General features: G+C 44.7%; 2 protein-coding genes and 1 long non-coding RNA gene across 7 annotated transcripts; 2 read left to right on the top strand and 1 right to left on the bottom strand.

Moving 5' to 3' along the window:
* The first annotated feature begins 7,479 nt into the window (after positions 1 to 7,479).
* On the top strand, positions 7,480 to 101,961 carry MOB3B (MOB kinase activator 3B). 5 transcript variants are annotated; one of them, XM_083594102.1, is made up of 4 exons: positions 7,480 to 7,993; positions 54,954 to 55,522; positions 91,211 to 91,413; positions 99,636 to 101,961. In XM_083594102.1, exons 2-4 carry the CDS (start codon positions 55,105 to 55,107, stop codon positions 99,663 to 99,665), a joined length of 651 nt encoding a protein of 216 aa, XP_083450228.1. In that variant the 5' UTR covers positions 7,480 to 7,993; positions 54,954 to 55,104; the 3' UTR covers positions 99,666 to 101,961. The 5 variants fall into 5 exon arrangements, with proteins under 5 accessions (XP_083450228.1, XP_083450231.1, XP_083450230.1 ...); XM_083594105.1 differs by having other exon boundaries at positions 7,688 to 7,993; positions 54,954 to 55,518; XM_083594104.1 differs by lacking the exon at positions 7,480 to 7,993 and adding an exon at positions 8,244 to 8,339.
* A 4,174-nt stretch (positions 101,962 to 106,135) lies between these two features.
* LOC310753073 lies at positions 106,136 to 109,678 on the bottom strand. Its single transcript, XR_014543151.1, has 3 exons — positions 109,601 to 109,678; positions 109,146 to 109,169; positions 106,136 to 107,068 (listed from the first exon to the last, which is right to left on the bottom strand). It is a non-coding gene; the product is annotated as an uncharacterized lncRNA (long non-coding RNA).
* Positions 109,679 to 109,825: 147 nt separating this feature from the next.
* Positions 109,826 to 119,326, top strand: LOC310752731 (uncharacterized protein). Its single transcript, XM_083593663.1, has 7 exons — positions 109,826 to 109,968; positions 111,281 to 111,400; positions 113,276 to 113,365; positions 114,449 to 114,514; positions 115,571 to 115,636; positions 117,395 to 117,566; positions 118,287 to 119,326. The coding sequence occupies exons 1-7, from the start codon at positions 109,839 to 109,841 to the stop codon at positions 118,957 to 118,959; spliced, it is 1,317 nt and encodes a 438-aa protein (XP_083449789.1). The 5' UTR covers positions 109,826 to 109,838; the 3' UTR covers positions 118,960 to 119,326.
* Positions 119,327 to 120,722: the final 1,396 nt, after the last annotated feature.

The raw sequence follows: 120,722 nt of genomic DNA, 5'->3' as shown, positions 1-120,722 counted from the left end.
ACCCGGAGAGGCGGTCCCGTAGGTACGAGGGTCCTAGGCCATATAGGGCTTTAAAGGTTAAAACCAGCACCTTAAACCTGATCCTGTATCCCACCGGGAGCCAGTGCAGCTGGTATAGCACCGGGTGAATGTGATCTCGCAGCGAAGACCCCGTAAGGAGTCTCGCCGCGGCATTCTGCACCCGCTGGAGTTTCTGAGTCAGTCTCAAGGGCAGCCCCACGTAGAGCGAGTTACAATAATCCAGTTTGGAGGTGACCGTTGCGTGGGTCACAGTGGGCTTTATTTATTTAGGGCTTTATTTATCAGGGGGAACTCACAGGTACTCAGTTCCGACTCCTCAGGTGGGTTCTGGCAAGTGGTTTTTCCCCCTGGGGGTATTCAGAGGTATGCAGTACTGGCACCTTTTCCCCAAAATGTTAAATGTGTGACACTTACTGAAGCAACTTCATGGCACTGTTTTTTTCCCCTAGGAAAAAACCCCACTAACCGTATGAATATTTGGTCTTCAGAAGTGTGGCTGGAGTCAGTGGCCAAAGGAACCACAGGTCAATGTATGATGCTGAGATTTTGCTTTCTCGCTTGTTTTATTGACTTCGTTTAATTATAATTATATATCACTTTCTTGCAAAACGTCAGGGCAGTGTACAGTGTTAAAAAGAATGTGAAAGCAACACAGAAGAAATTTTAAAATTATTGGCTACGGAATAAAATTTCAAACAACTGCAAATGTAAGCATGAAAAGGTCTTCGAGATACACAGGGAAGTCAAAGGTGAAGATGATGGTTAGATTTCTGCTGAAAGAGGGTTCCACAGCATAGGACTGACAGCACTATAGGCTATGCCTGATATTTCTGGCTGAGATCAGTCAGGCCTCAGTAACAGGCTTCTGGAGAATCTCAGTGATCAGGTTGGGATATAAGGGCTCAGTGATCCTTAGGTTGTTCTGGACCCAAGTTGTTTGGGTCTTTGTATATCAACACAAGCAGACCCTCCAAGTGTCCATATTTTCCAGGAACAGCCCTGGATTTACAGAAGCCGTCCCAGTTTCTGATTTGATCCCGGAATGCCCGCTTTTCCTTAGGACGTCCCTATTTTCATCAGAGAAATGTGGGAGAGTATGGAGTTATGCGACCCCCCCCAAGCCAAGGAGATAAGGAACTATATAGTATTTAGAAGACATTTGAAGGCAGCCCTGTACAGTCATACCTCGGGTGAGAGCTGCTTCAGGTTGCGTTTTTTCAGGTTACGCACCCGCCGAAACCCAGAAGTACCGGAACAGGTTACTTCTGGGTTTCGGCAGTCGGCATGCGCAGAAGTGCCAAATCACAACCCACACATGCACAGACGCACGCTGCGGGTTGCGAACGTGTATCCTGCACGGATCACGTTCGCAACCCGAGCGTCCACTGTATAGGGAAGTTCTTTATTGTTTGATGTATTATTATTATTATTATTATTTGAAAGCTGCCAAGAATGACTGGGGCAACCCAGTCCGATGGGCGGGGTATAAATAATAAAATCATTAGTGTTGCTGTTATGATGGAAGAGGACGTCCCTATTTTCATGGGAGAAATGTGGGAGCGTATATGCGCAAGGACTTTGAGCGTGATGGATCTTGATGGATTTCTGATGACTCCTGGGAATTTCCTAGCTGGCATGTGATAAACAGGTACAACAAGAGATGTTGTCTTACTGAGGAACAGCGAGGTGTGTAGGGCCATTAAAACGATTGCTCCCAAGTGTCCTGTCTGGTTGTATGAGGATGGCCTTGTTCTCTGGTATTCTGAGGAGCTGTGGTTGATGAAGCATCCTGGAGGACGTCTGCAGGACAAGTGTTGAAAATCTTGATCCAAAAGCTGATCAAGCATGTTAAGGATACATAATCATGCATCCGACATGGTAGTAAAGACAGCAAATCAGTCTTCGTTTTGCATTGAAGAATTTGAACTGAGGAACACAAAAATTAAACATTTATTTGCTTATTTGTTTCATAAAATTTGTACACAACTTGATAGTAGAAGAACAAACAAACCCTCAAAGTGTTTTTTTTTTTAAAAGGTAAAATAATAAAATAATGAGAAATTTTCAACCATGCTTAAAACCATATAAAATTTAAAATACTAACAGATTAAAATTCACTTTCTAAGCATCTAGGATGCTTATAATGCCTGCTTGCTTGGTCTCCTTGGCTTCATTTTCAGCACACCACTTCTCTGGAGAGAGAAATAAGACTGTTGTCTTTTGGAGTCCACAAATAAGACACAAACTGATTTTATTTTTTAATTCACTTCTTGGTGATGTTTCTTTATCTTGGCATTTTGGGTACATAGCACTGGTAACCGCTTGTAATTAAAACACTGGTTGAAAAGCTCTTTTGATCCACACTCCCATTTTGGCTTTGAATTGAGATGGAGTAGCTCCACTAATTCCAATAAACTGTTTGATGTTTGCTTCAATACATCTTTGACCACAAACATCAGCCGCAGCTGTTGGAAGTGCTGGGTTCACTTCTTCGATAGTGAAACAGTGAAAAATAAGCACGATAGCTTGCATCCCTCATAAACAAATAGTAGCATAATCCTGTTCTGTACCACTCTCTCACTGAGCTGCAGCCCTACATTCGCCATCAAACATTACAATATTGCTTAAATTCTGAGTCAGCAAGAGCTACATTTTTCGCTCTGTAAGACGCACCAGACCACAAGACGCACCTAGTTTTTGGAGGAGGAAAACAAGAAAAAAAATATTATGAATCTCAGAAGCCAGAACAGCAAGAGGGATCGCTGTGCAGTGAAAGCAGCAGTCCCTCTTGCTGTTCTGGCTTCTGGGATAGCTGCACAGCCTGCATTCGCTCCATAAGACGCACACACATTTCCCCTTAATTTTTAGGAGGGAAAAAGTGAGTCTTATAGAGCAAAAAATACGGTAACTCCTTTAGCTTTTGTTTGTTTTACTGGCAGTGTTCCTGTCCCTTTAATGGCAGCCTGTCATCCAGAAACTTAGCAAATGAAGATTTTTCCAAGCCTGCAGGCAGGTAGTGAGGAAAACTTCACTGACTTAATTTCTACATCCCAGGCTTCTGTTTAAGACCAGGTCTTGCTTGCTACCATTTCCAGAACCAGATTCTATCACACCCTCCAAAGTTTCCCTATTTTCCAGGGATAGTCCTGGATTTACAGAAGTCGTCCCGGTTTCTGATTTGATCCTGGAATGTCCTGCTTTTCCTTGGGACGTCCCTATTTTCATCAGAGAAATGTGGGAGGGTATGGAGCTATGCGACCCGTGAGCCAAATAGATAAGTAACTATACAGCCTTGAGAATACATCTGAAGGCAGCCCTGTATGGGGAAGTTTTTTTAATGTTTAATGTTTTAGTATGTGTTTATATACGTGGGAAGCTGCCCAGAGTGTCTGGGGCAACCCAGTCAGATGGGTGAGGTATAAAGGAAATAAATAACAATGATAATAATTTATTCTTGAATAGGATGTCTCTATTTTCATTGAAGAAGTGTTGGGGGTCTGTTCTATGCCTTGACATCCTGGAAAACTATGGGGACCTTAGTGACTTGCTCATTTTTACAGGCCTGAGTTGACCCAACCTTAGTTAGAATAACATTTACTAGGCTTGCAACCCATACCAGACTTCATGTCAGAATAATGCATACTCCCCACAACTGTTCCATTTTAAGTGGCACATCCTGGAATTGCAGAAGCCCATCCTGGATTCTGTTTACATCCAAGCATGTCCCTGTTTTTGGGATGACAACGTCGGAGGGTATGCACAATGCAGGGATAAGCAAATGCGGTACCCTCCAGATCATGGGTAGGCAAACTAAGACCCAGGGGCCGGATCTGGCCCAATCGCCTTCTCAATCTGGCCCACAGATGGTCCGGGAATCAGCATGTTTTTACATGAGTAGAATGTGCCCTTTTATTTAAAATGCATCTCTGGGTTATTTGTGGGGCATAGGAATGTGTTCATTTTCCTCCCCAAAATATAGTCCAGCCCCCCTCAAGGTCTGAGGGACAGTTTTTCAGCCCCCTGCTGAAAAAGTTTGCTGACCACTACTCCAGATGATACAGTATTTGACTAAAAATCCTATCAGCTCCAGATAGCAATGCCAATGGTGATGGAAGATGAGGTGTAATCCAATACAATGTGGAGGACACTATGCTAGGCTGCTCCTAGTGTAGTGAATTGGCCCTCCTGGAAGCAGCCAGAACCGGCTCTCTGGCCCCGTGCTTTTAGTTGTGCTTCTGCATTATAATCCCTTCTCACAGCTATTTCCCTCTGAGCAAATCAGGAAGAATGTTCAGTAAACAGATTATCTGTAAGCCACCCGTAATTATTTGATGATGCAAGGCCATAGAACGCCGGTGACAAGGGATTATTATCTGAGGTGTTGATCACCCACCTTGGACCACTTGCTATCACTTCACAACCCTTGTGACAATAAACAGCGGTGCAGAGGTGCAGGAATGGAGGTAAGGGCAGCCTTGGGACTTGTTTATTTCCGCCACAGAAGCAATGATGCCATTTACAGGAGTGTTATTCCCCCGCTCTGGAGGGTTGGGAGGGGAAGTTCTGTTGCACACATCGGGTCCTCCCTTAAAGAGGGCATGTGTTGCGGTGAGACCTGGCAACCTAACCCTGTGTTGTGGGTGGGTACGTTTGGATAGCCACAACACCCGATTGGTAGGTCCCTTGATGCAGGGTTCAATCAGGCCAATGGGACGCAGGCTAAACAGATCAAGGGAGCTATATATACCTATGCATGTGACCCAGAGCTTTCTCTTTCAGTGCGTGCATCGGAACACCCGCCTACCTCTCCCTACTTTTAGGGCTTTGCGCTTGACCTTGCTATGCCATAGTGTGTCATCTGTCGTTGGGACAGGGGCACGGCAGGAATTTTCCCCACTTGGCTGACTGGCTGTTGCCATTTGGGTTTCGCCTGCCGCGTAGCAAATCGTCACAACTTGTAAGGCTGCAGATAGGCTCTGGTTCAGGTGATAGGGATGGAAGAACGCTCTCGCCATCCCTATGTGAAGGGTATTTCGTTAAAGGAATCCAGGGACTCAACTGGTTTGGTCAACCCCTGAGAAGGGATTGTTCCTGTGCCTGAGTCCAGAGGGGCATTTTGGTGGCAGAGTTAGCCCATTCCCAGCTTTCCGCTTATCCAGGTGTTCACCCTTGGCTGACCTGTTCCTGAACCCTGGGTCAGCGCTACCTGCATGGCAGGGAGCTAGTCGAACCAGGGCCTATGTGAAAGTGCAACCGGTCACTTTCTGTAATCAATAAAGTTGTGGCCTAAATTCTGCCAAAAACCAAACCAAAATTTGAGTCCTGTCTGAATTTATTTAAGGGGGAGCTTTAAAGGTCTAAACATGCAAGGGGGAAATCCTTGCCTGAAAGGAGGAGAATTGGATTGGGTGTGACTCTTATGTCTTAGCCAGTGCTATTTTTATAGAAAAAGAGGTTCCAGAACTCACCATGAACACCTCCCTTATTCTCTTATAATGGCAATGACACCCATCAGAGAGGTGCCAGAACTGAGTTCCAGCCTAGTCTACGAATAAAAAAAATAATATTATTTTAAAATTCTGTCCTGCTTTACTCCCAAAGAAGAGTTCCTTAGAGAAATGGAGATTATTGCATAGAAATTCTTCCCTCTACAGAGGAAGGCTGTGTAAGCATTGCCAATTTCTCCAGCTCCCATGTGCTCCCATCACTGACTTTTGGACCAGGGTGTCCAAATCTCAGGGTTGTGGGTTTGAGAGCTCCACACTGGGCAAAAGAATTTCCTACACTGGAGAGGGTTGGACTAGATGACCCCACAAATTGGAGTAGCCAGGATTTATGTTGGGGGGGGGCAGGGTGCCCATCTGCCAACCCGTCACCACCCTCTGTCTGGCTCTGTCCAGCAGATTCAGAATGACATGTCTCAGCAACAGTTGTGCTAAATTACTTTATTTGGACCCCCCAGCGCTCAGAAAAAATCTGTCAAAACTTTCAGTCCTTTGAAAAATAATTGAAAAATTAGCATTTCCTGCAGTGTATTTTTTTTCCTCTTCAAAATTATACGCCTTCTTTCAGGAGTGCCAGCTTGGCCCCCACAACCATGGGGGCCCGGGGACCTGCAGCGTGCATGGCCCTGGCGCCGAAAGTTGTGGGGGAAATTCTTCATGGGGAATTTTGTGGGTGCTTGGAAACCCAGGGAGCTGAAATCTAGGCATTTTTTCATCTCAAATTATTATTATTTTGTAAATCTAAACTAAAACATGTTTCCTTGCATTTGTTGAAAACCTTACCAGGGCTTCCTCCTCTCTTTTTTCCCCCTCCAGTGCAGTTTTCCTGTGTCCATTTATATTTTTGAGCAGTGCTTTCTTCCTGGGGGTACGCATACCCCTAAACATTTTGCGAATCTAAGTTTGGCCTCATTGTCAGGGCCGGATTGAGGTTTGATGAGGCCCTCAGCTACTGAAGGTAATGGGGCCCTTTATATGTCCAGCTGTGCTTTGTCAACAACAAATTGTCGCTGTTTTTTTGTGTTGAATATATGCTATATGGTAATTTATGGACCTAATTAGGTGTCTAAAGCCATTTGCACATAACAAAATATGTATTTTATCAAAGTTGAACTGAAATACAATTAAGAAGTGATATTTTAGAGAGCAGGCTAGCAGGCAAGGCCTGCTATTTCCATCAGGCATAGGCAAACTCTGGCCCTCCAGATGTTTGGGGCTGCCATTCCCATCACCCCTAGCTAACAGGGCCAGTGGTCAGGGTTGATGGGAATTGTAGTCCCGAACATCTGGAGGACCGGAGTTTGCCTGTGCCTGACTTACATCATATTGTTGCTGTAAGGTAAAGGTAAAGGTACCCCTGCCCGTACGGGCCAGTCGTGACCGCTCATCTCGCTCAAGAGGCCGGGAGCCGGCACCGTCCGACGACACTTCCGGATCACGTGGCCAGCGTGACAAAGCTGCAACTGGCGAGCCTGCACCAGCGCAGCACACGGAAACGCCGTTTACCTTCCCACTATAAAGCAGTACCTATTCATCTACTTGCACTTTGATGTGCTTTTGAACTGCTAGGTGGGCAGGAGCTGGGACCGAACAATGGGAGCTCACCCCACCGCAGGGATTCGAACCACCGACCTTACGATCAGCAAGTCCTAGGCACTGAGGTTTTACCCACAGCGCCACCCGCGTCCCAATTGTTGTTGTATGTAGGTTTTATTTTATTTTTTATCTTATATTTTGGAAATGTACATCCCGTTGTTTTTTCCTTTATTTTTTGGGGGGCCTCCCCAAGAGAGTGGAACCCTGAGCTATAGCTTCTTTAGCTTATGCGTAAATCCGGCACTGCGAGGCAATATTTCAATATGAGTAGGATAATGAGAGTACCTTAAAAAAATTTTTTTGGGGGGGAGCACTGCTTTTGAATACTCTATTTTTATTTATTCACCTGATTTAGGGAGGGGGTACGCAGCTGCTACGCCCATCATGCCACCCCCCCTCGCTTTCCAATCCCACACTTCTAGAGAGCTCTAAGGCACCCCAGGCTTTCCGTTTAGGGACGGGACTTTAGCCACGCTCCCCGGGCCGCCCCCGGCGCTTGCAAGGCTCGGGCTGCAGCGCCCGACCGCGTCCGCCAGGGGTTGCGCCTCCGCCCTTTCCCTGCTCAGCCGCCAGGGCCGCCCGAGTCCCGGGCGAGGGTGGACGTCGGCGCAGCAGCAAGCGGCTCTTCTCCGGCTCCTCCGCCCGAGGCACGGCGATCGGAGAGCGCCATGCCCCCTGGCCCCGTGCAATAGATCCCTCCCCTCCTCCCGCCTTCCCAGGGCCAGATCCCCCTCTTTTGGAACCGACTCGGCGTGCGCTTTTTCTTTTTTGTGTTTCCACCCGTCCGCAAAAGCCTTGGATTTGCGGGTGCGCAAAGAAAGAAGGGAGCGCCAGGAGAAACCATCGCAGGCAGCCGCCAGCGGGCTTACAAGGTAAACCCCCGAGGAGACGTGGATCGCTTTATTTTTGCGGGGGGGGGCTGCCCAACGCAACCCTTCCTCCCCCGCTTTCCACTTGGGATCGCTTAAGATCCTTGCACCGGAATGGAAGGAGAGAGATGGGGGGTGGGGGTGGACGTGCGTGGAGGGGAAAGCTGCGAATCTTGAATTGTGCAACAATGTGTGCGTGCGCGCAAACTTGGCGCGCCTCCCCCAGTTCCTCCGTTTGCAGCCAAACTGCAAGCCAGATCGCAACTCGTTCCCCCCGGGAAGCCAGTCCCACGGCTGCTCGGTGCTATGTGTGTGTTGATTTACTCCCGAGTAAGCGTTGGATGGAGGGGTAGGTGGGTCGTGGGGCAGGAGCGGCCGGTGTGCCCCCCCATCCTCTCTCTGCATGTTTTTCACTCGGAGGTGACTTTGGAACTTTACTCGCGAGGAGAGCGTGCAGCAATGCACCCCTCCAGTGGTGCAATTTCAATGATCCAAGGGTTGGGCATTCCCGACCTCTTCTTCCCCCCCCCCTCCAAAGAGCTCGTGCCTTCTGCTCCCTTCTCCTCCCCCCCTTCTCGGAGCGATTGCACGGTGGTTTGAATTAAGACCCTGTAGCAACAGCGACCACAAAAAATGAAGTTCTTTCTTGCCTCGTTGCAGTCATGCGCTCGCCTCTTGCCCTTTTGGCTCCGCTGCCTTGGGCTGGAAGGAGGTTGGAGAAAATAAGTGCGCATGGAAGAAAAAATTGCAACTTGAAGCAGATCGATATATGTGTGTGTTAAGGGGGGGGGGGAATCCAGCCCTTGGTGATATTTGGGGAAAAGGGGAAATAGCAACGGCTGTTGTGGCTTTTGTTGTGCAATCCCATTCAACTGGTTGTTGTTTGGACTTTTTACTTTACTTTTTTTGCGGGGGGGGGGAGAGAGAGAGAAACACAACCCACATGCAATTTAGTGACACAACCACATTCCGTGAGTTGCAGTTAAGATTCCTTTCTCCTCCGCTGGGGAAGCTGGAGATTTGTTGTCAGGGAGCTGTTCTGGGTCTTCTGTCAAACATCTGGATTTCTAGCCTCTCCCTTTATTGCAGGGGGGGGGGGAAAGAAAAGTTTCCCTCGCTCTTCCTTCTCTGATTTTTCTTTTTTTTAAACATTTTAAACAGCAGGCACACAGAAGATGCAACAGCCCCCTTTTTTACTTTCTTCCTGCACCCCATTCAAAGATTCCTAGCATTCTCTTAAAACACACACACACACACACACACACACACCAATCACCCACAGAAACAAAGGGCTTTTCTTTATCCTATTGTTTAAAAGTCAGATATCTGGAGATGAAGAGAGCAGAAAGGAGGACCCTTTTTGGAAGCAACCGTTTTTTAAAAAAAGAAACCCTGAGGATGGTTAGTTCTGAAAAGCTGAAGTATGCATTGAACCACATTCGGTAAGGAAGAGGAAGAAAGTAAACATATGGATTTGTGCGGAGCCGAAATCCCAAGTGGCCAAGTGTGCTGTCTGTTTATTCCCTGCTTAAGGGATTTGCCTGGTGCTTTTAAGGGAGCTCTGATTTTGCTGCCTCGAGGGGGACTGGTTATTCCAGGTTTGCTGCTTCAAAGTAGGTTGGATTTGTATTTATGGAGGGAGGGGAAAGCCGGAAACGTGAGTGTCCGCAAGGGTGTCTCTGTTATCTGACAAAAGGGCCGGGGAAGAAGGCCTTTTCGCAACAGCTCTTCGCCCATCGCCTCTGTGCAGCCACAAGGCGGGAATCTCAAAATGGGAGCCCCCTCCCTGCATTTCCGGGTGCGAGAGGGGGGGAAAGGCCCAGAGCCCGAAGCCCAGGGATTGGTGACCTGTTTGTCACCTCTCGGGCAAAGCTCATTACAAATGGAAGTGACACACGGTTATTATGTAAACTGGAGGCTGCAAGCGCCACGGCTGAGTCGATCCCAGACACCCGTTTGCATGTCAGAAAAGCAGTCCAGGAGGCCGGTTCAGCTCGACGGGTTTCCAACTAAAGCCTGGCAAACGTGGAAGGTGAGTTGCCTTGTTGTTGTTCTCGCTGGGCAGGTCGTGGGGCAGGCCACATCCTTGTTTTTTCCAGCGAGGGCGAAACAAATAGGGCACCCAGGGACCTCTCTGTAATCATGGGTGTCCGGTGGCAATTGCTTTTAATTGCGAAAATGTGGAATTGAAAAACGAGTGGTCATTACAGGCCTTTGACTTGCCTACGCAGGAGTCTGAATTTCTCCCAGAGCGGATGTGACAAGCTGTGTCGTAATGCTATATATACATTGCAGGCGTGCAAAGCTAATTAACCCATATTAGTTCTTTCGAAAACATCACTTGCTGATGCTGTTGTTGTTTGCTGCTGCGTAAACTTTCTTCTCCTCGCCCCTCAAAACGAAAAACTGGGTTGGCACTGATCCTGGACGGTGTTAGAAATTAGCCAGGCGCGTTTTGCGACTGGTGTGGGTCCGATGGCGACCACCTGGGGAATCTCTGGTTGGCAATTTGGGAAAGCAAAAATGTCACTTGGAGAAGGATCTGAACTATTTACCTTGAAGATTGACTTTCTTTTATTCTGGATTGTTTTATTGGGTGGTGTTGTAAATTGCTTTGAGATTTGTTCTTTAAAATATAAAGTGTTATTGAAATGAGAATAATAATCCACAGCAAAAAAAGGTGCCTAGGCATTCCATTGTCGTGACTGTAACCTGGGTTTAAGGTGCCGTTTGGTGATTAGGTTATACATCTTGAATTTCGAACACTGCTGAGCCAGTGTCTTTGCATGAGTAGAGCCTTCTTCAGAAAGCAGTAATCAAACTGATCTTGTAGAGGAAGCCCAGTTACAGCTTTTTGGACAGGATCCATGCAGCCCTGACAGCTGAGTTGGACAGAGGAACCTCACACTTGCCTGCTCAGTTCATTATCAAGCCTTCCACCAGCTTTGGTTGGTGGCCCAGCTGCACCCCTCTCTGGGCAGGGACAGCCGAACTACTGTTGTCTACGCTCTGGCAACCTCAAGGTTAGATTACTGCAATGCATTATATGTAGAAGACGAAACCTCAGCTAGTGCAGAATTCAGCGGCCAGGTTGCTTGCCGGAGCAAGACGGTTTGAGCATATTACACTGATCCTGGTCCCACTGCACTGGCTGCCAGTTAGATTCTGGGCCCAATTCAAAGTGCTGGTTTTGACACTTAAAGCCTTAAACGGCTCAGGACTGCAGTGCCTCAAGGACCGCCTCTCTCCATATGAACCAACCCAGACCCTAATCTGAGGCCCTTCCTTGTGTGCCTCCTCCATGAGAGGTCCGGAGGGTGGCAACACGAAAACAGGGCCTTTTCTGCAGTGGCTCCCTGTTTGTGCAATTTTCTCTCCTGGGAAGTTTGGCTGGCACCTCTAGGTGCCGGGCGAAAGCGTTCCTCTTCAGCCAGGCCTTTAGCTGATTAAATGTCTTGTGGGAGGGGAGTTTTTGCTTTTAGTCTTGTTTTTATTACCTATTTTGTGTTTTTCTTTTTTTAACTTGTGTTTTTGTGTTCTGAACTGCCCTGAGATCTATGGATGGAAGGTGGCCTGCAAATTTAATCAATGACAATAAAATAAAGCTGGAATGTATGGGCCCAAAGAGTCCTTTCATTGCACCCACATTTGGTGCAGCGTGTGTGTGTTGCCGGCAGTTTCTCCTGCTTTCAGTTGTGCCCGTGGACCCTGAAAGGTTGGGGACCCTTGAGTTAGAAATTTGCTTCCCTGTTGACCCTAGCTGCATGTGGGAGTCTGTTTCTAAAACATGCCCTACTTAACTTCAGATGACACCTCCAAAACAGTTCATGGGGAAAGGATTTAGCTCAGCAGTAGAGTGGGTTTGATCCCTGGGCAGGGTGAGTGCCAAATTGTAGCTTCGGAGGGCAGGAACGGGAGATGTCGAGTCCAGCCCTTGGGGAGATGCCACTCAGTTGCTAGGCTGTGGATGGGAAAGTGATGTGATCCCAGCATCCCTGACTGTATCCTCAAGGTAGCCCTTCAGGAAAAGCATTGGCCTATCCAATATTCTGGTGTGGTGTTTGTTGGAAGAACCCCAGGACGATGGCTCTGGTTAACTTCAGCATCCCATGCAGAGGTTGCCATTGGGGCATCACACGACTTTGTGTTCTCCATGGCAACCGTGTGGCTGTCTCCAATATCCATCAGTCCCACCCTTCGTGCAGGGGATAGGATGGGTGGACTGCAGGCAGGGTGGTTGCAATGCCTCCCTTTGTTGGTTATACGTACAAATTTAATAAATAATGCAGTGGTACCTCTGGTTGCAAACGGGATCCGTTCCGGAGGCCTGTTCGCAACATGAAAGGAACGCAACCCACAGCAGCGCGTCTGCACACGCGAGGGTTGCAATTTGCCGCTTCTGCGCATGCGTGTGACGTCATTTTGCGCTTCTGTGCATGCGCGAGCGGCGAAACCTAGAAGTAACCCTTTCTGGTACTTCCGGGTCGCAACCTGAAAAAACGTAACATGAAGCAAACGTAACAAGAGGTATGACTATTAATAAAATAATTTGGCATGTTTGGGCCAGAGTGTAGCCCACTGGATCTGATGAACTGGTGCTGCATAATGCTTGGTGTGTGTGTGTGTGTGTGTGTGTCTGTATTTGTGGCACAATGTAAACTTAGGAACTCCTCGCCTATTGACATTAGGCAGATGCCTTTGCTGTTCTCTTTTGGGGCGCCTCCTTAAAACATTTTGGTTTGGGCAGGCCTATCCAGACATGTGGGACGCGGGTGGCGCACAGAACCTTGGACTTAACGATCAGAAGGTCGGCGGTTCTAATCCCTGCGCCGGGGTGAGCTCCCGTTGCTCGGTCCCTGCTCCTGCCAACCTAGCAGTTCAAAAGCACGTCAAAGTGCAAGTAGATAAATAGGTACCACTCCGGCGGGAAGGTAAACGGCGTTTCCGTGCGCTGCTCTGGTTCCCCAGAAGCGGCTTAGTCATGCTGGCCACATGACCCGGAAGCTGTACACCGGCTCCCTCGGCCAATAAAGTGAGATGAGTGCCGCAACCCCAGAGTCGTCTGCGACTGGACCTAATGGTCAGGGGTCCCTTTACATTTACCTTTTATCCAGACATGTAGTTGTTGATTGTGTTTTAAGCTCTTTGGTTGCTGGTTTTAAGTATCTGAAAATGTTTTTAATTTTTGTCATTTTTTAAAAGGTCTTTTTACTATTTCTTGTAAACTGCTTAGAGGTTTTGTTTCAACCTAATGGTACGTACAGTTCTTTAAATAAACCAGGGATGTAGCACACGGAGGGTGACCTCCAGCCTTAGCCCGCAAGGGGGTCCAGTTTGGTCCCTAAGGCCGTTTCACAGGGCGATGTGTGAAGATGGATGAGGTGTGTGGTTCGCTCCTGCTGATGAAGAAGACCTCTGAAGGTGAGCAGAGAGTTCAGTCCTGCCTGCTGCTTCACTGGCATGTTGTCTGTCGGTGGGCATATCGAAAAATATCGCTGTGATTCCCGGTGTCTCGTAGGAGATGCATCTACTAACTTGTTTTCTTCTCTCCGAATCGAAAAGTGCCCAAATTGCCTTTTCCTTCCTCTTTCTCCGCATCTTCTCTCCCACAACAAAACCCCACCCAGCTGTGAGTCATTCCAAAACTTAACAAATCCCTGACTTAGATAAGTTTTAAAAAATGAAGCAAGCGTAGAATGAAATTATACTTCTCTGCTTCACCAAGTTTAAATTACAGATATTTAGTAAAACGGGTCCAGCTCTTTGATTGGAGCGAACCGTTTAAATATGAAATAATGGTTCTACTGATCGGATGGGTTGTTGCGAAGCCGTATTAAGTTTAGACTGAAGGCAAATTGTGCGTTTGGCTAGATGTCTACTGGTTACAGAATTAAAGGGAAGAAAATTCCTGTAACACCACGAGACGTACTGAACAATCTGGAACAAAACAAAGTCCTTGTGTTCTGTGGATTGTAGCTGCCTTTCTAAGTTATGATTCCATTGTGCCTGGCCGATACCTGTTTTTCAACATTGTGGTATATCACCAGCTAAACATTGCGATATACTGATATATCACAATGTCTGAAATAAGGATGGAGCTATATAGAGGCAGTGGCTGGCTTCATGGTTTTTCCAGCGTTGTGATTTTTGCATGTGAGAATCAGTTTAGCCAAGGATTCTTAAAGCGCTGTGCATATTAGAAGTGCTATAAAAATGCTTAATGTCCGCACATAATTAAGAAACAAATGGCACAGAGGATGATTTCGTTGACTAACTCGTCTGCCTGTTTTTTCGTTTGTTCATCTGTAAATGCAAAGCTGGTGGAAGTGGCAGCGGCAGCAAAAAAAAAAAAAAAAAGAATTGGTGAAGCTGGTCACAGTTGTTGCTCCCTGAATGTTGTGGACATGGGTTTCAGTGTCTGTATGCTGGTTGAGGTAACTTGTCACAAACTGATGAGCAAGGGCTTCTTTCACCTGTTCCTAGGGGAAAAGAAAAGGTGGGGGATTTTTTGCATTAGTGCCGTTATTTCAGGGAATTAAGAATACAGACCATCTGGACACAGTGTTAGAAATTCAGATATACAAGCTAGGTACCAAATGGCTCCTTAAACCAGGGCTGCAGTTGCCAAAACGGAACGTCTAGTTGCCATTTTGGGGCCAGATGTCAAAGTGCAAGTAGATAAATAGGTACCACTCCGGCAGGAAGGTAAACGGCATTTCCGTGTGCTGCTCTGGTTCTCCAGAAGTGGCTTAGTCATGCTGGCCACATGACCCGGAAGCTGTACGCCGGCTCCCTCGGCCAATAAAGCGAGATGAGCGCCGCAACCCCAGAGTCGGTCACGACTGGACCTAATGGTCAGGGGTTCCTTTACCTTTACGCCCTTGCTATGCCGTTGTGGGTCGTCTGTTCTTGGGACAGGGGCCCAGTAGGATTTTTCCCATTTGGCTGATTGGCTGGTGCCACTTGGGTTTAGCCTGCCGCGTAGCAAATCGCCATAATTTTGTAATGTTTGGTGGTTAGGCATTGGTTCAGTGTAGAGGGTAGGGTAGGTTGTCATACCTGCCCCTCCCAGTGTGCGATAGGATATTCCATTAAAGGAATCCAGGGGCTCGCCATGCTTTTGTCCGATCCCCTTCCAAGGATTAGGGCCACGCCAGAGCACCTGGGAGCATTTTGGGGTGAGGTTGCATCTGTGCAATGCTCCCCCAGTATGTTTACCCTTACTGACTTCCGCCAGTGTCCAGTTGTCAGTGCTGCCCTGCCAGAGGTGTAGGTGCAGCTAGTCGTACCAATGCCTACGCAAACCACTCACATTCTGTAATCAATAAAGCTGTGGCCAAAATTATGCCAATAACCTCGAACTAATATTGGTGTCAACTGTGTCTGTCTTTGGGAGGTCTTGGGGGGTCTTCACACGTAACAGTTGTACAACGCTGCAACCCTGGTGTAAGTTACGTGAAGTGCTTTGAACAATTGTTCTCCATAAATATCACATATTAGCATTATACAGTGGACGCTCGGGTTGCGAACATGATTCAGCAGCTTTCGCAACCCGCATCTGCACACACGCGGGTCACGATTCAGCGCTTCTGCGCATGTGCAAAGCGTGATTTAGCACTTCTGCGCATAAACGACCGCCAAAACCCAGAAGTAACTCGCTCCGGTACTTTCGGGTTTTGGCTGTCCGCAACCCGAAAAAACGCAACCTGAAGCGGCTGTAACCCGAGGTATGACTGTATATATTTTTAAACGATGCTTTTAAAAACGCCAAGAATAATGCAGATACAAAACTGATACTCTAAAGAACAGGAAACCGTACAATAATATGGTATATAGGACAGTGGAAAGATTTTTGAATCGTTGATTTTTAAAAACGTGATTTGAAACATCCCAAGGGAAAAGACATGATTTAGACTTTAGCCTTAAATCAGGTTTCCCATTTTGCAATTCCTATATTTGCTGGATAAGCATGCATGCCAACTGATTGCTTTCGCATAATGGTTTGCAACTAAATACAGCCTTTAGTATAACCAAGGAGCTTAATCGTTAAACCTTTGCTCTTGCAACTGACATGCCTTTTGCAGAGCAGAATTAAGCCTGCTTAGGAAAAAGAGGCAGATTTGTTTGTGACGACCCCCTGTTCACATGCGAGGAAGCAACTTCCATTTAATGGTTGGAGCCCCACAATGGGCAAAAGATTCCTGCATTGAAGAGGGTTGAACTAGAACAGGGGTAGGCAATCTAAGGCCCGGGGGCCGGATCCGGCCCAATTGCCTTTTAAATCCGGCCCGCGGACGGTCCAGGAATCAGCATGTTTTTACATGAGTAGAATATGTCCTTTTATTTAAAATGTATCTCTGGGTTATTTGTGGGGCCTGCCTGGAGTTTTTACATGAGTAGAATGTGTGCTTTTATTTAAAATGCATCTATGGGTTATTTGTGGGGCATAGAAATTCATTCCCCCCCCAATATAGTCCGGCCCATTTTCAATTCCCCCCCCAAAAAAATATAGTCTGGCCCACCACATGGTCCAAGAGATGGTGGACTGGCCCATGGCTGCAAAAGGTTGCTGACCCCTGAACTAGATCAGGGATCAGCAAACTTTTTCAGTGTGGGGCTGGTCCACTGTCCCTCAGACCTTGTTGTGGTGCCGGACTATATTTTGAATTTTTTTAAAAAAACGAACGAATTCCTATGCCCCACAAATAACCCAGAGATGCATTTTAAATAAAAGCACACATTCTGCTCATGCAAAAACACCAGGCAGGCCCCACAAATAACCCAGAGATGCATTTTAAATAAAAGCACACATTCTGCTCATGCAAAAACACCAGGCAGGCCCCACAAATAACCCAGAGATGCATTTTAAATAAAAGCACACATTCTGCTCATGCAAAAACACCAGGCAGGCCCCACAAATAACCCAGAGATGCATTTTAAATAAAAGGACACATTCTACTCATGTAAAAACACGCTGATTCCCGGAATGTCCACGGGCCGGATTGAGAAGGCGATTGGGACAGATCCGGCTCCCGGGCCTTAGGTTGCCTACACATGTACTAGATGATCCTGGTCCTCCACTCCAACTCTGCAAAGTATATGCACAAAGTATCAAATGTGGTGACAGTAATAATAATGCAACAAAACAACAACACCACAAACTGGCTTATAAGTATAAAACCAATTTTACTAGAATAATAGCTAGAATAGAGATAGACTTGTAACCATTCAAGCAACAAACATACTAAGGTGCCATGAGCAAAACAAAGCCTGGAGATACTGTAAACATGGAGTGGATAAATGTACAACTGTATCTTAACAAGCGTGTAGCGAAACCTGTAATATATCCAGACAACGAGTCTCCCTTTGCCTACTTGCGTTATTCTCACCAGGGTGGTGGCTTGGATTTGCCTTCCTGTGATTGATCCATGTACACGGCGTTGTGTTTCCAACTCAGGACCCATTGAAGAACATCTCATCCAGTTCAATCTTTGAAAAACAGCTTTGAGAAACTTTTTCATATTCTCCAGTGTGCTACCCTTGCCATTGTGGCGACACAGGGTTGCTGTTCCGTGCTTGGACTTACGCTACGTGTTGAATGGCTCATTTATCCAGTCTGTATAACGTTTATTGATTGCACATATAACTTGTTAAGATACAGTTGTACATTTATCCACTCCATGTTTACAGTATCTCCAGCACACATTCTCAAATTGCCCCCCTTAAAAATCAAATTACCCCCCTGTGGTGTGTGTGCCCCACGTTGGGAACCACAGATGTAGACAGGGTTGGATCCCATGTTTTCTATGAATCTTTCAGAGCATCCATTTACTCCTTATTTACTTCCAGTTGCCCTGAGTTGGAGGAAAGCACATTCTCTCTCCATCCATCACCCAGGAAAACAAGGACTACTGGCTTGTGTGTGTGTGTGTTGTGTACTTAAAGGCAGGGAGGTTCACCTACCCTGTTTAGATGGCACTGCTGATATTGGAACCTGAATTTGCTGCCTCTCCCCTTCCTTCACTAGCTTATATTTTAATAATAACAATTTCACAATGTGGTGTTTGATAAACAGTAATGATTCAGTCTTTTGTAATTGTAGGCTTTAGCACTTTTGTTCTACATTCAGAATTTCACTTAAGACTCCTTATATTTTAAAATAGACACAATATAATATATTTAAAAACAACAAAATATTGTCTTAATTTTTTAAAAAGCTGATTTAAAATTACAGATTTTTATCTGTAGTTAAACCCAAAAAGTATTTGTTCTTTCTACACTAGCCGTGACCTTTCATGTTGAAATGTACCCTACACAAGAGTAAATACTAAGATTTAAGCGAAAGAAGGGAACCATACGCATTCAGGATGCTGGATGTGATTTTAATTATATGTTGCTAAGTTTTTAATTCCTTATGCCCACCTGTAGATTAAAACTAGATTTTCTTTCATCTCCATTCTGCATATCTGTTATACTATGCAGTCATCAATTCATTTTATTAAAATGAGACTTCTTTAGCTGTTTTTTTAGACGGATGCTACAACCACTCCTAGCTGGTTTCCAAAGAGCATATTTGAGGTTTTGGGGTGTTAATACGTTGATATAGGTTACCAGGAACTTCTGTTATAGGTTACCTATAAGATCCTTCCAACTTAATGGGATTCCAATTCATCCCTGTTGACCAGTTCAGTGGGATTTCTCCGACAGAGTTCCCCTGTGTTTAGCATCGTATGAGAATATTCTTAACTAAAAATAAATAAATACAGAGTTCTCCTAACCTTAAGCCTTCTCCCCGCACTCCCCCAAGCTCTTACGCCAACGTATATGAAAAAATATTAATTAAATAATATTACCTTACTCCTTTAGCTTGTTGAGAAGCTGGGTTATGAACAGAAAGCAGCCTTTCAGTTCTAGGTGGACAAGCTCCCAGGCGCAGCGACTCTGCTGGTTGGCGGTTAGGAAACTGTTCATTCTTTGAAAGTATCGCTTGACTTTTATGGGCGAAGGAGATGGTGCCCCGTTGGCAGAGTTTTTTGCCAGCTTTCCTCCCTGCGTGTCTTTTGCGCATGCCTCCAGCTGTTTGGTTTGCTGGTAAAGGTTGCTTTGCAAGGACTCGAGACACGTCGCGTTCCAGGCGCCCCAAGGGTGGTCTTTGCCGAGAACGTTGAGGCTCTGCTGGAGAACCTCGCGGATGATGATGACGGCGCCGTTGCTCTCCAGAGCGTTGAGAGCTTTCAGAGGGAACCTGAAGTCCGTTGTCTCAGATATGCATTGCAGAGGGAATTGTCCAGCCGTCCTGCAGAGATGCTTCAAGTTGGTCTGGATCATTTGGTTCCACCGAGTGTGGAGCACAGGGCATTTGGAAAGGGGGCTGGATTGGGCGAGTTTGCCGGAGAGCACCAGCACGAGACAGACGCTTAAGCCGTTCCCACCAGTAGTGAAGCCCATGATGAACCAATGGCTATAACTACCTTATCTTCCTGGAGTCTCTTTAAATATATTTCGGAGCACCTATAAAAATCTGCCATCCTAAATTCATTCAACATGAGACATTTGTATTAATCATGATATGAATTTTCCTCACCATCAAGATTCCAAATGCCTTTGAGGAACATGATTTGGTTGCTTTCAGTTTCGTTCAATGAGTTTTAATTAAAATGTGAGGTTTTGATTTGTTTTGTTTTTTACTACCTTCTTACAGAAAACTTAGCAAAGTTTCAAGTGACCGTAGCCCTTCCTAGGAGAGGAGAGAGAGAGAGAGCACATTTTCTTTTTCTCTTCTTTCTGTTTATAATATTTTAAATTAATTTCCAGTGCCTTTTTAGAATTAGAAAATAAACAAGAGTTCAGCATTAGCTCTTTCCTGAAATCTGAAGAGATTTCCCATCTCATATGTCTACATCCTTAAAAGGTCCTTATTTGTTTATTCGTTGTTTAGTTTATACTTTTATAATGCTGTTATTCAGGCAAACTGTTCCCAGTTAATGAGAACACTAAAATAACAATAAAATCAATCTTAAAATCACACTAAAGTGGTCAATAAGACAGCTGGTTAGAATAAAACCCAGAAGACTGGGAGAATAGGGAACTGTTTTCCTGGCACCAAAGAGAAAGCAAAATGGGGGCATGATGGACCTTTGTTGAGCAGGATTGGCAATAGATCACTACTGCAAAGGGTTTTTCTCTGGTTACCTTAAATGCCCTTGGATAGCTCATGGGAAAATACCTCCATTTTTTATTTCTTGACATGGGGCAGACTGAGGTGGTAACAGCTATTCCTTCAGGTACTGAGGTCTCAATTTCCTATTTTATTTTTAAAACAATGTTTGGTCCCTAGCCAGTTAATAACTTCCTATTTTCTTGTCTTTGGCACTTGAGTTGTAAGAGGCTGTTCTGTTTTTTCTACATGCACTTAGATTATTGTTGTATCACAGAGAAGCCACTAAGGGAGCCCATTTGACTGTGAATTACGGTATCTCTGTTGTACACTTAACTTATCAGGTTTCTGTTACTGATCAAAAAGCGAAAACTGCTTCGTTTCCTACTGCATTGCCCCAGCTGCCTAAGTGGTGGCAACTTAGCAACTCTTCAAACAGGAATTAGGGTGGGTATAATTTAATAAAACTTGGAGGGCATAATTTAAATCCCTGCCTGGGCTGGTCTTTTCTCTGCTTATAGTTGCTTGTGCATTAATCTCAAGTGAGACTCAGTTAACCGGGATTTAACATAAGGTCCTATAGGTCTAGGGACGCGGGTGGCGCTGTGGGTTAAACCACAGAGCCTAGGACTTGCCAGTCAGAAGGTCGGCGGTTCTAATCCCTGCGACGGGGTGAGCTCCCGTTGCTCGATCCCTGCTCCTGCCAACCTAGCAGTTCGAAAGCACGTCAAGTAGATAAATAGGTACTGCTCCGGCAGGAAGGTAAACAGTGCTTCCGTGCGCTGCTCTGGTTTGCCAGAAGCGGCTTAGTCATGCTGGCCGCATGACCCAGAAGCTGTACGCCGGCTCCCTCGGCCAATAAAGCGAGATGAGCGCCGCAACCCCAGAGTCGGTCAGAACTGGACCTAATGGTCAGGGGTCCCTTTACCTTTACCTTTTTTACCTATAGGTCTGGCTGAAGCATGGGTGAGGAACTGTGTCCCTCCAGAAGTTGTTACACTACAGCAGGGGCCAGCAGACTTTTTCAGCAGGAGGCCAGTCCACTGTCCCTCAGACCTTGTGGGGGGCCGGACTAGATTTTTTGGGGGGAAATGAACGAATTCCTATGCCCCAGAAATAACCCAGAGATGCATTTTAAATAAAAGGGCACATTCTACTCATGTAAAAACACGCTGATTCCCAGACCGTCCACAGGCCGGATTGAGAAGGCGATTGGGCCGGATCTGGCCCCCGGGCCTTAGTTTGCCTAACCATGTACTATAGCACCCATAATCTCTGACAGTTGGCCATGCTTCCTGGGGCTAATGGGAGTTGGGAACTCAACAGTGGCTTACTGTAGATCCTTAGTAGGTTATGCTTACGGAGTGATGTGTACTCACTTTGAACTGGGGTTGGTGAATTTTACTTCCGAGTAGAACCTTTACTCGGCCATGAAGCTCAGTGGGCAGTATTGCGCTATTTATACTTTCTCAGCCTAACCCACCTCATGATTTTTGTTGTGAGGATCACATTGGGCGATGGGTTGGTGGGGGGGATAACCATGTTATCTTGAGCACCTTGATGAAGGTAGAGAGAGAGAAAAAATAAAGATAGAAATAAGATAGAAACAGCAGTTTTATATCAGCTCAAGTGTCCTGGCTTCCCCTAAAGAAGCTTGGGAATTCTAGTTTGGGGAGGGTACTGAGAGTCTGTAGTCCAGCTTCTTGGAAGTATAATCTTCAGAACTGGAGTCTGGAGAGACAAAAATGTTGGAACAAGGGACTATAGCAGGCACCCTCAAACTCGGCCCTCCAGATGTTTTGGGACTACAACTCCCAACATCCCTAGCTAACAGGATAAGTGGTCAGGGATGATGGGAATTGTAGTTCCAAAACATCTGGAGGGCCGAGTTTGGGGGTGCCTGGACTAAAGTACAGTCTGTGATTCCTCAGTCTATGCTAATATCCACTTAATCATGAATTTAGGCAAGAGGAGATGTGATAAAAAAGGAACATGAATGGCTCACTTTTTCTGCAGCTCCCTTGAGTATAATTTTGGAATATGCTTTAATTTCGAAAGGGCTGGGCCCTAGCTTGAAATGTGCAAGCGACAAAGAGTCCTTGGAACAACGTGCAAGTTGTCCATCGCATTCCTTCCCCATGCATCTTTGGCCATTTTCTCCCCATTTCTCCATACATGTTTTCAAAGTATCTGCAGAGAAATGTAACGTCAGAAGCAACGGTCACCCTGTGTCCATCATGACGATTTTCACATCAAGGGAAGTCATAGAACCACTCTATTCTGCCTTGGTCAGGCCACACCTGGAATACTGTGTCCCGTTCTGGGCAGCATAATTTAAGAAGGATGTTGACAAGCTGGAAGGTGTGCCAAGGAGGGCAACCTAGATGATCAAGGGTCTGGAAACCGAGCCTTATGAGGAACGGTCGAAGGAGCTGGATATGTTTAGCCTGGAAAAGAGGAGACTGAGAGGAGATAGGAAAGCATCTTCAGTTATCTCAAGGGCTGTCACATGGAAGAGGGAACAAGCTTGTTTTCTTCTGCTCTGGAGGGTAGGACTCGAAACCATGGCTTCAAGTTACAAGAAAGGAGATTCTGACTAAACATACGGAAGAGGTGTTTGACAGTGGAACAGTCTCCCTTGGGAGGTTGTGGACCTTCCTTGGAGGTTTTTAAGCATCTGTCCTGGACGCTTTAGCTGAGATTCCTGCATTGCCAGGGGTTCGGACTCGATGACCGTTGGGGTCCCTTCCAACTCAACAATACCATGATTTCATTTTTGTTATACCGGAGTTGTCATCAATTTGCTGTTTTAAAACCTTTCATTCCACAGTCTGCAGCCGTCGGGCACAAGACGTTGGGTAAATTCAACCAGCTCAGCCACCTGGTGGGAAATAGGATTAGACGCATCAGTTCACCAAATGTCTTCCTTCCCAAGCAGAAGGGGGTTCATTTTTGTCCTTAGGAGCGTTTAGAGCAGGAAACAAGTCAATATTAAAGGGTACAGATTCATGCTAAGTCTGTGTCTCCTCAAAACAGATGGACGAGAGCTGTGCAAGTGCGGTTTCTAAATTTGGCCCAGTGGAGCATTTAACTATGGGGAGCCGGCTTTCTCAATTGGGCTACTGCAGGCATGTCCAAAATCCATTTCGGGGGCCTAATTTGGCCCGTTGGTTGGTTTAATCCGGCCACTGTGGCAGTTTATTTTCTGGGGTAGAATCCTAAAAAAACCCTCAACAACTTCAATCTTTAAAAATCCCTCAACAAATTCAATCCTAAAAACCCCCCCAACAACTTCAATCCTACTAAAAAGGTCAACAACTTTGGTTGGCCCTTCAGTCGGCCCTCACGGCCCTTCACTTCATCAAATCTGACCCTCTTTGAAAAAAGTTTGGACACCACTGGACTTGCAAACGGTTCTGAAAAGCCCCTTTTCCATTCCTCAAATTCTCACTTACAGGTATTTTAATTCCCTCCATTGCAAGCCCATGCGCAGGTTGGATGCTACCCAAGAGTGACATAATGACTTATTATGTTTCATGATGACTGTGCACAGCTATATGGGTCGGGTGATTAAGAGTATGCTAAGCATTAGTATATAAGGAAGACGTATACTAGACAGAATGACCCAGACAGCGCTCTTAATTTGTGCGGCATCGCCTCCGGCATTTGTGACGAGGATAATTACTGTTGTTTAAGTGAGAGTGTTTTTCTATCCAAAGTTATGACTCAAGGAGCCAGCGTTTGAATTATTTGTGCTGTGCTTTTTATATATATACAGTGGTACCTTGGGTTACTGACGCTTCAGGTTAGAGACGCTTCAGGTTACAGACTCCGCTAACCCAGAAATAGTACCTCGGGTTAAGAACTTTGCTTCAGGATGAGAACAGAAATCATGCTCCGGCAGCGCAGCCGCAGCAGGAGGCCCCATTAGCTAAAGTGGTGCTTCAGGTTAAGAACAGTTTCAGGTTAAGAATGGACCTCCGGAACGAATTAAGTACTTAACCCGAGGTACCACTGTATATAAGAAGGAAGAAGAAATTTTTGAAAATTGTCATGATCCATAATCTTCTCTGATGCGCAAAGGCTGTGAGTTTTACGGAGGATGTTCCATGGTCCTCCTACCTGATTGCTTTAGGCAAAAATGCCAGGAATTGAACCTGGAACATTCTGCATGCAAAGTATATGTTCTGTGTCAAGGAACAATAAATACTAAACCACCAGATTACTTTGGCTGCACATGCTTTGCAAGTTCCTGTCAAATTATAGTCTCTGAAAACTTTCCTTAGCTTGCCTCCCCCATGCATATATGTATGAATATTGTATAGACCAGGGATCAGCAAACCTTTTCAGCAGGGGGCTGGTCCACTGTCCCTCAGACCTTGTGGGGGGCCGGACTATATTTTGAAAAAAATAATAATGAATAATGCCCCACAAATAACCCAGAGATGCATTTTAAATAAAAGGACACATTCTACTCATGTAAAAACACGCTGGTTCCCAGACTGTCTGCAGGCCGGATTGAGAAGGCGATTGGGCCGGATCTGGCCCCTGGGCCTTAGTTTGTCTACCCATGGTTCAGAGTGACTGCACACATGGAATCAGCACATCTGATCTCCAAACAGCTCTATGGAGAATCTTGGAATCGTAGAGTTGGAAGGAACTACAAGGATTCATCTAGTCCAGGCATGTCCAACAGGTAGATCATGATCCGCCAGTAGATCACTGGACATCAGTGGTAGATCATTGGCTCCCCCAACTATGGTTTCCCTAAAAAAATGGTTCCCCTGAGATTAAGAGTCTTGCGTTCCTCCAACTGAAGAGGGCAGGAATCGCCTCTGTTCGTTGTTCCTGGCTCCACTGTTGGGACAATCCAGCAAATAATGCCAGGCTCCAAAATGTGGGGCTGGAGATTGTCCCAGCTCTCGTGCGCAGAGGCAGATGTCCCGTGCCAGGAGGCAGGTTGGGTCTTGCCTACCGCAAGGACCTGGCTTGGCTAGGAAGGTAAATCAAGATTTGTGGGCCTAAATAAAATGTCGGTATCAGGTCAAGGGGCGACCTCAACAAGTGGGGCACCGGTGATAATCTCAGTGGGTGGGTGCCCATGGGTGGAAGCCCAGAGAACCGATTCCTCAAATGGTATTTTATTCCCAGTTACAGTGGTACCTCGGGTTAAGTACTTAATTTGTTCCGGATGTCCGTTCTTAACCTGAAGCACCACTTTAGCTAATGGGGCCTCCTGCTGCTGCCGCGCCGCTGCAGCACAATTTCTGTTCTCATCCTGAAGCAAAGTTCTTAACCGGAAGCACTATTCACTATTTCTGGGTTAGCGTAGTCTGTAACCTGAAGCGTATGTAACCTGAAGCATATGTAACCCGAGGTACCACTGTACTGTTCTGCACAAACACTGCAATCGCAGGTGGGAAATTTATGGGCTGCGCCTGAGCACGGCATAATAATTAAAAAGCTGTCAAGAGCAAAATGTAAATATAAATGACACTATAATCCTACACATTTATATAATCTGACACTTTCTTCAACAGAACTTAATACTGTATGTAGTAAAAAGTTTTCAGGACTGCAGCTTAAAGGTATAATCCTATACAGTGGTACCTCGAGTTACATACGCTTCAGGTTACAGACTCCGCTAACCCAGAAATAGTACCTCGGGTTAAGAACTTTGCTTCAGGATGAGAACAGAAATCATTCTCCGGTGGCGCGGCGGCAGCAGGAGGCCCCATTAGCTGAAGTGGTGCTTCAGGTTAAAAACAGTTTCAGATTAAGAACAGACCTTCAGAACGAATTAAGTACGTAACCAGAGGTACCACTGTAAATGTTTATTTAAAAGTAGTTCCTACTGAGTTCGATCTCCGCAGTAAATGCAACCTAAATCACATTTGTCCAAATACACTTGCAGCCCATTTCCTAAAAAGACCTGTGGATCAACTGTTTTGAAAACTGACGGCTTTTAATGGCGCCGTGATGTTTTTATTGTAATTATTTGTATGTTTGAAACAAGACTTTTTAATATACGTGTGTAGTTTTAATTCTGTTAATGTTTAATTGTTTTTTATGATTGTTTTTTCTGTGTTTAAAAGTTCTGTGTACAAAACTTGAAACAGCTACTAGATGTGGAAGAAGATCTTCTAGAATCCTTACTTGGGCCATTTATGCCTCTTGCAATTGAATTTCTTGTCTTAAAATTCGTAACATGTTTCTCTGTGTTTATTATTATATTTCCTACAGCTGAGAATCTTACCAATTCATGCAAACATCTTTCATTTTTATATTGTATTGCCCTGCAAGGACAAATATAGAAAGACTTGTGAATGAATAATTTCACAGAATTGATTGTATGATCACATTCATAAAATGAATATGACTTACTCGTCTGATGTAGCTTTTAAAGGATATTTTAATAATTTCTCACTACAGTGTTATTGCATCCCAGAGTTGGGGTTTTTTTTTATTTAAAAAATGCTAATGCAATAGGCATGAACAGGCAGTATCAGGCAAAGAATACAGACTTTATGCATATAAGACAGCAGTGCAAAGTGTTTTCCTGTAATGATCAAAGAGGTAATTGGGATTGATTTTTTGTTTAACCTACAAGTCTGACTGTTAAATAATTCCAAGGGACCTGCTGGGGGGAAATGTGCAGAAAACTAATGAGTGGTTTGCCAATGCTGGCTCAAATCGTTGTGGCAAATGAACTGGAAAAATAAAGAGAAGCCATCAGAATAGAAGTAGTTTAGGAACATTGGCATATAATCCTAGTGGAAAAGACAATAGCATTATAGCAAATATGGGGAGGAAAATTACTACAGTTTCCTCTGTATCTGAGCCATGGGAGAACTCTTCAGAACATGTGTAGAACCTACTGGATGAGGCCAGTGGTCCATCCATTCGTGCATCCTGTTCTTACAGTGGCCAACCAAGATGCCTGTTGAGCAAGATTCACACACGAGGACTCTGCCCTTTTGTGTTTTGATATAGCATCCCTTGTAAATTACATTTCCTGAAATAATAATCACAGTAATAAGACTATGAAGCGTCTTTTGTACATCCCATCTGCTCATGTTTGACATTTATTCATTCCCGTGAATGTGTGTTGTGCTACAAGTTGAGTAACGCCAACAGTTATGGGAAGATAGTCTCCCTTGTTAAATCCCAGAGCGCCTATTTGCAGAGCATCTTGTTGTCTGTTGGCTCAGAAAGATAACTAGGGCAAATTAAGCGACCAGCTGACTTGGGTCATTACACATGACTGGGCCATATGGTGAAACAGGATTACTTAAGTATGTCGCTGCTGGGCCACATCGTCTCAGGCATTAAAAGAGAGCAAAATGGGTCAGATCATTAAAAAACCACACCACGATTTTAACGGCTGAATAGTTTCAGGGAGGTTACTCACCTAACAGAGGTCAGAATAATGCTTGTGACCTTACCTGGAGCTTATAACACAGGCTGTAATTGAAAAACGGTTACTCCCAACCAGCTCATTGTCCACCTGGTGCATAAAGGTGTCTGTGCCTTGCTCAATATCGGTAACACTGTCTCCAGGTTTTTTTTGGGGGGGGGGTCTGTGGTCCAACACCCTCAATAAAGGTAAAGGGACCCCTGACCATTAGGTCCAGTCGTGACCGACTCTGGGGTTGCGGCACTCATCTCGCTTTACTGGCCAAGGGAGCCGGCGACCTTCTGATCGGCATGTCCTAAGCTCTGTGGTTTAACCCACAGCGCCGTCAATGGCCCCCCTCTAACCTAGACCAGAAAGGACTTGGAAACTGGGAATTCTTTGAGGCTGGTCTGATCTTTGATATTCAGTGCAAAGTGGCAATGGAAGCACTGTTGGTGCAAGGAGTCCTCTGCAGGTTTGGGGGCCATGGCAAATGTCCAACTTTCCATCCCCTGGGGGGAGCCCTTGGGAGCGTGGCCTTACCATTAGGAAGGATGAGATAGCTGGTTTTTGGGCATCACAGAAGTGCATAAAACCTATTATTTGATTTATTATTGCATATTTTTTCTGTCACAAAGAGGTGGCTTGTGAGATTTGGTGTGTCAGGTCTTGACTGGTCTTGGATATTCCTCACCTTGACTCGTGGGGAAAAGGGGAGACGTTTGCTATTCTGCTTCAGGCAGCAAAAAGTCTTGGGGTGGCCCTGCAAGTATACATGCCCCTTGGTCTGTGTGCAATCTGTTTATGGAAGTCCATTGATGGAGGCAAGAATGGGCTACCAAGTATTAGGGATTGTCGGCAAATTTTGTTCCCCATTATCGTAACGCTAAACTTTGCAAAGTGGTGCTGAGTCGTTATTGAGTCGTTTCTCAGTCATGCTGAAGTATTGGGAAGTGGCTGTTCGTGATTTAAGTACAGTCGTATCTTGGAAGCTGAATGGAATCCATTCTGGAAGTCTTTTCGACTTCCAAAACGTTCGGAAACCAAAGTGCGGCTTCTGATTGGCTGCAGGAAGCTCCTGCAGCCAATCGGAAGCTTCGTCGGATGTTTGGCTTCCAAAAATAGTTCACAAACCGGAACAGTCATTTCCGGGTTTGCGGCATTCAGGAGCCAAAATGTTCAACTTGCAAGGCGTTCGGGATCCAAGGTACGACTGTAATATGGAAGATCTTTCAGATATTTATTACTAATAAAGCTTTGAGATGTACCGTATTTTTCCGTGTATAAGATGCCCCCATGTATAAGACGCTCTCTATTTTGGGGGGTTCCAAATTAAGAAAACACCCCTAATCACTACCAATGTATAAGACGAGCCCCAATTTCAAACCCTTTTTTTGGGTAAAAAAACCCCCTAGTCTTATACATGGAAAAATACAGTAAAACAAGTCTGCATTTTTAAAAAATGCATCTTAAATATAGCTTTAGAAAGCTGGAAGAATCAGATACCCCCTTTGGGGGGAAGGTGTGGAATTGGACAAGATCCCAAATGCTTTTGCACAGGTGTGTGTTGCCGTGTGTCTTGCTGCCCTTGGCTTGCGTTTTCCTGCCATCTGTTTGAGCACGTTGTAAATCGGTTGTCGCTAGGCAGCTGGTCCCCCGTTGCCGTCTCTGCAAAGTGGTCATCTTGGACGCCAATAAAATTAGCACTCAACGGAGCTTATCGCAACATAACTGGAGGAGGGCTAGACATCTGTGTGGGATTCTAGATGCTCTGCTGTTTGCACCAATTAACAGCATCTGGACGGCAGTCTGTTTTCTTAAAACTTTCCAGCAGAGGAAGGTATTGGGGGAAGAGGAGGAGGAGGAGAGGGGAAAAAAATCATAATAATCTAGTTATGATGATGTTGTATGAGCATGCCAGATATATATCCCTGAGAGAATACAGGCTCCCAACTAGGCGCCTTATTAGAATCATAGAATCATAGAGTTGGAAGAGACCACAAGGGCCAGAGTTTCCTATCAGAGTTTCCTAGCATGTTGTTCCCAGAGGATGAAAGATCAGAACAAAAATAAACTCTTGCTTTGTGTCCAGACTAGTGGCTACTTGAGTGGGTCAGCTGTTCATACAAGGAAGAAGGTTTGCATTGATTTGGCTAATAGGATCGTGGCTGACCAAAACCAATAGGGACTGTTAGATCAGTTGCAGAGCCCAAGCACTGCATGCAAAAAGTCCCAGGTTCATTTGCTGGTTCATTCTGCTGCTTCTTAGGAGGGTGATTAAAATTTCTTTTTAATTGGCCAAATAGATATTTGGATAGCTGTGCTGACCTGCTCTGTTTGTTGTTGTTGTTGTTTTTATTGTGCGGTGCTCTGTGGAAGCGTGGAATATAAATTACTTAGAATAAATAGATTGGCAAACAGTTTGACTTGGTGTAAGGCACATCCTTACGTCCCAAGAGACAACATTCTTAAAAAGCCTTAAAACTTAAAACTGTCTGATAACTTATTAAATGAGGTCTGGGGCATTAGAATGGAGACAAGAACTCCATAATTTTTTCCCCATTTTTATTATTATTACACCGAATGGCTTCTAATGGTCAGTTCCATTTTATCTAACATGTAATGTAAAAGAGTTATTGCTGTTAGAAATTGACAATGTTTTTAGCCACTGCTATTTAATATAAAACAATATGACACAGATTTCCCAGTAGATTGTATTGCCTAGACCTCATACATCAATCCCCCTTTATGGCTATGTAGCAAGGTGGTAGAGGAATCAGAGCCTTTTATCTGTCAGGGATATCGTTCCAACCTTCCAAGTTTAATAATTTCAAGCACAATTCAGTGTTGGTGCTGACCTTTAAAGCCCTAAACAGCCTCGGTCCAGTATACCTGAAGGAGCATCTCCACACCCATCATTCTGCCCGGACACTGAGATCCAGTACCGAGGGCCTTCTGGCAGTTCCTTCGCTGCGAGAAGCCAAGTTACAGGGAACCAGGCAGAGGGCCTTCTCGGTGGTGGCACCCGCCCTGTGGAACGCCCTCCCAACAGATGTCAAAGAGAAAAACAACTACCAGACTTTTAGAAGACATCTGAAGACAGCCCTGTTTAGGGAGGCTTTTAATGTTTGATGGACTGTTGTATTTTGGTATTCTGTTGGAGGCCGCCCAGAGTGGCGGGGGGGGGGCAGCCAGATGGGTGGGGTATAAATAATAAATTATTATTATTAGTAGTAGTATTGATACAGATGGTGCTCATCCACCTGGAAAAGTAGCCCATCTGGGAGGTGGAAAACTCCGAACCTGACCCTTGCAGCTATCCTGATTCATGAGGCTTCAGGAGTAAACCCTGAGGAAATATCTGTAACCGCTGCCTTGCGGGGGACATATTCTGGTGAAGAAAAGGTTAAGGAGTAAGCCCTACATAAAGTGGGAGTCCCTAGGATGGTTGGGTGGCGCCGTGTACACCTCCTTCCCGCAACTCCTTCAGCCAAGCTGGTGCCAAACATTGCTCTGCTTTCCTTTGGGCCACCAGCGAGGCCGAGAGTATGGGCTCTTGTTGTCTGGGCATACCGGACCTCCATACACACTGCCCTGGCTTGCACCCCAGAGGGGTCACTTCAGTGCTACTGATGCAGCAAAAACAATACAGGAGCCAGCCCTTTACAAGCTCCTGATCTTTGCAACCACAGCTGGCGCTGCGATTCCCCAGCGGTTTGGCTTGACCCCCAGGAAGCTCACTCCATTGTCTCTTGAGCCAGATGGATGCCAACTGTAGATTGAAACGCCTTACTGTTAAATTAGCGAAGAGCGTGTGCGTTTTACATGTTGACTCTTTAAAATCCTTTTTTTAAAGAACGTTGCCTTAAGCACCGTACACTTGGGAGGGCATCTAAAAATGTCACAAACTGGTAACGTTTCTGTCGCTAAGACATGAATATTAAGGAACAGTAAATGCAGGGCTGTCGCCATTTACGTTGGTCCCAGTGATATTTACATGGGTTGTTAGTCCTTGGTAATTGATCCCCCGCCCTCGCCGCCTTTATTGATGAAGGAAGTGGTTGGAGGTTGGCTGCAGAATAAGTGATTCAAGATAGTTTTGTGGCATTGGAATGGGATGTGCGACAACAGTGGAGCGTGGGGTGGAAAGCTGCACCTGCAGCTAGAGACACATGGGAATCAAACTGCACATTATGCCTAACGATGATAATTGCATAAATTAAAAACCAGAAGGTAAAAGAAATTGCATGTTATGCTCCATGTCAAGCGTGGCTTTACATCTCCTCTTGCTTTTAAAATCGCAGCCTCTGTGTGTGCAGTTAATGGGATTGTAAAGGTAAAGGTAAAGGACCCCAGGACGGTTTCAGAGGCAACTATGGGGTTCGTCTTGCTTTCAGTCCAAGGGAGCCTGCATTCATCCACAGACAGCTTTCCAGCAGGACTAAACCACTTCTGGTGCAACAGGACACTGGGACGGAAACCAGAGTGCACTGAAACGCCGTTTACCTCCTGGCCACAGTGGTACTTATTTATCTACTTGCACTGGCGTGCTTTCAAACTGCTAGGTTGGCAGGAGCTGGAACAGAGCAACGGGACCTCACTCCATTGCAGGGTGTCAGGTGTGCGTGCAGGAGCCAGGTCCTGTGACCAATAGGACTTTGCTGGACTGGGGCCTTCCTAAGTTTGTTCTGAAGAGGCAAGGTGCGGCTTCACAGGTGAGGCTGACTGGTAACTCACAGCACCTGGTGGCAAGAGCCGGGAAGGGTTATAAGGTCAGCATTTCCCTTCGGCTCTTGGCCACAGCAACACGCTTCCTGTCTTAGGCTTCTTGCTTCCTGATCCTTGAACCTCGGCTTGTTGACTCCCTGCTTCTTGATCCTCGGACCCCTGACTTCATGACTCCTTGCTTCCTGACCCTCGGACCCTCGGCTTCCTGAATCCTGGCTTCTGGACCCCCGTTCCTGCTCCCACCCTGCCCTCTTGCCCCCAGTCCTGACGTCCCCTGCCGAGACTTTGATGGCCCATGAACACAGGGATTCGAACCGCCAACCTTCCGAGCGCCCAAGGAAGATAGGGTCATTTTCTCACCCCTGGGCAGGCCCAGTGTTTGAAATTCCCCGGGTGCCAGGTGCGCTTTGCAACCAGGTGACAGTGCCCAGCTCAAGATATTCATCTGAACTAGCCAGAGGTTCAAGTGAGAACCAACCACAGTCAGTCCAACGTTTGAAAAATAAAACGTTCGAGCCGTCTCGCCCCCAAATGGCAACAAGGCGACCGCAACCTTGGTTTAAGGAGCCATTTGGCGCCTAGCTTAGATACCTGAGTTTCTAACACTGCCAGAGAGGTGCTGTCAGTCGATATTGAGCTGGGTGGATTGGGACCCTGACTTAGCATAGACAGGGTCGGATGTTGCAATATTGTGTGTTTCTAAAGCTGGCCTGAAGTCGATGTATTCAGTCTGACGCTTTTGACCGCAATGGTTCGTTTGCAGTGGTTTGAGAGTTTTAAGATTTGGGTCTAGTTTGAGTCTCTCCATGCCCTCTGGTGTAAAATTCATGTGCTCTTGGTCTATAGGTTTTGACTCATCCCGAAGGAAAGGCATTGTTTGTGCCAATAAATAAGAAAGGGCTGCAAGGTATCCAGGTGTGCCTTCTTCCATCTTCAGACGCCGATGATTCACACCTAGATAGTCTGCAGGTAGCTGCTATCAGCTTCGGGCAAAGACAGTGCAACATTAAAAAAAGAGGCTGTTTGCATGTTTCTCAGTCATGCTACAAGCTCACATTTGCAAATGAGACAAGCGTACCAGCCCGATGAATGCTGCTGGTTGAGGCTCAGTCTTGTCTGGCAGTGGGGCTTATTTTTTAATTTCATGAAACGTATACACCGCTTGATTTTTTTAAAAAACAAGAAAACAAAGCAGGTTACCATAAAATTGAGAAATATTCGAACCCATACAATATTATTATAAATTATTATTAGCGCTCTCCTTGTGGAATGCCTTCCCATCAGATGTCAAGGAGATTAAGAGCTACACAACTTTTATAAGACATCTGAAGACAGCGCTGTACCGGGAAGTTTTTAACGTTTTATTCTGTTTTTAAATTCTGGAAGCTGCCCAGAGTGGCTGAGGAAAGCAAGCCAGATGGGTGGGGTATGAATATAACAACAACAACAATGACGACAACAACAACAACAACTTCAAAACGTACAAAAGTTAAAGTACCAAAACAGATGTTTATTTCACTTCTAGCTCTATTTCGGGAAAGTTAACCAAAACGCCCTCTAGCCAGATGTGACACAGAAGGCTTCCAGCATCCTTCCATCTCAAGCAACAAGGTGCTATCCTCAACCAGAGGAGGAATGAGAGACAAAAGCCAGTGGCAACATCGGCGCTGACTCAGATCCCTTCGCCCCCTATAAAATATTTTTGCCCCCCTCCAGTGTTGAGAACAATCAGGGGCAGAGGAGGCCAAGCGCAAAGCTGAGCAGGGTGTGGATTCAGTGACCGCTGGTTCGTGCTGCTCCTGCCACGGAGGGGAAGGAGCGGGCCAGCTGCCCTGGGCTGGTGGCGGCGGCAGGGGAAGGATGAGGTTGACCACGGAGCCGTGTGTGGTGCAGCAGCAGTGGCTGGTGGCGGCCTCTCCCCCTACGCCTGCCACGGAGGGGATGGAGAGGGGAGGAATCAGCCCTGCGGCAGGAGGAGGAGGTGGTGGTGGTGGTGGTTGAGCACTGGAGAAGAGGAGCTTCCAGCCATCGAAGCTGCTCTGTAGCCGTAGCTGCTTTCGGCTCTGCCCCTTGGCTCTTCTTGGTGTCCCCGTGCCATACACACACACGTCATGTGCGTGTAATACGGTCACATACCCCACAAATCTTCTGCTCATGTTGGTGCCTTTGAGTGTGAAGAAGAGGCGTGGCCAGCTTGAGCCAGGGTTTGTTTGCTTTGCTTTGAGGAGTACATTGGTACCTCGGGTTACAGACGCTTCAGGTTACAGACTCCGCTAACCCAGAAATAGTACCTCGGGTTAAGAACTTTGCTTCAGGATGAGAACAGAAATCGTGCTCCGGTGGCGCGGCAGCAACAGGAGGCCCCATTAGCTAAAGTGGTGCTTCAGGTTAAGAACAGACCTCCGGAACGTATTAAGTACGTAACCAGACGTACCACTGTACATGGAAAAACACTGCTCTAAAAAGAATATGTTGATATGCATGGATTAAGTATGTAAAGTACAATTGAGAACAATAATTAGAAATGGCTACAAGAGATTATATTATCCAAAGAATGCAATGATAGTATTTAAACTTGAGCTAAAGGAAGTCGAGTCGTGGTGGAGGAAAGTCACGGGGGTACGTAGGGTTTATGTTTGCAATGTAGGGTGTACATGTATTTTCTTCAGTTTAATTTTGTTTTAGTATTTGTTTGTTTTATTTCAAGGTTCTGTATCATTTATTAAGAAATTAAAAAAGAAGAGGAGGCGGCGTGGCCAGCTTGAGCCAGGGTTTGTTTGGTTTGCATGCTCACCTGACGGCTCGGAGCAATGTGCGGAAAGGCGAAAGTGTGCCATTTATTTTTCATGCAGCTGCTTCTGATGAAAGCCGTGGCAGCGTGTGCATTGTGAACTTCGAAAGCTCTGCCTTCTCCTTTAAAAGAAAGGGTAGCCGCTCCTTGTTATCTGCTGTGCAGGATAATATAGCAGCTGGCCTGTAAAGCTGAGCTAACCTTATAAAACCAAGCTAACCTTAAACCTCTCCTGCACATGGAGAGGACCATGAGGCAACAAAGGAGATACTGTAGGACATTCGCATTGTTTCCTTCGTTGCAATGGCATTGTGATTCCACCGCAATTAAGGCAAATGGAGTTAAAATGCCATTGGAGAGAGTGAAGTTAAAAAAGAAGCATGTGTTTCTAAGTTAGCAGGTGGAATTGCTGATTTCTTCCTTCCTTATGGAGTCGGTGGGAGGAGATAAGGAATCTAAACCATAAATGATTGCTTTGTTGTTGCAGTTTCCATTGATGATGACTTTGCCCTTAAGTTTCAGTCTGCCACATTTTACATGCTAAGTTGTACAGTCGAAAAATCATACTATATATATATTTTTTTAAAAAAGGGAGAGAGAGGAAAAAATTAAGAGGTCTTTCCCCATCCTTCAAAAAATTAAGCATGCGTAGATCAGATGTGCTGATTCCGCCTGTGCAATTACTCTGAACCATGGGTAGGCAAACGGATCCGGCCCAGTCGCCTTCTAAATCCAGCCTGCGGACAGTCCGGGAATCAGTGTGTTTTTACATGAGTAGAATGTGCCCTTTATTTAAAATGCATCTCTGGGCTATTAGTGGGGCATAGGAATTCGTTCATTCCTCCCCCCGAAAAAATATAGTCCAGCCCCCCACAAGATCTGAGGGACAGTTTGCGAACCTTCGCTCAGAACTCAAACCTGTTTTGTATCTTGACAGTTTCAAAGCTGACACCATCCAAATGGCTGAAGTCCCACAGAGTTTCTGGTATCCTTCCGGATTAGTCTAGTCCCTGTTCCCAGACAAAAGAAGTTCCCAAACCCAAAATGTTAGATTTTGAAATCTGCTGCTAATACAATAACAAGACCTCAGCCAGCATTTTGACTTCTATGCTCCCTATGGTTCTATTTTCATCTGTAACCATGGCCAGGTTTATTAATTATTACCATTATTATTATTATTATTAATTACAAGGCAGTTTACAGATAAAAACAAGAATCACTATAAACACAGAAAATCACTATAAACACAGAAAAAACAATCATTAAAAACAATTAAACATTAACAGAATTAAAACTACATACAGATATTAAAAAGTCTTGTTTCAAACATACAAATAATTACAATAAAAACAGCATGGCGCCATTAAAAGCCGTCAGTTCTCAAAACAGTTGATCCACAGGTCATTTTAGGAAATGGGCTGCAAGTGTATTTGGACAAATGTGATTTAAGTTGCATTTACTGTGGAGATCGAACTCAGTAGGAATTACTTTTAAATAAACATTTATAGGATTATACCTTAAAGCTGCAGTCCTGAACGCTTTTTACTACATGCTACGTTCTGTTGAAGAAAGTGTCAGATTATGTAAATGTGTAGGATTATAGTGTCATTTATATTTACATTTTGCTCTTGACAGCTTTTTAATTATTATGCCGTGCTCAGGAGCAGCCCATAAATTTCCCACCTGTGATTGCAGGGTTTGTGCAGAACAGTCACTGGGAATAAAATACCATTTGAGGAATCGGTTCTCTGGGCTTCCACCCATGGGCACCCACCCACTGAGATTATCACCGGTGCCCCACTTGCTGATATCGCCCCTTGACCTGATACCAACATTTTATTTAGGCCCACAAATCTTGATTTGCCTTCCTAGCCAAGCCAGATCCTTGCAGTAGGCAAGACCCAACCTGCCTCCTGGCACGGGACATCTGCCTCTGCGCACGAGATCTGGGACAATCCACATTTTGGAGCTTGGCATTATTTGCTGGATTGTCCCAACAGTGGAGCCACGAAGAACGAACAGAGGCGATTCCTGCCCTCTTCAGTTGGCGGAACGTGAGACTCTTAATCTCAGGGTTGTGGGTTTGGGCCCCACATGGGGTGAAAGATTACCACATTACAGGGGGTTGGACTAGATCAGGGCTGGCCAACTCCCAAGAGACTGTGATCTACTCACAGAGTTAAAAACTGGCAGTGTTAAAAACTGGGGGGTTCAGGTCAAAGTTGTTGAGCTTTTATTAGGAAGGAAGGCACTGTTTTTTGGGGTTCAAGTCAAAGTTGTTGAGCTTTTGTTGGGGGCAGCCAGTGATCTACCACAGATGTCCAGTGGTCTACTGGTAGATCACGATCTACCTGTTGGACATGAATTATTGTGGTCCCTTCCAACTCTACGATTCCAAGATTCTCCATAGGGTTATTCGGGTCCCTTTGGTGCTGAGGCACTCCAAATACCCGAATTGCAGGCCCCTGTTTTTCTCTCCAGCTTGCAGTGAATCCTATCTTGGGGAACATACATTAGGAACTCCATCTGGGATGTGGGTGGCGCTGTGGGTTAAACCACAGAGCCTAGGACTTGCCGATCAGAAGGTTGGTGGTTCGGGTCCCTGCAACTGGGTGAGCTCCCGTTGCTCGGTCCCTGCTCCTGCCAACCTAGCAGTTCGAAAGCACGTCAAAGTGCAAGTAGATAAATAGGTACCACTCCGGCAGGAAGGTAAACGGCATTTCCGTGCACTGCTCTGGTTCACCAGAAGCGGCTTAGTCCTGCTGGCCACATGACCCGGAAGCTGTACGACGGCTCCCTCGGCCAATAAAGCGAGATGAGCGCCACAACCCCAGAGTCGTCTGCGACTGGACCTAATGGTCAGGGGTCCCTTTACCTTTACCTTTATTCTCCATCTAGCTGATTATTGTCTACACTAATTGGCAGCAGATCTCCAAGATTTCAGAGGTGGGTCTTTCCCAGCCCTAGCTAGAGAGGCTAGGAATTGAACCAGGAAATCAGCTGCCCTGTCACTAAGCTATGTCCGCAAGCTGAGGAGGAAAGCTAAGGCTTACCATGAGCTAGTGGAATTGTTGGCTGCTGCTAAAGACTACAGCGGGTGGCACTGTGGTCTAAACCACTGAGCCTCTTGGGCTTGCCGATCAGAAGGTCTGCGGTTTGAATCCTGGTGACGGGGTGATCTCCCATTGCTCTGTCCCAGCTTCTGCCTACCTAGCAGTTTGAAAGCACACCAGTGCAAGTGGATAAATAGTCACCATTGCGGCGGGAAGGTAAATGGCGTTTCCGTGCACTCTGGTTTCCGTCACAGTGTCCCGTTGCGCCAGAAGCGGTTTAGTCCTGCTGGCCACATGACCTGGAAAGCTGTCTGTGGACAAACGAGGGCTCCCTCGCCCTGTAAAGCAAGATGAGCGCCACAACCCCATAGCCGCCTTTGACTGGACTTAACCATCCAGGGATCCTTTACCTTTTTACCTGGAAGACTACAGAAATCTGTTATGGGTTGGAAGTGTTACTTTATAAACTAGCGAGCATTAGAAGGCCGCTCTTGGGAGTCAAAGTGCATTGCTTGTAACCCGTGTAGTTCATTGGAGTAAATATTATCCTTCTCCTTCTGCAGTATCCAGTGCAGGCAGACTGGCTCCCCCATTCCATTAGGCTCGAACACCTTGCTGTCCACATAATCAATGGAATGTTCTTTTTTAAAAATAAAAACCAAACCCCAAAGCAGCAACTTAGCTTAATTCCACAAATGTAAGCTTTCCTCGCTGATTGGTTTTTGCTTTGCAGTTGACGCTCTTGGCTTGAGTTCAAGTGTTCTGCTGTGTCCCAGACTGCTTTTAGGAATTGAGAGGCTCCTTTCCCCCTCGTATAACTTCAAGGAGGTTCCTTTCCAAGATCAAATCCAGAGACCTAGCTTCAGGAGGGAAGAAAAAAATCTAATTAGAGTGGAACACGGCTATGCACTTTAGGGCCGTACAAAAGCCCAATTAAACAACATTCTTTCTTTTATCGGGTAGGGCAGGTTGGGCTTTGGTGATGGATGTGAAAAGCAATACTTTTTTTACTTCTTTAAAAGTGGTTTTTTTTAACCGTTTCAGGAGCAGGTAATAAGCTTTTAGGTGGTTTTTTCTGTAGCTGAGTGAAAAAGCCATAAAGTGCCTTTCCCCCTTAAAAATTAAACCCTAAAAGGCCAATAAAGGATAGGAAAAAAATGTGAGAAATGGAGACTTGGAGCAAAGGTCTTCTCTTAATCCTTTTACATTTATGTGAGTCTGGGGTTCCCAAGCTGCTCTTTTACCAAGGCTAATTCTAAGCACTCTTTTCTTTTCTGTCTGGGAAGATGCTGTTCGGATGAAGCCTAGTTACCTCTCCACCTGGCTAAATGGTACTTGGGCAATCACAATTGTTATGTGACAGATTTCCCCACAAAGTCATCCTTCGGCTGAAGTTCAGTTTGCAGGATCCCATAAATTGCCTGCATCAGGGACCCCCCTGCAAGACAAGATCCTGAGCTTCTTGTGTAGCTGAAATGAAGGGATGGGGTAATGTCAAGCCCTTAGGTTGCTGCCTTTTGGCCTTTGCTGTTTGTGGACTTCCAGTTGGTTTTTCAGTAATGCAGGAGGACCAGGCAACTGAAGCATCACCCCGTCTGGTCCTCAGCCCTTGAAGACTCTGACACTACCAGGGTGGATAAAAATCAATGATTTTTTTAAAAAGGGGAAAAGGGATTTTTAAAAATTTAAATCAGATTTTTAAAACAAAATGCTTTCGGAGGAAAAATCTTTTTAAAGATAGTTTTCTATTTAAGCTACATTATAGTCCAAAGGCTATTCATCAGGAAATAAGGATTTGTTTTAAGTTTTTCATGTATGCTAAAAAAAACCCCGAAACAAACGTTTAACCACATCAGTTAACAAACATGGATACATATGCTACAATGTTATTGCTTTAGTTAAATAAATTGTTTAAATTGTTATTAAGGAAATGATTGTTTTTCTCCTTCCAATAAAGTACAGCGGAAAAGTTGTCCAAATATAAACAGTTAACTTATTAAACCTCACAATCATTTCATAATTACCTGTCTATGTATTTCTAATAGTATAACCAAATCAGTAGTTTTTTATATAACTGTTAAAACTACTCTGAACATTTATTATTCAAAAAATGAAACCTCCTTCTGGTTGTAAATATTAAGATTATATAAGATATATGAGATTATAACAGCAAGAATGAGTCTTTCTTTTAAAAAAGGATTTAAATCAAGTCTTACTGACTAGTTGTGATTTAATCGTGATTTAAATTGATTTGATGGATACTACATGACTTGCGGAGCTCGGTCCAAGTTGCCAGTCCCCCCTTTCCTTAATCTCTTGTAAGTTCTTGAAGATGGTTCTATGTAACCAGGGCTTTTTTTCAGCCAGAACTCACCTCAGGTGGGCACCATTGCCATGCTAAGAGAACAAGGGAGGTGTTCATCGTGACTTCCTGCACCTATTTTTCTAGGAAAAATAGCACTGTGAGTAACAAACTAGAAGTGGTGACCAGCCCCTTTTTTAGACCACACGGAGCCTTGGAGATGCTTCATTATAAGACCTGCGATCGTTTTCATTCACGCTCCTGAAAACTGCTGCACTTTATGGCTTTGTCTGCGTTACAAAATAAAATCAGTTTCACCTTGTGGTTCCTTGCCTCCCTCAAAAGTTGGGTCTTGTAGGCCCACAGGGACGTTTCACAGAAATCTTCATGGAACAATGAACATTGCAGAATTCTGAGCACTCTCATGAAACTTCACCCCCCTAAGGTTTGAAGTTTGTATTGTAGTTCTCAGGATGCAAAATAGGGAGTTTGTTTTCTCATCTCATCCAGGGAAGAAGTTTTCCTTTTCAGGGACAAAAATGGTGGTAGAAGATACTTAGCACTAGGGCTGGGACAATAAACTGGTTTTCAGCATCATGATATATCACCAGCTAACATCGCAATATACCAATATATCACGATTTCTGAAATAAGGATGTAACTACGTAGAAGCGAATGGGGTGGTGTCCTGGCAACTCTTACTATTTAGGGGTCTAAAACGGATCCATTTTTACTTACCTTTAACGTATTGTTACAACTGTTATTTTATAGTACTGAGTGACGGGGCAGCAGGAATCACCAGAGAAGCGATGACTGGCTTCATGGTTTTTCCCACATCACAATTTATTTATTTTTTACATAGCACATGCACACATTGTGATTTTGTGATATATCGCCATGTCAGATATTATGAAACCGTTATCATGATGGTGGACTTCAAACCTATTTTGAACAATGTATCAATACATTGCCCAGCCCTGCTTAATACTGCTTTTGACTGTCTTCATTTGTATGACTTGCGCTTTAAGTAAATAAATATATAACACAAAAGATACTCAGATTCCGCGTCAATAGAATTTAAGTTCTGTACTGTTTGCAAAACGTGGACATTATCCAAACTTCTCTGCGTGCCCTTGCCTTGTGTAATTTATTCCCTTTGGAATAAATTAATTGGCAACTTCCCTTCACCCCCTTCAACCGAGAGAAGAGTTGGATCCTGCAGCCATTTCATGCGTTTTTCAGGTTCGCCTTCATAAGCGCTGCACTTAAAACATGCACACACACACACACACAAATGTTTTATTTGGATTTCTGTATGGATTTGGAGCACTATTTCCACGTCCATATGCCACAATCACAACATTTATTATTATGCTCTTGCAGACAAGAGATTAAGTGCCGCTTCTTGGCTTCCATCCTGCCTCTTGCAGATGACTGGAGATTTTTAGATAACTGTCCAAACCATGGCCAGGTCAGCAAATGGCTAACGGCATAAAGCAAGCTAGTAAAATTTAGATGCACCAAACTGATAGCCTAATTTATAGAGGCTCAGTTTCCTTGAATAGCTGTGGCCTCTGTTGCAGACTGCATGTGCACCGTTTATTCGCAATATCGTTTGCAAAGCCATGGCTGTTTCCCTCTGGATCTAGCCCAATTGTTGCAAAATCTGTTTGGGACTATCGAGGAGACAAGAAGGGAACGCAGGATAACCCAATAGCATGGCCACCATCACAAAAACATCTCCCAAATACAGCGTCCTAATTTGAAGCAGCAAATTCGTTTGGCAACAAGTTTACCAGCATGCCAATATTCAGATATGATCCTCGTTAATCGTACCCACAGGCGTCATTTTCCCCCTTGCGGTTGATGTAGACGTTGGCAGGAACAGTGCCAGCAGCCATTAACCACTGTCTGGGCTTGTTGGCAATATCAGAGAGGCTGGGAGAGATGGTGGCTGAATCAAGTTTCGGCGAAGGCAAGTAAGAAGCAACATTTATAAAAATAATAAAATTATTAAAAAAGTTTTTCTCCCTCCCTCACTGATGTATAACTCATGGTCATCCAGTAAACTGCTCTGTGTAAGGAACAGTGGAATAATATTAATATTAATCAAGACAAGGATGAGGTTTTTCCAGTCCGGTTATTGAGCCAAAAGGCCTAGAAATTTGACTTGGAAGTTTCATTTTCATTCACTTCCTTTATATTAAATTCCAGAGGCTACTTAGGAGTGCAAAGGGGCTTTTTATACCAATATATAGTATAACAACACACACACACACTAAAAATGCTATGAAATGAGAGTAACGCATGCTATTAAAAACGGCGTTCTATATTTTAGGGAGTTGCACCCAGTCTTTCAATAAAATTCCCAGGATGGCTTACAAAATTTAAAAGCACAATAAAACAAATGTAAAACATTCAAATTAACACTAATAATAATAATATTGGAGACCAGTTCCCCCAGATTTCCGATGGTAAGTAGCAATCTTGAAGGTCAGGTGTGTGTTTTTTCCAGATGGCTTGGGAAAGCAAATGAAATCCTTGCATTGGATTCTGGAGAATGTGGACTTCTTAACGAATGCCAGGTTGTTCTGGTTTTTTAGAAGCTGCTGAAGAGCCCAGCCTTTTTACTGGAAGTGCTTAGTTTAGAATTGCTTCCAGCTAATTATTGAACTTAAGCTGCTGGCGCTTTTTATGGGATTGCAGCGTTTGGCTTCTTCACAGACGGAGTTGATCTCCGCAGAAACTCGTCACTGTTTTATAATGTTCTTGTTGCATACAAACCCTCCGTTCCGATTACGAAGCAAGTTGTGTGTGTGTCTTTTGTGTCACCCATGCTTCCGGGCATCCTTGTTAAAGTTTGCTGCACAATGTACTGTTTTTAATGATCCGAGATAAGCTTCCACTTAAGACATGCCAGGATTTTTAGATTAGTGCAGAAACAGCAGGAATAGGCAGTTGTTTGGGGAGGAACGCAACTGCCGAAAGCTGCTTTCAGATAACGGCCCCTTAACATGCCCTGGGGATTTTTTAAAAAACCATTTTAAAATCCACCTGTGGATAAAATACCCCTGACCATTAGGTCCAGTCGTGGCCGACTCTGGAGTTGCGACGCTCATCTCACTTTATTGGCCGAGGGAGCTGGCGTACAGCTTCTGGGTCATGTGGCCAGCATGACTAAGCCGCTTCTGGTGAACCAGAGCAGCGCACGGAAACACCGTTTACCTTCCCGCCTGAGCGGTACCTATTTATCTACTTGCAGTTTGACATGCTTTCAAATTGCTAGGTTGGCAGGAGCAGGGACCGAGCAATGGGAGCTCACCCCGTTGTGGGGATTCGAACCGCCGGCCTCCTGATCGGCGAGTCCTAGGCTCTGTGGTTTAACCCACAACGCCACCCGCGTCCCTGTGGATAAAATAGCCCATTGCAAATATTATTTCCACGTTGAACCTCAGCTGTGGGGAATCTTCGAGGGCCGAGATGGGGGAAACTTTGGCCCTTGAGATGCCGAAGCATAATAATTATCATCCTGCCTGAGCTGAGTGTGACCTCAAAACATGCCCACCTGTGCCTGTTCATTGTGAGGAGAGATCAACGGTGGAGGATCGGGCAATATCTGGTTTTCAACATTGCAATGTATCACCAGCTAAACACTGCAATATGCTGATATATCACGATGTCTGAAAGACGGATGGAGCTACGTAGAAGCATTGACTGGCTTCACGGTTTTTCCCACATTGCGATTTTTGCACAGTGCTCCCTCACTCTCACTCTCACTCTCACACACACAAACACGAGAGAGAGAGAGAGAGAGAGAGAGAGAGGATTCACAATGCAGTGGTACCTTGGGTTACAAACTCCATTAACCCGGAAGTAGTTGCTCCAGATTGCGAACTTTGCCCCAGGATGAGAAAGGAAATAACGGCGTGGTGGCCGCGGGAGACCCCATTAGTGAGAGTGCGCCTCAGGTTAAGAACGGTTTCGGGTTAAGAACGGACCTCTGGAACGAATTAAGTTTGTAACCAGAGGTACCACTATGTACTGCCAAGTCAAAAATTATGAAACTGATATCATGATATGGACTTCAAAATGGTTTTGGACAATATATTGATATACCCAGTGCTTTTTCTTTCTTAAAAAAAGTGTTTAGGGATACTCAAGAAAACCGCAATTTTATAGTTCAAATTGGGAAAAATAAATACAGTAAATGGACAAAAGTGCAAAGATTCACAAAATGTTTACGGGCATGCGTACCCCCAGAATTTTTTTTACTGAAGATGCTTTTAAGAATACTAGCGTTCCTTGTATGCAGGTATCAGACAAAGAACTTGGAAGAATGGCACATGCAGAAAATAAGACAAGGATTCCAGGACAATTGTATTTCCTGATCAATCTGCTGGACTTTAATTTCTCATAATACGTTTTGTTTATTTAATAAGTTGGTCTATAGAACCATATATTTTGATACAATCTGTTGAATCGCGTTTAAAAAGAATTTACATAGTTACATACAGCCTGTTACGTTGCTTGCGTTGCTATCCCTGGATTAGCAAAGGCTTCTCGCTTGGTATCGGTGTCGACATGCGATAGCGTTCTGTAAACCAAACCCATGTCACAGTTTAAGAAGATGACAACTTGAATGCTTGCTTCGGTATTTTTCATGCCCCGGTGGTGTGAAACTGCTTCATTTCATCTTCCCATTAATAGGAGAATTAGTGCGATGAAGCTGGCAGAGGGATGCGGCGGATCAAAACCAAGCAGGTAGGGTTACTTATTACCTGTCAGCGATCTTGTGTTGAAATCTCCCTGCTCGTTTGTCGATACTGTTCTGGGCCTATCGAAGGATGTGGCATGCAGGTCTGCAGCAGCCCAGAACCAGGAAATCCTATCTGTGCGACTCAGGGCCTGGTATCCAATAGTTGTTTCCAACCTCTCCACCTCTCGGATTTCTCGTTTTAGGAAAGTCTTCCTAGATCTAAGTCTCGTGCAGTTGTATTGCCTCTGTGTATGCACAGGCTAATGGCAGTTGTGTTATTTGAAGCACATTGCAAGTTTGCAACTGAGAGTAGCACTGTGCCGATTTCAGGACCGGAAAAAGAGCTGCCTGCTTGGGTAGAGAGCTTATGGTTGCCACTTCTGGGAATTTTTTCCCCATGCTGTCATAAATACGCTACCTGCCCCTGTGTGAGGAGTCCCAGCGTGGAGTCTTGCACATGGATGTGTGGGAGTTGGGGAACAGCATAAGCGCCAAGCGACGTGATTGAGTGAGTCGGAGAGCCATGGAGGATCGTGTGATTTGCATGTGTTAAAAGAAAAAGGAGGTATGGACTAATCCAGACACAAATTGAGTAGATCTGGCCAAGTGCTGATTGCAGAGGATAAAAAGGAGGATGCGGCTGATAAATAAGCTATATAACTGAATCATCCTCTAAGTTATTAGTCACGTACTCTGGAATGTGGTGATAAACAACGATGAAAGGAACTGGTTTGTGTGAGATCAGGTATTCTAAGTCTGTTTTGTTGTAGAGGTTTCTTTGATTGTGGGTTTCTTTAGGGGGGGTTATTGGAACTTGAATGGGCTTTTCTTTCTTTTTTTAATTAATCTGTATTTGAGCGGACTACACTATTTCATTATACAGATTTAAGAGTCTGTGATTCTAAACGCACAGATGTAGCATCTGGGAAGGCAAGCAACCGAAAGTAACCCAGCTCCATGTTGGAATGCCAAATTACCAAGGCTAAGCAATTATATTACCATGCTGGTGAAATCCAGGTTTCACAAAGCATGGCGCCTTGAATGACTGTAATAAATTTATTAGAAGCTCAGAATAGATGGCTTTGGTTGGTAGAGTAAAAAGGTAGTTAATTGATGAGGGCTGTTTTTTAATTGGCAAAGGTAAATGTTGCTCAGCCATGCTGAGTAACATTTTGGAGGTTGTTCTCAGTGCCGGCCCTATCTTTAGGCAGGGTGAAGCAACTGCCCGCAAACCAGTTGCTCCTCCTCAGTTCCCTGAATAAACCTGTCTGCTGGAGAACGGAGCTGTTTGTGTCGCAGTTCTTGTCCTGCATCTCTGTACTGACCTCGCTGCTTCTATCAGGGGCATCTGAGGACATTTGTACTGTTCCCAGCGCTGAAGGAAGAGTCATTTGCCATTTGGCTTCTGCATATGGATTTGTAGCAGGAAGGAGAGCATCTTGGGGCCCATCCTGGCTATTCTGGTTCTGGCTTGATAACTATAACCATAACAGACAGTTGAAGAGAAAGTATTTCTTTTCAATAATACTGTTAAAGGTAAAGGGACCCCTGACCATTAGGTCCAGTCGTGGCCGACTCTGGGGTTGCGGTGCTCATCTCGCTTTATTGGCTGAGGGAGCCAGCATCCAGCTTCCGGGTCATGTGGCCAGCGTGACTAAGCCACTTCTGGTGAACCAGAGCAGCGCACGGAAATGCCATTTACCTTCCTGCCGGAGCGGTACCTATTTATCTACTTGTACTATGTCGTGCTTTCGAACTGCTAGGTTGGCAGGAGCAGGGACCGAGCAATGGGAGCTCACCCTGTCGCGGGGATTTGAACCGCTGACCTTCTGATCGGCAAGTCCTAGGCTCTGTGGTTTAACCCACAGTGCCACCCGCGTCCCATACTGTTAAGGTATAACTTATGCTTGCACTACCTTGCGCCCTCTTTCCCATGCCAAACAACCTCCTTTTACAAACCTGCTTGTTCAGATTAAGTTTGCATCGTGTCAGATTCTTCCGGAAACCTCACCAAAAAAAAAAGGGGGTATTGTGTCGAGGCGGGTTAGGGACTGCCAAATCTGATGCCGTGTTTTACATCCGTGTTGTGGGAAGTGGATATATTTAGATTATTTTCTCCCAACTTAATAGTAGGTTACTCCGGCAAAAATGACAAGCCTGTACACAACTAAATTGTAGGTTAGTGCTCCGAAGTGGGTTTTGGGAGAATTTTGTTGGGGAACGGACGTTGAGCAAACTTGTATGGAGACTGGATTCATGGCACAGTCTCTTTCTGTGCCCTCCTTCCAAACATTGCAGGTCATGGGGTCTATCAGCACTTGAGAAACATTCTCTCACTGCAACAATGGTCGCTAGGATTTGAGACGAACCCTATCCCCGTGGGAACTGCTGGGAAGCTCTTTTTTTTTGTGAAGTGCAGGATTACTGCAGCCAACACCTCGTGCCAATTATGACACCGCAGCCCCTCTAGAGTAACCCTGCCGTGGAGGACAGAAAGTATTTTAAGATACTCCCTCAGGGGAACCAGCACTGTTCTCAGTCCAGACTCGAGCTGTAAAAGCTTAAGAGGGATTCCTTTGAACTCTGAGATACCATTTCTCTTTGACAAAAGCTGTCAGAGGAAGCGTTGAACCAGCGGAGCGTTGCTTTCTGCACTTCCTCTCTCAAAGTTTATTTAATAAGCGCTGTGTGTGTGTGTGTGTGTGTGTGTGTGTGTGTATATATATATATATATATATATATATATATATATATATATATATTGCAGATTTGCAGCACCACCAGCTTAAAAAGAATGATTTTGAGGCGGGATTTTACCGCATGCTAGCAAATCCATGTTGTGCAATCCGAGCAGATTTGGAGCTTTTGCCCAACAAATCTAGTCCCCCAAAATGTTAAGTTGTTGGTGAACATATCAGACGACACAGCAGTTCTTCAAACAGCTCTTCTTTATTCACAGGCCAGAACAGAACTGAACTGAAGGGTTCAGCCAGCCTGCTTATATAGAGCTCCCCTAGAACGCAACAGTAACCATTTTCTGTAACTATCCAATCACTGAACGTCACTTTCAATCCCTTATTTGCATATGTGGACCTGAGTGAAAACTATCTACAGTATCCCCCCTGCTGGCCCAGGGTGAGAACTTCAGTACATGACACAAAATATCAATTTCCCAATAGGGAAATTGGCAGGAACATGCAGCGGAAAGTGTGGGATAATGGTGTGACAGAATGCTGTCTAACCTCCCTGCAAACAAATCAGGATGAATGTTCAATAAAAAGGTCCTTTGGAAGCATCCAGACTTCCTTATGCGAAATCCAGGATACGGAGTTACATTTTGAGGTGTGAAAAGGAGGCAGAAAGGAGCCCTTTGGCCAAGACAGGTGGGAATTGCAAGTAGCAGAGGCTCTTCTATTTGGGGAAATGGGACGTTGTTCCACCAACCCCTGTACCTACCTGGTTTCTTATTTACAACCACTCCAGGGGTTCTAAGCTGGCTGTCAGCTTCCTCTTTAGGCACAGTGGGTGCCTATGGTTGAACTCAATAGGGAGGGCAGTGGTGGCAAAATTAAAATCGGTTGTTTTTCTAGGGGGGAAAGTGCCAGAACTCACCGCCTCAAGTCGCCAACCCAGACACCGACGCCATCTTGAAACCAAAATCACATGCCAAGATGCCGGGTTACACCATCTTATAGGGAGATTTGGCGCCTTAGCGGGGAGCGAGATGCACACATACTGTTCCTTGCCTTGGCCTGTTCTCCCCCTCCTTCAGTCATACAAAGCGCTCAGATCAGTGTGTCGCAAATAGTTTGAGTAACACAGTTAGCACAATCCTTCCGAGACAGCTGTGTTGCCCACACTTGCCTATTGGCTGGCTGCTTCCTTTCTTTATTGGCTCTGGAGCCCCCTACCCAGCCCAAATGCCCACTTCTTGCTGCTTCTGATTGGTAAAACCATCCCACTTTCCTTGTCGGTTTTTCCTGCAGCCCGTTGCCTTTTTGGGGGTTGGCTCAGAAGGCCCTTCCATCCTCCACTGGGCGTCCGTGCCTGATCTGGCAGTGATAATTTTGCCTTATTTGTTTTTTACGTGAATGGGCAGCCTAGCAACATCGACTATCTCGCCATGTCTTGTGGTGCTGGCATTGTCAAGACTTCCCACCATGCTCTGGGGCGCGTACACTCAAGGCAGGGGGCGTGGCACAAGATGGCGGCACAAGGCAGGTGCCAGAACTGTGTTCCGGCACGTTCCAGCAGGAAAAAAGCACCGGCTCTTCCTCTCCTTGGCTATGGCTCTTTCTACTGTTGGCCTCCTTGCCTTGCGTCCTGCTAGTCCAAATAGTCGCTAGCCACCACTGAGTGTGAGTTCTGCTGAGCCCCACCTCAATATACTCTCTAGACCCCTTGGAATTTAGAAGTGGCTTATCACAGACTTCCGTTAGGTTAAGCTGTTGCATTTAACAGCCAAGGTCTGTCCTCCTTTGCCAGTTTATATCCATTGCGGAAATGATCTATCTATAATGGACAAATGCTCTTTTGGCTCTGTAAAACCCCCAAAACTGAACTAGGATTTGCTAAATGTCTGGGTAAAATCGGCTCAGTTCTTGTAGCAATCAGAGTTTCTGGCCTCCTACCCAGTATTTTATTTTTTAGCATTCAGCCTCAGTGCCAGTGAATGGAACATTTCAAATATCTGTCTATTTAAACTAGTGGAGATCGAATTGCCATTGAGCAGACGGATTAAAAAAAGCACACCTTCTCCTTTATCTTTAATAAATAATTGGCAGGGTACAGTAAATGTTTGCTAAGAGTGAGTTTTCTCAACATGGGTTGATCTTCACTTTGGAGATGTGCATGGATCTTCTCGTTTTATATATTCTGGTCAGCTTTGCAGTTCTTATTACAGTGGTACCTCGGTACTTAATTCGTTCCAGAGGTCTGTACTTAACCTGAAACTGTTCTTAACCTGAAGCACCACTTTAGCTAATGGGGCCTCCCGCTGCCGCCGCGCTGCCAGAGCACGATTTCTGTTCTTATCCTGAAGCAAAGTTCTTAACCCGAGGTACTATTTCTGGGTTAGCGGAGTCTGTAACCTGAAGCGTATGTAACCTGAAGCGTATGTAATCTGAAGCGTAGGTAACCTGAGGTACCACTGTATATGTTGTCTATGCCATTGCGCTGCCTTCCATCTGCATTTTCCGAAACTTCAAAGCAAGGAGAAACCTTCTACCTCATCTGGTTTTAAATGGGAGGCAAACTGGGCTACGAACAAAGGGTTAAGAAGCAAACATTACTTTGGCAAGAAATTCTTATCTGTCAAGGGGTGGGGGCTGTTGTTGGCTGAATCCTTGAATGTCTCATCTGTTCTGCCCCTCCTAATGGAAGATTGAACGAGGCTTAAACGTCTAGCATAAAAGGTCTTAATTTATCCCTCTCGAAACTGACAAGCTCGTTCGCCAAGCAATACACGTGCCACCACAATAGCTGCCTTCTATTGCTGGAGGAAGGAGGTGCCAGGTCGTACATGGTTTTTTTTTAATAATGGCATATATTGTTTTACGGTCTGCAGCTTGGCATAATTGTTGCTCCTGTCCCTCTCTAGCATGTTCACTACGTGCTTCTGAATCTCCAGTGATGGTAGAGGAAAGGTTACAGTGGTGCCTTGCTTTAAGAACAGCTTAGTTTACGAACAACTTGGATTAAGAACGCTGCAAACCTGGAAGTAGGTGTTTTGGTTTGTGAACTTTGCCTTGGTTTAAGAACATGGTTCGCTTCCTGTTGAGTGTGTTCCATTTGTAAATTGAGTCCCTCGCTGCTATGGGGAAGCGCGCCTTGGTTTAAGAATGCTTTGGTTTAAGAACGGACTTCCAGAATGGATTAAGTTCTTAAACCAAGGTACCACTGTACATAATAAAAACAAGAACACAAACACATTCAAATGGATGTTAAATCAGCCAAACGCATTCAAATAGGATGCTAATCAGCCCAAGGCATGGTTGCAGAGAAACATTTCCACCTAGCGCCTTAAGCTATATAATGAAGGCACCAGGCGGACTTCCCTAGGGAGAGCATTCCACAAACGGGGAGCCACCACAGAAAAGGCCCCGTTCTTGTGTTGCCACCCTCCAGACCTTTCATGGAGTAGACGCACGAAGAAGGACCTCAGATTTCAGGGCCTGGGTAGGTTCATATGTGGAGAGGCAGGCCTTGAGGCATTGCGGTCCTGAGCTGTTTAAGGGTTTACAGGTCAGAAGCAGCACTTTTGTACTGGGCCCCAAAACTAATTGGCAGCCAGTGCAGTCGAGCCAGGATTGGCGTTATATGCTCAAACTGCCTTGCCCTGGTGAGCAACCTGGCCACTGAATTCTGCAGCAACTTAAGTGTCCGAATCATCTTCAGAGGCAGCTCCACATACAACACACTGCGGTAATCTAACCTATAGGTTACCAGAACATAGACAACAATGGCTAGGCTATCCCTGTCCAGATAGGGAAGAAGCTGGGCTGTCAGAGGACCACTCCGTTGAACCTCAGACATGGACTTGGTGCAGACCTTGGCCACCATCTGAGAGACATTGAAACAAAGCTGGTATGCAAAGAAGGAAGAGGTGACTGATACCAACATCATTAGGTCCTGTAGGCTGGCAGTAAGGTTCTGCATAGATCAGGAGCAGTGTTTGTGCTGGAGCAATGCAAGAATTCTTGGCATCTTAGAGAGGCGGGAACATGCAAACCCCACAACTTTTCCTGACTGCACTGAGATAGTTGGAAGCAGTTGCAAAGGATCCTAGTTGTTGTTGTTAGTCGTTTAGTCGTGTCCAACTCTTCTTGACCCCATGGACCAGAGCATGCCAGGCACTCCTGTCTTCCACTGCCTCCCGCAGTTTGGTCAAACTCATGCTGGTGGCTTCGAGGACACTATCCACTCATCTCGTCCTCTGTCGTCCCCTTCTCCTTGTGCCCTCCATCTTTCCCAACATCAGGGTCTTTTCCAGGGAGTCTTCTCTTCTCGTGAGGTGGCCAAAGTATTGGAGCCTTAGCTTCAGGATCTGTCCTTCCAGTGAGCACTCAGGGCTGATTTCCTTTAGAATGGAGAGGTTGGATCTTCTTGCAGTCCATGGGGCTCTCAAGAGTCTCCTCCAGCCCCATAATTCAAAAGCATCAATTCTTCAGCAATCAGCCTTCTTTATGGTCCAGCTCTCAGCTCTCAGGATCCTAGTAAGGGACCATAAAATCTGTGGCACCATTTTCCTTGGCGAGGAGCTGGTGAAACTGTTTTGACCCTGTGGTTTTGGTGATGTTGGCACACACAAAAACCCAGTCAAATGCCCTTCGTTATATTCCCTTTCTCCTCTCTCATTACATTAATTGATTGCAGACTTTAGCTTGCAGCCAAATATGTTTCCCAAGTTTCAGGAATTATCTGGGGAACAATCTCAGGGGAAACTGTTAGACCCCAAGTTTGCTCAGAGGATGGCGGAGCGGGGCATTCATGGCATTTTCTGAAGAAAGGCGTTGTTTCTGTGTTGCTTCCTGAGTTGAAAACTTGATCGCAGATGACCACAGAAAGCCTTGGGAATGATCTCAGAGGCTTTGGTTCACCACAGAATCCCATGAAAGTCAGATGACCATGGACTTTTAAAAATACTTTTCTACACAAGGAGGAAAGAGAGGAGGGGTGCAGTTTTCTAACTGAATGGTTCTCATGTGCCTTTTCCACAGCTGTTGTTTTGATAAAAGCAGTCGAGATCTTTCCAGTCCAACAGTTTTCCAGTCTTCAGACGTTTATCAGAGTTTCTTGGGTGACAAGATGAATAACAGTAGGGAACCTTTTTATCAAAATACAGCTTTCCCCTAAAACACATCGTTGTAGTGTTGAATATGTACTTTGAGTTTATGCAGAGCAGTGGCCCAACAGCCTTGCCACACGAACTGATTTAGAAGAGAACATGGAACATGTTGTAAGTCTTTAGGTAAAGGTAAAGGGACCCCTGACCATTAGGTCCAGTCATGACCGACTCTGGGGTTGCGGCACTCATCTCACTTTATTGGCCGAGGGAGCCGGCGTACAGCTTCCGGGTCATGTGGCCAGCAGGACTAAGCCACTTCTGGTGAACCAGAGCAGTGCACGGAAACGCCGTTTACTTTCCTGCCAGAGTGGTACCTATTTATCTACTTGCACTTTGACGTGCTTTTGAACTGTTAGGTTGGCAGGAGCAGGGACCGAGCAATGGGAGCTCACCCCGTCACGGGGATTCGAACCGCTGACCTTCTGATCGGCAAGTCCTAGGCTCTGTGGTTTAACCCACAGCGCCACCCACGTCCCTTTTTTGGAAGTCTTTAAGTCTAGGCAAATCACAAACTAGGAAGCAGTGAGTGGACAAGCCAGGAAGTTGAATGAAACCGGCTGCTGCTATTTTCCAGTTTCTCACTTTGAGTGCTGTTGACACTCCTCAGCAGACCATCCCCTGTTGCTGTGGGTGAAATCTCCAAATCATACCTGCATCACAACCAAAATTGCTATATGTGCAAGGCTCTGATGTTGCAAAGACGCCTCTCTTGCACCACCACCTGAAATGAAAACGAAATGTTAACGTTGGTGGCAGTTGATAGGCTAGCGGTCACTACGGGGCCATTCCTGTGACATAATGAGATACTGATTAGCAGTCCTTACTGTGTTTAATGTGTCAGGATGCATTGGAAAAGGGAGACACTGTAATTTCTGGCTTATTTTTATTGTCCTTATCTTTATAGCTGTTTTCCAGTCTGTAAACAGGCAGTATAACAGAGTCAGCCTCTTGTCTCTCCATTTCTTAATTGTACTCAGGGTGGATAAAAATCAATGTGGTTTTTTTTAATCGGATTTTTTTTATTTAAATCGGATTTTTAAAATAAAATGCTTTTGGAGGAAAAATCGTTCTAAAGATAGTTTTCTATTTAAGTTACATTATAGTCCAAAGGCTATTCAACAGGACATAAGGATTTGTTTTTAAGTTTTTCATGTGTGCTAAAACTCAGTCTAAGTTTTTTAAAAAACAAACAAACGTTTAACCACATCAGTTAACAAACATGGATACATATGCTATAATGTTATTGCTTTAGTTAAATAAATTGTTATTAAGGAAATGATTATTTTTCTCCTTCCAATAACGTACAGTGGAAAAGTTGTCCAAATATAAACAGTTAACTTATTAAACCTCACAATCATTTCATAATTATCTGTCTTATTTATTTCTAATAGTATAACCAAATCAGTAGTTTTTGATATAACTGTAAAAACTACTCTGATAATTTATTATTATTCCAAAAATGAAACTGTCCTCTGGTCGTAAACCAGCAAGAATGAGTCTTTCTTTAAAAAAAAAATAAAAATTAAATCAAGTCTTACTAACTAATGATTTAAATCAAGTCTTGCTGACTCGTGATTTAAATCGATTTGATTTAAATCAAATCCACCCTGATTGTACTGTTGATATGCAAGTTACCTTTTGGCATCCTTGGGATGCAGTGAGGTAGCATATATGGGACGAAAGTACCGGCAGCCCTCAAGTAGAGCTCAGTTTAATTGAAAGGGGGATGGGGAGAAGAGACTGAAGCTTGTCTGGCTATCTGAAGTGGCTTCTTGATATGGGTGTAACTCTGCATACACCTATTAAGTAACAACACTTTTACCCCGGTAGACTTGCAGGTAAAGGTAAAAGCAAACAGAATCAAATGAGTGGGTGCCAAATTTACCACCAACTTGCAGATTTTATTCATTCACGTTTTGTCTCTGAACTTTCAGGACCATGAAGTCTCCCAGGAGAACTTTCAGCAGGAAGAGCTAGTGGACCAAAGGACCTCCTGCCGCTGTTGAAGACCACTTTTACCTTGGATATACCAGGGTATTCTAGTGCCTGATTGCTTGCTATAAGGAAACTTGAAGACTATAAGACATGTCCATTGCACTCAAACAAGTTTTTAACAAGGACAAGACGTTCCGCCCCAAACGGAAATTTGAACCCGGGACCCAGAGGTTTGAGCTCCACAAACGAGCGCAGGCCTCGCTGAACTCGGGGGTGGACCTGAAAGCAGCTGTCCAGCTGCCTGGTGGAGAAGATCTAAATGACTGGGTAGCAGTTCACGTGGTGGACTTTTTCAACAGGATCAACTTGATCTATGGAACTATCTGTGAGTTCTGTACGGAGAGGACCTGCCCTGTGATGTCGGGGGGCCCAAAATATGAATATCGGTGGCAGGACGATCTGAAGTATAAGAAACCTACGGCATTGCCGGCACCCCAGTATATGAATCTTTTGATGGACTGGATTGAGGTGCAAATCAACAACGAGGACATATTCCCTACTAGTGTAGGTAAGTTTACACTTGTGTCTTAAGAATTGTATGCCGCACAACAGGTTCCTCTTAAGACTTGTCGGATATGGTGTTTGGCTCAACCAGCGGCCTACTCTTCAAAATCCCTCGCACATCCCTTATTTGAATCTCCGTTGGGTTTCCAAGTCTCCCCACACCTTGCAAAGCCCACCCAGCGGTGCTCTTTTCAGTCGGAGGTTGGAACAAAAACCGTGAGGTGGGGTTTGCAAGGCCTAAAAAAGCATGGAAAGCCGGCTTCGAAGGAGAGGTATGTGAGGGATTTTGATGGTTTTTTTGGGGGGGACACACCTGTTGGTCATGTGATGTCACTGTGACACCACATGAGCGACAGATGGGTTGCCAGAAGTCCTGTCACAGTGGTCTGCAGGGTTCCAAAAAGCTGGTGTAAGGTCTTGGTGTCAGGTGTGTGTGCAGGAGCCAGGCCCTGTGACCAATAGGACTTTGCAGGACTGGGGCCTTCCTAAGTTTGTTCTCAAGAGGCAAGGCACGGCCGCACAGGTGAGGCAGATAAGTAACTCACAGCACCTGGTGGCAAGAGCTGGGAAGGGGTATAAGGTCACCATTTCGCTTCAGCTCTTGGCCACAGCAACACACTTCCTGCCTTGGGCTTCTTGCTTCCTGATCCTTGAACTTCGGCTCCTTGATCCTTGGACCCCTGACTTCATGCCTCCTTGCTTCATGACCCTCGGACCCTTGGCTTCTTGTCTCTTGGCTTCTGCACCCCCGTTCCTGCCCCCACCCCGCCATCTTGCCCCCGGTCCTGACATCCCCTGCCAGGACTTCGATCGCCCGTGACACTTGGTTGATAAAAAGGTATGGAGAACTTGAATGTTTGCCATGCTTTGGGAGACATTTTGATTTGTCTCAATACAGTTGTACCTTGGAAGTCGAACAGAATCCGTTCTGGAAGTCCCTTCGACTTCCAAAAGGTTCAGAAACCAAAGCACGGCTTCAGATTGGCTGCAGGAAGCTTCTGCAGCCAATCAGAAGCCATGGAAGCCCTGTCGGATGTTCAGGTTCCAAAAATAGTTCGCAAACCGGAACAGTCACTTCCGGGTTTGCTGCTTTTGGGAGTCAAAAACATTTGAGAACTAAGCTGTTTGAAAACCAAGGTACAACTGTATAAGCATTGTCCCAACTGTGGATTTTGGAGTTTTATGGACCAAGCTACCCTTCCTTTGTATGTACTTTTAAAGTTTAGTTTTGAGATTTACATGGATATACAGGTGACCCTCAACTTACTCTGGGGTTACATTCTGGGAATAGTGCTGAAAGGCAGTGTTAGAAATCTGCCAGGCCCAAATTTTAAACTAATGTCTATGTAACCTGGCAAAGTGAAGAGTAACCTTACTGATTTATCAGAAATATGTTATAGTGTGTTTGGGAGAAGGACGACTCACAGGTGGGATGTTCATGCCCTTGTGGCTTGTTGGATGGATTTGTTAGGAGACACTTGCAGACAGCAGAAGCTACAAGGAAATGCCAGAAACGTTCTGTTAGTTTGGATGGACAGGTGCAAGCTCTGTTTCCCAGTGATTGCTCTGTTTCTTTTGTTGTGCGTTCATGGGAAAGGCAACAAACTCCCTTGTTAGAAATTAGCCAGGCGCCAGGCGCGTTTTGCGACTGGTACCGGTCCAATGGCGACCATTTGTGGATCTCTGGATTGCCAGGTTGGCAACTGGGGAAAGCAAACTGTCACTTGGAGAAGGACCTGAAAGATTTTCCTTGAAGCTTGAATTTCTTTTATTTGGGATTGTTTTATTTGATGTTTTAATGTGTTTGTAAACTGTTTTGAGATTTGTTCTTTAAAAATACAAAGCAGCATAGAAATGATATGAATAATAATGATAAATTCCACAGTCAAAAAAAGAGGCGTCTGTGCATTCCATTGTGGCAACCGTAACTTGGGTTTAAGATGCCATTTGGCGATTAGATAATATATCTGAGCTACTTATGGATGTATCAGTGCTTCTGAAAGCAGTAGATGTTACACAAAACCCCATCTTATTCTCAGCAACCAGGACATCTTAGACTAACGAACAGGGCAATGTGGGCCTATAAGGGGCAGCAGCAACTCCTCTATATGTGCCTGAACTATTTTGTCGTGAATTTCCTAGTTATTTGCCATACTTAAGATGCTCAAGATAAGCAGGTGTGCATATCTCTACGCAAGAAGGAACATTTTCCAGAATATTATTTGCGGTCTCCATAAGCAATTGCCTGCTTTGTTTTGTTCCTAAATCCCTGTAGTGTCTTTGTGAGAAATTGATTCCTTGCTGCCCCTTTCAGAACGAGTAGCTTTAAGGAACTGTATCTTTCCCAGCCTGCTCCGTCTTGTTCCAGGACAAAAGCCAAGAACAAAGAAATCAATACATGATCTCCTGCCAGCTTCCTCTTCCCTCGAGTCTGTTTCATCTCTGAAGGCAGCAGTAATAGCTAGGGGAAGGAGTTCCTGCATCAGCCTTGGGCAAGCAGGAACAAGAGTGCCACTATTTTAAAAGACACATCTGTAGCATGGGCCTAGCCAGGATTTATGTTTTTTGGGGGGACAGGACACCAACCTGTCATCATCCTCTGTCTGGCTCTGCTGAGCAGATTCGGAATGAAACATCTCAACAGCAGCTGCTTTGAATTACTTTCTTTTGACTCCCAAGTGCTCAGAAATACCTGTAAACACCTTCCGTCATTTGAAAACTAGGAAGTTAAGTGAGCATCAGGTAGTACCTCAGTTAATGAGTATATTTTGCAAAATCGCAAAGAACACTCCTTTTCCCCATCTTGGTTTTTTAAAAAAATCTAAACTGAAACAAGTTTTATTGGATTTGGTGAAAACCTTTTCAGCACTTCCTTCTCAAATTCCTCCTTTTCCCCATACATACATAAATAGTTTTTTCCCCACTGTTCACTAGGTACTTCTCCACCAATTTTACCTAAAAGAAAAGCTACTGGTTTTTTTCACAAAAACTACCTCCAATCATTCCCCTCACCCCTAACTCATTATAAATCATTTCCCAGAAGTGATCAAGTCACTTGTTAATCATTTCTTTCTTTGGGTAAATGAAACTCGTGTTTATCTTGCAGGAGAATACTGCCGTGTTCCTTTCACAAGCACAGCCCTGCTGTTGCAAGTGCAAAGAGATAGAGGCTGGTGAGACTTTCAGATAATGGACTTACAGTGGTACCTCGGTTTACGAACTTAATCCGTTCCGGGAGTCCGTTCTTAAACCGAAACTGTTGTGTATTGAGTCAAAGGATTTTATATCTGTATTATTGTTGTCTGTATTTGCATTAGGGTAAAGTAACTGCCTTTTGGTTCCAGAGGGTACAGCTACTATTGGTTCATTTAAGCTGCTGTATTTGGATCCTCTGTCTTATTGGTTTCCTCCAAAAGGCAGGACTGTGATTGCCTGATATTGTTCCCTCCAAAATGTATCCTTTCTAGCTAGTTCCCTGTCCCTATAAATGTAGCTCTCCCCTCCTCAGTTCTCAGTCTTGTTTGCTGTAATAAAGAAGCGTTACTACAGAACTGTCTCCAGCGTATTATGTCAAGAGAGCTGAAATCACAAACCCCACGTCACAACAGAAACCATTCTTAAACTGAGGCGCACTTTCCCTAATGAGGCCTCCCACCGCCAGTGCCCTTCCACCGTTCAGCTTCTGTTCTTAGACCAAGGTAAAATTCGCAAACTGGGACACTACTTCCAGTTTTGCGGAGTTCGTAAACTGAATCGTTTGTAAACAGGGCTGTTCTTAAACCCAGGTACCACTGTAATTCCTGATTTCACTGAGCTCAATGCGGGGATGACCAGGAAGGCGTTGACAGGAATGGTGCCCCTCTTGTATCCTCGGAAGGGTATACCTTTTTTTTTAGGAAGGAGAGGGCTTGGCATGGAAATATCTGACCCATAACCTGGAATGGCGTCCTTTCGGATCCCATAGTAGTTGCAGCCAGGGTGATGAGGCGGCAGAATCTGCCAAATTGGTCCTCAAAGTCTTATACCAAGGAAGTGGCCGTAAAGTTCTCTGTGGGCCGTTGGCCTTGGGAATTATAAAATGGACAAGTTGTTACCAAATGTGCCTCATCAATCAGGGATGGGGACCTTGTGGCCAATGCGGCAACGAGACATTCCATTTTGGCAACTGCACCCTTGGTTTGAGGAGCCACGGTGGTGCCTAACTTACTGTATATCTTGAGTTTCTAACGCTTCAAAAAGGTATTAATGAGGAATGACTATCGGGAGTGGCGTGTGAGGGTTAAACCTGCCCCTGTGGCGAGCCTTGCCCAGTGGGGCATGAGAAAACAGCAGGAGTCCTTTTTGAACCTCTGGTGGGTTTCCAAGTCTCCCCACACCTTGCAAAGCCCACCCAGCGGTGCTCTTTTCAGCCTGCAATTTGGAGGGTGAAACAATAACCGTGTGTTGGGGTTTGCAAGGCCTAAAGAACCAGACCGATACAGTGGTACCTCGGTTTAAGAACAGTCCGGTTTAAGAACGATTTGGTTTACCAACTCCGCAAAACCTGAAATAGTGTCCCGGTTTGAGAACTTTACCTCGGTCTAAGAACGGAAGCCGAACGCTGGAAGGGCACTGGCGGCGGGAGGCCTCATTAGAGAAAGTGCGCCTCGGTTTTAGAACGGTTTTGGTTTGAGAGCTGGATTTCCGGAACAGATTAAGTTTCTTAAACCGAGGTACCACTGTAGTTCCATCTAGTGTTCCCTACACGGAATGGCAGGAGCTGTCCAGGCAGGAGTTTCTCCTACCTGGTGATGCTGGAGATTTGATGCTGGGACCTTCTGTATGCAAAGCAGGTGACCTGTCCCTGTTCCTCTTTTCATGGATGTGGCAGCTCCTTTGTCTCTGGAAAGGGACTTCCCCCACCCCCGTTGCAGCGGATGGTGTGAGAGGCAAGGACTTCCCCAGACTGTGTATCACAAATGGGTCAACGTGGTAACTTTTAAGAATCTAGTTGTGTGGCTGGGTGCCTAGTTGTTAACAGTGAATTGCAATTTGATGCTGCGTGGTGTTTCAATGCAGCACCCCCTAATTCGATTCTTTTGGGGAAGCACGTGTGTGTATTTGTTTGCTGGATTTGTGCTCCATTAGCGAATGGACTTTGCAGAAGGAAAGTCGGCGAGGAATTCACAGAAGCCGTAGATGTTTTCTGGGTTAATCTTATTAAAGCCACCCTCTTTAATTTTGCATGCATCCATGCACGGTATTTAGAGGAGGATTTCAAGAAACGCAGTTAAGTAGGGCTTTGGTTAAAGAGTCTGTTGCAAAGGGGTGGGAAACAATTTCAGGGAAAGCCCAAGCCTGCTTGGACAAATAGCTGCCCCCCTTCTCATTCTTCTGTGCCTTATGATGGATAGTATTATGGGATTGGGTGATCTTGGGGATTACCCCTATAAAGTTGGAACCTGGAAAAGAAGACAGTTAAAATGGCCAAACCATTTTCTTCCATTAGGTAAACAGCCAGGTCTATTAAGTACCTCCTTTGTTATGTGGACTAGGAGCAATATGTTGCCCCAGGAACTAAATATCTGGAGGCAAGGACAAAGAGGGCCTATCTTTCTTCCTCCCTCCCCTCCCTTGGCTGGAGTTGATGCCATGGAAGTGGGCTTCTTGTGCAGAAGGGTAGGTAAAAAGGTAAAGGTAAAGGACCCCTGGATGGTTAAGTCCAGTCAAACTTGACTATGGGGTTGTGGTGCTCATCTCGCTTTCAGGCCAAGGGAGCCAGTGTTTGTCCGCAGACAGCTTTCCGGGTCATGTGGCCAGCAGGACTAAACCGCTTCTGGTGCAACGGGACACTGGGACGGAAACCAGAGCGCACAGAAATGCCGTTTACCTTCCTGCCACAGTGGTACCTATTTATCTACTTGCACTGGCCTGCTTTCGAACTGCTAGGTTGGCAGGAGCTGGGACAGAGCAATGGGAGCTCACCCCGTCGCGGGGATTCGAACCGCCAACCTTCTGATCGGCAAGCCCAAGAGGCTCAGTGGTTTAGACCACAGCACCAGAAGGGTACTTTCTGTGAACATTCCCAGCTCTTTATCCTCCACTGAATCCAGGACACATTTCAGGCCAGGCCAAAACAGGAAGGTATGAGGCAAGGGCAATGAGGTGTGGCTGTTGAAAAGATGGTGTGGCCGGGGAGGATGTTTGGCCTCCCTAGAACCAGACGTAGAGGTCCGGAAGGCTGGATTTAGCTCCTCAGCCTGCGGTTCCCGAACCCTGAACTAACGGGAACACTCATAATAAAGTTGCAATTTCAGCAGTGGTGGACTTTGGGCTTTAAAATCTCAGCAGTGCCCCGTGATCCACATGTATATACTTTGTAACTAAGTCTGCCTTCTGCGATCCAACTGTGAACAGAATGTGAGTAAATTACCTTTATATACTTTATACAAGATTGTGGCGTGTCTATTCTTTTAAGAGGGATATATGGGAACTTACCAGGAACCTAATATTGAGAGGCTTAAGCAAGCCTGCAACCATCTACCCACTGTGCATTTAAAAGGGGAATGCAAAACTCTGCTAAGTTCCAGAACTTGCTAGCGCAAGTTAGGAAGGATCTTAATAAACAATATATCCTCTCCTGCCTCCCTGGACATTCCCACACCATATTCTGCTGGTGGGAGGAGGAGTCTGTTTTTATTGGACATTCCTTACAGCTGTTTGACTCCTCTTGTTCCCTTGATCAAGGATGGTATTCATGACAGTTCAACCCGCACGCTGTCTTTGGGCTCACCAATCAACACTGAATCCTTTGTGCATTTTGATAGCTAACAATGCCAGGCTGCGTTGTCTTGTCCCTGAAGCAGTTTCTGTCAGCGCCTTATATTGCGAGGAGCCTGTTCCGAAGAATCAAGAGAACACCTCCTATCTCCCTCTCATTGTATCCAAGTTCCATATTTCCTGTCTTGGAACAAGAAGCTATATGCTCTCATTCTATCCTCCTGAACCCCCTGTTTCTGTTATATGAAACAAGCCAGAGTATTTAAGGCCAGATGTCACAACACTATTTAATCATTATGTCTAATTACAGTTAACTTCCCCCAGCAGCCTCACGTGAGCTGTCTGGATTTAGTGGACCAAATTTTACTTTGCTAAACTGAAAAGATAGATGTGTGTCAGATAAGTAAAGAACTGGAGCCAATTAAAAAATTCCTTTTGGAAAGTTTGAGCCTGCTTACCACCCTAACTGAATTAATTGAGAGACAAGAAGCCGCTTTCCTTCACATAACAATGTGTGTGTGTGTGTGTGTGTGTGTGTGTGTGTGTGTGTGTGTGTTTTATCTATGCACGCACCTTTTTGCAAATGCTACACCTCAACATTTGATTCATCCTGCATGGCAGCTGTTCTGACGCATGCAAACGGTTTTCCCATATGGAAAAACCACAGTGGGTCCCTCCCTCTTCATGCAGTGATCATAGCTATTTTTCTAGAAAAAGTGATGCTAGAACTCACCATGAAGTGCCACATTTTTAACATTGGCTGTGCGTGCACCGGTACTGAGTACCATTGAGTGCCACCAGGAAAACCCACTGGCCAGAAACCACATGAGAAGTGCTAGAACTGAGTTCCTGTGAGTTCCACCTAAAAAAACCCCAAAACAAGCCCTGCCGTTGACCATCAGATGAGTGCCTTGGGCCCCCAAATTTGGGTGCAAACCAGCACCTGAGCACCTGGGAATGCCATTACGGCTTAATATAGCATTGATACTGGTGGGATTTTATCCACGAAAGTGGCCAGAGCAACCACTTCCAACAGATTGCAATGCTTCCCCACCCCTTTGCATTTAACACAAGATTTATCTTACTTTGTTTATTATTCCATGGAAATGAGAGCTATTCCATTAGATTTCCACAGGTGGCTTTTATACTTGTGCGAAAGCTCCAACAGAATATGGAAGCAAACAGGGAAGTGTCAGGAAATGGAGTCAACATTCATGTGAATGCAACCTTAATGCCATTAGAGTGTTAGTTACAGGTAGGTAGCCGTGTTGGCCTGCCGTAGTCGAAACAAAATAAAAAAAATCCTTCCAGTAGCACCTTAGAGACCAACTAAGTTTGTTATTGGTATGAGCTTTCGTGTGTCGTTGCCCTCAAAGTCTCCGAATGTTTGCCCCTCTCCCCTTTGGTATAGGGTGAATTTTGTCACACAAAATTGGGGAGCAGATTTCTGTCTCAACACGAGACAAGCCCCCCCCCCTTAAAATGGTAATTCAGAAGGCTCTGAAATTGTTAAAATCATTTGACACCTAAACAAAACACCCCAAAACCTGCTGGGTGAAGGCAGAAAGGAATGGCTGAAGATCTGCTGCTGCTAAACTGCTGGCGTGGGAACAGGGTCGGCTTTTGCAAGGAACCCCATGAGGAAGAATAGAGAAGACACGGTGAGGAAGGCATATGTGCAATGGGGGGTTGCAAAGAAACGGCTCGCTCTTGCTGAACCAGTTTGCCTGCTATTTCCTTGCGCCTGGGGATCACTTTTGCCAGACCTATGTAAATTTAATGGGCGCTTGTCTCGGCTGACAATTGAGTGCCTGCTGGAAGAGGAACAAGATAGCGCAGCTCAGCAGATGCCAGAGGTTAAAAACGCGAGGGATGGAGCTACAGCAGAAGAGCTAATTTCAGCAGCCCAGTCGGCTGCTTTCTTCCACGTCCCACCATCTGGCAAATGGCAAACACCCCGCTTCATTTTATACCGCGTCACCCTTTCATGTTTAATTGGTGCTCTAGCCTTGCGCAGATGAATTCCATAATCTGCAGGCAGCGCTTTAGACAAGACTCGCTTCTTGCAAACTCAGTGGGTGTCAGGAAACATAGATACGTAGGGAAACACAGAGCTACAAGGCTTTGTGGGGTCCCTGATATGACCAGGAGGGTCTCTTGTCATCGTGTTTCGACTTAGGGAAAATAAAACCCAGAATCATCCCCGTTTTCCTCAGTATTTAGCTCATGTACAGAGCCAATGCACACCCATAGTATGAGTTGTTTTTAAGCACTGGATTTTGCTGTAGCACCTCAGAAGTCATTGTTCTTTTATGCCATAACTGTGGAGAATGTGTGCAAGCCACAAATGGGTACAGCGGTGCCTTGGTTCTCGAATTTAATCCGTTCGACTCCCAAAACGGTTCAAAAACCAAGGTGCGACTTCCAGTCGGCTGCAGGAGCTTCAGATCTTCGGCTTCCAAAAACCATTCACAAACCGGAACACTCACTTCCGTGTTTGCAGCGTTCAGGAGCTGATTTGTTTGGGACCAAGCCATATGACTGCCAAGGTAGCACTGTATTTTTGAATTAAGGACAGGGTAGGTTTTCACTTAGAGGGACACGGGTGGCGCTGTGGGTTAAACCACAGAGCCTAGGACTTGCCGATCAGAAGGTCAGCGGTTCAAACACCCGCCACGGGGTGAGCTCCCGTTGCTCGGTCCCTGCTCCTGCCAACCTAGCAGTTCAAAAGCACATCAAAGTGCAAGTAGATAAATAGGTACTGCTCCGACGGGAAGGTAAATGGCGTTTCCGTGTGCTGCTCTGGTTCGCCAGAAACGGCTTAGTCATGCTGGCCACATGACCCGGAAGCTGCACGCCGGCTCCCTTGGCCAATAAAGCGAGATGAGCGCCACAACCCCAGAGTCGGCCATGACTGGACCTAATGGTCAGGGGTCTCTTTACCTTTACCTTAGGTTTTCACTTCAAAAATTCTGACACCTACTGCTGAGTAGCTCTGGGCATGTGTGAAGTGCCTTTCCTTGCAAAGAATACAATTTCTTTTCCTTGCCTGTCCAGATGCGCTGTGGAAACCAGTATCCTATGCCTCAGCCAGCAAACGTGCCCCACAAGATAGGTAACAGTGGGGTGCAGAGGCAGGCAGTTTCTTGTTGAAGAGTTTCTGCTCTGGGCTGGCAAACTTGCTTGCATCGCGGCCGAGGGTCTAACACAGAGAGGTATCCTTTCACTTGCTTTTTTTCTTTGCAACGGGTACAGTGCGAACCCAGAAGCAAGCACCAAGCAGTTGCTAGGAAATGCCCCAATCGACGTGCCGGATTCACGTAATTAGCAGGTCATTGCGTAACGTGCCATTTTGGCTGCCCGGGGTTTGTGGATAGCGGCACATGGCAAACGAACCTGAAGCCATCCTCCTTCCGAACGGAAGACCACAAGAGTTAGAAGTCTGCAAGGAATGTTTGCAAGCTTGCCTGCCAGCAGATATCTGTTAGTCACATATGCCACATCGACAGCCAGGGAAAGAAAGAAAGAAAGAAAGAAAGAAAGAAAGAAAGAAAGAAAGAAAGGAAGGAAGGAAGGAAGGAAGGTAGCAATTTACTTCCAGTACGTATAAAATACTGCCTGTCAAATTGCCCCATTATACCGTATTTTTCTCTCTATAGGACGCACTTTTCCCCCTCCAAAAATTAAGGGGAAATGTGTGTGCGTCCTATGGAGCGAATGCAGGCTCCTTGGCTTCAGCGATAGCAACGCGAAGCCTCCGAAGCGCAGAGGGAGCGATCCCTCTGCACTCTGGAGGCTACGCGTTGCTTTCGCTGAAGCCTGGAGAGCGAGAGGGGTCAGCGCACACCGACCCCTCTCGCTCTCCAGGCTTCAGGGGTAGCCCGTGAAGCCTTTGGAGCGCAGCGGGACCTCGTGCTGTGCTCCGAAGGCTTCCGGTTCCTTTTGCTGAAGCTGGGAGAGCAAGACTCTCCTGGCTTCAGCAGAGATTGAGAGCTGCGCAGCGCCCCTTCAGCGAAGCGGGAGGAGAAATGGAAGGGGCCCCGTTTCTCCTGCCGCTTTGCTGAAGGGGCGCTGAGCAGAGAGGGGGAGATTTTTTTCCTCTTGTTCTTCTGGTGCGTCCTATAGAGCGAAAAATACGGTATATGGTTACCAGTTCTGGGTCTGTCAGAGTCTTTTCCTTTTAGAATTGCATCAAAGGTCCAGCTTTGCCAAGCGCACCTTTTCCTCATCACTTCTAAATTTATGAAAGGACCCTCACCTGGATAAACCTCTTCTTCTCCCCCTTCCCACCCCATCCTAAGGGCCTTGTGCCACAAGCCTTCCAAGATTTGAAGCCAGGAACACTTCTGTTTCAGCATAATTTTTGCCATTAAAGATAATTAACCTGTGTGCATTTTGTTTAGGGCATTTTCAGCACAGCTGGGAGGTTTAAAACAGAACAGGGCACTCACCTATAGCAACCTTGTCTTGTCAGGAATGTGCTTTGGGTTGTTTTGGTTCATATCTAGGCCTAAAAGAAAGCAAGGGGTGAATCTAATCTCATCTGCCCCCCGCTCAACCCACTTCCTTGGATACAATACTTAGGTGTGTGGTTAAAAAAAACACAACTTCAATTATGAAGATACATTAAAAAGAAACAAAGAAATACAAAAATACAATGTAATATACTCTCATAAATTCTTATATAAATATACTGTATATGTGATTATTGTAATGCATCCACTAGTGGCCAAAACTGTGGAAACCTTTTGGGGAAAGTGTATTTCCGAGGTTTGATAGCTCATAACACCACTTTTTTTTTGAGAAATACCATAACCATTGATAGATAATTTTATGGTATTACTCCAAAAAAAAAGTGGTGTTATGAGCCATCATTGCCAAAAACAAGATGACACCTGATTGGCTTTCTATAAACACTCCATTTTCTGGTTATTTGGCTATAACTTTTGATAGAATACAGATAATTGGACAAACTTTGTTGCATTACATTCTTCATTAAATTATCTCTCCATTGATATATAATTTTATGGCATTAGTCCAAAAAAATAAATAAATGGTGTTATGAGCCATCAAACCTTGGAAATACTTTCCCCAAAAAAGTTTCCACAATTTTGGCCACTAGTGTATGTAGATATTAATAGCCTACTAAATTTTGTATAGTCTCGTTCCAAATGTCATATTTATCCAAGCAAAGTCTACATCTGTAAGCATTCTGTTCAGAAAACTGAGTGTTGTCGAATTGTCAACCCGTTGATTAAAGGGTATCGTATCTTTATTCTTCCAATCCATCAACTGGCCACCATTAGGGCACGTAGAATCCATTTTCGTTGTTCCATTAACTTCCATACAATAGGTATATAATTAAAAAGAATATTCTCTGCTGGAAGTTTTAACTTTCTCTGTAGAATCACACAGCTCAGAAATTTCTCCCAACACTTAGAAAGTATAGAACATTGTACAAGCATTTGTTTCAAAGGGGCATTTTCCTTGCCCCTTCTCCAGCAGAAAGCTACCTTTGATAGTCCTTTTTTATACAAACGTAAAGGAGTCCAGTAAATTCTGAATATTGTTTTTTTGTAGTATAAGCAGTGCTTTTTTCTTGAAAAAAAGGTGGAGGAACTCACTACGAAGCGGTTCATGCCCAATCGCAGTCCCATCGACCCCGGGCTAAATGTAAGATGTGGCAATCAGGCAATCAATTAAAATACATCCTATTTTTTTTAGTTTAAGGTCCATTGATACCTTTGATATTGAGGCTAAAACACTTCCCCTCAGTCTAGGAAATATTGAAAGTTCTGATTCTTAGTTCTCATGGGTGACCAGGAGAGAGAAAGAGGCTCTTTGCAAGCTAGACGCGACTGCTGCAGGTCATGCTTGTACCAGATGTTGGAGGCAAACTTGGGGTAACCACCCCCATTTTGTATGGTCACCTGTAAAGCTGGAGACTTTAGAGCAGGCATGGCCAGATTTGGCCCTCCAGCTGTTTGGGGACTACAACTCCCATCATCCCTAGCTAACAGGACCAGTTCTCAGGGATGATGGGAATTGTAGTCCCAAAACAGCTGGAGGACCAAGTTTGGCCATGCCTGCCTTAGAGGATCTTGTCTGTTGATAATTGGAGAAACAGGATGCTGCAGGGCCCCTTAAATCAGTTTTAGGGCCTACTTGCTCACGACTGGCTGGGCCCTTTCCAAAACAACGCAGAGAACCCATCTCTTACAGTACGTTATCCATTTGTTTCACACAAATACAGGCCCCAAACCCCACACGGCTACTTAAAATAAGCTGTCGCACCAGGAGACCCGAAAGAATGCTTTGATATCGAAGGCACTTTTGTAAGTTGAAAGAATCCGCTTCTTCCAAACTTCCAAACATCCGTGGGAGTTTTGGAAAGCGCATCTTTGTTGATAAGAATGGATTCCTTTTGGTGCTGGGATGGGGAAACCTCTTGCCCCCAAGATGGTTGCTGAACTACAAACCCCACCATCCTACAAACCATGCTGATTGGGAGCTGACAGAAGTTGGAAACCCACAACATCTGGAGGAGCCACAGAGTCCCCATCCCTGTTTTAGTGTGTGTCAGGGTGGATTTGATTTAAATCAAATCGATTTAAATCACGATTTAAATCACTCGTCAGTAAGACTTGATTTAAATCATTGTTTTTCCAGAAAGACTCATTCTTGCTGGCATAATCTTAATATTTACAACCAGAGGAAGGTTTCATTTTTGGAATAATAATGTTCTGAGTAGTTTTTACAGCTATATCAAAAATGACTGATTTGGTTATACTATTAGAAATACATAGACAGGTAATTATGAAATGATTGTGAGGTTTAATAAGTTATCTGTTTATCTGGACAACTTTTCTGCTGTACTTTACTAGAAGGAGGAAAATAATCATTAGTAACAATTTAAACAATTTATTTAACTAAAGCAATAACATGGTATATGTATCCATGTTTGTTAACTGATGCGGTTAAATGTGTTTTGTTTTGTTTTGTTTTTTAAAAAAACTTAAGACTGAGTTTTAGCACACATGAAAAACTTAAAACAAATCCTTATTTCCTGTTGAATAGCCTTCGGACTATAATGTAACTTAAATAGAAAACTGCCTTTAGAAAGATTTTTCCTCCAAAAGCATTTTATTTTAAAAATCAGATTTAAATCAAAACAATCCGATTTAAATTTTTTAAAAATCCGATTTTTAATTTTTTTTTAATAAAAAAAATCATTGATTTTTATCTACCCTGGTGTGTATTCATGTGCTTGCGGGTGGTTTTTTTTTTTAAGGGGGGGTGGTGGTAAGGGTGTGAGCCTTGAGGCATTATGTTGTGAAGTGAAATCCCAAGGTGATTCCTTGAGGACTGTTGAAAGTGACCCAGAAAGTTAAATGTGTAAAAATGAAAAGCAGTCAACTTAGAAGAATTGCTTTGCATATCTTAGGGAAAGAAGTGAATCAGATACACCTCACCGCTGACGCATGGTTCCTCATCCTCCCTACTCATGAGTTGAGTTCACATGGCCACTTCATTGCACAGCGGCTGCTCAGACACGTTCAGAGCTTGAAATTCTGCCTCTTCTAGTGAATCTACGTTAACCACACAACATGAGAGGTCCGGTCTTTCACGCTGTTCTAGCAGCAGCTGCAGAGAGCATATTTAAGGGTGGTGAGATTTCGTGTGCTGCTTTCCAGGCGTTCGTCTTCCCAGAGGGTCGGTAATGTTGACCCAGGAAGGACCTGTATCTGCAGAACGACATGGACTTGACTCACAAAGAACGACAGGTCGTGGCTTTGGAGAGATGCTCAAGCTTAAGTTACTAGAAACTGCCATCCTTCTTGTAATGTTCACATGTCTGCATCTGTCCAACAGATCTACTTGAGCTCTCTGACATGTTTAGTGTTGTTGTTGTTTAGTCGTGTCCGACTCTTCGTGACCCCATGGACCAGAGCACGCCAGGCGCTTCTGTCTTCCACTGCCTCCCGCAGTTTGGTCAAACTCATGCTGGTAGCTTCGAGAACACTATCCAACCATCTCGTCCCCTGTCATCTCCTTCTCCTTGTGCCCTCCATCTTTCCCAACATCAGGGTCCTTTCCAGGGAGTCTTCTCTTCTCATGAGGTGGCCAAAGTATTGGAGCCTCAGCTTCACGATCTGTCCTTCCAGTGAGCACTCAGGGCTGACTTCCTTCAGAATGGAGAGGTTTGATCTTCTTGCAGTCCATGGGACTCTCAAGAGTCTCCTCCAGCACCATAATTCAAAGGCATCAATTCTTCGGCGATCAGCCTTCTTTATGGTCCAGCTTTCACTTCCGTACATCACTACTGGGAAAACCATAGCTTTAACTATATGGACCTTTGTTGGCAAGGTGATGTCTCTGCTTTTTAAGATGCTGTCTAGGTTTGTCATTGCTTTTCTCCCAAGAAGCAGGCGTCTTTTAATTTCGTGGCTGCTGTCACCATCTGCAGTGATCATGGAGCCCAAGAAAGTAAAATCTCTCACTGCCTCCATTTCTTCCCCTTCTATTTGCCAGGAGGTGATGGGACCAGTGGCCATGATCTTTGTTTTTTTGATGTTGAGCTTCAAACCATATTTTGCGCTCTCCTCTTTCACTTGCTTTCAAAAGTGTGATCGGCTTCAAGGTGGACTCAGGACTTGAACCACAGTATGACTGCTACCCTGCACAACTTAAATGAAACTAAATGACAACAACAATTATTTTATTATTTATACTCTGTCCATCTGACTGGGTTGCCCCCCGCCACTCTGGGCAGCATCCAACACATATAAAAGCATAATAAAACATCAAACGTTAAAAACTTCCCGAAACAGGACTGCCTTCAGATTGCTTCTAAAAGTTGTATGGTTATTTTTTTCCTTGACATCCGAAGGGAGGGTGTTCCACAGGGAGGGTGCCACTACTGAGAAGGCCCTCCGCCTGGTTTTCTGTAACCTCACTTCTCTCAGTTAGGGAACTGCCAGAAGACCCTTGTAGGAGGACCTCAGTATCTGGGCTGAACGATGGGGGTGGAGACGCTCCTTCAGGTATACTGGGCCAAGCCATTTAGGGCTTTAAAGATCAGCACCTACACTTTGAATTGTGCTCGGAAGCATACTGGGAGCCAATGTAGGTCTTTCAGGACCGGTGTTATGTGGTCTCGGCGGCCACTCCCAGTCACCAGACTAGTTGCCGCATTCTGGATTAGTTGTAGTCTCTGGGTCACCTTCAAAGGTAGTCCCACATAGAGCGCACTGCAATAGTCCAAGCAGGAGATAACCAGGGCATCCACCACTCTGGCAAGACAGTGCGCAGGCAGGTAGGGTCTCAGCCTGCGTACCAGATGGAGCTGATAGACAGCTGCCCTGGACACAGAATTGACCGCTGTGGACATCTATGAGTTCAAAATGACTCCCAGGCTGCACAGCTGGTCCTTCAGGGGCACAGCTTGAAAGTGTAGAGCTGCCCAGAGTGGCTTTTAAACGAAAGCTTTAAAGCTAAACACATTTAAAAACAACAACCCAAAAGCAAAAACAAAAAACCCTGTAGCTGTTTTATAAGACTCTGTATCAGCTGAATATTTTATCATGAAACCAGTCTTGGTGTGATAATCAGCTTGAAAACAAGACGACTGGAAGCTCTGTCTAAATTGCAGCTATTTTGTTAGTGATTTCTGTGCAGTTTGACCTCATCAAGGCATGGCATTTGGCCGCTCCTCTGAATTGCTAATAATGATGCATTGTTTTGAGCTCTGAGCTTCATTAGGCCTCCTCCGTCATTGCTGGTCGCAACTCTAGGCAACTTAAGAAGATTAGCATCAATCCCGTCTGGGTAGCATCTCTTAATGTCTCAGCATTTCGACAGGGTTATATGAGCTTTTTAAAGGAACTCGTAAAACGGGAGTGGGTTGTGTGAAGCCCCCCAAGCAGCCTTGCATTGGCAACCAATGTTAGATTTGGGGGTCTTGGACAGGGAGCCTGGCCCCTGCAGTGACGGCTTGGAGCTCGAATGTTCTTCCCCCTCCCCCCGATTGGGGATCCTTTGAAACGAGGAGAGTGCAGGGGTCACCCAAGCACATGTGACGTTTTGAGATTTTTGAGACTGACGCCTGCCACAAAATGGCTGCCTCGGGGCACGAGGCATAACCCAAAATGTCTACCGCATCTGAAAAAGACAGAGCCATCAAACTATGTGGACACCCCCTTCGCCCAAATCAATGGATGCCGCTGCCATGTTTGCTTGCAGTGAGAAGCTCTTCGTTCAGAAAGGGAGGGTGCCCAATCCTGGCAGACAGTGAAATGTGAGCATGTTTAATGTGGGACAGGATAAGGGCACATCTACATTTCCATTTGCCCCACTGCTTTCCCCTGGGGAAAGCCTGTAGTTTGGCGCCAAATTGGAGCGACTGGCAATTGGGTTCTCTGCAGATGTTTGCTTGTTCCAATATTTATCCTAAGAGCCGTTTTTTTTCCAGGGAAAGGGGGCAGGGCAAAGGCAAGCCCGTTTGGACCCGTACCTAAAAAGTGTGGGGCAAGTGGGAAACCACTCGAACCCATGCTTTCTCGGCACGCAACAAGTGGACGAGCCCTAAGCTGATGCAAACGGGAGCTGAGCAGGAGGTAGAAACAGTATTGCGTGCATTTCTGCGGGTTTTTGACTGGGTGGCCCTGCAGGTGTTGCTCCCATCAGCTCCAGGCAGGTTTGCCAATGATGAGAGATGATAGGAATTCGAGTTCCCCTGCATCCTGTTGCTGGGCAGTGATTCGGATCTGAGATCTCCAAGGCTGTGTTTTGTAAACAAAGAGAGCTGGGCCTGTCACAAGCACATGAGTCAAAACTGCGGTTAAAATCTGACCCTTGGAACCTGTGGTTTTTGTCTGCCTTCCTGCTAAACGCCAATATTGCTGCTGACACAACATTTATCTGCGGTTAAAGCAAGAGGGATGGTGCTGAAATTTGCTTTGGGAGGTTGGGAAACGGAACAGATGACCTAGTAGTCCATTTGCAACCCCTGAACTAATAAAAGCCACTTTTTGGAACCAGTTATACCTCAGTTTTTGAACGCCTCTGTAGTCAAATGTTTCAGAACTCGTACACTGAAAACCCGGAAGTAAGTGCCTCAGTTTTCGAACGCGCCTCGGAAGTCGAACAAGAAACACGGCTTCCGTTTTTGAGGCTTGTGTTTTGAGGCTTTCAGTTTTCGAATGTTTCAGAACTTGAATGGACTTCCGGAGCTGATTATGTTCGAAAACTAAGGTACCACTGTACATATTGTTTGCATGCGAATTTCCCCACCAGAAGCAAGTACCACAGAAATGAGCCCTGAGCTTCCACTATTGCGTCACTTGAAAGCTCAGATATATGAACTTAACAATTAAGAGAAATTCATGGAAACAGAATGAACTACCATGTCAAGGCAGCCAAAGCAGAAAGATGGGAATTTGGGGTGGGGGTGGGGGGAGATCCATGCAGATAAAATCTACATAGAAATTTTCAGAAAGTCTCATAACCCACTGCATATAGAAAACTAGATATTAGACAGAAAGGCTCTCACATTGGCCTCCCCTATTGTTTTCTGTGTATTGTGAAGCCTGTTTTCCCAGGAGGGAATGTTCAGACATGCAACGCCTCCCTGTTGTCTGATGCAGTCTAAAAACAGCTTGATCACCTTCCCAAATGTTTGTTTTAGATCATGCCAGAGGTATAAAGGGAAATGTCTGCCATGAGTTGGTACCCAGCTTTTTTCCTTTTTGCAAGTTACTACTTGTCTTAAAGTCTGTTAGAGTGTGTGTGTGTGTGTGTGTGTGTGTGGTGTTTGGGGTGGGGGAGAGATTATGATGTTTTAATAGTTTTCTCTACATCTAACAGGGAAAGGCACCCATGTTAAAAAATCTGACAACCAGCAATCGGTTATTTGAATGAACCCTATATTTACTAGTAATTTTGGCAATGGCATTGCTCAGATACTGATCTGACTTCTCACTTTGAAGCAGCAGCTGTTACTGCCATACGCACGTGAGCTGGAAACATTAAAATAAGTGATGGTGCATTTGTAAAAAACCAGGATGGGTAGGAAGTGGGTGGGAATCTTCCTTTAGAATGTGGAAATGAAGGGTTTACTTGTTATCTTTTCTGTCATCTGCCGGCCTGGATGCCAGCTTCCCCTGTGATTATGAGAACTCAGCAGTTAATACACACGTTGTCAACCTCCTTCCATTCATTTTATATAGGCAGATCCTGCGTGTGTATTTGTGTTGAAGAAGGAAAAGAAGATTATTATTATATTTTTTTTTGCTTTTTAAGTTTCCGAGCGAAAAGTAACCAGTGTGATAATAACCTTGAGGATTTGGGCTTATCAAAAAGTTGACGTTTAGAAAGTTAAGATATACTGATGAGGGAGGATATTGTAGTCCTTTTTTTCTGTTCGTTCTTTACTTCCTTTGTTTATTTCTTGCATATTAGTTTGCTTCTTTTACTGTATTGTGAAAAGAAGAAGCAATTTAGAACAGGGAGCCTAATTGCTTGGTTGTATTGTTTTCTGTTCCCTTGGCAGTTTCTTGTGCTGTCTCACTAGCAGCGCAAACCTATTCACGTTTACTCAAAAGTAAATTCCGTGGCCTTCAATGCAGCTTACTCACGGCTGAGCATGTTTTCGGATTGCAGCCGCAGAGTGTTGGTTTATTGATGAGAACATTAGATATTGGAATAAATATTTATGGGATGGGAGGCGGGGAGGCAGCAGAGGTAAGAGCACAAATTACATTGGCACTCAGTTGATAAAGATGAACAAATGTTCCTTGAAGCTGAGTTGGTTTATGAATTTGGTTTTCTCTATGCTGAAACACAGCTGTTTTGTGTGTTTGAGGTGTCTTTAGTTATTTCCCCATGTCACTCTGTACATTCTTGGTTCTGTTTCTTCCCTTAGAGACCATTGCTTCTTCTCATACTGACTGTGAACACAATTAGATGGTTATTGTTTTAACTTTGGTTTTAACCATTCAGCCCTGACCATGGGTCCTGTTGGCTAGGGCTGATGGGAGTTGCAGTCCAAAAACAACTTGGAGACCTCAAAGTTTGGGAAACCCTGGTCTACTCCGGTCCCCTGCGATGCAGGAATCTCAGCTAAAGCATCCATGACAGATGGCCATCCAATCTCTGCTTAAAAACTTCTCAGGAAGGAGAGTCCACAACCTCCTGAGGGAGACCGTTCCACTGTCAAACAGCCCTTACTGTCAGAAAGTTCTTCCATATGTTTAGTCAGAATCTCCTTTCTTGTAACTTCAAGCCATGGGTTTGAGTCCTGCCCTCCGGAGCGGGAGAAAACCAACTTGCTCCCTCTTCCATGTGACAGATATTTGAAGATGCTTATTATATCTCGGCTCACTCTCCTCTTTTCCAGGCTAAACATGCCCAGCTCCTTCAAACATTCCGCATAAGGCATAGTTTATCTCAGGCATCCCCAAACTTGGCCCTCCAGCTGTTTTGGGACTACAATTCCCATCATCCCTGACCACTGGTCCTGTTAGCTAGGGATCCGTGGGAGTTGTAGTCCCAAAACAGCTGGGGGGCCGAGTTTGGGGATGCCTGGTTTATCTATTTGCTTGTTTTTTTAAAAAAATGATGTATTATAGTGTGATGCATTTTGCGATAGGTCAGTGTAGAAATACTTTTATTAATACATAAAGAAATAGAGAGGGGTAATCATCTTCACTTCAGCCAATTTTGTGAAGCAGAAATAAATCTTCCAAGCTCTCTCAAGAGGAAATATAAAGCGCAGAACTTCAGTTCAACTAGCTGAAATTAGCTAGTTGAAATCCAAGCACTTAATTAATTACCTCTTTGGGCACATAATTCCTTCTGCTGATGCTGCAGGGCAGGCTTTTTCCAGCATGCCCAAGAATCATCTGTTCACTCCTAATTGTCTTCCAACTCTAGCAAGATTACAATTAGCAGCCCTTTTCCCAAGGATGTCGTTGTCAGGAGTGTGTGCAGGAGCCAGGCCCTGTGACCAATAGGACTTTGCAGGACTGGGGCTTTCCTAAGTTTGTTCTGAAGAGGCAAGGCGCGGCCACACAGGTGAGGCCGATTGGTAACTCACAGCACCTGGTGGCAAGAGCCAGGAAGGGATATAAGGTCAGCATTTTCCCTTCAGCTCTTTGCCACAGCAACACGTTCCCTGCCTTGCTGCGTTTGGTTTCTTGCTTCTTGATCCTCGGACACCTGACTTTGTGACTCCTTGCTTCTTGATCCTCGGACCCCTGGCTTTGTGACTCCTTGTTTCCTGATCCTCAGACCATAGCTGTCAACCTTCCCTTTTTTGCGGGAAATCCCCTTATTCCAGCGCCGTTTCCCGCTGCTTCCCGCTGCTATCCCGGATTGTTAGATATCCTGGACTGTCCCTGGGACAGGTGAGGCTGCTGGTCCCTTATTTTCGAGGCTGCTGATCCCTTATTTTCAAATCTGAGAGTTGACAGCTATGCCTCAGACCCCAGACTTTGTGACTCCTTGCTTCTTGATCCTCGGACCCCTGACTTCGTGACTCCTTGCTTCCTGATCCTCGGACCCTTGGCTCCTTGACTCCTGGCTTCTGCACTCCCATTCCTGCTCCCACCCTGCCATCTTGCCCCCGGTTCCGACGTCCCCAGCTGGGACTTCGATCGCCCGTGAACCAGACCGTGACGGTCGTTTAAAGTTGGTGTCAAGGATCACCTTGACTATAAGAAGAGAGAACACAGTACGGAGTGCTCACGCTCCGAATAACATTCGCCCACAGATACATGCTGTTCTAGGCAATTATAGTTTTATGTGAATATTTATTTGCAATCCTGGCAATGATTTAATTCCTCCCAGGTAATTCCTGCCGAGATTGCAGGGGTTGGACTATGTGACCCTTGCGATTCCTTCCAACGCTATGATTCAGAACACTTCCTGCGTTGTATTCAGTAAGCTGTTTAAGAGAACTTCAGATCCTGGCAGCAGATGCTACTGGTATTGCTCACCTTTTCGTGGGCAGAGAGTTGACTTCCATCTATCTACATGTTGGTTCAATCATTCATTTCTACCTGTTGTTTTATCCAAAGAGACTACAAACATTTTTGTACTGTACTGCAGGGCAATGGAGTTCACAATTCATAAAGACAACGTTTAGCTTTACTTTCTGAGTCGTGTGATGGCTTAGCACGCTCTACTCTTGGGTACAGTTGCCATATTTCAAAGAGTGAAAGTCTGAACGCAAAAATTGTTGGGCATTTTGGGGCAAAAAGAAAGGAAGTAGTAGTTTTTGAGCTACCTCCCAAAATCCACACTTCTGACATGATTTGCCATTTTCCCGGACATTTAATTCCAGATGTATGACAACTCTGCCCTTGGGTTTAGGTCGCTCACTCTCTCTACCATTAATTGTGGGTGGAATTGGAAGTCCTTGACGAGACTTTCTTGCACAGTTTTCATATCTAATGATACCTTTTATTATTATTATTATTATCTTCCATACATTGCTTTAACTTACCTTAAGCTCCTTCCACTACAGGGAAGTGACCCTATCTCAGTGGTGGAGCATACAGTGGTACCTCGGGTTACATATGCTTCAGGTTACATACGCTTCAGGTTACAGACACCGCTAACCCAGAAATAGTGCTTCAGGTTAAGAACTTTGCTTCAGGATGAGAACAGAAATCAGGTTCCGGCGGCGTGGTGGCAGCAGGAGGCCCAATTAGCTAAAGTGGTGCTTCAGGTTAAGAACAGTTTCAGGTTAAGAACGGACCTCCGGAACGAATTAAGTACTTAAAACGAGGTACTACTGTATAGTTTTATTTCTGCTTAAAAGTATTGGGTAGCCATAACTGGACAAATAATATGCATGACTTAGTCTGTGGAAGTTCTCTTATGTTCGAATAATAGAATTGTACAGTTGAAAGGGACCACGAGGGGCATCTAGTCCAACCCCCACAATGCAGGCGCACTCCTCCCGAGACCGACGGATGCCAACAGATGCTTTGCCCAACGTGGGGCTGGAACTCACAGTCCTGAGATTAAGAGTCTCACGCTTTACAGATGGAGTTGACTGCTCCTTTGATAGAAAAAAAGCATACATTTGCATAATGCAACAGCAGTATTTGTTAGCTAAATTGATATTTGCAATTTGTTCCTTCTACAAATGGGCTAGGGGACGCGGGTGGCGCTGTGGGTTAAACCACAGAGCCTAGGACTTGCCGATCAGACGGTCGGTGGTTTGAATCCCTGCGACGGGGTGAGCTCCCGTTGCTCGGTCCCTGCTCCTGCCTAGCAGTTCGAAAGCACATCAAAGTGCAAGTAGATAAATAGGTACCGCTGCAGTGGGAAGGTAAACGGCGTTTCCGTGCGCTGCTCTAGTTTGCCAGAAGCGGCTTAGTCATGCTGGCCACATGCTGTACGACGGCTCCCTCGGCCAATAAAGCAAGATGAGCGCCACAACCCCAGAGTCGGCACGACTGCACCTAACGGTTAGGGATCCCTTTACCTTTACCTTAAAAATGGGCTACATAAAAATAAGGGGTTGTGTATGTAGAGGCGAAGATTTGGGGGATGTGGTCAAGGAGTGGCATTTGTGTGGAGAGGTCAATTCCTGTTAGGTCTATGTGCATTCTTCAACAGTTTGTGAATATTACATGTGGTTCCTGTGGTCTAAATTGAAAATGTCTTATCCTTAGAGGTCTCGTTTCTTTGCAACCAGACCCCACTGTTATTAATAGATAAGATAGTTCCATGTGATAGTTTTTTCCTCCAGTCCCCGCAAAGGTCCCTGGGATTATGTTGGAAAATGCAGACTGTATTTTGAAAAATAAGCACCACAAATCATTCAAAATGAGACCTGCAGGATAAAGTTGGTCAGTGACCCAACTCCTCCTCCTAAATCAGGGGTAGGCAACCTAAGGCCCGGGGGCTGGATGTGGCCCAATCGCCTTCTCAATCCAGCCTGTGGACTGTTCGGGAATCAGCGTGTTTTTACATGAGTAGAATGTGTGCTTTTATTTAAAATGCATCTCTGGGTTGTTTGTGGGGCATAGGAATTTGTTCATTATTTTTTTCAAAATATAGTCCGGCCCCCCACAAGGTCTGTGGGACAGTGGACCTGCCCGTGGCTGAAAAAGGTTGCTGACCCCTGTTCTAAACTGCTTCAATTGCTGTTGCACCCATATTTTCTACATACATTTAAATGCATTTAATTTTGAAGCAGGGACGCGGGTGGCGCTGTGGGTTAAACCACAGAGCCTAAGACTTGCCGATCAGAAGGTCGGCGGCTGGAATCCCCACGACGGGGTGAGCGCCCGTTGTTCGGTCTCTGCTCCTGCCCACCTAGCAGTTCGAAAGCACATCAAGTACAAGTAGATAAATAGGTACCACTCTGGTGGGAAGGTAAACGGCGTTTCCGTGTGCTGCTCTGGTTCGCTAGAAGCGGCTTAGTCATGCTGGCCACATGTCCCGGAAGCTGTATGCCGGCTCCCTCGGCCAATAAAGCAAGATGAGCACCGCAACCCCAGAGTCGGTCACGAATGGACCTGATGGTCAGGGGTCCCTTTACCTTTACTAATTTTGAAGCATTTGTTTCAGCCGTTTTGTCGAGGAAGGCCAGGGCGTTGGATCCTCTCCAGGTTTAGCTACCGTTTTCTTATCCTTTCGAGAGAGTCTGATTACAGTGATGTCTTTTTTTAGTATCGATGCTGTTTTGCAAGCGTGGCAATGCTGAAGGTTGACCTATAGCCAGCCGAAATTTTATGGCGCGTTACCATAATGAGGGCCAAGAAGAATTGGCAAAGAAAGGGGGAGGAGCGGGGAGCAATTAAATAAATTGCAATGCGGACAGACCACTGGGAGATCAATGCATAGTAATCACATATTTCACCTGGGCTCGGCGAAGTTGATCGGAAATCATTGCAGCTGTCGGTGACCGTCTTGTGATTCCAATTATTCTTACACGGTAGAATCAGGGGTAGGAAATTTCTGCAGTGAAGCAAGTCTAAAAGGAAGTCAGCATAATCGTGGCCCAAAACATTTGGAACAGTGATATGTTTCAGTGTGATAGACTATAAGGTTGCATGCAAAGACTATCATACCCAAAATCCATCCGTTGAATTCTACCAACAGGCTGTAGCAGATGTGTTTGCTTGTTTTAGCACCTAGCTGGCAAAGTGCTACTTCCCCTCCCCTAATCTCAAGGATAAACACCAAGCTGCAAAATGGTCTTAAGGCTACTAAAGGTAAAGGACCCCTGACAGTTAAGTCCAGTTGCAAACGACTCTGGGGTTGCGGCGCTCATCTTGCTTTACTGTCCGAGGGAGCCGACATTTGTCTGCAGACAGTTTTTCCGGGTCATGTGGCCAGCATGACTAAGCCACTTCTGGCGAAACCAGAGCAGCGCATGGAAACGTCGTTTACCTTCCCATCACAGTGGTACCTATTTATCTACTTGCACTTTGACGTGCTTTCGAATTGGTAGGTTGGCAGGAGCTGGGACTGGTCGCAGCTCACCTCGTCGCAGGGATTCAAACCGCCAACCTTCCGATTGGCAAGCCCAAGAGGCTCAGTGGTTTAGACCACAGCGCCACCCGCATCTTAAGGGTACTAGAAGTACCTATAAAACGACCCATCTGGCTTCTGTGGCTTGAGATCAGTGACTCACAGATGCTGAATACACAGGCCTTGTTTTAAAAATGGTAGCCCTTTCCTTCCCCTCCCCCCTTTTATTTTTATTTTTTAAAAGACTGATTAAACGTTAAACTTGCCTTCTCCGACACACGCGAATTCAGACCACACATTTCTGCTGCAAAATTGTTCAGATATGCAGTAGCACAACGCAGTGGTGGTACTGAATTATTCCAAAAAACCAGAGAACTTCTCATATCTCTAGCCTTGTTTGAGTTACACCGATTGCCAAGGCCATTTAAAAATATTTATTTGACCAGGCAATGGGGATGATGAGGTAGGCGCTCTTCCAGTATGGCCCACGGGAGGAGATTTGACAGCTAAATTGAGGACGGCTAGAGAATTCCTTGTGACACTCTCTTGAGGGATTTATAGCTCACTGAAATAATGAACTCGTGGGATACAAAAAATAATGAAATCCCTTTCCAGGGCAAGTTCCAAATTTGGCGATTGCGACTTTGTGTTAGTGCGACATTTGGCCAAAGTCCTTGCCTCATTTTATATATATATATATATATATATATATATATATATATATATATATCTGTGAATGTCAATTTTTGGGTTCTAGATTCAGGTAGGTAGCTGTGTTGGTCTGATGCAGTCAAAATAAGTAAAACAATTAAAAAAATTGTCCAGTAGCATCTTGGAGACCAACTAAGTTTTTTATGGGTATGAGCTTTTCGTGTGCATGCACACTTCTTCAGAACTTCTGGGTTGTGAGTGTGAGGGGTATTTCTTACAGACTTCCCATAGAGGTTTTTAAGTAAGGGTTTTTACTGATTTAAAGTCCAAGGATAGTCAAGTCCAATTATTACAATGTACAGTTCCTGTTGGCAATGCCATTTCATACTGATATCTTCCTTCTGCATCGTCCTGTCTTAAAAGTATAACAAACGAACTTGCCTTTGCATTCGTTTGTTTGTTACACTTTTGGTTTGACTATCCTTGGACTTTACGACAATAAAAACATATAGAAGGCTAATACAGTGGTACCTCGGGTTACATACGCTTCAGGTTACATATGCTTCAGGTTACATATGCTTCAGGTTACATACGCTTCAGGTTACAGACTCCACTAACCCAGAAATAGTGCTTCAGGTTCAGAACTTTGCTTCAGGATGAGAACAGAAATCATGCTTTGGTGGCGCGGCAGCAGCGGGAGGCCCCATTAGCTAAAGTGGTGCTTCAGGTTAAGAACAGTTTCAGGTTAAGAACAGACCTCCGGAACGAATTAAGTACTTAACCTGAGGTACCACTGTAGTAATATGATATGTTAATGCCACCACAAACTGTGCTTTGTAATTTTTTGATACGACGATTACAGTTTTATTATATATAACATAATGTTACTCCACAGCTGGAGTGTGTGTTGTGGTATTCTGAACATGATTTGCATAATGAGGCAATTGTGGTGTGTGTCAAATCTGCAGAGAGCCCAGCTTGGGACAGACAGAGTTATTTGCAAAAATGGGCTGCTCAGCCTCAACACATCTGTGAAGGAGACAGGTCAGTGAGATTGGCAGAGTGCCACCAATGTTTCATGGTTCAGAAATGGGCGGGGCTTCAGTGCTAATCCAAAACTTCCCATGAGGAAGGAAATAAAATTGGTGCAAACTAGGAACATCATTATTCCTCACCTATGGGGGGCAAAAGGCTTTCTTTCAAACATTCCCCCAGGTGTGAATGAGAAGACATCATTGGTTGGTGATAGTACATCTTTGTGGTTTAGGGAGCTTATGTATGTTTTGTGCAGTTAATGAAAGTCTAGACAGGATCCAAGCGAAGCTATTGTGAGGCTTTGAAAAGGTGTCTAGGTTTCTTCATCAGAATACAAACACTGTCTGGTTATTGGTATTTTTTGTATTCAGATTGTATTCCTTCCAGCTAGGAAACAGAAAGATTTTCAACTATTCATAGCACATGATATGAATAACCCCATAAATATGTAGATATTCTAAATGTGCTGTTCTGTTGCTTCAACGCAATCCCACTTTTATGAGTTACTGTGTTTGCTGTAATGCCTGCATATTTGCTGCATCCCAATTATTTGTTGCATTTAAAAAAAAATAGGTTTTGCAAAAAGAAACCTGTGTGGCCGGGAACCAGGAAGGAAAAAAACAGTGTTGTTTTCCATGGGACTTCCTTAGGAACTGAATTGCACAGTAAATGTGCTCAGAATCACAATCTTGGTTGGTTTGCTGTTAAGGCTGAGGGACCCATTTATGTTTTCCTGAGAATGTAAAGTCGCCTAAAGGAAATGGGCGTCAGGTTGGTCTCTTTATTGTCAGGAAGCAATAACGACTCTTTGGCAGGTAAAAATGCAAACATTTTGGAAAGCAGAGGCTTTAAAGGCCTTTGGTTTGTAATTATCCAGCAGTAAAAGACTGTTGCAATTAGATCTGGAAATGACAGAGTAGGGTTTCTTTTCTTCCCCCCCCCCCCCAGCGCATGCTTTCCTTCCATGTTTTGGTTCCACTGGGCTTCATTTCTGCTTATAAATGTACAGGAAAGAGATTGGTTGCCCTGGTCTTTCCTTTGCCTTTGCAGAATAAAGTCTGCTGACAGCTATCTCTGCAGCGAAACATTAATTCAAGGAAAAACCTGTTAATTGTGTGCAGAGAATGTGCATCTATACGGACCGTGTGGGAAGATCCCATGCAATATTAAAGCATGTTCTCCTTCATGGAGATCATGGGGTGCGGTGGGGTAAAGCAGACACCCCCTGTTGCTGGGAAAGTTGGTTTGGTTGATCCACTGAGAGTGTGATGTTGCTATTATTGATTGACAGCTTGGGTTGAAATATATACCCTACGCACAGCGTTGAGGTTCCTCTTTTTCTCTGCGCGCATCGGATCACCCGCCCACCCTCCCTAGAATTAGGGTTGTTCGCTTTGACCTTGCTATGACTGTCATGGGGTCGTCTGCTTTGGGGGCAGGGGCCTGGTACGAATTTTGTCCATTTGGCTGATTGGCTGGTGCCATTTTGTTTTTGCCTACTGCGTAGCAAATCGTCACAACTTGCAAGGTTGTGGTTAGGCATTGGTTTTAGAAAAAAATTGGTTGGTGGAGGGGTATGGATTGGCTGTGCCTGCCCCTCCAGTGCTGCTGCTGCTGCTGCTGCAAGGGTATTCCGTTAAAGGAATCCAGGGGCTTGCTATGCTCTTGTCTGAACCCCTGGTCAAGGGGGGCTAGGGCCACACAAGAGCCCCTGGGAGCATTTGGGGAGAAGTGAGGGTCTGGTACCCAGCTCCATTACTCCCCATAAAATGTTTTCCCTTACTGACTTTGCAGGATGGCGGATGTCAGTTCTGTCCCGGGGAGGGGACAGATAGTCGTAACCAATGCCTAAGCAACCACGCACTTTGTTTGTATTTTAATAAAGTTGTGGCCAAAATTATGCCAAAATCCTTAAACAAAAATTATGGTGTGAAGTGTGAATTTATTTGGGGGAGGCTTGGGGACCGCGACACACAAGGCATTATTGCATAATCTGTAAACGTGCTCTATGATATTGGCCAAGTAACGATGGCATGCAAAATATAGGGTACAATATACCGTATATCAGGTCCATTAATTTAAATGGGCCTCCACTGGATGCAACCACTCAGGCTGAGGGTATTTTCTTTGCAGGAATACATTTGAGCCAATGCAATTTAGGGCTCTTTGTCCATATTTTCAAAGTGAGGGGTGATTCCAAAAAAAGTACCCTTGGTCTTTCAGGTCAAACAGTATTGGGCAGTACAACTCATGGAGGAAAAATTCCAGGAATAGAAAAGCAGTTCCAAAGGTCCTTTTCAATACATGGCCTGCTTTGCAGCCGAGAAAAGCAAATTTGAAAATATCCAATGAAATAAAATCCAGTTAAGCCACTGAAATGTAACAGTATAACATACAAACAATTACTGAGACTTCAGAAACCATATGAAAAGTTCCCAGAATCAGAGACAAGGCTTTCCTTATTCTTAACAGATTGTTTCCCCATTCCTCACCTCTTGAAGATTTTTCTTGCCATAAATTCTCTGTACCTGGTAGGCTTTGGAGAGAGCATGTGTTAAACATATCTGGGACATAACGGTGTACAGTGGTACCTCAGGTTACATACGCTTCAGGTTACATATGCTTCAGGTTACAGACTCCGCTAACCCAGAAATAGTGCCTCGGGTTAAGAACTTTGCTTCAGGATGAGAACAGAAATCAGGCTCTGGCGGCGTGGCAGCAGCAGGAGGCCCCATTAGCTAAAGTGGTGCTTCAGGTTAAAAATAGTTTCAGGTTAAGAACGGACCTCTGGAACGAATTAAGTACTTAACCCGAGGTATCACTGTACATGGGACGCGGGTGGCGCTGTGGGTTAAACCACAGAGCCTAGGACTTGCCGATCAGAAGGTTGGCAGTTCAAATCCCCATGACGGGGTGAGCTCCCATTGCTCGCTCCCTGCTCCTGCCAACCTAGCAGTTCAAAAGCACGTCAAAGTGCAAGTAGATAAATAGGTACCACTCCGGCGGGAAGGTAAACGGCGTTTCCATGCGCTGCTCTGGTTCGCCAGAAGTGGCTTAGTCATGCTGGCCACATGACCCGGAAGCTGTACGCCGGCTCCCTTGGCCAATAAAGTGAGATGAGCGCCGTAACCCCAGAGTAATGGTCAGGGGTCCCTTTACCTTTACCTTACCACTGTACATCTAATTCTTGAACTCCTTTCTCCCTTCCTCTCTCTCTATTTCTGTGTTTTTAGGACGAAGGCCAACGATGGTATTGATATTTGTGTAGCTTAATGTGCCTGCACATTGAGCTTCATGTAGCCAGCTGTATGTAAGGGAAGAACAGTTACTCTATAAAAAAAAAGAATTACAGGCCGGCAGTTGCTCTGACCTTAAGTTATTCCAAATTTTCAAATTCTGGGCAATGTGCTTGGTGCATTTTCTTTCTTTTATTATTCAAAGTACATGGCCTTGGCTGCCAAATTCTGATCTCTGCTGAAACTTGTTGGTGCATATGCAAACCCTGATCCATTAGTGCTTTGAATGCCCAAGGAAAGGGAGCACCTAGAAAATTGACTATTTTAAAATAGCACGGGTGGTTTAAAAAATGTTTGTGGTTTTAGCTTGCGGCTTTTCAGGTGCTATGGACTAGCTAGAAATAATTTCAAATGGCTTCTGCTTGCATGATTATCTCTACCTCCCCCCCCCCCTTTTTCTTGATAAGGCGTGGTAAAAGAGGGAAAGGAAATTGCAGAGAAGTTGGAACACCTTAGCTTCAGAAAATGTAGGACACGCCTCTGTCATGTCCTCAAAAATGGAATCTGAGGAACTGTGGCAAATAGTGGGAATGAGACCAAGTTCGAGGCAATAGGGACAATTTTAAAAACAAACAAATCGCTGGGTTCCAAGAGTCCTTAAATAACTTAAATGTGAAATTGCTGATCTCCTAACCAAAAAAATGCATCTGATCCCTTAGGTAAGTGTCTGTACCTGAGGACTTGTTGTTGTTGTTGTTTAGTCATTTAGTCGTGTCCGACTCTTCGTGACCCCATGGACCAGAGCACTCCAAGCACTCCTGTCTTCCACTGCCTCCCGCATTTTGGTCAAACTCATGCTGGTAGCTTCGAGAACACTATCCAACCATCTCTTCCTCTGTCGTCCCCTTCTCCTTGTGCCCTCCATCTTTCCCAACATCAGGGTCTTTTCCAGGGAGTCTTCTCTTCTCATGAGGTGGCCAAAGTACTGGAGCCTCAGCTTCAGGATCTGTCCTTCCAGTGAGCACTCAGGGCTGATTTCCTTAAGAATGGAGAGGTTGGATCTTCTTGCAGTCCATGGGATTCTCAAGAGTCTCCTCCAGCACCATAATTCAGAGGCATCAATTCTTCAGCGATCAGCCTTCTTTATGGTCCAGCTCTCACTTCCGTACATCACTACTGGGAAAACCATAGCTTTAACTATACGGACCTTTGTTGGCAAGGTGATGTCTCTGCTTTTTAAGATGCTAGGAAGCAGCCAATGTAACACCGATATTTTTCAAATGAATTTAGGCAGATCAGAGAAATCATGTCCTCCTCCCAGAGAGCACGCATTGCAGTGAGATCATCAGGACTGACCTCATTGCTTGTGTGAGTAGGAGCGATTGGATAGCCACAACAACCTGATTGGTGAGATAAATCTGGCCAATGGGATTGTTTCATGCATTATCCGAGGGACCCATATATACCACTGCACGTTGCATTGAGCTTCCTCTTTTTTGCCTCGTGCACCGGATCACCCGCCCACCCTCCCTGTATTTAGGGTCTATTATGACCTTGCTGGGATGCGGGTGGCACTGTGTTCTAAACCGCAGAGCCTAGGGCTTGCCGATCAGAAGGTCGGCGGTTTGAATCCCAGCGACGGAGTGAGCTCCCGTTGTTCGGTCCCAGCTCCTGCCCACCAAGCAGTTCGAAAACTCATCAAAGTGCAAGCATATAAATAGGTACCACTCCGGCGGGGAGGTAAACGGCGTTTCCGTGCGCTACTCTGGTTCACCAGAAGGGGCTTAGTCATGCTGGCCACATGACCCGGAAACTGTCTGTGGACAAACACCAGTTCCCTAGGCCTATAGAGCGAGATGAGCACGCAAACCCAGAGTTGTCCGCGACTGGACCTAACGGTCAGGGGTACCTTTATCTTTACCTTTATGACCTTGCTATGCCATCATGGGTCGTCTGTTTTTTGGGACAGAGGCCCGGAAGGAATTTTTCCATTTGGCTGATTGGCTGGTGCCACTTGAGTTGCGCCTGCCGTGTAGCAAATCGTCACAACCTTGTAAGGTTAGGCAGTTAGGCATTGGTTCAATGGTGGTGGTGGGGAGGTGGATAGGCTGTGCCTGCCCCTCCAATGCTAGGGTATTCCATTAAAGGAATCCAGGAGCTCACCTTGCTTTTGTCCGATCCCCTTCCAGGGGTTAGGGGCACGCCAGAACCCCTGGGAGCATTTGGGGTGAGCTTGAGACTGAGCCTGGTCCAGTGCTCCCCAGGATATTTCCCCTTACTGACATCTGCCAGATGTCTGACATCTGTCAGTGCTGCCCTGCTGAGGTCAGGTGCAGCTAGTTGGGAACCAATGCCTAAGCAAACCACTCACAATCTGTAATTAATAAAGGAGTGGCCAAAATTATGCCAATAACCTTAAACGAAATTCCGTGTCAATTGTGTCTTTATTTATTGGGGGAGGTCTTGGGATCTTAACGTTCAAATAACAGTTCAGTGTGGACTGGAGAAACAAAATGGAAATTATAGTGAAATCACGTGCCGTCTCATAATAAGTATAACAGAGGCCATCAGCTGTAAATGAACATGTAATGGATTGAACTTCCAGCATTTTCACCCTTGGCCTGAAAACGGAGATGAGTGCCGCACCCCATAGTTAAATTCAGCTGGACTTTAGCATCCTTTATCTTTTACCTCTTTTTCTTCCTGCCTCTGTAGACACACTACAGTGGTACCTTGGTTTTCAAACTTAATCTGTTCTGGAAGTCCGTTCCAAAACCAAAGCATTCCAAAACCAAGGCGCGCTTTCCCACAGAAAGTCATGCAAAACAGATTAATCTGTTCCAGACTTTTAAAAACAACCCCTAAAACAGCAATTTAACATGAATTTTACTATTTTAACAAGACCATTGATCCATAAAATGAAAGCAATAAATAATGTACTGCAGTCACACAGTCAATCCATCAGTAGCTGAACTGAGTTCCACACAGTCACAAAAACAAAACAAAAAGAGCCGCAAAAATGAAAACGCAAAATAAATAGCAAAAACAGACAGACCTCAGCATAACACTCAAAACGGAAGTGATTTCATGCTCTTTATTGCAGCTTGTAAAACAGTGATTGAATTGCCCCCCAAACCTCAGGCTTTTATATACATTATTTACACAATGAGTCCCGTCTGATTGGCTGATTCTGCTTCCCTCCCGGAGCCTGATTGGTCTTTTCCTGCAAGCCAGTCAGTTGTTGCATTCTAGGATCCTACCTGCCTATTTGTTCTAGGATCCAAGCTTAGTACATAACAAGAAGTGTGGCACTCTAAACGGAGCATGTTCGGCTTCTGAGAATAGTTCGCAAACTGGAACGCTTACTTCTGGATTTGCAGTGTTTGGGCTCCAAGTTGTTTGAGTACCAAGGCGTTTGAGAACCAAGGTACCACTGTACTGAGAAACAAATTTGCCCATCTGCTGCTGTTATCCAGATGTCAAGCTTGGCCCCAAAGGATAACATATATCTGTGTTAACTGGGTGACTGTACAAATCGCCTTGTGAAAATCTGATTTGAAAGGGGGCTTTTCAAGAGAGAGATGTGGGCAGCGCAAATGAAGGACTGCTCCACGAGTTGACAGCGGCTCTCTGTGCTTTAAGGCCATTAGAGCTGCTTTTCGCAGTCCTTTGCTGAGCGGGTGTTTATCACAGCTGACGGCATATAATTTCTCCATTAGAGGTGAGGGTGCTCTGTGATTTGGTAAAGAAAACTGAACGCACACAGCGAATGAAATGTCCTTCTCCATAACAGAAAAACGTTGGGTGGATCAGGATAATAATCCGTACCGAAAAATAATAATGTAACGAGTCCTCAGGGTGTCTTTAGAAGTAGATCTTAATTTATGCTAACTTCATAACATCAGCTTTTCTTGGGTTGTTGTCTTTATTTTGATTATATATTTTGTGGTTTTATATTTTGCTTTTGTTCTGTGAACCGCCCTGAGATCTCTGGGTATAGGTCAGTATATAAATTACTCATTTAAATTACTCATTTAGAAGGCAATTGGGCCAGATCCGGCCCCTGGGCCTTCGTTTGCCTACCCATGCTCTAGATTGTTGTCCATCCTAGAAAAGGTCCGGACTTGTACAAACGCATGCATACATGTGCGCAACTCAGTACAGGAGTTATTGTGGCAGCGTGAATGGGATTCAGCTTGCATGAGCTCTCCAGCCGTAGGGCTGGAAGTTGAATCAGATCAGCTTCAGGTTCTTTCCAGGCCTGCCACCACATCTGCAAGAATGATATTTTAGGAGCCTGAAGTGCGTGGCTGGAAAGCTCGCAAATCTGTTGTGTAATAACTTGGCAATTTGTGAAGGGGGTGGGGGGCGGAATATAGCTGGAGCCCCCCAGGATTGTAAACTCCAGGTTAACCAAATCTTTCTGTCATTCTCCTTTGTTCAGAGACTGGCTCTTGGCTGAGTCAGTAGTGCTGCTTGAACTACAGCCAGTTACTTCATCCAGGAGTAAATTCTTTTCTTCTATTTCTGCAAGTAGCTGCTAGCTCAGAAATTCCACCAAGCATCTTTTCTTCTCCTAATAATGACAGCAGCTCAGTGATCTAATTTAATGTCTTTATCCTTCTTTGTCTGCCCACTGTGCGTGCTTTTGTTAAAATTGATCTTCGCTGTTGGAGATTATCGTATAAGTTTTCGTCTTCGTCTTCAGCCACTTTTAAGTCTTTTTTAAATCATGATTATTATTTTGCAATGACGCACCAGGAATTATTAAGTGCATATGGGCTATTTGCCAGTGTGGATTTTTAACAATGGGAAGAATGGAGCCATTATGTTGTGAAATCTGCGGGCACAGGGCAGTATACAAATTTAAATAACAATAATAACAATAAACAAATAAGCGGGAAAAGGTAAATTACCCAGATATAAATTGTTTTGCTTTACTTATTTACTTGTCTTTATCTTGTATTTTATTCTGTGAACTACACTGAGATCTTATGATGAAGGACACTATACAAATCTAATAAATAAATAGACTGAAATCAAATCAATATATGTAGGCTGTTCTGGAGAACTGGTTGTGCTTCGCGGCTGATTTACTTCTGAAGGAGCACTGTCCTCTTTGTTATAGAAGCAGTGTTCAAAACTAGCCAGATGCCAGGCGCATTTTGCGACTGGTGTAGGTCCAATTGCGACCTCGTGGAGATCTCTGGATGCCCAGTTGGCAAAGCGGGTTCTCCTTCATGGAGAGCATGGGTTGTGGTGGGGGCAACCAAAACATCCCGCTTTTGCTGGGTGGGTTAGTATAGATGGCCACAAATCTGATTGGGTACCCCTCAGTCGTTGGGGATAATTTGGTGTAGCAATTTTATGAGTGACTGTTGAGGGGCTGTTTATTCCCTGTGCACAGCATTGAGCTTCCTCTTTTCGCTGCGTGCATCAGATCACCCTCCCTATACTTACAACAACCGCCATCATGACAGGGTGGGAGATCTCAACCTCCTCTCCTTTTCCGTTCCCAGGCGTGCCGTTCCCAAAGAACTTCCTTCAGATCTGCAAGAAGATCTTGTGCCGGCTCTTCCGGGTCTTTGTCCACGTCTACATCCACCACTTTGACCGCATTATCATCATGGGGGCTGAGGCCCACGTCAACACCTGTTACAAGCACTTTTATTATTTCGTGACGGAGCTCGCCCTCATAGACCGCAAGGAACTGGAGCCTTTGGTAAGTGTTTAGTGCTTTATTTATTTATTAGCCTCGGAGGGAAATGCAAAGCCAGCAGGGGCAGCTGCTCCTTCCTTGGTCAAGGGTTTTGGTCAGACCAGTCTTCCACTCAACATGGACCTTGATTTCTCACTGGTGGCAGAAGTGAGAATGAGTCTCTCTTCAGTTCTGCAGTTCCAGGGCAGAATGAAGAAACCAAAGATCTGTTTTCGTTGGCTTTCCAGATTATGTTATCCTGCAGATCTCCTGGGCCAATAGAGCCCTACCAGTTTTCTGTCAGTTTCCTTGGGTGTATTTTGTTGTGAAGGGAAGTGATGGCACTGACCCATGCCTCGGATGTAATTTCAGTTCCCCCGGGACTTGTCTTTCCAGAATTGGATTGATCATTCTGGGAGTATCAAGATCGATTTTACATTCAACCCAGAAGGGTCCTGTTTGTCTCTCCACCCCTCCAATCCATCTGTGTGAGAAAGCTTGCGCATCATATTGCTTAAGTACGGCATGAATAATTTCCCCCCTGTGAGCACACGGCAGTGTGTTGGCTTTTAACCGAATCCAGCTACAATTGCACAATCTACAGGTTGTAGTTGATTGCTTTGCTAAGTTTAATTAATGTAATGGAGCTGCATTTCGGGGGAGGAAGAAAAATCAATCATAATAAAGAGCAAGGAGTGTTTCAAAAGCAGATTCTGGTTTTTCGTTGCCAAATCAAGACGCTACCAAGCAGCTAACTTTTTATATTTGATTAAGAATATAAAGTAAACAAATGACTGCATCACCTGTTTGTTGGACCTTCCAGCTATGTGGAAATCTACACGTGGTTGCAAAGGGCCTGAGAATGTACACCCAAGTTTATGTACCCAACGCGTACTTTGAAACTTTATCTCAAGGTTCAGGGGGCATTGGGGGGAGGGAGAGGTATATTCAAGTCTAAACACCCATCATCCTCTGAGGCAAGCCATTTCATGAGAGAGGCACATTGTCGCTCAAGTGCTGGGAAGTCTCAAAATATTAGTATTTGCGTAGTACAAGCCAGTTGTTTAAGAACGAAACTGTTCCAAGTGTGTTCCTCCATACCCATGAAACTGACCCGACAAGGTTAATCTTTTTTATGCAATACTAAATACTGTTCAATTATTAACTTGTCGCTCACTCATTTAGTCCTGGTTTTTCCCCTTTGTTTCTAAGAGGCTCTCCCATCCCCTCCTAGAAAAGGGAGAGAGAGAGAATAAAATAAAGAACAGAATTGTTGTCTCTATGGATTTCCACTCTGATTTGTAGTATTAATTTAGGGGCAACCAGTGCAGTACTTTCCAGATGTTGTGTCATCTGTGTCATCTTGTTTGTGAGATTTGTTTTATTTTTATTTTTTAAAAGAAAATTAAGTTCATTTCATTATTTTTAGCATTTATGGTGCATTCTGCCTTTCTGCGTTAATTACAGGAATGTGATGATGATGGTGGCTTGATTGAGAGGTTTCTTTGAACACTCTTTGAGTTTTTCTTACAGTCAAGGGGTGTGTATATTCTGTTAGTAGGGGACACGGGTGGCGCTGTGGGTAAAACCTCAGCGCCTAGGACTTGCCGATTGCATGGTTGGCGGTTCGAATCCCCGTGGTGGGGTGAGCTCCCATCGTTCGGTCCCAGCTCCTGCCCACCTAGCAGTTCGAAAGCACCCTTAAGTGCAAGTAGATAAATAGGGACCGCTTTATAGTGGGAAGACAAACGGCGTTTCCTTGTGCTGCGCTGGTGCTGGCTCGCCAGAGCAGCTTCGTCACGGTGGCCACGTGACCCGGAAGTGTCTTCAGACAGCGCTGGCTCCCGGCCTCTTAAGCGAGATGAGCACGCAACCCCAGAGTCGGTCACGACTGGCCTGTACGGGCAGGGGTACCTTATATTCTGTTAAGTAATCTCCACATCAAAGATATGTGTTGCATGGATGGGGGGGGGGAGACCATGTGATTATGGATGGAGCTCGCAGGTGAAGGGAAGAGGTGGAAAATGCTAACAGGGACATGGATCGATGGAGGAAGAGCATAATTGTGCTGAGAGTCTTGCTGACCAGTTCTGCAACATTTTGGGGGCAGTGCTGCGGTTATAGCACATGAGCTGTGCACAATGCGAGCCTCAGCTCAGCCAGATACTGATTCTATGTTTAGAAATAGGAGTAATCACCATATTTTGTGCTACCCACCTCCCTTAGTTGACGAAATAAATATATCGAAAATAAAATATGCAAATACAAAGTCCGTCGTAGCGTTGGGCAAGGTGAAATCTCCCAGCGTTACCCCTAAATCTGTTTTGGAGCATATTTAGGGGTTGGTTCGTAGAGGTAATTCTACCGTAACTGCACCAATTCAGTTGAATATCGCTCAAAGTATTTCTGCAGGGAATTGCAAAGTGCCACAGAGAGCGGCTGCTCGTGTTACTATTGGGGAGTCACTATTAGTCCCAGAGCCAAATGTCATTCTGGGCAACAGTCCAGAGGTTGCGTGCCTGAGATGTGCATTTTACCTTCATACAGTAGGCTACTTTCTACACACACGCACCCTCTATATCAGGTGTGAGGAACTTTGGCTCTCCATATCTTCCTGAACTACAATTCCCATCAGCCCCAGAAGCATGGCCAGTGGCCCTGGGTTTTGGGAGTCGTAGTTCAGCAGCTTCTAGAGAGCCAAAGTTTTTACACACCCAGTCTATATCGTTCTCCATCCAGGCAAATGAGCAGCATTTCCTTCAGACTTTCACGGGAATCTTCTCCATTAAATCTTCGTTGCCATGTTCATAGATCTAAGGAGAGCTCGGTTCAGGTTGCAACAAGTATATAATTAAAAAGGGAACATTTTGCATTTCTTGATGGCTAAATACCAAGGCAGCTGCTTATTTCCGTGCACGTTGAAAATCTGTGCGCAGGTTTGCTTTGCCTCACGTCCACGTTGCTTTCATAATTATTTGGATGTTTAAATACGGGGCTGTAATTTTGCAATGCTGGCATTTGGAATTATGTGAGTGTGTCGTGTTTGTTTTTCACTTAGCAAACGGCTTTGTGTTGGTGCCTTTGTTGATTGGCCTTTATGGGCACGGAATGATTTAAACGAGGAGGAAAAATCTGCTTCTGTTTTGAAATTGCAAACATTCACAAGCCCACAGAGTCTTTTCATTTGGGTCTGCGTAGGCTCACGGGTTTGCTTAGACCGTTGAGTCATCTTGTTGCGCTGCAGCTTTTTAGTCTGCTTCCAATTCAGATGTTTCCAGCTGCAGAGCATCTGTTTCTCATGCAGAAGGCATGAGACCCCTGGCATCTTCAGGTGGGGCTGGGAGAGAACCCCCCCCCCCCCGATTCTCTGGGCATGCCTTCTAGGAAGATGAGACTGCTGTAGACCAGGGGTCAGCAAACTTTTTCAGCAGGGGGCCAGTCCACTGTCCCTCCGACCTTGTGGGGGGCCAAACTATATTTTGGAGGAGGGGAAATGAATCCCTGCAACGGGGTGAGCTCCCGTTGCTCAGTCCCTGCTCCTGCCAACCTAGCAGTTCAAAAGCACATCAAGTGCAAGTAGATAAATAGGTACCGCTCCGTTGGGAAGGTAAACAGCGTTTCTGTGCGCTGCTCTGGTTCGCCAGAGTCATGCTGGCCACATGACCCGGAAGCTGTACGCCGGCTCCCTCGGCCAATAAAGCGAGATGAGCGCCACAACCCCAGAGTCGGCCACGACTGGACCTAATGGTCAGGGGTCCCTTTACCTTTACAGCAAACTTTTTCAGCAGGGGGACGGTCCACTGTCCCTCAGACCTTGTAGAGGGCCAGACTATATTTTGGAAAGAAAAAACCCAGAGTTGCATTTTAAATAAAAGGACACATTCTACTCATGTAAAAACTCACTGATTCCTGGTCCGTCCGCAGGCCAGATTTAGAAGGCGATTGGGCCGGATCTGGCCCCCGGGCCTTGGTTTACCTACTCATACTGTAGACCATGTGTGTCTCACATATGTGAGTTGCAACTAAAATGTGAGGAGGGTACCAGCTTGCGGAAGCCTAAGCTATGGCAAAATGCTGAGATATGAAGCCAGATGCTTTGGAGGACGGGATCGAGACCAACTCTTCGCACCTGAAGTGGTAGATGGTGTTCCCCCATTTTATAGGCATAAAAACTACAGGAAAGACACTCATGTATCAGAATGACTTAGTGGTGAATGACAGCTTTGCTGTCTAGGTCATTTTTTAATCATCTTTTCAAAAAAAAAGGGAAAAAAAGACTCACACCATTACACTTGGTTCCTAGGCAATGGTTGCGCAGGCAGAAAATTCATCTCATTCTGCATAAATCAGCTCTCAGAAGCTGTAAAAGAGAGGGGTACTTTGGTATGGCCCTTTAGTGCGCTTGCAGCAAAGGGAGAGATGATAATTAATTAATTTCTGTACCTCCCTTTATCCAAAGATCACAGAGCGGCTTACAAGATAAAAACACAAAATGTCTTACTATACAGTGGTACCTCGGGTTACATACGCTTCAGGTTACATACGCTTCAGGTTAAAGACTCCACTAACCCAGAAATAGTGCTTCAGGTTAAGAACTTTGCTTCAGGATGAGAACAGAAATCATGCTCCGGCGGTGCAGCAGCAGCAGGAGGCCCCATTAGCTAAAGTGGTGCTTCAGGTTAAGAACAGTTTCAGGTTAAGTACAGACCTCCGGAACGAATTAAGTACTAAACCCGAGGTACCACTGTAGTAACAAAAAATAATAATACTCCCCCCCCCCGGAGTTTAAAAGACCATAGGTTAATTACTCAAACCTTTACAAACTCAAGGATTTAAGATGCCTACATCTTAAAAATACACCTGAGACAGCATTTGTTTAACCCAGATACAGAACCAGATAGGAATCTTATTTTGTGTGTGTTTATTTTCCCATTCAGAGCTTGGGATAACCAGTTAGGAGTACTTTGATCATAAATATTTGAGCCTGGGACTGTCTGAGGACAGGATCTGGAGTGAGTGAGGCAAAAGCTATTTTGCAGGGCAGTGTTTTCCAGATATTCTGCTGTTTGTATTCCCAGAGTATTTCAGAACAGAGAAGCTCAGAGAGGGTCATCTTTTAATTATTGGGAGAGAAGGCCGGGAGTGGTCCAAAAGCTGCTTTGTGGAGCAGATGTGTTTAATTCCAACATCCTCATTCAGGATGCATCTGCACCTTTGAATCAAACAGGGAATTTGGAAAAGTGGGCAAGTAACCACCTGTAATTCATCTCTCTTTGGAAGGCTGTACTGTTAAAAATAGTCCCGCATCAAGTTTCATCTCCCAGCCTAAAGGCCACAGCAGTAGGCTTGGCGCCCCTTAGTGGCTAGAAGTCAAAATAACACAAACAGGAGCTGATGCTTGAATCTGTTTTGTCCATTTGAGAACCATCAGAAAGCAGGGGTCCACAAGGTTTATCTTGCCTGGGCCGGATCAGTTCTGCGGAGATCCCTCCATGGGTCGGATCTCGATTTTCAACGTCTGCACAGGTGCGATTTTCGGCACCACACTGCGCCGGTTTAGTGCAGTGGGCAACTCAGTTCGGGGGCGGCTCGTGGGCTGGTCAAACGACCTCTGCGGGCTGCTTCCGGCCCATGGGTCTTAGGTTGCTGACCCCTGATCAGAATGTATCGTTCGGCAAGTCTGTCGACTATTCCTCAGAAATCCCGCACTCGGTCGCTTCCTATTTGCAGTAACAATTCCAGTTTTTGCACCGTCTGCAAATATGAACTGTGGAACTCCCCACCATAGCTGTCAACCGTCCCTTATTTGGCGGGAAAGTCCCTTATCCCAGCGCCATGTCCTGCTGCTGTCCCTTATGATGTCCCTTAAATTTCCCGGGTTTCAAAGGAAGCAGCTCCTCTCCCTCCCTCCCTGCTGGCCAGGGAGGAGGGAGGCTCCACTGTTTTGCTTGGCTGTGTTGCTCACCCAATAAGGAGTCTAAGAACGACTGGGGGGGTGGAGCTTGCATGCCTTGTGCCGATGAAATCGGCCGCGTTGCCTGGGGACTCGCCTTTGCTCAGCGCTTCCCAGCGGAGAGGTGACGGTGATTTTCCTTGCTGCATCCCCTTTGCCGGATTGCTGTGCTGTGGGAACCACCGCTTGAGGCTTTGTTTGGCTGCTGGCTGGGCTTTCTGCCTTTGGCTCGGAGGGGCTCAGAAGTTGAACATACCTGTGCTAGGAAAATCCCTTATTTTGGCTGCTGATCCCTTATTTTCGAGGCTGCTGGTCCCTTATTTTCAAATCTGTAAGTTGACAGCTATGCTCCCCACAGAGACGTAACCCTGGCTTTTGGCTCTTGATATGTGTCTTTTGAGGACCAGCTTGGTTTTATTAGTTTTTCTGCCCACTGCATGGGGAAAGAATTAGGAGTCATATATTAATGCCACTGTTACCTGTAAGAAGGAGCTCAGTGACTTTACATGCATCCATTAGTATTGTGGTGGTTACAAGGCAAAATACATTGTTTTCCCTGTTGTCCTAAGTCTTCAGACATTGTAAACCAGACCTGCGCAACTTGTAGATCCACCAAGCTAAGCTCAGGCCCACCAGCCATGGCATCAGGGAGTATTTGGCGACCGCTTTGTTTTTGAAGTCCTGTTCAAGCAGCAAATACAGGACGTTTATTGGGCTGCTGCTGGCCTCAGCTGGTCCGTAGATCAGTAGTAGAGCAGGCAGAAGGTCTTAGGTATTACAGTATTCCCAGCATCTCCAGGCATGCCCGGGAATGTCCTCTGCCAGAGCCACAGACTAACTGGTTGTAGACATTATTACTGAGTTAGATGGACGGCCCAATGATCAAACTTGCTTTAGGGCAATTTCCCATGTCCCTGTGCCTTTGTTTTGCACAGCCCTAGCCTAGAAACGGTGCCAATTCAAAAATGTCTCTTCCTTCCCAGCCTTAGCTGGGGAATTGCAGGTCACAACCAAGGCCCTAAAATTCACCCATTTAAGGTTAGGTTAGAAGCTGGCTTTTAATTTGAATTCAAAATGGGGAGTGCAAACAGCAAAATTCAGATTTTATTTGCCTGACTTGTACAATACAATTTTTTAAAATTTGAATTCAAAATGGGGAGTGCAAACAGCAAAATTCAGATTTTATTTGCCTGACTTGTACAATACAATTTTTTTATTTGTTACCTATGGTTTATCCCACTTAAGGTGTATCCCATTCCATTGGAGATTTGAGTGCAGTTCCATCAGCTGCCACTCCTTGATGGAAAACTAACTTCCATCGAGGGGTTACTGGCATATTAGGAATCCCGCTGTATGATCTTGAAATGCTTTTTGCCTGATATCTGTGCAGCTAATTTCCTTGTTTTAAGGTAGGATGCAGAAGATTAGGAAATTAAGCAACCTATTAGAGCTGTCAGAATGATAAAAGGGTAGACCCAGAATTTGCTGGTTCCCAATACTGCCCTTGAAGATGGCAGAGAGAAGACAAACAGAGAATGTTATGAATACAGGTGGTGACTATTTTAGGCGTGTTCAATTGACACACAGGTCCTTTTTGACCCGGAAGAACGCAGAATGGGAGTGGGGCAAGGCGTAATGGGACAGGGGCCGCTTATATGCTCTCTGATCATGCATGTGAGGAGGAGGAGGAGTTTGGATTTGATATCCCGCTTTATCACTACCCGAAGGAGTCTCAAAGCGGCTGACAATCTCCTTTCCCTTTCTCCCCCACAACAAACACTGTGAGGTGAGTGGGGCTGAGAGACTTCAGAGAAGTGTGACTGGCCCAAGGTCACCCAGCAGCTGCATGTGGAGGAGCGGGGAAGCGAACCCGGTTCACCAGATTGCAAGTCCACCGCTCTTAACCACTACACCACACTGCCGGAAACAGAACCCCCGCCTGAAATGGCTGCCCCTTGCCAGATCATTGGTCCATTTAGCTCAGCATGGGATTGGGGAACTTTTTTTGAGCCTATTTGTGTTTCACCCCCCAGGCCTGAGACTCTCCTCTACTTGTTGACACAGTATAGGAACACTTCTCCAGGATTTCTGATGGAAATCTTTCCCAAGTCTTCCTGGAGATGCTGAGAATTGAACATGGTGCCTTCTCTATGGGCAGCAGATGCCCTGCTACTTGGCTCCCCAGCGCTGTAGAGATGCGCAGAATAACCGCTGCTGGTGTCAAAAACCTGCCCAGATTTGTGATATGTTAAAGGAGCGACTTGTGACTTTAACTGCTTCCATTGTTTTACAGAAAGAGATGACAGCCCGGATGTGTCATTGAAGAACCACTGTTGAATGAACGAAAAACACAATTTCCTGCTAACTAAAGAAGACCTAGAGGACATGCCAGCCCTCAGAGGGAAAACTTTTGCCTCCTTTCATCCTTAAAAAGCAGGAACCGTCAGGGACAGGAGTTTATTGCTTTCACAGACACCTTCCCACAGTTGTGTATGCTCTTAACCCTAAAAATGCTGCTCAGTACCTCCTTGGAATGATGTGGATGACTTGGAAAGAAAGGACAAAATGATTCTTTTTTCCGTATTCCCTGAATGAGTGAGGAGGAACTCGTCAGACTACAATTCGATTCCATCCACCTTCCTGCTCTTAAAGCTTTACTGCAAGTTTGGTCTCTCGGTGTACTTTCAAAACCAACTATTGTTAAACTGTGGTTATAAATACATTGTTGTCGGGTACAGTACATGTTAAAGACCTCAGCAGAGTATCTGGCTGCCTTTTCCAAATCAGCTTAGAAAATAACTCTCAGCCTGTTTTTTGCCTAAAAGGGGGGGGGGGGAATGATGTGCATTTTTTTAATATACCAGAAACTGAGATTAATACCTTAGGCATCAATCTTTGTTATCCAGAGCTCAGGTAGGGAAGTGGCCAATTGCCTAGTGGAACAGACAAACTGGTTTTGTCCACTTGAAACTGTCATGCCTTAGAAAAGTGGCGACTTTCAAAACACCATGAGTTGTGTGTGTGCTTCTTGCCTGTGTTACAGCTCTCTAGGATTGATACCTACAGACCTTAACTGAGCCCTGAAACCACTTGCAATGATCACCAGAGTCCTGAGATCCCAGATAAAAACTGGGGGAGCTTTCTCTCTACTTTCCCCTGGCAAGTGAGTAGCAATGGCAGCTTCTGGAAGGAGGCCAAAGAGAATGCTCTGATGCATGAGATTCATGGATTAAATACAGTAGTACCTTGGAAGTTGAACAGAACCCGTTCTGGAAGTCCGTTCGAATGTTTGGAATCCAAGGCGCGGATTCTGATTGGCTGCAGGAAGCTCCTGCAGCCAGTCAGAAGCAGCGTCGGACGTTCGGGTTCCAAAGAACGTTCACAAACCAGAACACTCACTTCCGGAACGTTGAACTCGCAAGGCCTTCAGGATCCAAGGTACAACTGTAATACATTTCAGAATTTGGAAGGCACAGTTTGTGTGTGCATGCAAAATCCACTAAGGAAACAAAAAGTGCAGGTATGGGGAACCTGTGGCCCTCTAGAAGGTATTGGACTACAATTGCCAACATCCTTGACTACTGGCCATGCTGGCTGGAGCTGATGGGATTTGTAGTCCAACATATGGAGTGCCACAAATTCCTGTTCCTGACTTAGGGAGAATTATTATTGTTGTTATTTTAAAAAAAGGCAGTGACAACTTCTGAGTGACAGAAAGAGAGAGATAATATGAGTCGTAAAGAATTCCAATTTGTTAGCCCTATAAGCTCAGCTGCACCATGTTTATTGAAATCAGTGACTTGTAGGGCATTTTCAGAGAGCTGGCTCCCACCTCTGAACTGCAGTTACAGTGATTCAGTGAGAGCTACACTATGAGACCATAGTACATGTCGTGATCACCTATGCAGCTTTCTAGATCTTCTTTTACCTTACTCAAGATGACCTGGCAAATGCTTCGAAATGCCACTGTGCCTCAATTATTTTTCTACTAAAACGTTTGTTTTCTTTCTTGACATTTCACTTACCAGGAAATTGGTGTGATTGTGATACTGGTTTCAATGTTGAGTGGGGGAAAGGAGACCTTTGTTTGAGGAAACGATAAAAGTAGCATGGCTTTAAGGCAGCATCCCAGTGCTTGTTAAAAAGCGATGCACTTTGTATGTGCAAGAGATCTGTAGTTGATAAGTTGCATGTGTGGCTGACTGGAGTGGTTATGTACATGTCTTGTTCTTCCAATTGCTGTCCTTCATTCCTAATTTTATCCCTTCTCGTAATATGAAAAACAAACTCCTTGTTGAATGTTGCAAGAATAATGATTGAATGTTGCAAGAATATTGATTAAGATGATGATGTTAGACTCATTCCATTTTGTCTGGTGTCTGATAAAATACCCTCCCTCCAAAGCTTAGTAAACAGATGAATTGTCACCCAGTCTTAGCCAGAGAAATTGATATTGGTGACAACAGCCAAGAGGTATCCATGGCTAAGCCTATTAACCAGTGTTTACTGACAGTTTTAGAGACGCAATTTAGAAAACGAAAGGAGTACTGTAGAATTCGCTATGTGCCTTCTGTGGAATTTAGTCCAGTCTTTGATCATATAAATAGCATTGGAATTTATTTGTCCTTTGACTAACTGGTAATTCTTTGACTTTTTGAAAATCAATAATTTGGAAACTAATCCCACAGGAGGCGAAGATTTTAAAATATTGATGGGACAAGGCAGCATGTATTAACCTTGCAGCATAATGTGCATTGAAAGATGTTGGGAATCTGCAAGAAGTTATTTTTGATATGCACATGTTTTTGTTCCCATATGGTCTGAATACCAACTTTTACAGTTAACACAAAAATGTGAAGTTTTGAATCACAATATCAATGTAATTTTTTTCTGTTTAAAGATGAAGGTTTATAATATGCAGAAGTGCTACGGGAATGGATTTGTGATGTCACAAGGGCAAATCTCATCACTGTTAGGTAGAGGTGGTTTCTACCGCAAACTGGTAAGAACCAGTTTCCCCTAACCTCAATCCTGACAAGAACATTGTACATTTAAACACAACACAGTGAATGAGCTACCCCACTTCTACCGCTCAGGAATTAAGTGGTAAAGATTACTGTTTCCATTTAAAAAACAACAACACTTTACTGGTTTAACTTTCTGCTATTTCAAGAATTTTCAAATCTAAGCCAGGATCAGAGCAACCTGGCAACTTCCACATGTTAAGCAATGTTGTGGATACTCAACTTCCTGAACCTAGCTCCCATGGCACCATGCCAGTGGATGGCACATTTATGTTTTGAGGATGAAATTCTTTGTGTCTGTCTCTTTCAATAACCTGGCATTTAGAATTTATTTTAACATGTAACCGCAGGGGAATTACCGTATTTTTCGCTCTGTAAAACGCACCAGACCACAAGACGCACCTAGTTTTTGGAGGAGGAAAACAAGAAAAAAATATTCTGAATCTCAGAAGCCAGAACAGCAAGAGGGATTGCTGCGCAGCGAAAGCAGCAATCCCTCTTGCTGTTCTGGCTTCTGGGATAGCTGCATTCGCTCCATAAGACGCACACACATTTCCCCTTACTTTTTAGGAGGGAAAAAGTGAGTCTTATAGAGCAAAAAATACGGTAAATAACAGGGACCTGATTGGGTTGATTGGAACCACTCTGGGTAAGATTTTGGAAGAGCGTTGAGGCAACAGGACAGCTTTAAAACAATTTGGTGAAGCGCTATTGTCTCATTGCACAGAGTTGCTTTGTAAGGCATGTAGCGGCCAAATTCTAAGCCACTACTCCGGGTGGGTGGGATCGACTGTTGCTCTCCATGGTTCCTAGTGGTAGAAGATGCACTGGAAGCTCAGTTTTTCAAAAGTAGTCCATATAAATGAGGGCTCAAAGCCTGCAAACTGGCCAGAGATCTCGGTTGAATTTCACAACGGTTAATGTCCCAGGATACAAGATAAAGCTGATGGGAGTTTATCAGAGAGGCCCTGGCGTCCCTGCTCACAGATTGCAGTATTTTTCGCTCTATAAGACGCACCAGACCACAAGACGCACCTAGTTTTTGGAGGAGGAAAACAAGAAAAAATATATTCTGAATCTCGGAAGCCAGAACAGCAAGAGGGATCGCTACGCAGTGAAGGCAGCAATCCCTCTTGCTGTTCTGGCTTCTGGGATAGCTGCGCAGCCTGCATTCGCTCCATAAGACGCACACACATTTCCCCTTACTTTTTAGGAGGGAAAAAGTGAGTCTTATAGAGCAAAAAACACGGCAATCTACAGAAGGTAACAATGCTGCTAAGTCTGGATCTTAAGCAGCTCACCCTGATGATGATAAAATATTTTTGGGAGCATTCTATTTTACGGACAGTGAAAGGTGAGTACAAATTCGTTGCAGCTGCCTTTCCCTAAACTGGTCCCCTCCAGATATATTGGTCTACAGCTCCTAGTAACGTGGCCAGTGATCAGGAATCATGGGAGTTGTAGGCCAAAACATCTGGTGGCCACTATGAACTGATTTTCTCCTTCTGAAGTTTTGAATAAAACATGGCTGGCCTGAAATTTCAACAGTTTATTAAACACAGGCATAGAAACGCTGTCTGTCATGTATTCCCAACTCTGTTTTGAGAACCCAGCAAAAACCAGATATTAGAAACTGATAATCCTTCTTTTTGACTGTTCAGGTGTCCCTGCTTTGAAGTGGGTATAGTTTTATGTCGGAACAGTTTCCCAAGGAGCACAGTTAATGTGTCTTACCTGGTCTGTGATGGTATGTGGAAGTTTCCCCTCCACTAATTTAGACAAAGACTATGGTTTGTTTTGTAGTGTTTTTAGGGTTAACGTTTTTCAGCAAGTAATTGGTTAGATTACATCGTTCTTTTTCTGCCCCATCAACCGATCAAATTCTACCACTGTGGGCTTTAGCAGTGTCAAAGTCAGTGCATTTGCAGAATATTTTAGTTATGTGTGTGATTAAATTAAGAGTTCAACTGTATGATGAGACCAATGCTGTCAATGAAATAAAATGAGTTTTACAAAACGATATAAAGTTGCATCAATCATAATTCATGCTTTTAAGCTACTAAAATACCACAGAAAAAGCAGCACAACTCCACAGGTGTTCTGCATTATAGAGCAAGATGTGCGCGCAACCCCAGAGTTATCCGCAGCTGGACCTAATGGTCAGGGGTACCTATACCTTTTTACTTTAATTAAAAATGTTGAAAAAGGTTTGGAGTCAGACATTTTTTTTGGAATCTGCTTGCCCTGATTTATGTCTTGAGCAGCCCAGCAGTAAAAAGAGCAGTTTAGATCCAAGACGTTGTCGTATTTAAAGTAGACTAATTAAAACCAATGTGGCTTAAGTTATGAGTAACTTAAGTCTCATTGGTCCAGTGGGCTTACTCTGCATATGACTTAAGTCTGGATCTAACCCAGCTAGCTAGATTCATTCATGCTGTGAACAAAATGATGAGCCTCCTCAACTGTTGCAGTACTTTTCAAACTGGTCCAAGAAACTCAGGAGCTTATCAAAAGAAAGTACAGTGGTACCTCGGGTTAAGTACTTAATTCGTTCCGGAGGTCCGTACTTAACCTGAAACTGTTCTTAACCTGAAGCACCACTTTAGCTAATGGGGCCTCCTGCTGCCGCCGTGCCGCCAGAGTCCGATTTCTGTTCTTATCCTGAAGCAAAGTTCTTAACCTGAAGCACTATTTCTGGCTTAGTGGAGTAAAAGAAGAAGAGGAGGAGTTTGGATTTGATATCCCGCCTTTCACTCCCCTTCAGGAGTCTCAAAGCGGCTAACATTCTCCTTTCCCTTCCTCCCCCACAACAAACACTCTGTGAGGTGAGTGGGGCTGAGAGACTTCAAAGAAGTGTGACTGGCCCAAGGTCACCCAGTGTGTAACCTGAAGCGTATATAACCCGAGGTACCACTGTATCAGCAATGGAGTGCAAGGAGTTCGAAAGTAGTTAATCTGCCATTACTCACGTTCCCTAGCAGCACTGTGCAGCAAGAGAGTTATGGATATATAACTCCATGTGCGATGAGCTAGCGTCAACCAGTCTCTCTGGCCCCTGTGTGAACAGAGCATACCCTAGAATGCACATTCAGAACCTAAAATCAGGGTCAACCCACAAGTTACCTCCATTGTAAGATACTGCTGCATGTTCTCTCCCTGTCCTAGAAGGACATCTGACCTGAACAGGCATATTATTGCATAGATTGGTTGGAGAGCCAGTGTGATTAGTGTTGGATGAGGTTCAAATCCTCAAGAAACTCAGCCAGGAAGCCTCACTGAGCCAGTCACTGTCTGAGCCCAGCTTGCCTCGCAGAGGTGTTATGGGGATGAAATGGGGAGGAGGGAACCATACCCAGCACCTGAAGGCTTGGGATATGAAAGTAATAAGAAAATAATAATAATAATAATAATAATAATAGTAATAATAATAGTAATAATAATAATAATAATAATAATAATAATAATAATAATAATATTGTTTACACCCTACCCATCTGGCTGGGCTTCCCCAGCCACTCTGGGCGGCTTCCAAAAAAATATTAAAATACTGTAATACATTAAACATTAAAAGCTTCCCTAAACAGGGCTGCCTTCAGATGTCTTCTAAAAGTCTGGTAGTTGCTGTTCTCTTTGACATCTGGTGGGAGGGCGTTCCACAGGGCGCGTGCCGCCACCAGGAAGGCCCTCTGCCCAGGTCCCTCTAACTTGGCTTCTCGCAGCAAGGGAACTGCCAGAAGGCCCTTGGTGCTGGACCTCAGTGTCTGGGTAGAACGACGGGGGTGGAGACGCTCCTTCAGATATACTGGACCAAGGCCGTTTAGAGCTTTAAAGGTCAGCACCAACACTTAAAAAAATAAAAATGGGAGCTTCTAGGAGCATCTTACCAGCATCAGCGTAGTAAGCTAATCTTGGCTTGCACTTCTGTTAGGGAAGTCTGGGCTTCCCTAACTTAAATGACGCTAATATCATAGTTAAACTACCACTGAAGTTCCTCAGATGTTTTGCCCAAGGAGAAGCCTCCTGTGTCGAAGATGGGAGCAACAAAACAGTTTTGCTGATTTTCTCCACCCTCTGCTACCCAAGTTTTTATGTGCATCTTATTTCCACCAAATAAATTAAGGTATTGTGCATTCTGAGATGCTTAATGGAATCAGATGGATTGTGGGCCACTTAACATAATTGGAAATTAAGATAAGATGCCTACAGAACCTTAATCCTTCTAGCCAAGTACTAATATATATTGCGCACACCATGAGCACACCACAGTAGACAGACTTCACTTCTCTCAGCAACTTTTTAAAAAAAAACAATACAGAACCCAGAATCATTGATCATTTTAGCTTGGAAAAGACTTAACTTGCTGACCCGGCTATGCAAGAGAGAGGAAGTGACCCACCTGTCTGCCTACAGATAATCTCTGTCATTGCTGCCATCTCTTTTGGGATCTACTGCATTTTAAATGGGGTTTCCTTTGGTGCCTTCAACTGGTGGTACATCGTGGGCATTTGCTGCATTGTGGCTGGCGCCTTTGCCACCTTCCGCATCTATGAGGTCTGCATCTCGGTGTCGCGCACAGAGGCATCCCCAGAGCTCAGCCTGCATCCCTAAACAAGAAGGTTCCAGGAGATGGATGCGATCCAGAAAGGTTGCACCACCGCATAAGAAGCCCTTTCTGTAGGATGTTAGTAACTGCATGATGCCTCTGCCCAAGGAGCAAGATATTAGTGGCTGAACTTTAGACTGTATGGCGAAGGGGAAATACTTTTTTATTCGCTGCATTCCAGGATATAGCTAAAGGCACAGAACGTGTAACAGGTAATATTTTTAGCTCCAGACCAAAGAAAGCAAGAGGGACAAATCGTTCCAGCTTCCTTATGCATCATTCCAGTGCAGCTCAGCCAGCTCCTTCGGTTACATTGCCTGCCTCTTCTCTTCCCTATAGTATTCTCACAACTACCCTAACCCAAGGTCACCCAGTTACATAGCTGTCAACTTTCAGATTTAAAAATAAGGAATCAGCAGCCTCACCTGTCCTGGGGACAGTCTATGGGATATCTAACAATCCGGGATAGTAGCAGGAAGCAGCGGAAAACGGCGCTGGAATAAGGGAATTTCCCACAAAAAAAGGGAAGGTTGACAGCTATGCCCAGTTATTTCATGGGGATTTGAACCCTGGTCTCCTCAGTCCTTGTCTGACACTAACCATGACACTGCACAGGCTGGCTTACAATAATATTCTGTTTCCATCTTTGGGCTGAGGCAGAGCTGGGCTAACTAACGTGGTACAGGGGGGTGGCTGCTTGGCTTCTCCTCCCCTCCCCCCCAAGTCCCTTGTACTTTTCTTCCCAGCCAAGCTGGCATCCTTCAGCAGCTGCCGGGCAAGGACTGGATCTGAAGCAGCCCTCAGCAATAGGTCTGCCTTGTGCAGACAAATGGTGGGCTGGGCATTTATAGCAGGGTGTACAAATTACATTTGTTTTTGCTTTAGGTTTAAGAGTGTCGTTTTCCTGCCTTCACTTTCAACCTCCCCCAATCCCTGTAACATTTTATTTTACAGATAGGGAGATAGCTCTCTTGTATTTGCCCCTGCACTCTACCCCATGATGGTAGTTTGGGTGGTGGTGGTGCTTAAAGCGGGGTTTGCTAAACAAATGTCAGTCAATTTTTTTTTTAAATTTATTATTTATACCCCGCCCATCTGGCTGGGTTTCCCCAGCCACTCTGGGCGGCTTCCAACTGAATATTAAAAACAATACAGCATTAGACATTAAAAACTTCCCTAAAGAAGGCTGCCTTCAGTTGTCTTTTAAAAGTAAAATAGTTGTTTATTGCCTTGACATCTGCTGGGAGGGCGTTCCACAGGGCAGGTGCCACTACCGAGAAGGCCCTCTGCCTGGTTCCCTGTAACCTTACTTCTCGCAATGAGGGAACCCCCAGAAGGCCCTCGGCACTGGATCTCAGTGTCTGGGCTGAACGATGAGGGTGGAGATGCTCCTTCAGGTATACAGGACCGAGGCCGTTTAGGGCTTTAAAGGTCAGCACCAACACTTTGAATTGTGCTTGGAAACATACTGGGAGCCAATGCAGATCTCTCAGAACCGGTGTTATGTGGTCCTGGTGGCCACTCCCAGTCACCAGTCTAGCTGCCGCATTCTGGATTAATTGCAGTTTCCGGGTCACCTTCAAAGGTAGCCCCAAGTAGAGCGCATTGCAGTAGTCCAAGCGGTCAATCCCTTCTTAGCCAAATGTGTGCCAAATGCTTCTCTTTTTCCTTTCTTCCTCTCCTCCTTTGCAGTTTAAAAACTATCTCAGTACCTCACAGTCATTCATTCTCCCCTTTTCTCCCATTAAGTTATCTGAGCACTTCCATTCTTTTCTAATCCTGTCGTGCCTAATTTCCACACAATTCTCTCTCTTTTCTGACCTTTCCAAAAAAAGTTGATTTAAATATACTTTTTTGACCCAGACCTTGCTTTTCCTTCTTGGCCTCTTTTTCCTGTTTCCCACTCACTATTTCTACCCCACACCCTAAATCATTTTGTTTCCCTTCCCCCTTCATTTTTCACATTTCTCCTTTCCTTGCCCCTTTGCCTCTTTGTATACACCTGTTTCCTCATCCTGTTCCTCCCCTCCCTGCCCCACTTCTCTGAAGGCTTTATTTTGACTAGGATTTCCCAAAGCACAGCTCTAGAACACATTTAAATGCTTGGGATCAGCTCCGGAAATGGGTAACAGTATTAAAAAGAAGAGTAGCTGTGAGCATATGCAGAATCCTTTACCTTATCACAAGCAGCAGACAAACACTGGAAGGAAGAAAATATTACTGTTGTTACTGCTATTATTTGCATTTATTCATCGCTTAGTACAAAAGTGTCTCAGAGCAATACAATTATTAAAGCATAAATGGTAACAAAAAATAAAGCGTACCGAAAAGCTAAAATAACAATTGACTGAAAGCGCTCATCCTTCAGTAACATACGGACCAATTCTACCCTACCCTAGTAAAAGATGAATAGCAATACATACTTGGATTATCACCCAATTCAGAGCCAAATGCCTAGATGAACAGAAGCAATTATTTCCAAGGAAGCTGGAACCATTATACTTTTGACAACACTGCCTATGGTCAGAGTTGAACCTCAGGCCACCCCAGGCCTCTCTGTCTGGCCCCCAGAAAACTTCTTGGCCTCAACCACACACCCTCACCTCAAACCACACCCTTCATAAGCCTTACCATATTCTGTCCTTCAGGGATTTTTTTGTACACTTAAGCTGTGCACGCGCTGCACATTTACAGCACATTTGATGCACATCCCCCTCTCCCCAGAATTCTGGGTAGTTTGGAAATTGATCCAAGTTAGATGTGTTTGTTTTAATTCTGCAAAATGCCCAGTCTTCCATTCTTCTCCAGCTGGTTCATTGTGAGGTTAAAGGGCATGGTGATGTCATAATGAGAAACTACAGCATGCAACATGAATGATTCCAGCAGGGAAAGAGTGAGACTCGCCCAGAAGAATGATTTGAGACGTTGGACAGTTTCCCTTATGAATCTGCTACTGTTCATCTTTTTATCATCATTAATATTTGCAGGAGCTACTAAAGGTATGATCTCTTTGAAAGCTATATGCCACATATAAGAACATGATGATTGTACACTACTATTGTGCTGCAAAACCACAAACAACGAACGGCTGGGGGGGGGGGAGGAAATGAAAGTGACTAGGTCAGACAATAATCATTGTATGGTGTCACTCAGAACCTCTCTTCAGCTGGACTCTTCTGTTCTCTATTATGTATGGTGTACTTTGTTGAATATTTTAATCTCCTGCCCCTTTATTTTCTGACACCACTCTACTGGCAACAAAATTCAGCGATTTGGGGTGTGTTGGTGGCTGGATACCTTGTCTTCCTGTCCACAGCTATTATTTGCCTTTTGTCTCCGTCTGTAGTCATGTTAAGAATATGAGAAGAACCCTGGTGGATCTGACCATAGCTCCATATAGGCCAGGTATGCCTTCAACCTTTACAGACCCAGGACCTACATTTAACCCAAACTTGCATTTCGGGACCCACTTCTTAAATCTTTTAAGCATATATTTGCAATGGTGGTAGTGCTCCTATTGCAACTCACCTTGGATCAGACCGCAGGATGTAGGACCAGCAAATCCAGGACCAGGATGTAGGCCAGCAAATCCACTTCTCACAGTGACCACCCAGATTCCTCTAGAAAGCCCACATGTGAGACCATGGAGGCAGTTGCCCTTCCCTGCTGTCATTCCTCAGCCACTGAGATTCATTGGTATATCTAAATCTGGAGGTTCCATGTAGCCATAATGGACTAAATCTAGCACAGAAGTTAGTCATCCTTCAGTCCACTGGTTTCCGTGGCCTCAAGCAGACCTCTGATGGATATTAGTATCGTGACCTAACAGTAATCCATTTGAAACATATAAACCTGTTATATAATTATCTTAGAGCCGGGCTGGGGAAATCTTTGACTCCCCAGATGTTGCTGTACTATAACTCCTACCGCCCCCATGTGAGTTGGAGCTGATGGGAGTTGTCGCTTGTCAACTCCTGGAGGGCCAAAGGTTCCCAACCCCACTCTTAAGAGTATTGGTCTTCAATTGCTGGGTTGGGACCCACTGCCAGAGCATGGCCTGATCTAAGGCGTGGGTTGCAACGCTAGCACTAACAAACCTACAAGTATATGGTATAACATTAAGAAATGGGTCTTCGGATGCATGTTTGGGTTAAAGGTAGATCCAAGGTCTGGAAAAACTGAAGACTATTGTCTCAGAGTATCGTTTAAAGGTCTGATGTTGGGTTTGGATGAAGAATTCATAGCAGGCTTCTGCTCTTTCAACCATAATTGAATAAAGTAATTTTTTTAAAATGTACCTCATTTATCTAGAGAAACATAAAGTTATTATTCGGATAAATCATGAGAAGAAAGCGAACGAGAAGGAGGAGGAAGGAAGTACGAAGCACATCATCATACACCCTGCTGTACATAAGATTTCTATAATGGAAGGTAAATTTTTTATTATTCTTTATTAAAAATAAAAAGAATTATAAGGCAAAAGACCAGCAACTTTTACGGCCTCAGAGGCCCAGAGTTATTAAAACATCTGATCAACACTTATGTAACAAAAAATACCCCACTGTCACCTTATGAAAATGTTTATACAGCAAACCAGTTTGATATGCAGATATTAAGGGACAAATGGAATAACGTATTAGGGATGTCAATCTCAACCAAGCAAAGGGAAACTGTGCTAAGTTCTATAACAAGGGTGTTTCTGGACCTTAGACTAAGACTCGTACAAAAAAATTATATTTTGAATTTACTGGAGTTAGGAAAGGGCTATCTAAGACATCTAGCTGCTGGAGATGATAATGCTTCTTTAAAACTTATGTTCATACAATGTCCCACATTGGTATATTTTTGGGAGAGGGTAGCAGAAATGATTAATGCAACTGTATGGAAAAACATTAGATTTGCAGAGGAAAATATCCTTTTGAATTATATTCCCAGTACTTGGAATCTAACTAAGGGGCAGTATGGAAAAAAGACTAGTATTGATGAACTGGAAGGAAAAAAATGTGGCTCTCTTCAACAAATGGACAGAAGATATGTATAAATTCACAACGCATGAACAAGTTGCAAGGGATAAAGTCAATGTATAACAGTGTCCCCAGCTCCTCTAGACAGTTCAGAAGGATGTCACAGTCAATGGTATCAAAGGCCACTGAGAGATCCAGCAGAACTAGGAAACAGCTAGTTCTGGAAAATGGCGGACCTCCATTTTCATATGGAGTAGGCAGTGGTAACAGATGCTCCATTTGGTCTTCAGTGTAGCTCCCAATCAAAAGAACCCCTCTTTCTTACTTCAAGTGTTTGCTTCTGCATGCTGCGTAGCCATGAGCAGCAAAACTCTACACTTGTGTACCAATGAATAATAATGGCACGGTTTTAATTACAACAAGGTTCCAGCTGTTCATTCTCCTTGATCTTTGTCTTTCATGGCTGATGTTGGAATTTGCACAGCCAGACTATACAATAAGGAGAGTAGTGCCAAAGTCGTCGTTCTTCTTCACACTGGGAAGAGGGCTATCTCTGCACTTAAAAAACAAATAACTACAGTAAGCCTGCAAATTACGTGGGGGTTATGTTCTGGGGATCATGCCTAAAGCCAAAATTGCATATAGTCAAAATGCACTGGGTTCAGTGGCAGGTGGGATTGCCAAAGGCATTTTTCCTGGAACCCCAGGAAAGTTGTGAGCTTACTGTATGTACATAACAAAACAATGGACAAAGAAAGTGGTGGGTGCATTAAAAAATACTGCATACTTCTGCAACTTTGTTACAGAAGTATGGGATAATGAAGAAGTTGACAAACATCCATCCAGAGGTGTCTTTTTCTATTGAGTAGCAGGTAAGGACATAGTTCAGCAGTGCTTAAAACTGAAATTTGTGTGTGAACCCACATTATGTATGTGCATTTTGTATTGCCCATATCTAGGACTGGAAAAAACCATGTAATTTTTCATGGAGCCTTCACTGGGTTTTCAGGAATTGGTACTACTGCTGAAAAATGTTGGCAATGTATTTGTTGGGTCTGGGCCACTTTATTCTTCCCTGCTAGTATGCGAGAGAAACAAAACAACATCTGTGGCTTAGCTTTATGTCTGAGCTGGGAACTGTGGTCTGTTTTGCCTCAGACAAACTACAATCTGTAGCTGATATTTATTCTTAGACTACTGATCATTCATCAGTAAAAGAAACCATAATCCCCAGGTAAGACATAATACTAAGCCAGTTCATTAACTAGAAACAAAAGGATTGCTTATTTTTAAGTGATTGCTTAATTTTAATTGAATTGCACAGTTCTTAACTTTACTGTAGGGCCACAGAATCATGAAGATGTTGGATTACAAGATAATGAAGATGTTGACAAAAGTCTATCCATTGATCACCTTTTCCATCCAATACCACGTAAGAACAGTTAGTGGTGATGAAACCTGGAAATCCCATGTGGTCCAACCTTGCATATCATATTTGCATGTCATGATAAACCATAGTTACTGGTTTGCACAAAAAGTGCACTTTCATGGCCCATATTTACATTTTCAGGCAGCCATCACTAGATTTTCAGGAACCAATTTAAATTCTGAAGAGTTGATAGTGACCTCATTTGCATGTCACAGTAAACCATGGATAATGAAAACTGTGGTTTACTGTGAACACATAGTTCTGGGCTGCTTTGCTTCTCTTTTTTTATACCAAGTGGACACAGAACCCATAGACTGCACGCTGTCTTGTCACGCAGCGGGGGGTGGGGTGGAGCAAAGCCAAAATTTGACAACATGCAGCCTTCCCAAAGCTGGGTAAGTGAGGCACTGGGTTTGGGGAGGGAGGTGTAAGGCTCTGGCAGGGTCCTATAGCCTATCTATCTCCTTCCCAAAGCTGGGAAAGTGCTACCTGGCCTTTAGAAAGGAGGCAGGAGGACTCTAGGACCCTGTCAAGGCTCTCACAGCTCTTTCCCAAGGCCCAGTGCCTCACTTACCTGACTCTAGGGCTGCTGTGGGCTGCACATCCCAAATTTACCTATATGGGGTGGGTGGGCTTAACCCCTTCCTGTCTGGAATCTCCACCTGCAGTGAGAGTGTGGCATATTAACCCTTTCCTGCCCTGAGGGGAGAGGTTTAACTCTTCCCATAGCGGTCTTTTTTTTTCTCTCTCTTAGAGGGAAAAGCATGGAGGAGGGGCCCATTCAGTTACTGCCCTTTCTTCCCACCTACCCTCTACAACTGCAATCTAGAGATAGAGGCCACTTACCTTTATGAATCAACTGGGGATTTGTTTTGTTTTGTTTCAGACAAACCACAATCTCAGACAAACAAGTTTGGATTACAGATTGTGATTTGTTTGAGCAAAACAAACCACGGTCCCAAGTTTGGACATAGTACAAAGCCAGTTCATTAACTACCCCATGACCTATGTTCATAAGAAATTAGTGAACAAGGAATCTGATTTATTTTTTTAACCGAATCACATATTTCTTAACTTTTATTATAGTACCACCAAAGAATGAAGATGTTTATAAAAATCAACCAGAAGATGTCCTTTTTCATCCGGTACCAGGTAAGGGCACAGTTAGCTGTGGAGAAACTTCCATGTGATCCAACCATACAAATAATTCTTCAGAGGCCATATCTACTTAGGTCTCACTATTGTTCAGTTACCAAAGCTACCAGAACACCTAGGTCTAATCTCTGATGCTTGCTATGTATTATTTATTTGGGGTACGGGCAACCCCCCATTTATGTGCATTCGATATGTGTGTGACCACACATCACATCCAGTGTTTGAAACTCCCATTGTTCTAGGCGCATTTTGCAACAGGGAATTTCCTAAGTGCGAGCAGTTTCTGAGCTTTGGGCACAGTCCCGTGCCTAAGATTTCAGATTAAAACTGCAGAGTGGAAGGAAAGGAGGACCTTTTTCTGCCTCCCCACTTCCAGCTATTCTCTGAAGATTGGAGAAGAGACCCTCTTAAGAACATTAGGGGGTGGGCAGGGGAAGGACAAGACCATGTGAAAAATGAACATAATATTTTAGCTGCAGTTCATTCATATTCAGCTTTGTATTCTTGCTATAAAAAAGCACACCTAGACATTCCATTGTTGCGCCCATAACCTAAGTTTATGGTGTCAATTAGCTCCTAGCTTTCATATCTCAGTTTCTAACACTTATCACATCAAAGCCCGGAAGTGGTCAAAAAAGTCACAAAAGGAGGCAGAATGGGGTGGAGGTGGAATGGGGTGTTTGCAGGCTTTTTCAATGGTGTTTCAAATATACATGATTTTACTTAAGCATGTGGTGCCTTGGAACTTAACCCCCACATAAATGAAGGGTTGCCTGTATATACTTTGCCCCCATGCCCCCTTTGGGGAGATTCCTGTGGATTTTCAGGAATCAGTAAAAAGAGTTGTCAATGACCGCATTTGCATGCCAATATAAACCATAGTTAAAGGTTAGCTGTGAATTACTGACCAAATTGTTTGAAGAAAGAAACCATGATCCCTGGCTTGGACATAATGGACAGTGCATTAGCTATGCTTGAACTATGTACATAAGAAGTATTGCACAAATTAAATATTTGTTTTTAATTGAATTGCATTCTTAACGTTTATTACAGGACGAATGTTTAATGAAGATTTTGACAGAAGTCCAGTAAAAGATCTCTTTTTCCAACCGGTACCAAGTAAGGACACAATTTAGCAGGGGTGAAATCAGAAATTGCCATATGATCTTACCTTACATAACATTTGCACAAGATACGAATATTTTGTATTGCCTATATTTAGAGCTGAAAAATACTTAAATTTTCAAGGATCCAGCCTTGACTTAGCTTTATTTCTAGCCTAGAGACTGTGGTATGTTTTGCCTCAAACAAACTATGATCTGTAGCCACTGCTGCTGCTTCTTTTAGTGATGATTTGTTAAAGCAAAAGAACCCATCCCTACATCAAACATGATGCTAAACCAGATCAGCACATTCACAGTTAAACATCAACTATGGATTACTTGCAGGGGTCACCAGCCTGTGACCCGCAGTGGTGTGTCACTGAGCAGGTGCCCCAGACTGAGTTTTCAATTACAAAAAAAAAAGAAAAAGAAAAAGGCCTCAAGTTCTCCTAGAAAGAAAGATAAGGGGCAAATTGTGCAGGTACCTTCTAAATGATTTCTGTGAAATGAGAGTGGTGTGGTTATCTTATATATTTTCCTCAGTACTGTACAGTGGAACCTTGGTTGTTGAATGTAATCCGTTCTGGAAAACCGTTCGACTTTTGAAATGTTTGACAACTCAGGCGCAATTGCCAGTTGGCAAAATCCATTGAAAAAATGGAGAAACACGCCTCAGAAGTTGTTCAACTTCCGATGCGTGTTCGAAAATGGAAGTATTCATTTCCAGGTTGTTGGCATTCAAAAACCGAAGCATTCAGCTTCCGAAGCATTTGACGACCGAGGTTCCACTGTATTGAGGAACACTCTCTGTTGTTACTAGACGACAACAGCATCAGTGAGTGTGTATAATCTCCATAATTAGGAACCATTAAGACATAGCTGACTTCCCATAGTATGTGCATAAAGTTGTTGGGAGTGATTGTCTCTCTAATTTTGTTATGCCATGCCCCCTCCATGGCAGTCATTTTGTGACTGGTAGGTACTCTAACACTCTCTCAAAGTTCAAAATCTGCCCGCTAGTCAAAAAATGTTAGTGACCCCTGGTAGACTGTGACATGAAAACTGGGTTACTTTTTCAAATCCCTGGGAATTTTCTATCCAGAGGATCAGGTATCTAGGATTCCTGCAGCCCTGCCCATATATTTTCAACATGTGCTGTCAAGATCTCTCAGATAAACCAAGAATACACTTCTCTCTATGACATCTGTGCACCAAGTCCAAATGGCAAATGCATGCACAAAAGTGTTTTTGGATTGCTCCCCCATAGTGGAATACCCATTGCCTGGAGAACCACTATAAGATAAATCTTTCAGGATTTTTTTTTCAGTCTGGGCTGGCTTCAGAAAATCTACAGTATAACAACAAAGGCAACAATGGCAACAACTGCAGATAAAACAGTGACCTATACAAAGATGTACAATAAGCAGTTTTCAACATATATTAAAAAAATTATATTCAGAGCTTGATGATGATAACTTACTTATATAGTGAATAATTGGTTTCCATTCATTTGTTCATTCATTGCTATGCCGATGAATCTGTTGATACTTGTAATTCAGTTAATTTAACAACAACAAAATGCTTGGTACCACATCTTTTAGTTTTTCCATCATTTAGCAAAAAGAATGCTTCATAAAGTTAAAATGTATGGTTTTAATTCTTGCTGATCACACATCGACTTCTTTTCATACAGAATTTGGTAAGCAATTTAGTGGGTTTAAAGGTAAACAGCTGTTTCCATTTTATTAATTTTAAACAACCGCCCTGCCTTAAGTTTCAGACAATGCAGAGATTGAGAAGCGCATACAACTTGTCTCCAAAGAAGAAGAAAGACCACGACCCCGGGAACAGATACTGTTGGCTGTATCCTCAGCAACTCTGTGTGTTTTAATATTGCTTACAATGCTTTGTGGTATGACTATATACCAATGTAGCAAAAGAATTAGGTAAGTCTTCCCGTCACACAAATGATGAATTCTAACGATCCATCTGTATATTCTGTATTAATAGTCAACACATTATCTAAATGTGGTTCCTTGTGTAGCCAAAATGGCATCATCCACACACAAGAGGAAGGCATCAGTAGGCTTGGGGGAACCCAAAGGTTTAGAGAAGTATTTTTTTAAAACCCCCATAAAAAAACCTAATTTGTAGTAGAAGAGGCAAAACAACTCAGTCAAGACAGAACATGCTCAGTGGGCGCAGAACACTGGCTAACTGCTATAGGAGCAGGGGAGGAAGAGCAATGGAATGGAGTATCCTGGAAGGCAGAATACATGATTAACTGACTCAAATCTTGGAATGGGAACACTCCATCTTGCAACTTTATACTTATAGGTGCTATATGTTCTTGCTCTGATATTAAAGGGGGGCAGGGCCCTGTCACTGGGGGCAAAAAGCTGCCTGTCCCTTTTTAACATACATTTCTCGCATCTCCCCTAATATGCCTGCATGCTGCCATCTCCACATGGAAGTGGCTTGGTAAAGCAACTGTGTGTCAGATGACCATGCAGGTTGCAGGCAAATGCTCTGCATTGTGGAGAAACCTACATAGGACATGCTGTGCATGGGGGTGTCTTCCATGTGGGAAGGTATTTCGAGTGACGCAGCCCTGAGATCCTTAGAAACAGCAAACACAAAATCAACACCCCCTCTTTGCATTCCAGTTACACAGAGCTCTCATTTACTTCTTCTGAAAATCAAGCACTATTTGGGCCATCCTTTTTCCATCCCTATCCATCCAAATCTGCAATGTCTAGAACTGAGAGCTTGATATGGAACGAGTCCGGACCAAGATCAGTAGGACGGAGCCCCTCGGTGGCTAAACCCTCAAGGATGCTAACATTTGATCCTGTTGTACACTCAGTAGATGAGGTGTCATCATTTTCTGATGAATCAGCCCGCACTCTAGAGTCAATCAGGCTTAGAGAGACAGAACCATCTGAAATAGTGGCACCCTCTCAAGCCCCATCAACTGAAGCACCACCTCCAAGTGCACCAGCAGCAGCACCACCACCAAATGAGCCAGCACCACCACCACCCCCACCAAGTGAGCCTGCAGCTGCACCCCCGCCACCATCTGGTGGTCCAGCAGCAGCACCACCACCACCTCCACCAAGCGAGCCTGGAGCTGCACCACCACCCCCACCTGGTGGCCCAGCAGCAGCACCACCACCTCCACCAAGCGAACCTGGAGCTGCACCCCCACCACCACCTGGTGGCCCAGCAGCACCACCTCCACCTCCACCAAGCGAACCTGGAGCTGCTCCCCCACCCCCACCCCCACCTAGTGGCCCAGAAGCACCACCAGCACCGCCACCACCACCACCACAAGGTTAAATCCTGATGTTGACGATGATTTTTGAAAAAGAAGGAAAGAAATCTGGATTACTAACTTCACAGTTGGCTGCTCCGTACAAAATTCAGAGAGAGAGAAATATTGAGATTCTGAAGTGAGGAGAAAACCAACAAGGAAGTTGGGACTACAGGGGTCTGAAGGCGTGCTGGAACGGTATTGATAGCTGAGCTTAGTGAGAAAAAAGTGGTGTAAGAAAGTATGTACTCCCAAGAGACATTGGAATAGTTTCATATTATGATGTGGGAAAATAAATAAATAAAGCTTTGAATCACTAGCCATGGCAAAAGCCACATAAGGTTACGTTACATGAATAAGTTTTCTGTACAATAAATCAACTATATGAATGAACTCTCGTCTCCCCTACATTAAGATGTAGACTTGATGGCTATTTTCAGCCAGACTAATGCAGAAGTCACTAAATATGGTGGTGAGGACAGTCAGCTAGGTCCCCTTGCTGGTGTTAACTGATCCTGGGAATAAAACAGGTTTCTGTGGGGTTTGGGAGTAATACGGTATGGAGCTATAGGAAACCTCTTTCCATGCATCCTGAAATTTATGAAATCAGCAAGGCATTCTTTCCTGAAAGACAGCATTAGTATGGGGTCTCCCCTATGTGGAGTTCATAACTTTTCTACTGGGCTTGTTCAGCAACCTAACCTACAAAAAATTATGGTAACTACTGAAGCTTTTTCTGACATGCCAGTAAAAAAGGATGTGATTAAAAGCAAGGAGGCTGGGTATGCAGCAAGTGAGAAACCCTCTGTGTGGTTCTGATCGTCCACTGAAATAACATCCAAAATGTTCAGCGCTTACAGGAAGCCTGCTGGGATCGGCTGCCATAGAGTTCCCTTGGGGGAATGCCATAATGCAGTTGGTCGCTGCAGGGTAGCTGTCACCGCCAGTTGGCTGATCAGCAGTTACAAGAAGCACGGCCAGCAAGCTTCCCTTGCCAGGGAACAATCAGGAGCACTTTAAGGCTCCCAGTTGTTCCTTGGAAGCCAGCACAGGTTACTACTCCCAGCAACAATAAGGCCACAAGTGCATACCCATCCAATTGGATGGCATAAAACACACAATGTAATGCTGCAACCAAATTCCACTGCATGTTTCTTACCACATGTTGCACACACCTGTGCAATTACAAGTCCTGCTCCATGTAATTCTCTATAAATTCACCTGCTCAACACAGACATAAGCAAACACAGGGGGGGGGGGCAATCAACTCATCAACAGCAGAACCTTAGACCCACTTCAACCACACACATTGAGCAAATAAACTTTAATATGCATAATGAAACACAGTATTCTACCACCTTAAACATCGTTTCCCCAAAGAATTCTGAGGGGTTTAACAATCTCTCTTCCCAGCGAACTCTGGGAATTGTGGCTCTGTGAGGGAAATAGGATTTCCTAAAAACTCTCAGCACCCTAAACATGCTACACTTACCAGTATTTTTTTGGGGAAGCCATGTTTTACACCTGGTATGTCAGAGCACAGGTAAGCCTGGCAGGACAGCTTACTCTATGGTGTTAACTCCTTCATGCATTAATTAGATAGAAGCACGTTAGCTATACAAGGCAGATTACCCCACATTATGTATTTAGGGGGGTCTCATATTATGTCCTTTATTTTTCCCTGACCAAAGAGGCCTGCCCTGACATTACCCAGAACGAAAGCAAACTACAACTCCCAGCACCTCTAGCCAACCACAAATCCCAAGCTATATAGGACAACACAGCACCA

This window comes from Podarcis filfolensis, assembly GCF_964270895.1.
Source record: "Podarcis filfolensis genome assembly, chromosome: 17".
Classification (NCBI taxonomy): domain Eukaryota; kingdom Metazoa; phylum Chordata; class Lepidosauria; order Squamata; family Lacertidae; genus Podarcis; species Podarcis filfolensis.
This window is presented reverse-complemented; position numbering and strand designations above follow the sequence as displayed.

Bases quoted from the DNA above. Each gene is read 5' to 3' on its own strand.
- MOB3B (XM_083594102.1), top strand. From the start codon at position 55,105: ATGTCCATTGCACTCAAACAAGTTTTTAACAAGGACAAGACGTTCCGC. The intron at 55,523-91,210 runs GTAAGTTTACAC...TTCCGTTCCCAG, and splicing joins CATATTCCCTACTAGTGTAG to GCGTGCCGTTCCCAAAGAAC. The intron at 91,414-99,635 runs GTAAGTGTTTAG...ATTGTTTTACAG, and splicing joins GCAAGGAACTGGAGCCTTTG to AAAGAGATGACAGCCCGGAT.
- LOC310752731 (XM_083593663.1), top strand. From the start codon at position 109,839: ATGAATGATTCCAGCAGGGAAAGAGTGAGACTCGCCCAGAAGAATGAT. The intron at 115,637-117,394 runs GTAAGGACACAA...CCCTGCCTTAAG, and splicing joins CTTTTTCCAACCGGTACCAA to TTTCAGACAATGCAGAGATT. The intron at 117,567-118,286 runs GTAAGTCTTCCC...TTTGCATTCCAG, and splicing joins CAATGTAGCAAAAGAATTAG to TTACACAGAGCTCTCATTTA.